The sequence below is a fragment of the Gouania willdenowi genome, chromosome 15, assembly GCF_900634775.1.
Source record: "Gouania willdenowi chromosome 15, fGouWil2.1, whole genome shotgun sequence".
Taxonomy (NCBI): Eukaryota; Metazoa; Chordata; class Actinopteri; order Blenniiformes; family Gobiesocidae; genus Gouania; species Gouania willdenowi.
In genome coordinates, this window is record NC_041058.1 from 34278420 (window position 1) to 34422598 (window position 144179).

The window sequence follows — 144179 nt, forward strand, 5'->3', positions numbered from 1 at the left end:
ATGCGTAGTAAAAGGTTGATAAATCCATTGAGTTGATAAACTGGAAAAAATAGTGATTGTGATTTGTTTGGCATTAAATTTAGAAATCCCTGAAATGTGTTTGTTAAATCCAGTGTTGAAAGTAATGAATTACAATATTCATGTTACTGTAATTGAGTTGCTTTTATGGGTACTTGTACTTTTTTGAGTATATTCCTAAATCACTCATTTTAATTTTACTTAAATACGTTTTAAAATAAATAAAGTAATTAATTAAATTTCTACACCCAACTGTTACCAAGTAAATTGTATTATTTTTGTTTTAAAATGATCAATGGATATCGTGAAACTACAAAAATGAAATGACCAGACAACAATCAAATGCAACACATCATAGTCGATCAATCAGATTAAACGTAATGCATCACATCATAGCCAACCATCCATCCATCCATCCATCTTCATACCCGCTTATTCCCGTTTAACAGGGTCGCGGGGGTCTGCCGGTGCCAATCTCCGGCTCTCATAGGGCGCTGGGCGGGGGTACACCCTGGACAGGGCGCCAGTCCATCACAGGGCAACAAAGACACAGACAACCATTCACTCCTATGGGCAATTTAGAGACTCCAATCAACCTTACTGTCATGTTTTTGGATTGTGGGAGGAAGCCGGAGTACCCGGAGGAAACCCACGCAGCACGGGGAGAACATGCAAACTCCACACAGAAAGGACCCAAGTTCACCCCAGGGCTTGAACCCAGGACCTTCTTGCTGTGAGGCGGACGCATAGCCAACCAATCAGATTAAATGTAATGCACCACATCATAGCCGAGCAGTGACGTGCCGTGACCACTAGGGCTGGGTAGGCACGTTGCAAACCGATACCACCAATGACAATTTCATATGTTTCTGCTGTCAAGTGTTAATTCAATTCAAATCAATTTTATTTGTATTAAGCAATTTCCAACAAAGTCATCTCAATACGCTTATCAAAATATAAAATCTATAATAAGAAAGAAAAAACCCAATAAGATCCACATGAACAAGTGTTTAGCCATCTAACAAAATCAACATCATAAACACCATTAAAGAAACATAAACAATTATTTAATATAGCCTCCATACTCTCCAACAACATATCTCTCATGACACGGCAGCACATCTGTTGTTTTTGTTGGAAACACAGAAACACAGAGAAAATGACAACAACAACAACTCAGAACAGCCTCAGTGAGGAGCATCCACAAAGTCAATCCTTCCTTTTGTTCCATTCACTGTAGAAAATACCAACAATGTTCTGACCTTTCCTTTGCTGAAGGTCTGGTAACTCAGGTGTTGGTCTCCATCTTTTAAAAGCTGTCGTATTTCCTCAAAAGAAGGTTTCTCTATTGTCTCTAGCACTGTCATCCTGACTGTAGTGTTATCCCGCCCACTAGCTAGAGAACGTATCAGCAGCGGTCACATGGGATCAATTCACTAATGCACTGTGAACTTACGTATAGCATTTAGCATAGCATGTTTACGTAAATGGTTTTCATCTTGGGGACCTGACTGCGCATGCACAAACACGTAAAACCATGCTATGGGAACAGAGGCAGAGCAGCAACGTGCCTTTGGGAGGGGGCGTGGCCTCCTCCTGCCTTACAGCAGAGTGAGACTGTGCAGCTGTTCCAGGAAATAGCACTGTTTAGTAATTTGGGCTATGAAACGCACAAAATGCTGACACTTTCAAACTTGTAGGTACTGTAGGCTATTGGAAATGGAAAAAAAAAAAAATTATAATTATATTATAATTAAAACAAATTATCAAAATATCAATTCACCCTTGGGTAGGCACTGCCTACCTTGCCTACCCTGACAGCACGTCACTGTAGCCGATCATTCAGATTCAATGTATCACATCATAGCCAACCAATCAGATTTAACGTAACGCACCACATCATAGACGACCAACCAGATTATACGTTATGCATCACATCATAGCTAACCAATCAGATTAAACGTAATGCATAGTATCATAGCCGACCAGTCAGATTAAATGTTATGCATCACCAGAGGCGTTGTAACAGGGTAGGCAACAGAGACAATTGCCTAGGGCCCCGAGCTGAAGGGGGCCCTGAGGGATGGCTGACAGTCAATTTCAATGACAAAACAATAAAACTGCTTTGAGACGCTGCAGTGACAGTGCATCAAAAATCCCCTGCACAGGGCCCTTACTGAGTAGTCACTGGCTAGTTGCTAGTAGGGGACCCCGACAGACGGCAGATATCAGTGACACAACTTGAAACCCCACGGACACATTACAGTGATATGTCAGGAACCTCCCTAATGGGGCCCCACTACTACCAGTCCCTGCATCAACATGCTGATGTTATCAAACACACACAGATCAAATGAAGCAGACATATCATCAGGGCTCATGAAAAGAAGAATAAAACAAGAAGAGGATGAAAATTAAAACATGATAGTGGTAAGTGAGAATGTGTAAGATATGTGTTACATTATAAAAAAGTTTGTCCCAGTTAGTCCCAGTCACAGTCATGAGAAATGGTTAGAAAATCCAATGTTTATGGTTAGTGTACTCTGACTTTCCACTTCAGTTCCTTGTTTTTTGTTATTTTTTTGCTGGGTTGCATTTTTATCATACTTAAAATTTTGCACGTCAGTTGTGTTTTTTTGGCATTTACTGTATATACAGGATTATGTGTAAAGTTTGCATTTAGTTTAGAAAGCTATGTTATTTATTTTATATGTGATTATTTAATAAAGTATTCTTTACTGATGCGTCATCCTGGACTTCATTCATCATTATTCTGGGGCCGGGAGGCCCCATAGTCCTTCTTGCCTAGGGACCCCAGGGGGTCTAGAAACGCCCCTGTGCATCACATCATAGCTGACCAATCAGATTAAACGTAATGCATCACATCATAGCTGACCAATCAGATTAAACGTAATGCATCACATCATAGCTGACCAATCAGATTAAACGTAATACATGACATCATAGCCAACCAATCAGAGTAAACGTAATGCATCACATTAGAGCCAACCAATCAGATTAAACGTAATGCATCACATCATAGCTGACTAATCAGATTAAACGTAATGCACTTTTTTAAAAAATTGAATTAATTGTTGTTATTTTATTTTAAAAATAATTGTACATTTTTACAAACCTTTTATTTTCTACAAATACCTTTGTGGAAAACAAATAAAAATGCACAAGATTCCTTTTTAAGTTTCTACATGAGATGTTTACTGTACGCAAGGGAACCGTGCCAAGATTTATTACCAACAATAAACGTGGAGGTGAAAGTAACTCGTAACTTTTATTTTAAGTATGATTTTCTTGTTACTTGTACTTGAGTATTTAATGTATGACTTACTTGTACTTGTATTTAAGTATAATTTAAATCAAGTAACAGCACTTCTACTTGAGTAGGATTTATCAGTAATTTTTATACCTCTGGTAAAATCTAGAATATAATGTTTTTTATTATGTGAACGCGCGCCGGTACGTGTGTCTGACGTCATCACGCTACGGGATCCCCGTGAGCCCTACTTCCGGGTTGCGTTGCGCCGTCAACATGGCGGACTGTACTTTCGTGTTTACCTCCTGCTGATAGCTGCACTATGGCTGCACCGGGCTGAGGATGAGGATGAGGATGATGCAGCTTCATCAGCTGCCAGAGGACGTCCTGTACCACATCACGGCTCTGTTAGACTGTCGGTCTCTGTGTCGACTCTCACTGGTTTGTAGGAGTTTGAGTCGCTTTGTGAGCAGAGACTCAGTGTGGAAGAAGGTCGCTGTACAGCTGCTGAACAGTGGAGTGGACGGAAGTGGGACTGACATGTAAGATACACACACACACACACGCACACACACACACACACACACACACACACACACACACACACACACACACACACACACACACACACACACACACACACACACACACACACAGGTGTAAAGAGTACTGATATATCTACTCAAGTACAAGTAAGTCGTACATAAAATACAGTTAAAATACAATTAAAAGTAGCTCAATTAAATAGTAATCAGAGTAAAAGTTACTAGTTATTTTCACCCCCATGTTTATTGTTGGTAATAAATCTTGGTACGGGTCCCTTACATCTAACTTAAAAAGCAAGGGAGGTGTGTGTGTGTGTGTGTGTGTGTGTGTGTGTGTGTGTGTGTGTGTGTGTGTGTGTGTGTGTGTGTGTGTGTGTGTGTGTGTGTGTGTGTGTGTGTGTGTGTGTGTGTGCGTGCGTGCGTGCGTGCGTGCGTGCGTGCGTGCGTGCGTGCGTGCGTGCGTGCGTGCGTGCGTGTGTGCAGCAATTATCTCCCCGACGCATTGCCAATCGGACCTGAAACTCGGTCCACGGGTTCCAAATACCTCGAGTGTGTGTATCTGTTATTTTGGAGTAATTTGGTCATTTCAAAAATGTTTATTTTAATTTTATTTCACTTCTGGACGGCCCCGAAATGAAACCTATTCAGCTTTTGACCTCAGGGTGTGAGGGGGCGCTAGCGCATCATATGTTGAGAGACGACTTCCGGTATCCTTTTTGAAGGCGAAACAGATGAACTGTGAATCAACTGCTATTCATCCACGTTCCAAATACCCCGAGTGTCTGCATCTGTTATTTTGGAGTAATTTGGTGACGCAAAACGGTCAAAACTTTAATTTTATAATGACGGCTCCCTCGGTAAGAGCGCGCCACTTCCGGTTCCGGGTTCATGACGTCACCGTGTCGCAGTTGTTTGGGTCGATATTAAAAAGGTTTTTGTACCGCTAAAAGTCATTTAAGTTAATATTTCAAAGTTACTTAATATTATTCCCGTGATTCCAAACTTACTTGAAATCTCGGGTCACAGACTTCACTTCCTCCTTCGTCTCCATGAGTGTGGGCGGTGCCTGTGCTGATGGTCATTACCTTATCGCAAACATTCTGCTTCTTCAGACAGAGGAATGTAACGTTTTTGTGAGCGGATGAGTCCACTATGATTATTGTTTGTTCTGCGCAATGGTGAGTGTTTCTTCTCACATTCTACTATGTGCTAAGAAAGATGCTAGCAGCTACGATGTAAACAAAAACACAAAGTTATTGCTATTCTTATAATTACCATCATATTCTTTTTCATTATTAATATATATTTTTTAATTATAGTTACTGGTGTTCTCATTGTAATGTTAGCATTGCTATATTATCATTATATTACCTTATTATTATTTAATATTGTTTAATATTAATATTCTTTTTAATACATGATTATTTTGTTATTGCAATTATTACCATTAATATCATTACAACATTACTTTTATTACTATTACTACTTTCACTATTAATATTATGTCCCTATCAACATATTTATTATTATCAGGGCTCTACACAAACTTATCCAGTGGTGGCACTGGTGTGACAAACTTTCTCTGTTTGTCGAGAGGTTGTACAGCATAGACATACATGATGATGAATAGTTGACTTAACTGGCTACCGTAGTTACCGTGTCTCTCTTAACAACCTGCGATGGTTTATGTGCAAGAAGCGCGCGTGTGTGTATGATAGATAACGCACGGAGGAGATGGCTAACACACACACACACACACACACACACACACACACACACACACACACACACACACACACACACACACACACACACACACACACACACCTTTTATAATAAAAATATACTAAATGAGTAAAATAAAACTAAAAACTAAAAACTAAACAATATTTATACAAAAAGTACACAAAATGACAACAGAAATGCATAAAAATATACAAAAAGGCTCCAAAAACACACAAAATTACTCCAAAATACATACATTACAGAAAAATACACCAAACAACAAACAACAAAAATGACTCAAAATACACAAAACTCAATATATATACAAAAATACACAAAATAACAACAGAAATGCACAAAACTACACTAAAAAAGATACAAAAATACACAAAAAGATTCCAGAATCACACTGCAATGGCAACAAAAAACTATAATTATACAAAAAATGCACAAAAGCACAACAGAAAGATACAAAAATACGCAATTATACCCCTTATGCTTCCACATGAATGCATACTTCTGACAGGCACTGTACTAGTACAGTAAACATCTCATGTAGAAACTTAAAAAAGAAGAGATGAAATCTACCACAATTGTATTTTAATTTTCCACAAAGTCATCTGTATAAAATAAGAGGTTTGTCAAAATATACAGTTCTTTTTTATAGAGACTTTTGCGTCCTTTTTGGTGCCGTGTATTACGTTTAATCTGATTGGTCGGCTATGATGTGATGCATTACGTTTAATCTGATTGGTCGACTATGATGTTATACATTTGATTTTTGTCTGGTCATTTAATTTTTTTTGTAGTTTCACAAAGTCTGTTGATTATTTTAAAACAAAAAAAAATGACTCAGTAATGGTTGGGTGTAGAAATGTAATGAATTACTTTACTTCTTTTAAAATGTAGTAAAGTAAAATCTATCCAGGGACAGCAGATGAAAACTAGCCTCTTTTCGCTAACTCTGGCTCATTTACAGCATGTCTGTTTATAAGCCTTTTCATAGTCTGGAACTGCGCATGCGCGATCTGGGGGTCGTAGGTCGAGAGCATAGACTGTACAAAGAATGGACTAGACAAGCTCCTCCAAAAGTGAAGCTTTTTCTTTAGCGCTCCCCCTGCTGATTGGCTGCAGTATAGGTCTTAAACCCCGCCTCCTCAATGATAACAGATGGGATGTGGGTCAAATTGTAAAGTTAAAATACTTGTCACAATTTTTTTCCAAACTTAAACTCTGCTGTGATCAATAGTTATGACCTTACATTGTGTTCATGTGCTCATTTTTCTGTGAAGTTTGTTCTAAATAAGTTATTTGAGGTTAAAAAACGGGATTTTACATCATGTATGACAATGATTGACAGCCGATGATTGGGTAGTACGCTAAATGGGCGGGGCGTGTTACCAGGGTTCCTCCCGCCGGACCCTAGTGCACAGACTCTGGCTCCTAATGACGTCAAATTTGCAAGATGGCTGCGCCGTAGTTTGGCTTCAAGAACGTTTAGTGGTAACTATGGAGGACAATCACGTCTATTCTTTTTGCAGTCTGTGGTCGAGACGGATGAAAACGTAAACAAGCTCGTTCTCTTTGTTGATATTTCTAAGCTAACAACGTTTGTAATGTTATTCCAGATATTTTTAGTGTTTATATTATTAATATTACACATATTCAGACTTGAGGAGATGTCCAAGTTTTTCTACTGATGACACTTTTCGCTGATCAAAGCACTTATGAAAACCGACGGAGCAGCCCAGCAGCAGTAAGGAAGCTAGGGCAGTTCTCTGGCTTCCACACAGGTGACTCTTGGTGAATGAAAACACAGACTACCTGGGTCTCCAGCGGATGGAATTTGGACTCTACCCTGGAATGATGCACGTATCCGAGCACCTTGTAAAACCAATGTTAGAAAAGGTATTAAAGTAACATGTATTTTCTGTATTTACCTTTAATGTTCTTCTTCTGGCTTGTGTAGTTGTTTTAACAACTCTCAAGTGTTTTTGAGTTTTTGAAAAGCGCTTCTAAATGAAAGGTTTTATTATAATTGATGATAAAGTGATATTTCCGAGTGTGAAAAGGACAGCATGAGTTCTTACTTTGAAAAGGTGAATTTAAGACGTCCACCATTCACTAACCAGGTCCATGATTATTTTATTATGTTTTATTTTAATTAAATTTGCACAAGTTGGACAGGCTGATAAGTGAAACAGTTTGAAAAGCAGTAAAAACCTGAATTTTCAGCTCGTGTGCGGCATTAGCTTTAGCAGCGAACTCGGTTTTTCTGCGTTAGAGACCGAAACCACATTTACACAAAAACTCTTTCAAAGAATCAACGCTCCAACGGGAACAATGATCTAAATCTCTGTCAGCCAAGGCGAGTTTATACCTCTCGACCTTTTGAACGCATGCGTGAGAACTGAATGAGAGTGAGATTTCTGAGAGTGTGAAAAAGCTATTGGTACGTTTACACCAAAAACGTTTTGGACGTCAAAATCGTGCCTCACGCACATAGTTGGACGCTTGTGCTCATTGAATACAGACGCTTGTCACCAGCGTCGAAGACGCTCGGGTCGAGGGGAGGGGCTTCTCTGTTGTCGGTGTTGTTCTTACAATGGATGATATTGTGGTGATCAGTTACTTTCATAATTCACTCAGTGACTGTGAAGTGGTGGAGAACATTATTGTGATGAGAAGGCTGTGTTTCAGGTCGGATGTGTTTTGGTGTGACTCAGCGTGTGCACTGTGATGTCAGAGGGTTATAGAGAAGTGTGGGTGACTGGAGAATAAAGTTTGGAGTTCTTTTCTGAACACGCCCCCTCTGACTCCCGTTCATCAGCTCTACATTATCCAGAGAGTGACTTGGCTTTATTTGCTCCTCAGCACCGTTTCTGGATTCACCGTAGCTGTGCTCGGACAACAGTTGTTATCAGCGCTACTTCTGTCTTTCCCGTGCCCAGTTTGACGACCTGCTGACCTACATCGGTGCTCGCATCTCCTACCAGGACCCCAACTACAGGCGCTCTATTCCAGCAGAAGAGCCTGTCCATCTCTGGTGGTGTTTTTTTTAAATATTAAAAGTTCAACAATCCCAACTCCAGCGTCGGCCGCGTTGGAGGCACCGGACGCACGTTAAAAGCACCCACTGCGCGGAAACCTTCAAAACGCGCCGTACAGGAGGCACAGGACGCACAGCGGTACCTCTGACGCTCTCGAGAAGCGTGCTTACCATGTGTTGTGAATATACACCTGACGCTTTTGGTGTGAACGTGACATTATACTGCAGCACATTTGTATAAGATTAAGGAACTATTTACAATTAAAAGCATGCATGAGGTCCTGTATGGAGGAAATATGACACAGTGACAGTTGAACCTGATCCATTTCTCACAGCAGCTGATGATTTATTAAAAGCAACTTTTTCCTTTATTCTGTGCTTTATATCCTGCCATCTTCTTTTTACTTCAGCTGCTGTTCTCCTAGTTTCCCCACAGCATTAACTCTATCACTCATTTCCTCCCATATCATGTTTCTCCTGGTAACACTGACATGTTTCAGCTGTAATTTAATCATGTTTATTTGCTTCTTCTACCAACGTCTCCATTTCTGCTGCATCAAATATAATGTTTCACTTTTGTGCACTCAGCTCTTCTTTACGCTCCACCTTCAAAACATACCTGTAAAGTTTTGGATTTAAAAATAAGGGAAATTTTCTGGCGCCCACTACAAGTCGTCCCACCCCCAACCAAGCTCCAGTATCCCTTATATTTTAATATAGATGTACAATAAATCTAAAATACCCACTTATCAACCACTTATTAAATACAATGATGTGATTATAATCTGCTACACAGGCTCATTTATTAACAAACAGCTGATCAATATGTGACACTTCTGTTTTTTTCTCCTGTACGGGACAGCATGTGTGAGTGATATGTAATATGGCTTGTTATGGGGAAGCTCTGAGTTAAGACTCTGTTCTGAGAAGTAAAAGCAGTGACTCTTAAAACTAGTATTTTGATACAAAATAAGCTATTATATAAAATAGAAAACTACATACATATTGAATCTCGATATATCGCCCAGGCCTAATTCCTAATTTATAAAACACCCTAAATAAAAACATAGATGGATATATTAAGCACATGTGTTTATTTAATATACTTACAGTTTATATACAAATCAACATGTTGCATATTTACTGTTTATTTCACGTTGCTTGTCTTTAAGTTAGACATTAACATTTTATTTTATTATATATTTTATTATAATTTCTCATTCTCTGATATTCACTAATGACTTATTAGACACATTTTTTACAGACTTTACATTATTTAACACTTTATAAACAGTGTATATTTGTGGAGCTTGTGATTGGATGATTTTTCATGGTGACTTACGTGTTTCTTCTGCTGTGGTAGACGTTAAAATATCAGTTATTAATCTAACAGAACGTGTAACTGTGTCACATCCTGATGGTCTTTATGATAATAAACTCTATGTTACATTTTATAATGTATTTACACCAGTTCTTTGTTTTTATCACCAGAACGTCTTCATTCATCATCTCTGTTCTGAGTTGTTTCTGGGTTTGTTGCTGCTGTCAGCACTAATTTCATGAGAACTGACACTCAGGTCATTTCAGGTGGAAGTTCTCACGAGGATAGTGACAGCGTTCAGTTTAGTAAGACATCTTTATTATTATTATTACATTAAAATACAGGATATTTACGAGAAAATACTAATATGGGAAGATGGTGGGAAAGAGGGGTAAAACAAAGGAATTTCCCGGTCAAAACAGGATACTTGACAGGTATGACTTCAAAATAAGATGCACTGACTATATGCTCCTTTAAATAGGGCTGTCTTAACTATGTCTGCACGTGCACAAAGTATTGCTGCAATCTGAGTGAAACCCTCGCAGCAGGTGAGGAACATGCATTATTTAAGATGTTAGTGAATCCACACCATTACGACAACATTATATTTAGGATGGGCTTCTCATGATCATTATCATTATCAATAAGCATTTGATCATTGACCTGCTCTGATGCCATCTGTTCATAAGCTGATGTTAAATAACTTTTCCTGCAGATATCCTCACATTCCTCTAAAGGACAGAGTGAGAATTGCTCTCAACTGGTACGGAGGCATCTGTAAAAAAACCATTGCTCTCAAATGGAAACTCAAGTAAGTAAACCAACGTACTGTGCAATTATCATTTCATATATTTCAAAACTAAACACAGATAGCTTTGGTGATAATGAGCTGTGAAAATATTGATCAAGATTTTTACCTTAATATATGAATTAGAAATGCACAGAAATGACAATTATTTGCTGAACACTGAAAAAAATGATTTTGCTTTTTATTAATACTCATAATTGTATATATAATATATGTTGTATTTCTAGCTCTGACTCTTTACTAGCCTCACTAAAATCAAGATATTGTATTGTATAAATTAATATTAATGCTTTCAAGAATAAATACATTCAAATTAAACAATGCACAATATAAAATAAAATACTACAATAAATCAAATGTTTAACTTGACCATTCACCATTTCACCATTGATCTCAACATTTAGAATAATGAATAATCTGAGCATTATTACAGGACAGAATAAAAGGTTTTTTTTACATTTTAAGTGTTTTTTTATGTGTTTTTGGAGTCATTTGTGTAATTTTGTGGTGTTATTTTGTGTAATTCTTACACACATAATGTATTTATGAGTTTGTTTTGTGTATTTGTGTTGCTGTTTTAGTGTGTTTGGTGTCATTTTGTGTAATTCTGTTGTACTGGTTTATTCATTTCATAATCATTCCCTCCTGAGATCAAGCAGCAGAAATGATTTGAATTTTGTAGAATTTTCTTGTAATGTTAGAAAACTATCCCATATTCCTGATTTGATTCTGATTATTAAAGTCTCGATTCAATTACAAACCATTTTTTCATTTATTAATAATAATCGATTAGATTCTTGATTATTGCTGATTATTGATCTTCCAGTGAGCTGCTGAATTGAATAACACCTTCAATGTTGTATAGTGTCAATAAAATATCCAAATCAGCAGGAATCATCAGCTTTTTATTATAATTTGAAAAATTTGATAATCAATTTCTGGAAATGTAAGAATCAATACATAATCGTATGATAATAAAATCATGATTATCGATTTTGTTTGTTTGTAATCCATTGATTAATAATAAACAGGTCAGTATTTCTCATCCCTGTTGTTGCTGATTATTCTCTATTTGACTAATGGATCAATAACGTATAATATAGAAATCTATAAATACTCCTAAATCTATTACAGGACCATAATAGACTTAGAAAAGGATAGAACATAAATGTGAATAGATTTAGAGTCATTTTAAAGATTTTTTTAAAAGAGCAGTCATGGCCAGACAGTTGCACCACATGATATTTGGACACTTTGAATAACAGAATAAACTACAGAAGTCATTTAGTAACATTGAAAATTAATGAAAAAATAAAATCTAAGTGAACAGGTTGTTGTTATTGTTCTCCCCTAAGGAAGAATGGCGCCCCCTACGTTCATTTTTCAGCAACGTAGGGATGATTTTCTGTAGTTGTTTCCTTTTTTAATCGGTACCGTCGTAATAATTGTTGCACACTTGGACATAGAAAAAACTTCCAGGCATTCATGGGTTGTTTAGACTCTCTTTTTAATCTGAAAAACCCAGAAACACATTCATTAGCTGCATCGTCTATTTAATACAGGCGATTTGTTCAGATGTTTCCGTCTTTACCTGAGGACCCGTGCAGTCACTTAGCTGCCCCCGATGCTGCCTGTGTGCATCCTCTGCCTGCTTACTGTGAAAATCACCATCTAATGTAAACAGTGTAGCTTCAACTGGATGTAGTGACACATGAAGCTGCTCATCATGTTTGTAACTCACAGTGTATCATTCTAGATGCGTGCGCATGGATGTGAACACGTCCGTTTGAAACGTGTTCAGGCTCAAAAAACTATCGGCTTCATTCTGGTCAAACGGGTTTAGGCTGTGTTCTGTCGGGCTAGTGTGTGTGTGTCTGTCTGTCTCTGTGTGTGTGTGTGTCCTCTGGTGTGTGTGTGTTCCAATATTACTGCAAGTCCCACATAATACCTCATATAAATTTGAAAAGCACATCTTGAAATCAGTCTTTTGATTCAAATGTTACTTGTTGTCTCTACAGTGCGTGAGTATTTATTAGTGGACGAACTATATACAGTATCTACACTACTAGTTTTAGAACACCACACTTTTCCAGTTTTTTTACTGAAAATGATTTAGTTTATTGTGTCATTGCACTTTGAAATGAAAGCATAGAACAAATAAGTAATTATTGTGTAAAAAGAAATGAGGGAATCCATGACCAATACTGTTCAGCTGGTGCTCATGAGGGTCTGGTACCTGTCTGTCTGTCTGTCTGTCTGTCTGTCTGTCTGTCTGTCTGTCTGTCTGTCTGTCTGTGTGTGTGTGTGTGTGTGTGTGTGTGTGTGTGTGTGTGTGTGTGTGTGTGTGTGTGTGTGTGTGTGTGTGTGTGTGTGTGTGTGTGTGTGTGTGTGTGTGTGTGTGTGTGTGTGTGTGTGTGTGTGTGTGTGTGTGTGTGTGTGTGTGTGTGTGTGTGTGTGTGTGTGTGTGTGTGTGCGTGCGTGCGTGCGTGCGTGCGTGCGTGCGTGCGCGCGCAACTCATGTTTGATATATATATATATATATATATATATATATATACCAACAGTAACTCTATAACTACATTCATCATCACCTCCACCCATTCATCAGATAACTTTTAGCTTTAAAGTAAGGCTGGAACAAAGACAAAAAAGCTTTATTTTTCACTAAATTTGGCCCTCAGAGAATTATACATTTCAAATTTTTCCACGCCAGTGGCGCTCGCTTGCGCGTCACGCAGTCATTCTATGCTGTGAAAAATTCCTACATACTAAATATTTAGTATATTTTTATGCATTTAAACTTTTTTTTTTTAACTTAAAGAAATGCAGTTGGACAGAATATTTAGGCGTTACGTGTCATTGACCCTGATATTATTTGATCAAATCTTTTTTAACATTCCACGTAACGAAATAAGTCATTTGAAGTGTGTTTGATTTGTGCTGATATTGTATCGGTTTTATATCAGTATTGGCCAGTACTCAAAGTGTCAATATCGGTATCGTATTGGAATTAAAAAAGTCTTATCAGGACACTGTAGCGCTGTTGTTGATCCTCTTCCTTTGCTTTGTGTTTATTGTTGAGGATTGTGGGTATTACGTTGGGCTGTGGGTGTCAGCCATTTCCACTGAATTCAAACCGTCTTCTTTTGTATAATCCAGACTGTTGCCATGGCTGCAGCTGGATGGAGATACCCTGTTTCTGTCTCAGGCCTCTGATATCAAAGCGTACCGCTTACACAAAGTGTCCAGGAGGCTACAGCCACGCCCGTTTGATGTCTACTCAGGCCAGCAGGGAGACGTGTGCTGCTTCACTCTCATGGACTCGCACTTGATCAGTGGAGGAAGGTAAAAAAAAATAGATTCGTACCATAGCATATAGTCAATTTAAATATGTAAATCCTTGTTTTAATCAGAAATAAAATAGGTTAAAAGTGACCAAAATGGAGTAAAAGGTGGTGAAATTGGATTTGATTTGAAAAACCACAGATATTGATTAAAAGTTGTAAATTGGAGTAGTTTAAACTGGCAAATAATGGTCATGACGAATGGTGAATGTGGTTAAATTGGCAAAAATAAGCATGAAATATGGTTAAAGGAGTTTAAAAGTGACTATAGACCCTTTGTTTGTAAACATTGTGACGTATTTTGTTGGGCGGGGCTTAGCCTGGAGGCAAAACCACAATTGTCTTTGTTTTTTCTGAGCACAAGTGTCGGCTGGAATCCTAAAAAACTTTAATTACGTCCACTAACGTTTATTCTGGCACCCAAACACACAACAAAGCTGGAACATTACTGGCCTCCACAGTCTTTTTCCTGATTTTGCCTTCAGCCACGTCACTGGTGACATGGGCCATTAAGGGGTCAATAATGGGTCAACATACAGTATGTGACATTAGGTGGAAAGGGTTTATAAGTGCTGAATATGTCCAGAAAGGGGGGAAAAATGGCAGGAATGTGGGTAATGTAGCAAACATGCATTAAAAGGAGCAACAATATGGCAAGAAAAATTGATGAAAAATTGACAATTTTGGTTCAATAAAATTTAACTCAAATTTAAAGGAAAAAATGTTATATTGTTGAAGGCATCTGGCAACTCCCCTCCCAGTGTGTCATGCCCCCAAAGGTTGAGAACCCCTGCAGTAGTGGACAGTAACAGTAAATGTTTTTTTATTTAAATACAAAAACACATTTGTTTTAGAAAGAAATATATATTAGTTAAATGTAAGTTTGTGTTTTGTGAACAATACAATTATAATATTCTTAAAACATATTACACATTATGTTAGCGCTCAGTGATGGAAATAACAAACACTATTTAATAGTTTAAACTCATTTATTGTTTTCATTGATTCAAAATCCACTTGAAATGGAAATGTTGCTTCTCTTGTCTAAATATTGTTAATATGAATTAATTACAAAGTCTCTCTAATTCATTCAATTGTTTTTTCCCCCCACCTCTAATATTAATATATTAATGTGTGTGTGTCATATGTTAAAGATCCCATTCTATAACATGAGTTGAACTTTTTTCAAGCTTGAATGTGTGTTTGTGTGTTTCAGTGATGGAAAGATCCTGGTCCACAGTAGGACCAGTGATGCTTCCATGGAGCTGTGTGGACACACCCAGGAGGTGAACTGTCTGGATTCTAAAGACCAACTCATCATCAGCGGATCCCGAGACCAGACAGTTGGGGTCAGTGAACCCGTCGTTTTTTGGAATCATTAATCATAGAGAACATGAGATCTTAACCCTCGGAGCATCTTTGTGACCAAAAGTGTTTTTATTTGTTTGCCGCTCAGTATTGTGGTCATTTTTAAGGCTTGTTGTACACAATTTTGTCATTATTGTTTTTTCATCTTTATTTGCTTAATTCCAAAGTCCTGTGTATAGAAAAGAAGATACTGTATATTATGTATCATATTAACACTTAGTAACATCATCATCAAATTCGCCCCATTGAGTCCCATTGTAAGGACATATTTTCCATACACTGTAATTATGATTATATTATATTATATTATAATGCTTTTTCAATGAATACCTAATAGTTCTAAGCCCATGCCTTTAAAATAAAGACCCCTACCAACCAGAACATTTTTGAGATGGACCGTTTGTGTACACAGGGTGTATAAGTGCTATTTTTTTCTTTAAAACTGTCCTTGTGCCAAAGATAATAATGCTTTAAAATCCAATCTGCTATTAATTATTGTCATGGTCAAGGCTGTAATATTCTCATAAAAAGTATTTCACTTGACATTGTATATTTGGAAATATTGCACATTTAGTGTTTTTGCAGTTTAAAAAATTCCATACAAACAAAAAAACAGTTTGAAAATAATAATACATTTTATATTTATGGATAGGTCTGAAGTAGGTAAAAAGATCTGATGCAGTGAAAGTAAAAAAATAATAATGATGTAGCACATTTTTATTGCAGATGGACTGTTTGTGTACACTACACGTGTATGTAATATTAAAGCAGTGCACAAGGGTTAAGATAATACCTGATCAGCCTTTGACTTGAATTCATGTACTGTTCATTCTTTGGGCATTTAAAACCAAAAATCAAAATAACAAATAAACGGTGTAGTTATTTGGTTTTCCTGACTTAAAACCAAAATTGAAATACAGAAAAAAAAAAAAAAAAAAAAAAACAGACAAGCAGTGTTTTTTGTTTTGAAATTAAATTTTCTGTTTGTGTGATATTTGGATATTTAAGGAAAACTAGAGTCAGAGCTTCATGTTTTATACTCACCACACAGAGGGGACACACAGGGGGGCAGACTTTTATTGCTTGACAAAAATAGGATCAATGCATAAGTCACATTACTGATGAACTGGTGAATAGAAATGTTATTAATACATAAATCTAAACAAAAAAAGGATGTTAACTAAAACATGCACGATGTGATTAATTAATTCACTGCCAGCCATTTTCAGAGCAGCCAACCCCATATTGCCAGGTGTTTTAAATGATTTTCACTGATCTTTCAAGACTTTTGTACAATGACAGTCTGAAATCAGATTCTAAAAGATTAGACTCTCTACTTTCACCAGAAAAAAAAAAAAGTTTCTAGCTTGTTTTGTTTTTCCGTAATCAGCAGCTGAATATAGATAAGTTTCACCCAAATCGCCAGTTTGTGATAAAAAGCTGAGAAAAACATCTTTTTCTGAAAAAATTTATTAGTGACTTTGAGGCATTTTTGCTTTAGTGACACCTCAACATTAGTTTCCTTCTATAAAACTACGAAAACAATACTGAGACCAGGCTTTTGATGGCACAATTATTATTATTTTACTGTCTAGGTCAGAGTTGAATGGATTTCTTACTGTATTTTGGAGTTCCTCCAAGTCTCTCTCCCCGTCATTCTCCACACAACTTCCTCGTTCTCCCGGGTGTCAGCGCTTGCCCCGTTTTTCTGATTGTTTTCTCAAACCATTGCGACACTCAATAGTCCAGTTTGGTTCCACACATGCTCTGGTCGAGGTGTGCGCCACTGTGAGCTTCAGCATAAACTCTCATAGCGCCATTTTCTGTCCTGTAAACTCCTTTCCTCTCCTCTGAGCTCTACCCATCATGGGTGATCTCTCATCCAAAGGTGCGCTGCTGCCACCTAAATGTCACCAGTTGGTCACTACATCATTGTACAAGCTGGATATTCACGGGAGAGCTTCGTCACACTGTTTCCTAGCAACCCCAGCTGAAAAACACAACTGACGTCTTTAGACGTCTTTGGCAGTCAATGTGTTAAAGGAACCAGAGGTAGTGTAATGAATCTACTGGTGCTCCTCGTTTCTTTTGATCAACTTCCGTGTGTGTTGACGGCTGCTGTTAATGTCTAGCGGTATTAAAACATGCAAAATGCAAATTTTTACTGCCCTCAGAAAAGCTGTAATTGTTTTTGCAAAAGTGTCAAATGGCAGAAGTTCTAACATCTATTGTTCCTCACAGTCCATAGTCAGTCACCAGATTATCTGGATACTATATGGACACTGTTTGGTTAAGTTGGCAGATATTCACAGATTCAGACCTTCAGCATCAATAACTCTTTAACAAAACGTCGACACATGAATTAACACCTCTTTACCATCGGTGTGAGTTGGACAACATGATACAAGATCATTTTATCAAACACAGCAGAGTAAAAGTCCGCCACCATCTGTGGATCCTTCTGTGTGGTGAGATTAAAACGTGAAGCTCTCGTAAATATCCAAATATCTCACAAACAGAACAAGATTTAGATGAACCATACCATTTATTGGTTTTTTTGATTTGGTTTTAAAACAAAATAACCAAAGTACGAGTACACAGATTGACTTATGAGTTCCATGCTTGGTTTTTAGTAGAGTTCACACTCCCTGAACCAGTCATTGCTCAAACAAAATGACTCAAACATATAGAATTACAGAAATATACACAAAAGGAAAACAGAAATACAAAAAAATGTACCAACAAAAAACAAGAAAAGCTGATGAATAAAAATTGACAAAATGACTCAAACATTATTACAAATTACAATGAAACACAAAACGACGACTTGACAAAAACTAATGTGGTGGTGTGCCTACGACTCGGATTTCAAAACAAGCAAAATTGACAGCAGATTAATAAACTGGAGTGATAAAGATTGACTACAAATTATTAATTTTGGAGACATTATTGATTTTGTCACATTGGAAAATACATTTCGATTGAAGAAATATGACTTTTACAGATACCTGCAAGTTAGACACTATTTCCATCAAAACCTGAAAAGTGCTTTCAAAGTATTTTTGTCATTATGTGAATCCACGACATCCATCCATCCATCTTCAAACCCGCTTATTCCCGTTCATCAGGGTCGCGGGGGTCTGCCGGTGCCAATCTCCGGCTCTCATAGGGCGCTGGGCGGGGGTACACCCTGGACAGGGCGCCAGTCCATCACAGGGCAACACAGACACAGACAACCATTCACTCACTCATTCACTCCTATGGGCAATTTAGAGACTCCAATCAACCTTAGTCATGTTTTTGGATGGTGGGAGGAAGCCGGAGTACCCGGAGGAAACCCACGCAGCACGGGGAGAACATGCAAACTCCACACAGAAAGGACCCAAGTGTCCACCCCAGGGCTTGAACCCAGGACCTTCTTGCTGTGAGGCGGACATGCTAACCACTAATCCACCGTGCGCCCAATCCACGACATGTAACAAAATAATCTCAAAACTCTACAAACATCTAAACACGAAGGTATAGAATACATGAAAATTAAGGAAATATTTTGATTTCAGTGGAGAGTTGGGAGGTTTTAAAAATTAAGAAAAACATATAGATCAGAATCGGAATATAAATTCCATTTTTTCTCTCAGTTTTCTGCAGTCAAGAAAAGTGGGAGGCCTGAAATGACTACAAAAACGCACCAAAGCTTTTGTTTTGACCTGTGTTAATGCTCTGTTTGGTCATTGTTCTAAATGCTGACGTGAATGATGATCATTTCAATAAATTACCCATGCACTTTGGTCTCAAAAAATCCTGAAATTTTGACCAATTGTTCCGTGATTATTCAATAGTTACACTGTAACTTTTTAGTTTGATCGGATAAATCCTAATTGAGATATAAACAATGTAGTGAGGGGGGTGTGTCCTTATTTTACTTCTATTTTCATCTTCCAACATATCAGGAACTCCATCACATAGAAAGGTAAATATGGTATAGTAATAAGCTCTATATTTATAAATTTATAGTATAAATGTTTCTCTTTCTTGGGATATAAAACAATTTTTATTTATGTGACTTCTTTTTTTTAACTTAATATTAATTTTAAACACATTTCTCATGTTCCACCTTTTTTATGTCACTAGTGAAAAACTAATACACAATAAAACATAAAAAATAAAATAACTATTGCATCAGAAAAATGTTTTTTTTGAAGACAGTATTAACTATGAACAAAGTTCCCATGTTCTACATTTTCTACAATTTATATTTTTTACGTTACTAGTGATAAATCTGTGCTAGGGTGACTTTGGTTGGTTCCTGCCCACTGGAGAGTAACTTGTGCTCAATGTGGAACATTTGTGTCTTTCTTCAGATTTGGACTTTGATGTCTATCTCCCGCAGAGATACTATTGCATTGTGTGACAGAGTGTGGTCTGTTGCCATCAGTCCCACTAAAAGGTAAGGACTTGGCTTTTAATCGCTCTACTCACATTGGTTATCACGATTAGCATAGTTTTCCACAATAATATCACAATATGCATTTAAATCTGAAAATAACAAAAAAATAAATTCTGTTAGTTGATTATTGCTTCTTAACAAGCCCTGATTTCATTAACACCAACAAACAAACGAATAATTAATGAAGTTGTTTGAGTCCGAGTGATTAAAAGGATGAAGTTGGTGTCGTTGTATCCACATGATTAACTGGTGGAGTTTAGGAGCTGAAGACGTTTCCTCAGCCGACTGATTCCTTTTAACTTTTCCCTGAGCAGCCGTCTGATGAATTAAAGCTCTTTGAAGAACACACACGTGAACTCATTTCTAATTTATTAGCCCTCCACACACAACTCCAGTGACTCATTTAAATGTAATTCAGCTATTACATGTTACACACACCTACTGTACCTGTTTTTGTGGGCGTATGATTGTTGTTTCATGTTTGTAGATTATTTATTGTTATTGTCATTTTTTTATCTTTTTCTGTCATTCTGTGTATTTTTGCTGTCATTTTGTACTTTTTTTAATTTAATTTTGTGTATTTTTCTCTCATTTTGTGTATTTTTCTTGTTGTTTCCTGGGTTTTTCTGCTGTCATTTTTTGTGTTTTTGTTGTATTTTTTACATATTCAAGGCAAAGTTTGTGCGTGCGTGCGTGCATGTGTGTGTAGCAAATTTCTCCCCGACACGGTGTCTGTTCGACCTGAACCTTAAGTGTGTGCTTCCGTTATTTTGGAGTAAATAGGTGCTGCAAAACGTTTAAGATTACGGCTCCCTCTTGGTATTCAGCGGGTCATGACGTTGTTTGGGTTTAAAAAAGGTCAATATTAAAAACGTTTTTGTACTGCTAAAAGTTATTTAGCTTAATATTTCATGGTTATTTAAAATTATTCCCGTGACCCCAAACTTCCTTTAAATCACGGGTCACTTCCTCCTCCTTCTCCATGAACTGTGGGCAGCAGCTGATCTCAGAGGAACGTAAGGTTTTTATGAGTGGATGGGTCCATAACACGGCTCCACTATGATTATTGTTTGTTCTGCGTGTTCTCAGTGTTTCTTCTTATATTATTCTATGTGTTAAATGCTAGCAGCTAGCAGTAACAGCTATAATGTAAACACCGGATGGAAGGTTAGACCGGAGAGGGGGAGGGGCGTCTGAGCAGCCGCACGCTCTCACTGATATACTAGCAAAGCTCTCAAGTTTCACGCATTGGAAGTGAGACACACGCATTTCAACCTGAGTGAGGAGTGGGTGCACGCTCACAGCTAATGTATGTGCGTGTGTGTGAAACTGGGCCCACAGACGGGTAGCGAGACACACACACACGATAATTACCCCTACACTAAGAAATGTTAAATAAATACTTTTATTTCTACAAATTTATGTCTTTCATTAGAGTCTACCTAAACCGCTGCATTGTGACAAACTTTATTTATTAATTTATCATGTTCATGTCTCAGAATTAAACCAAGTAAATCACACACACTAATTTACTCTTTACCCACAAATAAAGCCCTTTATAACAGATTACAGAGTATGGACACCTCTTTGTACATCAAACCTTCAAACATATTCTCATTTGGCCATAATTGACAACTCTACTTAAGCTCACATATGAATACATACTTCCGACGGATACTGTACTAGTGTTTTTAATACATGTCTATTTTTAAAAACATGTTTATTCATTTTGTTGCTGTTTTTTTTAATTGTGCTTTATTATTTTATTCTTTTAATGTGTATTTCTCGCTGCTAACCAAGTTGTTGTTTTAAAAAATGACAATAATAATATAATAATGATGATATTCTATTGTATAATACATAGATCTATGAGAGTTAGGAAAAAGTACAGTAGGAATGGGCGATATTATCAGCCCACCAATGTTATCGGCCGATATTTGCCATAAAATGTCAGTCAGGGTTCTCGCCAGCGCTGTTGAGCGTAGGAGGCCCTACTGTCTGATTTAGATTTCCTATGGTGTGATGTCGTAGGGGGCTTTTCTGTTGTTTTTTCTTTTTTTCATTGATACTGTTGTAATAATTGTTGCATCCTTGGACACAAAAAGGATTAATCTGAATAACCCAGAATTACATACATCAGCCGCATTTAATACAGGCGATCTACTCGGATACTCCTGTTTTTACCTGAGGACCCCTGCAGCCATTTAGCTGCCCCCGATGTTGCCTGTGCACATCCTCAGCTTTGTTACCGTAATCACCGTCCATTATATAATATAAACAGTGTAGCTTCAACCAGACGTAGTGTGTAGCAACACATGAAGCTACTCGTCAGGTTTCTAACTCAACGGATCATTCTACATGCACGCGCACGGATGTGAATACCGTCTGGCAGTAGCGGAACAAATCAGAGCCAGGCTGGGGGCGGGGCAAATGACCGGTCTCTTTAAACCAAAATAATAAAGCTCATGATAACATAATTTTACAACATACACATGACCACAACAGCGTGGCTTACAAGCTTCAACACCACAGAGAGCGACTGTGTCATTTTGAAGTCCATCAAACGACATGAAGTAAAACAAAACAATAGAACAACAAAAACATTAGGATGGTCACTAACACAACTTCAAAGCTTCTCAGCACCACGGATAGCGAGCGCTTTATTCTGACACCCACTTTAACCATTTCAGCTCAGAGCCTGTATCGGTAGATTTGATAAAGTTTAGTAAAACTGACACAGTGACCCACGTGTTCACTAACACTATTTAATATGAAGTACTATAGACCTACTCACCACTATATGAAGGACGTACGACAGCCTTGTGCTCCGTGAACTCAACCACGATGCTCTGTATGTCCATTTTATTTTGTTCTCTCATTCTCTATGAACAACATGGTAAGTCCACTCAGTCTCTCCTGTCCCACTGTGCTCCTCAACTGGTTTTTAATACGTTTGAACTTGGAGAATGAGCGGGTCAACCTATAGACACATTTCAATGTGAACAAACATGAGACACATGACTGACGTGTGTGTGTGAATAACCAACCAACAAACCATGTTGTTTACATATGTGATGCTTGAAAAATGTAAAAATGTTAATGAATGAACCGCTGTTAAGGCTCATAAATAGTTTGTAGAAAGTTTATCACCTGAGGACGCGGTCGCTTATTTAAGGAAACTCACTTTAAGTACAGGTGAACGATGTGGGACCCATGCAGCGTTCCTGAAAACGAGTGGTCATTAGATGTACGCTCCTGGCCCAATGTTTAATGGTCAGATATTTATACATATTTGATAGAAAAACCCAATGTATAAACAAAAGAAAACCTAAAAGCATTAAGTCTCTAGATGTTTATAACTGTTATGAACGGGCAGGTAGGCGGGCTACTGTACTCCTGTTAACAAAGTTTTCGTGTATTTCTGCGTATTCTGATTAGTTTCTGATATCGGTATTGACTAGACAATATCGATGTATTGTATCGTATGGGCAAGAAGCTCATATCAAACATCTCTACATTTTACACAGCCAAGGAAAACACACACACACGGACACACACATGGACACACACCTCATCCCACCTGTTTCCATTGCTTTGTTTCTGCTGGAACGTCTCAAGCTCTTTCAGGCTTATTTTGGCCGAGCCCAAATGTCAAGGCTACAGCGCCCACTTCTATTCCCACAGACTTCAAATTCACATTGATCCTATCTGTGGCTTTTTCCACACACATCACACTGTTACCAGTCTGTTGCCGGTGTCATACTGGAACTGAAGTAAATACACACCAGTATTAGGCAGCTGGAAAAAGGCTTAGAAAACTTTCCTGTTGTAGTAAGAGTTGTACCAGTCTCCACATTATTACACCTCTAATCCTTTTCTCAGTAAGTAAAAGTAGAAATATGAGGATCTGCTGTTGAACAAACTAAGTCTCACTGACATTCTGGATGTGAAGCGTTGGTTCAAAGATGGCTCATACCTTGTCCTTTCTTTGCCAACAGGAACTGTTTCCATTACCCTTGGATACGCACAAAATCTAAATAATTCAATGAAAAATGGTAATGGAAACACCTTGGGCCAAATTATGGCCAAAATGATAATCACGATTAATTTGATCAATATTGTAATCATGATTATAAATGCCCAATGAGAGCTAGAGATGGGCACCAGCAGAGCCACACGACCCTGAAAAAAGTGGGTCAGAAAATGGATGGATGGATGGAACCCAAGAATTTAAAATGTACCAAAGGCTAACTGAATAATTATAGCTTTATAGAGTGCAGAGTCCGTATTTTAAATGTAAATATTGTCGACAATTTGGTTAATATAATCGTAGCTATGATTAAAATTTGATAAAAAATAAAATAAAATAAAAAAAAAAAATTTGATAAATTGTACAGCCCTAGAAACACCTGAATTTAAAAAAATATATATCGGCAAAAGGTTTTTCCCTTTTCATGAGGAGGTTTTTCAGACTATTTCATCTTGAAATGTTTCACAAAAGAACAATGAAAACACTTTTTACACAATTAAACATCACAGGACGTGACGTACCTTGTCACATGACCACTTCTCTCTGAGAAAACATGGTGCGTATGTTTTTTTTTGGCTTCTTACGCGCGGTGGGCGTGTCAGGCGCGTAACTGCAGGCGCGCAAAAAAAAAAGCGCTTAAGTCCAGACGGGAGAATAGATCCTTAAATGAACTGATGTAATTTAGTATTTTGGCCAGAATTGTTCTAAACTTTTCATTTATATTTGAGATAACTACCTCATGTGGGGTTAAAACAACATGTTTGTAGATGCAGGAAGGAACCCCAGTAATACCTTGGGGGTGTTTTTGATAAGGAATTAACATTGTAACAAGGTTAAAAGATGAAAAGTTGATTTGCATGATATAGGACTTTTAACATCATCGGAAATACTTTTTTTTTCTTTGCGAAACAGCTTTTTTAAGAATTCAAATATTTGTGGTGGATTATTGATGCACATGTACTAAAGCACTGTGTCATTTCAAAAACCACAACCACTCTCATACATTAGCTATTGGCTAATTAAGACATTTAAGCTAATATTTTACTCAAATTGAAGTTGTTTTCTGAACAGATATGTAATCTATGTAGACATGTTTTAATAGATGAGAGAGTACCGCCCTAAAAGTCTCACATCCTGTGCAGTGTTTAAACATTAGCCCAGTCACAGCTCACAGCTCTATTAACCTGATGTGGAAAATCCACACACACCAAGTGGCAGTCCAATTAAAATATATATATATTTTTAATGCTACTATTATAATGGTTACATTTGTCAAATGAAAACAACAATTCAGAATAGATTAAAGTTTTTATACCTCACCCATTGATGGTTATGTGGTTGAAAAGTATTGATGTATTTTTCAAGATTAAAAGAACATTTTACACTTTATAAAATGTGAAAGTACTCAAAAACTCAGCTCGTTCATTCTTCTTTCTTTATTCAAAAACACAAAACAACGATAGTTCAGCTTCATTGCACTTGCTTTTAAGCATTTACTTCATTTGTTTCACTGTCAGGGTTGGGGTCAATTACATTTTTCAGTTGCAATTACCCATGTTCAATTACAATTCAGTTACAATTTTAGTGTATTTTTCCAATTACAACATAATTACAATTATTATTTTTCCCCAAAAGTCAATTATAATTAATTTCTCAATTACTAAAGTTAATTACAATTAATCACAATTAAATAACCTAATAAAAGTTAACCTTCCTCTTGTGTTAGCTTTCTGTTAGCATCTCTAATGCTAATGGGTCCTAAATCATCTGTAAAATACACTTAAATATCTATCATCTAATTTACTTTCTATCTATTGATTACCTTGTTAGGCTTCCTAATCAATAAAAAGTATTAATAATTATGATGTGGGCATCTGAGCTTCTTTTCTGTAAGTATACCCATAGATTTCTATTTAAAATGGTAAAATGTGGGAAAGCTTGATCTGAAACATATTTCATTAATTTTTATCTACATATGTGTAGAACTGTACAGAGAACTGTACCATGGTTCAACAGTTTAAATTATAATTTAAACTGTTCAATTTTATCAAGTTTTCATGGTAATTATCTAAACTCAATTACAATTTAATTATGATTGCGACAGCAATATACTTTTTAAATTACAATCATAAATATGCCATAATTGTAATGAATTATCAATTACACGAACAAAATTAGGGGGCCAAGCCCGCGTATGCTTACAGGCTTAGGGTTCCTAGGACCAGCGGTGCAGAATGAAAGTTTTTACAACGTCTTTTTCGGACGTCGTGTTTAGTGGGATAAAGTTTGTTTTTATATAAAAATGATAATAATACTAAATATTACCAGCAACTCACAAAACGACAACAAAATCACACAAAATAAGAGCAAAATATACTGAATAATAAAAAGAACAAACAACAAAACACAAAATGACACACACTACGAGAGAAAAATACCTATTACCAGCAACACACAAAATGACAACAAAGGCACACTAAATGAGAGAAACATACACAGTACTACAGCAAAATTCCCCAAAATAACAGAGAAACAGACAAAATGACATAAGAAACTACCAATATATATATGTGTATATATATATATATATATATAGTATGATATGTTCCTGCTGTTTTACATGTTTCAACCCTGGTTGTTTTTTTTCATGCTTCTCTTATATACACTTATTTATGTTGTATTTTCCCTGATGCTGCAGAACTAGTTCTCAGTGACCAACTTGGTTAAAAAAAAAACAAAAAACACTAAAATGTTAACCCACCATTTACAATCCCCCAAATAAATAATTTGGTGTACATCAGTGAGTCGCATTAAAGCATTTTCTGTGCAAAATCTCCTCACGTCCTCTTCAACTTTGGTGCAATACAGTAAATTTACAGCGATTTCTGCAAATGACACGCCTTGTTTTGTTTTTTCAAAAATGATTTGGAAGTACAGTTCTTATAACATTTTAAACAATGGGGAAAATATAGAGATAATTCATATACTGTATTTTGGTACCAGAAAAACAGCAGCATCCTCATATATGTGCTCTTATTTTGAAAAGAACATCTTCTGGTCTCATTATCATGAAAAACTGGCATTTTTTTTGTTTCTGTCCTCTGGTGTTTCTATTTTTTTGTTTTAAGAAACAAAAATTGAAAATCAATCCATTTTTGAATGTTTTGTTATCCCATCTTTACCCTGATAAGGAATTATGCCTTTATTTCAATTTTTGTTTTTCAATTTAAAAAGGAAAATCAAATAACCACTTGTTTTTTGTTTTTCGATTTCCTTTTCTGAACGGAAAGTTCAATGATCCAAACATACATTGACTGTTTTAGCACACTTCTGCTAACTCACATGTCAAATTGTGTGGACACATTGGACTCCATTGTTTTAGAATAATCCAAAAAATTGCTTATCAAAATTTATAGTGCGTCAGTTCGACTCAATCAAAGGTATTCCTCTCTTTCTGTCACTTTAATTCCTCGCTCTAATATCCTCTCAGACCAGATTGGCATCCGACATAAAGCAGGAGTGGGATGTGGCTGTGGTGTACGCTACACTGACCTCTTGGGTTGAAAGGGTGGACAGAAGCCAGTGAGTGTAGAGGGGGGTTTGGGGTGGTGGGGTACAATTGTTTTGTCTAGAATTCCTGAAGCACAACTACAAAGATGTTGCAGGGGCCAAAAGTGCCTTTGAAAGTTTCCAAAAAGAAGAAAATGATTGTTGGATAAACCATCCCCAATTCGCCACTTTCTCACCATCACCAGGGGAGGAAGACCTCTGACCTCCAGTAAGTACAGGGTGACGCCACAACAGCCACCCAGCCAGCCTGAGGCAGCCCTCTCAGACTGCACCCCCCACCACTACCGCCAACAGCCAGCCCTTACACACTGCAATTTCACCCCCACTGCTCTGCCTCACTCAACCGCAAGAAAAAGCCAGAAATTCATGTCTTTCCTTTGGTCTCCACCGGGCTGTCCCTGTGGCTTTGGAGTCAAGAATTCAATTAGTTAAAAAAAAAGAGAAGAAAAGAGCGAGGCTCCAACAATGCAGCGATAAGGGGCAGAATGTGTTTTCCCACACACTAAATACAGGGCGCTTTCTCTGGGGCCCACAGAGCCTGAGGACCCACACCACAGGAGGTGAGAATAATCACAGCTACCTCTGAACCCCCTCATTACACACACACACACATACACACACCTTACACTCCGCAGACACACAGATAGCTTCATGCACACATGCATTACGCATTGACATTCCCCTGAACAGACGCACTGTGCACAGACCTCACCCTGTGGCTACAAACCTGTCAATCCGGGCTGTGCTGTGCGTTAGCATGAACGTACGCTAGCTCCGCTCCAAAACCGCCGTTTTCACCCCGTCCTGAGTTTGATCGGCTCCAGAATCGCTTTGCTTGTTCGCAACGAAGAATTAAAGTGAAACAAATGAAAGATCCACCTGAACCTTAGAGCGTCTAGTAATGCTGTAGTACTCAAAGACAAAGGTCTTATTGAAGGTCTCAGACTGGCCATCAAGACCAGTGGAAATCAGCACTGATCTGCTACTTTTCATTTCATTAATGTGATCATAAGGAGAAGCACTTGGAACTGTTCCTGAGTGATTCATGTTGTAGTTTGACTTCAAACATTTATGGCGCCTTTCCATTGCAGTATTGGCTCTACACGGCTCCACGCTGCTCGCTTTCAGGACCCGATACTGTTTTTCTGGACCGTTTGCATTGAGCTCCAACCTGACTCTAAAATGCCAGACTCCATCCACTGATTGCACTTTTTTGCTGCCATCGTGAAAAATTAATGGTGGCCAAATGTTTCCACTCTGTGAGTTGATGAGTCCATGCTTTGATGATTCTCTCAACCAATCAGTGTCTGCTTTGAGCCTACGTCACATTTTTAGACCAGGGCTGCTCTTTTTGGAACCACGGAGGAGGTCCTTTTTTTCTTTTGAATTTTGAAATACTTTATTAATCCCTGAAGGGAAATTTGTGTTTTACACACTGTTATTTTAGGGACATGTTTCTCACACACACAGGCCTGTAATACACACATGCACAAACAGGACCTGTGGACAAGCGTTAATGGAGAGATGTCAGAGTGGGGCTGCTTTTACTATGAAGGGAACGCACCAGAGCAGTGTTGGGGTTTGGTGCCTTGTTCAAGGGCACCTCGGCAGTACTCGAGAAGTGCCCTGGCACCTCTCCAACTACCATAACAACTTGCGTTTTTTGGTCCGCACCGGGTCTTGAACCGGCAACCTTCCGGTTCCCAACCCCGACAGACTGAGCTTTTTCCCAGTGGAGTCACGCAAAAAGGAGAATATAGCCAAGCCGAGTAGAGCCGATACCACCAGTGGAAACACACTATTAGTGTTAGCGTTAGCTCACTGACTGGAAATCTTTGTCTTATGTTTCAGATACCTGGGACATCAGTCTCTGAACACTTACTTTAGGCCTCATTCACCTGACTAATAAACATCTGATTTTCACATATTTCAGATAATTCTGGACTTATCAGTGGCTTTTAAATACATACAATGATTTTTTTTAACAAAAATTTAGTTGAACAACCTTTTCAGTATTTGATATTTTTGGCATGTTGGACTTTGAAAGAGTTGCAGAGTGATATACTAGCAAAGCTCTCAAGTCGGAGTGGGTGCATGCGTGCGGCTGATGGTCGTGCGTGTGTGAGAGTGCTGGTGAGTTTACCTCAGCACTGAGATTCTCTTTTAATCTCAATATGTGACCACTACGTACTGAGATGTACCTGTGCTGGATTAGCCATTCACAGAGATTACTGTACTGATTTAAAAATGTTTAAAACATCACGTGAGTCGACCATCGATAAAAAAATCCACCAATGATAAAAAAAAATGATTGTCGATCAGATTTATATGAATACAACAGCTTATTATTGTAAAGTTACATTAGGTTAACTGTTGTTAATTGCAATGTATATTATAATCATGTTTTTTGGAAAATAAATTATTCCTACACGCACATATGTATTTTTGTTTGGTGTATTTTTCTGTAATGCATGTTTTTTGGAGTCGATATGTGTATTTTTTCAGTTGTTTTTTTGTATAATTATTGTTTTTTTTTTTTTTGCCATTGTAGTGTGATTCTGTTGTCATTTTGTGTATTTTTTCACCTCCATCTCCACCGTGGGTTATCTCTCACACACGTGTGCACGTGTGTCAGCCGCGTGCATCATGCACATAATCCGTCACAGGTTGTTGAGAGATAAAAAGAGACCCGGAAGTAGCACAAAAAATAAACGTTTTGTAACACCAAAGTCGCAACTCTCTCTCTAAACGGCTCTGTGTGCGTTCAGCATGTACATCCCGACACTCACACTGGGAGATATTCGCTCCACAAACACACACACATACACGCACACAGACCTTTGCTGCTTTATAGATAGATAGATAGATATGAAAAACAATCGATTTTGAACATTTATGGATCGTCACGTGTTGAATCGTGATTAATATAATAATCGATGTTTTGGCATAATTCTATTTTAGAAGACAACCTTCAATTTTGTAAATTAATTGTTTGTTTCCGTTAGTTCCCACGGACAGTTTACAACTTTGAAAATTCCCAGGATTTTACAACCGTTCGCACACGTTTCCTAAACCAGTGGTTCTCAAACCTTTTTGGCTCAAGTACCCCTTTCTCTTTTGAATCCAAGTACCCCCTTATGTCTGACTAACACATTTTGCTCAGAATTCTGTGAAAAAACAACTATAGAGCATAATGATGGAATGAATGAGTGATAACATATTTTTGGTTGTTGTCATTTTGTGTATTTTGTTGTTTTTTGTCTGTTTTTTATTATTCACTATATTTTTCTCCTATTTTGTGTGTTTTTGTTATTATTTAAATGACTCTTTCTCTGTGTGTGTGTGTTTTTGGTGTTGTATGGTTGTTTCTTATGTCCTTTTGCACATTTCTCTGTTACTTTTGTGTGTTACTGGTAATTTTTTGTATGATTATAATTTTTAACCAAAAATAAACATAAAAGCCCACATTTTTAATGCCTTCATATGTAATTTTCTACACTCTCTCTCCCTCTCTCAAGTACCCCCTGTAGTGCCGTTGCGTACCCCCATTTGAGAAACACTGTCCTAAACGGTGACCCCACCCCGCCCCCGTGACATAACAGACAAACATAAACCTAAAGGGCTCCAGGGGGTGGGAAAGGGTAACACAGTCAAATCAAAGTGTCGGTGTGTGTGTGCGCGTTTACCGGCTCTGTTTGTGTGGCCATGCATATCAGTCTAAATTTGTCAGAGAAAGTCTGTGTTTGTCTGCATATGAATGCTTGCTCATGCATGTCGCTGTGCAAAGGGCCAAAAGGAGTAGAAGACAAGAGCTAGACAAGAGCAGCTCACACTGAAAGAGAGACTGGGTGTGTGGGGTTGGGGGTCAGCACTTGTGCCCCCAGCTATTGTCTCCTCCCTCACCAATATAAAAGCATCATAACCCTTTGAGCCCAGACATATTTAGAAACAAGATAAAAGCACTTTTTACAAACTAGATACACGTTGAGAACAAGGACCGGGGTCAAGCGCAACAAATTAACAAGCCTCTTTCTGATGGGAGGTAAGAGTCGGGGTGAGGGTGATGGGTCAAATCCAAACCACCCCTGGAGTCCGAGCCAAATGCTTCTGCATTCCTCTGGTTGGCGACCTGAGCCTGTGTTATTGCTCTTAGTGTTAAAAAATATACGCTCTCATTGTTTTCTAAGGAAAGCACTGACAATAGTTAATAATGCATGATTTCTTTTCTGATCTGAGGGTCACATGATCAACATCCATGTCAGCATTTAGACACATTTTTGTTTTTTCTCTCCTTTTCGTTTGTTTTTGGAGTTCATTTTGTGTGTTTTTTGGTTTGTGTATTTTTTGTTTATTTTATTTAGGTTTTTATTACAGTTTGATGTGGTTTTGCAGTCATTTTGTGTGACTTTGGAGATATTTTGTGTATTACTTTATTTTTCTCTCATTTTATGTTTTTGTGTGAATTGTTTTTGTATTTTTGTTATTTTGTCTATTTTATTTGGGTTTTTGTTTATTTTTCTCTCATTTTGTGTGTTTTCAGAGTTATTTTGTGTATTTATTTATGTTTTTCTGTCCGTTTTTATTTGTTGCATTAGTTTAGGGGGCTGCACAAAATTAGACTGATGCGGCCCCCTTACCAACAGTTGCCCATCTTCTTCATCTTCTTGTTTGAAGTGAACAGCCTTTTTTTTTCTCTTCAAAACGCGTTTCCATATAAGCATCGCACAATTTATCAAGCCTTATTAAACGTTTAACTGTGCTATCCTGATGTGAGTCATTTTAATAATTATTTGGAGCTTTTCCAGATCTCATTTATCCTTAGTTACCTCAAAACAATGCGGTGTCACAGTATTACATTTAAAGCCTTAAATTGTTTTGTGGTATTCCAATTTCCATTTCATTTCATTCAAAAAATTACAAAGATAATTAAAAAAGAAAGAATAATATTGACAACTTTGCTTCAGTAAGTGAATTCTGTTTTTTCCCTGTTCGTTTTTGCATCATCACGGAAAATCAGAGCTCCATAAGAGACTGTGATTGGATTAATATTGCGTGGGTATTATTTCTATGATGTGCTGATATCAATTGTTACTACACTCTAAAAAAAAATACAAAGGCTCCACTTAATTAAATTAAGGTAACAATTTGCATCAATCTTTTTAATAAATTTCAACTAAAATTTTTCAGTAAATCCAACAAGACTTTTAATGTTAGAAACTCAGTTAATTAAGCTGAACCAACTTAATTTTAATAAAATGGTTCATGTTAAATTAAGGTATCATTTTACTTAATTTAAGCTATTCCAGCTCATTTGTTTTGCATTTCTCATCACAAATATCATTTCAAATTGTTTCCTCAATTTCTTATCAATAACATTCATTTTATTAACATTAATACAGTTCAGTCAGTTTAATGGTCAAACGGGTTTATTGTATATAAATGCCAACCATCAAATAAACATGGAGGAGCTCCAAATGAAGACACAAAGGTCAAATATTTGCAGGAGTTTGCTGTTAAACACACACACACAAAAAAAAACTTAAATTCAAATTAATATTTGAATTTTGGAAGACTGATCCCCTAAACTAAATTCAATGTGTCACTCTCTGCATGTTAAATAACAAAAATAAGGAAACACAACACTTGTCATGATAAAAGGAATGCATAAAACAATGTTGCTGGTGTTTGGAAAAAAAATACATCAATTGGCTATACTGGGTGTATCTAATCAATAACCAACTGGGAACAATAGAGGTGCTGTATGTTGCACCAAAAACCAACACAAATATAACAGTGCAACATTTGTGAAATTAGAACGCAGCTTACATTTTAGAACAACAGTTTACTTTTTAAAGACATTACCTTGGGACTAGCTCGCAGAGCATCCAGCTCAACGAAGATCTTTTGAAATGCCTCAAAAGTGCTCTTTAGTTCTTTTGGGTTGCTCAGGTTGAATGCATATATTAGTCCCATGAGCAAGGCACATGCTCTCGGGACAGTCAGGCCATCCAGGACTTCTGCTCCCTCAATCACCACCCTTGCGTTGGCTGGTTCAGATGCCCTAACCCTAACCCTAACCCAATATTCATCACTTCATCACCATCCTGGTATAAGTAGGTCAGAATCAATGTCAGTGTTTTTTGTCATATATAAAAACGACAAAAATGCAGCGTATCTGAACTTAAGGGATAACTTCAGGATTAAACCTGGGTTTAGGGAATGCCATTTAGTAGCAAAACAAACAATATTAATGGCATACTTTAAACACAAACACTGCCCACAAAGCCCAGTTCAAACTTACTTTTGCTTTCAGACAAAAACAAAACTTACTGAATATATCACAAATTGTCCTGATTCTAGTTATTATTCAGTTGCACTGTCTACCATCCCTAAACACAGCCCAGGTTAAATCCTGAAGTTATCAGTAGAACTGTTGGATTTACCTACCAACTGTTCTTTGAAGAGATCCTCCTCCTGTTCTCTCAGGTACACCATTACGCTACGGATTGCAGCTTCTCTCCTCCTTTCTACAGACTGTTCCTGTAAATAATACAAGAAAATGGAATTTAAAAAACAAATCTTTAAAAAGAAATGTGCAAATCAAAAAATATAACTTTTATTCATTATTGTATATTCTTTCGTTTTGGAAGTGTTGAATAATGACAATTTTAAATACAAATCTATTATGTATTTTTTTCTGATTTATTTAACTAACTTTTTTGTATTTTAAATGAACTGTTACATGTATTTATACCTCCAGCAGCATGTTCTTTATGTGCTGAATGTTCCTTTTTGCAGCACCTCCTCTTGAGGACACCAAGGCCATTATTTTTGGGGTATACTGGTCCAGTTTTGCCATAAATGTTGTCTCAAGACCAACAGTGGTGATCCTTCTGAATTCTTCATTTATCTGTATAAAACACAAAAACAAATAAAAGGGCGCGATTTGTTAATGTAGAAAATTGACTGACATTGCACATACCGCAAACAATTTTCTGAAACAATATTAACCTGCGTTGTATCGAAAAGAGCAGGCCATCGGTCTGTTAAGTCACTGATTGGTGGTGCTTCATTGGCAACTTCCTGCCTGCGAATGGAGAATGTCTTTGCCATTTTCTCACTGATGACCAGGCTGTTGTTCCTCTTCTTTACTTCATCAAGGAGTTCTAATCTTACATGTTCCAAAGTTCCTTCCGTTTCTCCTTGTGGGTGAGGAGGTAAATAGTTCACCTCTGCTCTTTTTGGCTTTTTGATATTCTTTGCAGGTGCTTTCTCATGTGCTTGCTTCTTTTTAAGAGAGTTCACATCAAGCTCAGGGCATCCAAGCCCTCTCAATTTAGATCTATAGCCAGCCATTTTATATTTCAATCTTTGCTGCCATCCATAGCATCCGTTATATGAACCTGGTTCTTTAAGGCAAGGATGCTTCTGAATCAGTGCCTCAGCAACATCGTTCAACTGCACACTTGTGGGGTAGGCAACATACAGAAAGATGCTTTCAGCCAGCTTCTCAAGGATGTCTGAAAGGATTGTGGCAAAGCTGAGCTGAATTCCATCCTTTTTGAAAGCTTCATTTCCTGAGGCCAGCACATGCTCTGTGTTATAGGCAAAAGTAGGTACTGGAAATTTAGTGGGCCAACGCTGTGTACGCTGAGTAACACGTTCAGGTGATGAAAGAATCAGTGTGTCTTGCGATCCAGAAGAGCAGCTGCTGCTAGCAGGATGGACAGAGTTTTCTGAATTAGGGAGCGAGGTTACTAATACACTTTCAAAAGAACTGTCCACATCAGTAAAGGTCAGAGTAACTGCAGGAGGTTCAACAATGTGAACTACCTTAATGGTGTCTTTGTCTTTGATGTCACTTGTTGATGTAAGAGAAAAATATTCCTCTCCAAAGTCAGCATCCTTATAATGCAAGGTAAACTTTCCATCAAGCCCAAATTTCTCTCTCACAATAGACTCAAGTTCATCCACAGTATCAGGGATTCCATGAGGTAAATCCAGTTTGCGAATTTTGTGGTCCTGAAGAATGATCTGAAGTTTGACTTGAGAAGACATCAGGGTATCTATAAGAGAAAACATTACATCAGTTTGGGTTATAGAATGCGTGCAGACACATCACATAAACATTCAGTCTGGGAGAAAAATATGACCACTAAAAAGTCCTCTAGATAAATACAAGCTTTGGACTTAGACTTTTCATCACATTTATCATAAAAACTAGTATGCTGAGAGGTTTTTACATTACACTGTGACATTTCCTCATCATCAAACTTTGCAGCAAGTGTTATGTTTGTGTCCATAAGAATACTTCTACAGACTCTACTGCAAAAGATCCTATATGTCTGCTTATACTAATGACTACATGTTGAATATATTTATGTCTATGTCTAAATGACAAGAATAGGAAGAAAGCTTTGTTCACATTAACATTTACCTCTGAAGAATAATGTAATAAAAATAAAGCTACAAAGTTTACCATCTTGATGTAAATATGAGATCCATAATACTGAGATCGACAACTACAACTCAGATTACGTTTTTACATCTCCATATTAGTAGAGTCATGAAGAGCCAAACATCCTCTCCTCCTCAGCGAGAATCAATGTGGTCTGGGTTTAAAAGTCATACCATGCTTCTGGCAAATCGAGACACTGGTATTGCCCCATGTTTGATGGTATGCTTCAAAGCGCATAGTCCACAAAGACACAAGTGGACCAAAAGCCTTTATCAGGTGTGGGTAGTGTTCGAGAAAATGATGCTTCGGAATAAGTCTTTCCTGAGGGAAAACTTCCAGGAATCTGTGCCGATGCTCAGAAATCTTGCTGTCAAGGAAACAAATAGTGAGGTCTGTATGAACAGGAGAAAGGACAAGCTCAACTATGTCCTTAAGGTTCAGAAGGATCAGCCATGCTGGTTCATTCTCCGGGATTCTTTCTCCAACTATCAAAGGAAGGAGGCGAAGCAAAGCCCAGTTTTCATGGGCATTCCCACCAACAGTTTTCCTTGCAGCAAAAGTCAGTGGAACTGGTTGTGGTGCATCCGTTCTATCTGCCCATCTGTATGGGAACTCTTTGATTAAGTTATTTAATTCATCGAGTGTGAAATATTTCTCTTTGATTAAGGCATTTAGGCATAGTGCTAACTCTAAAGGCACAATATCTTCAAATAGATCATGTAGCAAATCAGGTGGGTAGCCAGATAAAACATTGAAGTATTTTAGTTTGTCAGTCAGTGGGCACTGTCTCTTTACTCCATAACAATGAGATGCACTTGTATCTCTCTGCGCTGTCTGAACATGCACCTTGTGCTCTTGTGTTGTCCGAGGACAAAATGCTCCTGTTTTAACTTCACTCACCTGGAATTGGGATCTTTCACCAAGACAGAACCTGCAGACGTGTGTACTTGAGAAGCTCTCCACAAACCCTCCGATAGAGTGGGCACCTAGGTTATCTGCAACGACACAATACACAGTACCTTTGACTCGAAGACCTAGTAAAGGAATGTAAAGCCCATCTTCTTCTAGGCTGGCAAGGTCTTTTAGCAGTGGTTCTAACACAGCACTATAGCCAAATTTTTTAACATCAGCCTTGCAGAGAATGGCAAGGTAGATTGATGTCAGCGAGGATCTGAGCAATGGTGGCACATTAGCTAAAACCCAATACACAGCAGTAATTCTGTGTTTTTTTCTTGATGTGCCAAGTGGATTACACACTTCAAAATCATCCACATACAGAATGAGAGAAATGGATGGAATGTTTTCTGATAACAATGTATTGTTTTTAAAATGTATGCCATCATGAAATTATTTGTAGAAGTGAGTATCAGACCTGCTGTCTGCTTCAGAGCTATGTCTGAGCAAATCCTGGATCTCTTTCTTCTTCAAAACCTCATGTAAGGACTTTAAAATAGGTACATATTGGAAACTTCTTTTCTCCCTAGCAGTGAGAATGTACTCTATAGGTTCCACCATGGAAAAATGCTCCTTGAAATACTCTCTTCTTTTGTAGGAGGTGGACAGAGGAGCATTATGTCCTAGAGCTAATGTAATTGGGTTAGATTTACATAGGTCTGTCGCCATCTCTGAGATGATAAAATCATCAACCTCACAATTATGCTTCTTTAAGCATGACCGTAAAATATCTTTTAAAAGAGGACCTGAAGCTGATGAAGAAATAAAGTGAAGTTCTTCCACTAACTCATCAATACACCTTTGTGGTACATTGAATAAGCTCTCCATTTTCAGCAGCAGGTGGGCAACATTTTTTTCAATTAAGTATGGCAGTTCTCTCATTTCTTCATCTTCAGGATCTTCACTCACTGTACCCTCCATATCCTCCTCAATAGGATCGTCTCCTGTATTTGAAGGATTAACAAACCTCTGCAAGAGCTCAGGCCTGAAGTCATCCAGGGAATGAGGAGTGTGTTTCCGGCTCCTATGAGAGGCAAATGTTCCATAAATGTTTGTTTTCAAAGAGCAATTTTCAAAAACACAAGACACGGTATCCTGCTTTTTTAAATGATGGCCAATGTGTTCAAAGTATTCTCTTTCTGTGGAGATTGTGTTTAAAGAACAACATGAACATTTAAAGGACAGAACTTCTGTGCGTGTCCCTGTCTCATGTGTTGAATGGCTTCTTGACAGATGGGTTCTCAGGCTGCCCCATGTTTTAAACGAGCAATAACACTCCCAATAGAGGCAAGGGAGAAATTCTCCACCATGACCATGTCTAAGTCTATAATGCTTTAAAAGATCAGTTCTTCTTGACACTTCAAATTTGCAAATTTTACAGGTCCAATTGTTTAGTATTTCAAAGCTATAGTGCTTTAAACCTGTGCAATATCGCATTTAGAAAAACTTGTAGCCTATGATGTGTTTCTAAATTGAATTTGGAAAAACTAAAAATTTGCTAGAAACCAACTGCAAGTGAATTTAACAAGAAAAAAATAATGAAAATGAAACAACAGAAGTTGTGTTGACTACACACACATTTCAATCATTCCTAACTTCAGAAAATGCTACGTGTTTCAAGAGCAAAACAGAAAAATACCCAGGCCTCCTGCAGCCTTACCAAAAGGAAACCTTTTCTATGACGTCTCTACAAGTAATGTCGGTGTTTTAACGCATTGCACATAAACACAGACCAACACGTATAAACTTAAAACTTAAATTTATCTCATAAAATAATTTGTTACAGGTTTAGTTGAGACCGTCAAGTGATTAGCTATCACCATGCAGAGTGGAGCTAACCTGTAGGTTAGCTTCTTCAATGTAGTGCAAACTTTAAATTTGGACCAAACAAAACACCAATCCCTCGTACCTTTGCAGCGACACAATTAACCTTTAATTAATTAAAATAATTCGGCTGCCTGCCACAGTAAACAAAAACACGAACCATGCAGCAGAAGACGTCTGTGTTTGGCGGTCACCTCGGCAGGAATAAACGGTTGGGGGGCGGTTGTGTCGCGGAGGGAAGTCACTGCTGAAGCAGCCAAGGGTCTACCATTTACAATCACGAAATTAGCTTCATATCAATTTTGTCTGTGTTAAAAAAAACAAATTCTTGTACCATTTGCTGATACAGTTAGTAGCGGTTATGAACAAAATAAATCAAAACAGGTATTTACCTTGTGATAATCCATAGGAACTCTTGTTTTCTTCTGATTTTTTAAATTTTCCAACAGGTGTTAACGGTCGCAGCCTCGCGCCTCTCTTCTTCTTCTTCTGTGGTTTATTGGCGGGTGGTGCTCATCAGAGAAATGTGCATTTTCCGCCACCTACTGTATCGGAGTATGAACCAGAGTTTTGTCCTTTTCTCTAAGTCATAATAATTTTAACTTCATTCAAAACATTACCCACATTAATCTCCATCCCCTGACGGTGTAAATCCTGAAGCATTGGCTCCTCTATGTATGTGATTGCACGATAAAAATCAGCTCAAGCTGCCACTAGGAAAGAACATCCTGTTTTTTTTCCTACAAAATAAAAGCTCATATTACTATGCACATGACCTGTGCTTTTGTTTTGAAATAAAGGATGTTTAATGTGGTCGGTCGTGATTTGAAAGTCTTACATAAATTCAGCCCTTAGACATTTACAAAAACATTTTGTCTTACTTATTTTACGTTTATTTATTTAAATTTATATTTTTCAGTTATTTATCATCTGCCAGTTGCCGGTTGTGATTCAGCTCAGACAATGAAGAAGGTGGAACTGATTTTGGGTTTGCCCTTTGGTCATGCAAACATTTTGTTGAAAATGTATACATATTTAAGTTGACAGTTTTTCTATATTTTCAGCTGGACCAACTTATTAAAATAAGTCATCAACTTGTTATAATAAGTCCATGTGACACATTTATGTTGAAAAAACTCCTGATTTTAAGCTCAACTAACTAACCCCATATTTTCAGCTGGACAAACTTATTAAAATAAGTTATCAACTTGTTATAATAAGTCCATGTAACAAATGTATTCTTTTATGTTGAAAAATCTCTTGATTTTAAGCTCAACTAACTAACCCCATGAATCATTTCTTAGAGTGTATGTTAAAAGTCATTTTGTGCATTTTTGTTATTCTGTGAATAATTTTCTGTTGTTTTTTTGTGTTTTGTGAGTTATTTTGCGTGTTTTTGTTCTTTATCCATCTATTTTGTATTTTTGGAGTCATTCAATTCAATATACAATATATATCAGTATAGCGCAATTTACAACAAAGTCATCTCAATGAGCTTATCAAAATATAAAATTTCATAAGAAAGAAAAAACCCAACAAGATCCACATGAACAAGTGTTTAGTGACAGTGGGAAGAAACAACTCCCTTTTAACAGGAAGAAATCTCCATTAGAACCAGATTCAGAGGTGGCAGCCATCTGCGTGGACTGGTTGTGGTTAGTGGACAGAAGGACCAACAGAACAGGATAGAGAGATAGAACATCAGAGTGTCTCAGACTAGTTGAGCTGTGAACCACAGATCAGGAAGTGACATCATCAGCTTCACGACACCTGAAACAGAGCAGAGAGAGAAGGATGAGGAGAAGACACTGACTGCAGAAAAACATGATACATTATTATCAAGTCAGCCTGTCTTGGCCTCGGACCTCACTCCCAGTGCCTAGTCAGCACTTATTATAAAGGTGATGAATCTCTTCCTGTTTATTGATAAGCTAACAGTGACTCTAAGGTCTGTAAATGTGAACGTTCACAGACGAACCCATGTTTGCTCTAGTGATTATGTTATGGTTTGACTGTAAATCATAACCAGCTACATCAGAATCATTGTCATCGGATGTGTTAGATTTGTGTTTACTTATGAATTGTTGTCATTATTTTGTGTATTTATTTTGTTGTTTTATGGGGTTTTGAAATTATTTTGTGTATCTTATTTTTCCTTTTGCTTATTTTTGTTATGTTTTATGCATTTTCACAATCATTTTATTTTTGTAGCCCATGGGCCTCCAGTTGCTTGTGTCTGGCATAGATCCTTTTTTTGTTGTCATTTAGCATATTTTTTTTGTCCTGTTGTTTTCCAATTATTTTTGACATTTTGTGTTTATGAGTTGTCGTTATTTTGTGTATTTTTTTGGTTATTTTTGTTACATTTTATGTATTTTTAGAATCATTTAGTTTTTAGTTGCTCATGTCCGGCATAGACATAGTTGTTGTGTAGTAATGTGAACTGTCGTGGCGGCTGATGATTGTGAGTTTGTGTTGTTTGTGTGGCTAGATTCCATTTGTGGACTTTGTTGATGTGACCTGCCAGAGCAGTCCTAAGATATGAGTGTAAGGTTACACAAATGGCAGCGGGAGCTCAGTGTGTTGCTAATGATGCGCTGGGGGAGGGTCTTTTGGGGGGTGGGTTGGCGATGGTGTTGGGTGGACGAAGGAGGGATGTCTCTGCTTATAATAAAAATGGTTGAGGTATAAACAGTTTATTCAGAGATATGAGTTTATGAAGCACACACGTGTATTTGTGTGTATATCTTCCGGGGGGCGGGGGGTATACACCTGTTCCATGAGTGAGAGCCTCTGACCTTAGCAACGTAGCAGCTAATGATATCAGATGATATGGGATGATGTGTTGGGCGAGGCCACGTTGATGTCCCAGCAGTACCAGCCCACTGAGGTGTGAGTAATGTGAGTAATGGAGAGTAATAGGGTCTAGTCAGCGAGTGTGACCGAAGCCCTATTGTATCCTGTGTCAGCGGGGTCAGAGGTCATGCACCGTGCATACTGGTCGCAGCCTTGCCTGACCCACTTGGACCATAAACGAGTTTAGCCAACACTAATTACTCTGGGATGGCTCTGTCTAACGGGCCTGACAGATGCTTCTATACCTCACTTATCTATCCAAGCACCTCTGTGACCCACACTACTCACTACACATTACTAACACACTGCCACTGTCAACTTCTATCTGTTCTTTTTACCTTCTCTGCTCCATCAAAGCTTGGAGAGGCTTTAAATGTTTCCCACGGAAGGAATTGTCGGCTTAAAACATGCAAATGAGTTATTTCAATAAATGGTCCATGCACTTTGGTCTAAAAAATTCTGTAATTTTTACCACTTGTTCCGTGAATATTCAATAGGCACACTGTAATTCCTTTTTGAGATATGGACAATTGGACAATTTAGTGAGGGGAGGGTATGTGTCCTTTTTTATCTTCTATGTTCATCTTCCAATATGTCTGTAACTCCATCACATAGAAAGGTAAATATGGTATAGTAATAAGCTCCACCCACTCTCTCAGAATATAGAAATAGATCTGCTATACATCCTATCTGGTGGACATGTCAGCTCCTCTAAATAGTCACAGTCAGTGTGTGTTTGGGTCTGGAACATGTTTGGGTCTTCAGTAAACTACTTAGCATATGTCTCAGCTCCCTGTAATGTGATCAGCTTAGAGCTATGAACATAGACTGTTCACATCACTACTGATTAGGGATGTAACGATTAATTGTAAGGCAATTAAAAATCGATTCATAGGTATCACGGTTGATATCAATTTTCTGACAATTGAATCGCAGTACTTTTTTTAACCAGCAGAGGGCGCTATCCGGAAGTGTTGGCGGCGGGCGGAGTCTGCTAATACTTTCTTTCTGGCCACCTTCTACTCTTAAACATGTTCATAAATGATTCCTTACCCCTTTAGCACCGAAAGAATATCTGTAATATTACTTGAATATCTGTAAAAGTCACGTTTTTCTATTAGCTCTGTCTGCTAGCATAGCTTCTCTTCTTCACTGCAAGATATCTGCATGCCAACCGACCACTGTGTTACCAACGCCCTCTGCTGGTCCAAACAAATACGACGTAAATCAGTGCAATGACGGGTTTTTTTTTTTTTTTTTAAAGTCCAATTGTTAAGGCACAAAATACATTTTCAGTTGCACTTTTAAAAGAAAAAGAACTATTATGCCGTTTTGCATTGTTTATTATAGAGCCAGAATTTAAATTAATAGGCTTCATTTTCAGTTGTATTATTCCTTTATTTATTTAATTCAAGATTTATTTTTAGTTAAATTGCATTGTTTTGAATAGTTTATCAAGGAATTCTTTTGACAATGAAAAATAAAAGGAAAATAATACAGTATTTTCTTGTTTTTTTCCCAAAAAAAAATTTGTCTACAGTGTCATTTTGTAAATGAAAAAAATCGTGAGAGAATCGTATCGTGAACCCAGTATCGTGAATCGAATCGTATCGGGAGTTGAGTGAATCGTTACATCCCTACTACTGATTAGTCACAGATATGTGTTGGTTCTAGGGTAAAATATCACTCTCTCTTGGGATATAAAACATTTTTTTTTTATGCGACTTTTTCATTTTTCATTTGGACTCCTACTTTGGATTCTTTCATTAAGTCAGTAAAACAAAATAATCACAGTTTGTTATTTTGATTTGGTTTTAAAACAGAATAACCAAAGAATGAAGGGTACATGGATTGAATTTCATTATAAATGAGATAAATTAATTGCATACAACAACATTAATAAAGTGACCCACATGCACAAATATACAGTATAAAATATCAGCTATTGTTGCCTTTTTTAATGTGTAAATCAGGGATGGGCATCTCTATGACAACGGGGGCCACAAAAATGTGATTGTATCTGATCCGAGGGCCACGTTATCAACATTTACTGTATGTCAGGCTCAGTATTTAGAATAAGGACCAATCTGAGCATTAATTAATACAGGGGTGGGGTTTGTTTTTTTGCCTTTGTGGTTTTGTTGTTTTGTCAGTTTGTGTGTGTTTTGAGTCTTTATGTGCATGTGTATTTGTTATTTTTTGTGTTCTTGGTGTAATTGTGTGTATTTTTCTGTCATTTTCTGCATTTATGTTGTCGTTTTGTGCGTTTTAGGGGTCACTTTCTGTATTTTTGTGGTTGCGTTTTTGTGTAATTTTGTTGTTGGTTTGTGTCTTCGGTTCTATTCTGTAATTTTTTGTATTTTTTGTGTTTTCATAGTCATTTTGTTTGTTTAAGTGGTTGTTGTGTCTGTCTTTCTGTCATTTTGTGTTTTATGAGACATTTTGTGTATTTTCGTGTACTTTATGCGTTTTGCTATTGCTTGGTCTTTATATTCTTTCCAACTTCTTGAAATTTTTTGGGTCCGCACAAAATTAGACCAAGGGGCCCATGTCTGGTGTAAATACTATTACTGAAGCAGATTCTAGTGGTGATGTATTCAATTTAATGTGTTTGTAAGGAACCTGTTTACACTTGTTTTTTTTTATTGATGGTAATTTTTATTGAATTTTTTTTGTTACCATGAAAAATACGATTTCTTATTGTCCATCGAATGGTCAGGTTTTTTTTTTTTCTCTCTCTCTCTCTCTCTCTCTCTCTCTCTCTCTCTCTCTCTCTCTCTCTCTCTCTCTCTCTCTCTCTCTCATATATTCTGTTATACGTCCCACACACTAGTAAAGTCATGCATCTGTTAATACACCTAGGGTTAATAGTTGGTCCTCCCTCCTGTCCGTCATCCCTGTAGGAGGGCAGTAAGCCTCCATCCTAGCAGAGCCCCCTGCTACCAGGACCCCTAGTCACTAACCCACCCTTTCCATAGAGGCCCAGACAATACCCACACACCCAGTAACACCCAGTAACCCTCTCCCACACAACACTTCTTTTCCTCCCTCCTCCTCATCTTAGCATGCACGCTATTTCCTGCAAACTCATCTGGTTCATGGTCCTGGAGGGGGTCTACTGGGGTCTATGTCCAGGTCTTCACACACAGTTCTTGGGACTACTGCTTTAGGGATGATTGTGGTCGTCTACAGCAGTGGTTCTCAAGCTTTTTGGGGTCAAGTCCCCCTTTGTCCAACTGCAACTTTTAGCTTAGAAAATTATTTAAAAACATCTATAGATCATGGAATGAATGAGTGATAACTCATTTTAAAGAATCTCATGTTGTAATTAAGTGGAAATAAACAGTATTTAGTGCAGTGGTTCCCAACCTTTTTTGGATCGTGACCCTATTTTGATATCAAGAATTTCTGGTGACCATCTTTTTTCCCCTAGAATTCATTTTTTATCATGTTTGAGCTCAGAAATGTATTTATTTATTTTCTATTGCATTTTAATTGCCCGAGATTTCTATTTCACAAAGTCAAAGTATAGAAATTCAGTTGTTTTGATTTAAAAAACAAAGAATAATTATATTTCAAAAATCTATTTTAATTTTTTAGAAATTTCTGGCAACCCCATTGAAACTCCAGACAACCCCACATAGGGTCCGGACCCCAAGGTTGAGAAACACTGTTTTAGTGGCTCCTGAATAGATTTATTTCTATAGTTTTTATCATTTCTGGTCATGTCACACCTGGGGTGAGACCAACACTGACAATTTACTGTATTTGTTATTGTTTTCCTCTTTCTTAAGTAGCCTACCCCCTGTAGTGCCATTGCGTACCCCTAGGGGTACACGTACCACATTTGAGAAATACTGGTCAACACAACAGTGCCTGAACGGTTATTACTAGTGGTGGGACTTTAAAATAATCTAATTAATTATAGATTGTGATCCTAATTTATCTCCTAACAATATTTGACACGAGAAGCAACAATTTCCAATTGAAATGGATTTTGCTATTTGACTGAATGAATGAGCTGAAACCACTATATCTTCCTCCTGTGAGAACCCACCCATGTGTACCGTATATTTAACATTTTCCTCTTTCTGTGCTGTGTGCAGGTCCTTTGTTACAGGCACCGCCTGCTGTCAGAACTACTCTCCTCTGCGTCTGTGGGATGTTGAGCGGTGAGTAAACTGCTTAAATTCACTTCAAGACCTGAACCTAATGTGATATAAAGATATGTAACGTAGTGTGATATAAAAACATCTACCTTATGATAAACCATCTATGATTTATATCTCTAATTTAATGTGCGTGGTCTTATTCTCACTCTTTAGCTAAAATATGATGACGCTAATCTCCTTAAAGCTACGCTAATACTTTGCAGTAGCACGTTTACTTCACCCAGAGATGTTAGTTTACACCAGAGGTTCTCAACCTGTTCAGCCTGTGACCCTCAAAATAAAGGTTCCAGAGAGCGGGGACCCCCACTGTAGCTGAAGGTGGTTGAACACAGACGTGAACATTGAAGAACAGTCATGTGGAGACAGGACCATCTATAAGGGGGAATAAAGGGGAGAGATTTTTGGGGTCCATCCATAAAGTCAGTAAAATGATGGTCTATTGTTCTATGAATCTGTGATAACCACATTTATTTATTCATCTGAATAATATCCACTGTTATCCAGGAACGTTTATTATTATTATAGTCATCTTAAAGATGGAAATCATGGTTTTAATCACTAATAAAATGGTTCAAAGTGACCAAAAATAGTCATAAAGGTCATGAAATGGAATGAAAATGTAGGAAAAACTAGTTTAAAATGGAAAACATAGAGCATTACAAATGGTGAATGTGGTTCAAATGGCAAAAATAAACATAAAATGTGATGAAAAGAGGACCAACAATAATTGGTCAACGTATGCAACAAAATAGAAAAACAGGATGCAAGAAACATGTCCCCCTTCACTAAAATGTTCATATCTCAAAAAGTATTGATCTGACTATTGAATTATCACTGAACAATTGGTAAAAAAAATGTTTAGACGAGTGGTGAAATGACATGAAATGATCCTTTGTCTTTTTCTGTACAAAAGTGATCATTGGCAGATTTGTAGCGACTATAATTTTGTGCGTGGAGATTTGACTTTTCTTATAAACGCAATAATGGACAAAGAAGTTCTCTGATAGTGTTGACTGGTACCATCCAAGGTGCTTTGTTACTTTGCACATTAATTAAACACAGAAATTGGTGAAAATAAACAATAAATGTGGTGAAAAGAAGTTAAAAGTGACAATAATTGGTCAACATATGCAAAATTAGGATGGGCAAGTAGTGGAAAGGGTTTATAAGTGCTGAAAATGTCTTAAGAGGTATTCCATTTTGATGAAGTGTCAGAAATGGGAGTAAGTACTAAAAATGCATTAAAAGGAACAAAAATACGGCAAGAAAAAGTGATGAAAATAGGTTAAAAATGTCAAGTTTGGTGTAATTGCAGAAAACAGGTAAAAATAAGCAAAAATGGACTCAAATTGTTCAAAAAGTATTCTTAGTTTCTTAGAGGCATCTGCGACCCCCTCCCAGTGTCGGGTGACTCCAAGGTTGAGAACCCCTCAGTGTTATATTTGGGTTACTTTCTTTAAAAGTCCTTGTGGAGCAGGAAAAACAGGCTGCTGAAGATCACGTTTATTCGTGGTCTTCAGCCACTGAAGCCACCATTTTAGCGATTTGTTTTTTTCTCCTCCCTTTAACTAATTCAGTGCCAATGACATAATATTATGTCAATTACATTTTTTCACAGAGATTACTAAAATACACCCTGGCAGAGGTCCCTCATCAATATCTAAGTTTAGTGTGATGTAGTGACCAACTGGTGCCCTGAAGATGTCAGCAGCACACCTTTCGATGTGAGATTTGCCACTGATGCTAGCATTAGCTAAAGAGGAAGAAATAGGGACAAGAGAGATTATGGCGCTACAGAGTGATATTGTGACGTACTAACACAGAACATGTGTGGACCTGAGTGGATTATTGATAATGTTTTGATCAAGAGATAAAACCATCAACTAACCAGGCCAAACGGGTCATCGCTGGGTGTCGGGAGGAAGAGGAAGTTACGTCTGTGTGATTGACGGGGGGAGGAGATACAAAATAAAGTAAGCAAAACATTCAAATGTGAGTCAGATAGTAAAATAATAATATTTTGCCATCAAAAGCCTCGTCTCCGTGTTGTTTTTGTTTTTTTTATTAGAAGGAAACCAATGTTCAGATGTTATAGTTTTCAATAAAGCAAAAAAACTGCTGTCTGTTTTCTCAGCTTTTTGCTCTGAAACTGGTGATTTGTGTAAAACTTGCTCTATTCAACTTCTGATTACAGAAGAACTAAACAGGCTACAAACAAATGTTTTTTCTGATGAAAGTAGAGACTTTAATCTTTCAGAATCTGGTGTCAGATTTCAGATTGTCATATTAGAAAATATTCTGTGGGTCTTTAAGAATCAGTCAAAATGCTCTAAAACGGCTGGTACTGAATGAGTTAACAAAGACTTGTGACAAACATTACCTGACTGAAGTGCTCGTATTATGTATGAGTGTTTTATAGAGCTTGCAATAAAGTTCACCCTAGTGTGTTTCTTTAATTTGATTTCAGTGTTTTTATCATTAGTAAGAAGTTTGTCATCTTGTTTGAACCAATAGATTGAGGCTGTACTCACACTGGCAACCAGGGCCGTTCCTAACCAGCTCTGTACATGTGTGAAACCATGGGGGGCCATTGTCTGGCCTGCGTCGGTGTGAACTGCACCACAGGGGGGGTTAACGGACCGATGGTCCTGCTAGAAGAGGTGGTCCAAACAGTGTGCCAGACTGGCACGGTTGGCCGCGCATGCACACGCACAACTCGACTCGACCCGCGCGCAAAATGTGATGACGTTGGTACCGCGCGACGCTTTACGGCACATAAACATCCGCAATCCGCAATGATAGCGGTGTCAGAAGTGCTCGTTAGCTGATGAAAAGTTCAGAGTTGGCGTTTCCTGATATATATGAACAACACCACAGAGAACTCATGGAGGAAGAGGACACCATGACCGTCAGGACTTCTCTTTGTTCAGATTAAACATTGGAAGTACAAGGATGGGAATATTATGACAGCAGAACCTGGAACAAGACTGCAAATTGTTGCAACTATTTATTTATTTTTAATCTTATTTTATTTCTCTTCTTAGGTCGTGTCGTGTTAGTGCACATGTGGCAATACCAATTATCAGTATGTGGAGTTCCTGTTAGTCCTGCACAACTATAATGAATTGCTCAGAAATCTACATGTGTCCTGTTCTCAAAATACCAGTAATATGTTACACATTTCAGCCGTAAAATGTCCCATTTCTATATTTTTTGGTTTATATGGGTTAATATACCAGTAATGTGTTTATATGTATGTTTATACCCTCAAAATTACCATGGAATTATGGGTTTTACTCGGACCCCTCATCATCACGTCTCTGCAGAAGAAGACCCTCCGCTGCACCTCAGTACTTTAACAACTCACTAATTTCATAATTTAAATAAACTATTTCTACCTTTGTTTTTCTGTTTGCATGTCGTTTGCTTTGTATTTAATAAAATAGTTTCTCCAACAGTTAAATCTACACATTTATACTGTATATAATAGACATACAGGATGATGTGTAACAATAATCAGTAAAATTAGCTGTAAACACATTTTGTAGAACTAAATATAAGGTTATGCTGTGAACAGAAAGAAAGGAAGACGAGCCAGATAATTATAAACTTTAGAATATAATACAATCATAACTTTTAATCATAAATATGACTCTTCTCAAAACAACAAACTTTGATATCTTTGTCACACAATATCTAAGCTTCCAGTGAATAATTTACAAAAAAAAAAAAAAAAGTTCACTGATTACATTGAGATCTCAATGTAATCATCAGTGAACTTTTTTTTATTTGTAAATTATTCACTGGAAGCTTCTCTGGTGGTGTGTGCAGTGGTTATTATTATTATTATTATTATTGTATGAAGCCAACATTACTGCAGCTCTGCACATCATTGTTGTCCTGTTAAAGTATTTTTAAGACTTAAAAACAATCTGAAATTAGTGATGACTCAAGTAAATCACCTTTATTATGCATTATAACAATCTGTTCCTTAAGTCTCTAAATTATTGAAACAATTAAAAACAAAAATAAAATTACAGAAAATTAAATAATCATTTAATATACATTTCAATAAATAAGTGCATCCCATTCTGTCTGTTGTCTGTAGAAGTGATGGGTCTAGACCTGATGATGGAAACTAGGATCAGCTCATGGTTTTAATGTCCAGGGAGGGGCGTGGCCACTCTGCATGGACTTAAAGAAGAAGAAATAAAAGAAGAGTTACATAATGTCATGTTCATCAAAAGGAAAACTGAAAGTGATGGAGATAAATATGATCAGATGGACACAGACACACAAAGTTTAAACAAACACACAAATACTCTGTCCTAAACTGTCTCACACATTAAAAGCATCTATTTACACTTATATTAATGTACACAAAGGCTAGCTCCACAAAATCAGAACGACATTTATTGATCCAGAAATTAAACTGATCTTACCTTTATAGGCTCAGTTTCCTCCTTTGTTTTCAAATCCATTTGAACCTCCATTCATGGTGGTTTTTATCGTCAGAGAGTCTTTCATTTTTAATAAATCCACCGTTATTTGGTCTGTTTTTTTCTTTCTTTCTCACTCACTTGGTTCTTTCTGTTCCTTGTGTCGATTTCGTCAAAACAAAGCAGCATCTTTAATGTTTCCGTTACGTGTGAGTAAAATTACCGCAATGTACCGACACTGGCTGTAAAGAGCAACTTCTTATCTTTCATAAACTGGTGGAATTTCTCCGATAGAGCAAATATGAGCAGAGTTACGGTCATTTAAATTAACGTGATGCGTTCAGGGGCCCTGGGAAACCCAGTCCGTGAAAAGAGCACGTGTCTGGGTAAATCTTGGTTTATAGTTACCCTACGCAACAGAAAATATGAAAATAACAGAATGTACTGTCAACAACAAACCCAGAGTCGCTTAATGATGACGTAACGCCATACGTGTGTCATAAATTAACGTGATGATGTGTTTCTCTGTGGGAGAATCCCCCCCTCCCTGTCCAGAAAAAGGACAGGGAGGGGGGGATTCCTGCTGTGAGCTTGGAACGGCCCCAGTTGCCAGTGTGAGTACACCCTGATTTGGATAGATTGGAAGTCCAAGCTGCATCCTTTATTTTGGATTGGGTTGTCACATTTTGGCCTCACTCACTCTTTTTGACTTTGTGGGTGTGAGAAATCGTATAGCTAGTACCTACAACAGGTCAATGGAATCGGGGAAAAACGGTGTTCCTTTAAACCAACGTTGGGTCAGAGCTGCAACACATGACAAAAGACCTCTTTGAAGTCAATCACCAAAGAAGTTGTATTGTATTTTTTGTAAAATGACAATAACGCACCTTATCTTTGGGTCATTTTGTATCATTTCAACAAATTATCAGGACATCTCACGCACTTCAAAATTTGTTACCAACTGTTCCATTGGGCTATGTGTTGATTTTCATGTCTCCTTATTTTTCTTCATTTATTATTTATGAACAATAAATGATTATCAGACACAAAGCCAAGTTACAATAGCCTCATGTAAAGGATTTTCAATAATTGCAAGTGGTAAAATAACCCAAAGTTTGGGTCCAAAATAAAAATGAAGAAGTTGCATTAAGAAAAATTATTTTATATCACAAGTAAGAGAAACATTTATACTATAAAATAAAACAGATCAGATTTTTTTTCTTACATTCACACGTGCAGTGATGTGCCAATGAAAATAGTTAATAAAAGTATATGTTCATATTTCCAGAGCATACGAGCCAAGAACCAATGCATGTATGTGACTAATCATTAGTGATGTGAACACTCTATGTTCATAGCCCTAAGCTGATCACATTACAGGGAGCTGAGACATATGCTAAGTAGTTTACTGAACATGTTCCAGACCCAAACACACACAGACTTTGTGACTATTTAGAGGAGCTGACATGTCCACCAGATAGGATGTATAGCAGATCTATTTCTATATTCTGAGAGAGTGGGTGGAGCTTATTACTATACCATATTTACCTCTCTATGTGATGGAGTTACAGACATATTGGAAGATGAACATAGAAGAACAATAAGGCCACACACTCCCCCTCACTAAATTGTCTATATTTCAAAAAGTGTTCATCAGATCAAACTAAAAAGTTACAGTGTAACTATTGAATAATCATGGAACAATTGCTAAAAAAAAATCGGAATTTTTTAGACCAAAGTGTGTGGGCCATTTGTTGGAATGACAGAAAAAGACAGTGGTCATTCTATAATCTGTGTACCTTTCGTTATTTGTTTAATTTATTTTAAAACAAATTCATATTATTATTAATTATAATAAAACATAAGTCTTGTATAGCACTTACCAACTAACTCAAAGACGCTTTACAAATTGAAATAGAAACAAAGATGGGAGTACTATTGTAGGCCAGCTGAAACAGGTGAGGTTTGAGCAGTAGGTGGTCAGTAGAGCTGTAGTCAACCAAGGAAATGGTTGGTCGACAAAGACTATGGCACACGTAGCGATGAGTCGACAAAGGAATAAAAAACGTAGAAAAAATGATCAGGTGCAGAGGAGGACAAGGAGGAAGGAAAAAAAAGACAAATAATTTGTTTTGGCTTTTTGTGGTGCAGATTTGCTTTCAAACACAGACCATTTATGATATGAACCTTATGACAGACATTATGTATTTATATCAGAGCCTGACCTGAAACCCACAATTAAAACCTATTTTTTCTTCATACAAATGACATATTTACGTTAGTTTTAGTGGTAAGCCTGCTTTTATTAATAAACTGTTGATGTCAACATCAGATCAGTGTATGGGGAAACATAGCACGTCAAACACAGGTGTGCAGTGTGCCCCTCTGTACCAGAGACAGTAGATCTATTTACATAATCCATGTATCAAATATAAGGATAATCCATGTTCATGTGCAGAAAAAGGACTGATTCAATAGTGGACGTTTGTTTCAAGTGTTAATTTGTTTTCTCTGCTCTGAGGACAACACACTACACAGTGTCAGCAGCACTCACTCATAGCTGTTGCTGGACATAGAATCATGTTTAGGCATTAAATACATTATATTGATATTTAATCCTTATCACCTATATCAGTACATTGTATTGTTTTAAAAAATTTTTACGGTATTGAAACTGATACAGTTGCTGGTCGACCAAAGAAAATCTTGGTTGACCACAACGGCATCGACCAATTAGTCGACTAAACGACCAAAGTGGGCTGCCCTAGTGGTCAGTGAGTCCGAGTTTCTGATGTGGATGGGGAATGAGTTCCTGAGGGTTGTGGCAGCATTGGTGAAGGCCTGGTCCCCCAAGGTTCTTCCGTGTCTGTTGATGGCTGCTGTTAGTGGCTAGTGGTATAACGTGCAAAAATATAATTTTACTGACTTTAATAATCTGTGTAATTGTTTTTGTAAAAGTGTCAAATGGTAGAAGTTCTAACATCTGTTGTTCTTCACACCAGCCTCACAGTTGAGAGTCAGTCACCAGCTTATTTGGAAACTATTTGGACTGTAACACACTTTGCTCTGACAAAATGTGACGTGCTAAGGCTCCCTCTAATTTTCCCGTAACTATCCAAATATCTCACAAACAGAGCAAGATTTCACAATTAATATTTAAATTTAAAGAAGTTCTGTGATCACGTGGACTGGTACCATCCAAGGTGCTTTGTTACTTCTCACTTTGGTTAAACACAGAGAGCACAAGCATCAAAGAGAAAAGACATCACCACCTCCGTTGCATCAGAAAGGGGGACAACTCTCTTTTTTTTTATTTTTTTACAATCAAATGGCCAAGCTAGGATTCCACACATTCCTGCCTCTTAAAGGCTGAGGGTAAATGTCTGCTCTGGGTGGATGCTCGCTAATACAAATTGCAGCCGTATTGTTTTTGCCGTGCACATGTGAATGTGGCAATCAAAGGGAGGTCATTATTGTGGAGTGCTATCAAAAGCCAGTGCATCCCCCCACCCCACACACAACCCCCCACCACCATCCACCCCTCAGGAGAGCAGGGAAAATTACATGGAATACAAATACATTGTGCGGCTCCTCTCTGTTTGTTTTACTAAGTAAATGTCTCAGCGGGGCGCCGTCCTTTTCTCTTCTTGTCTGCTAGCCTGACAAGATAGCTTGTTTCTGAGGACATCCCAAGCTCAGATTTACCTTCCATAGAACCTCCAGTAAATTGTGTTTCCCTCACACACACACACACACACACACACACACACACACACACACACACACACAGACACAGACACAGACACAGACACAGACACAGACACACGCACACACGCACACACAGACACCTACGCACACACAGACACCTACACACACAGACACCTACACACACAGACACCTACACACACACACCTACACACACACACCTACACACACACACACACACACACACACACACACACACACACACACACACACACACACACACACACACACACACACACACACACACACCTACACACAGACACCTACACACACACACGCACACACACACACACAGACACACACACACACAGACACAGGGGTTTTCTAAAGCTGTCGCTGCATTAAAGGATAATGCCTGAGCTTTTCCTACTTTTCTTTCAACCTTGTGGTTTCATTAATGATTCTTTTCACAAATAGTGTGTTTGTGTGTGGCCCCTAAAGGGAACCTTCTTCCTGCAGTGAGGCAGACAGGCTTATGTCAGGACCTGCACCCTATGTGTCACACGGCCAGCAGCCCTTTCACAACAATCACTAAGTCTGTACCCCCTGAGGGCACTAATACACCCACAAGTCCAAAAGTAACTTCCAAGACGCGCCACTCACAACACCAGGAACAATCTCACCAGAGCTTAAGGAATTCTTTCAATATTTGTCCTGTAAAGCGTGTAACGTCTGTTTTCTTAGAAAGTCAAATCTTATTTGTTAGAACTGTTTTTATTTCACCTCATATTTATTTATTTTATCCTTTGCCGTGTCTTTGACAAGTTGATCCTGGAACAGGATCTAAAACTGTCCAGCTTGATCTTGCATGAAAAGGAATTTTCTTTTGACTTGTAATGGTTTTTGTTACTTGTTTATAATCAATGTTAAGTGTAACATTTCATTTAAATTATAGAAAAAAAGAGATTGGTCCCTAGAATTTTACAATATGATCGATAGTATGTTCTTAAAATGTTTTGGCCAAAAATATTTGGCTCTAAAAAAATTCTGAAATTTGTATCACTTGTTCCGTAATTATTCAATAGACACACTGTACATTTTGAATTTAATTGGATGAATCCTTTTTGAGATATAGACAGTTTTAGTTCTTCTATGTTCATCTTTCAATATCTCAGAACTCCATCACATAGAAAGGTAAATATGGTACAGTAATAAGCTCCACCCACTCTCTCAGAATATAGAAATAGATCTGCTATACATCCTATCTGGTGGACATGTCAGCTCCTCTAAATAGTCACAGTCAGTGTGTGTTTGGGTCTGGAACATGTTTGGGTCTTCAGTAAACTACTTAGCATATGTCTCAGCTCCCTGTAATGTGATCAGCTTAGAGCTATGAACATAGACTGTTCACATCACTAATGATTAGTCACAGATATGTGTTGGTTCTAGGCTCACACACTCTGGAAATCTTAAAAAATACATCTGTGACAGATTTTCATTGGCCAATAACTGCATGTGGGAATGCAAGAACTAAATCTGATCTGTTTTATTTTTAGTCTAAAAGTTAGTCTTACTTGGGATGTGAAACTATTTTTCTTTATGCAACTTTTTCATTTTTATTTTGGACCCCAACTTTGTGTTATTTCATCACTCGTAAATATTTAAAATTACATGAGGCCATTGTAGCTGGGCTATGTGTCTCATAATCATTTATTGTTTATGAGTTTTTTAGTAGTAACATAAAACATATGAAAACCATTGCATTAGAAGAACTTTTTTCTATGAAAACTTATTTGTTATGAACAAATTTCTCATGTTCTACATTTTCTCGGAACAATTGTTAAAAATTTCCAAATTTTTTGAGACCTAAAAGTGTGGGATATTTGTTGGAATGACATGGAATGACCCCCCAATGCTGAGGAGAGGGTCAACTTTAATCATTCCACTGAAGTTTAACCACTTTTGGAGGTTTTTGTAGACTGTGATGTAGTTTGTAACGTTAAACAGAACTAACATTTAAAGTAATAGAACATAAACCTGAGATGCCATCATGGATTCTGCATCAAAGTACCACACTGATGAGTGACGCGTTAATTGTGTGGCAGTAGCACCATACGAACCATAGTCGAACCATACGAGCGTCAACCGAAATGTTTTTCTATTAGAACTAAAGAAATGGTGGAACATAAACGCGACCTGATGTCAGAGTAAAAGTACAGACTAACCACGAGCGCATCCATAGAAATATAGAAAAATAAAAAGGACAATATTTGTCTTTCAAATTAATATTCATCTGAAGTACAGATACTCAAAAATTGTTTGTAAGGGATCCTCTACTATTTTTACTTATTAGTAGATCTATGTCTGACAAAACACATTATTTTGCACCATATTCGTTTTATTAACTTATTAACTTAAATGATTAAAATAGGACTACTTAAATGTTTTAGAGCCTGTGTTCCTCCATCTTGAAATCACGTGATTAATGATGTCACATGGCCCCAATGCCTGTAAACATCCCATTGTTTTCTATTGGAGTGAAACAGTCAACCTGATTTTTAGATCATTTAGTAGCTTTTTCAGTCAAAATAACAACTTGTGCTGCTTTTGGTTGATCTAAATAATCAGGAAATGATCTAAAAACCTGCTAAATGATCAAAAAAGCTCAATGCTGAATGTTTCACTCCAATAGAAAAGAATGTCATATTTACAGGCATTGGGGCCGTGTGACATCATCAATCACATGATTTCAAGATGGAGGAACACAGGCTCTAAAACTGTAAAGTAGTCCTATTTTTAAAAGGTAATTCAATTAATATGGTGCAAAATAATGTGTTTTGTTAGACATGCTGTAAATCTACTGATAAGTACATTTCAAAGATTTTAGGCCACATTTGTAAAAACAGTGGTCGAAGCTCCTTAACTACATTTATTTAATTAGTGATTGAGTCTTTATTCAATTCAATTGAACTTTATTTGTATAGCGTGATTTACAACAAAGCCATCTCAATGAGCTTATCAAAATATAAAATTCATAATAAGAAAGTTTAGCGACAGTGAGAAGAAACAACCCCCTTTTAACAGGAAGAAATCTCTGTTAGAACCAGGTTCAGAGGTGGCAGCCATCTGCGTGGACTGGTTGTGGTTAGTGGACAGAAGGACCAACAGAACAGGATAGAGAGATAGAACATCAGAGTGTTTCAGACTAGTTGAGACGTGAACCACAGATCAGGAAGTGACATCATCAGCTTCACGACACCTGAAACAGAGCAGAGAGAGAAGGACGAGGAGAAGACACTGACTGCAGAAAAACATGATACATTATTATCAGGTCAGCCTGTCTTGGCCAGCTACATCAGAGTTTTAATCTCTTCCTGTTTATTGAACCAGTAAATGCCACCATTTATGGACGAGCCCATGTCTGCTCTAGCTGTTAAGTTAATGCTATTATACGGTATACGCTTCAGCATATAAGAAGGTTTTGAGTTTAGCCTTAAAGGTGGAGAGAATAGCAGCCTCCCATACTAAGACTGGGAGCTGGTTCCAAAGGAGAGGAACCTGGTAGCTGAATGTTCTGCTTCTAGACACGTTAGGAACTTCCAGAAGACCAGCAGACTGAGAGTGGAGTGATCTACCTGGACGATAGGGCACTAACAGTCCTCTAAGATACACAGGAGCTTGATCATGTAGAGCTTTGTATGTTAACAGGAGGATTTTAAACTCTATTCTAGATTTTACAGGAAGCCAATGAAGAGAAGCCAATACTGTAGAAATATGTTCTCTCCTGTTAGTAACTGTTAGTATTCTAGCTGCAGCATTCTGAATTAACTGGAGACTTTTTAGTGAGTTACTAGGACATCCTGACAGTAGAGAGTTACAATAATCTAATCTAGATGTAACACATGCATGGATTCATTTTTCAGCATCACTCTGGGTCAAGATATTCCTGATTTTATAGATATTACGGAGGTGGAAGAAAGCTGTCCTTGTGATTTGTTTAATATGAGAGTTAAAGGATAAGTCAGACATTTTTTACTGTGGTGCTGGGTGACAGAGTAATGTCATCTAGAGACACTTTTTGCTCTGATAATTTATCTTTAAGGTGTTTTGGACCAAATAAAATCACTTCTGTTTCATCTGATTTCATTGAGAGATAAAGCTGTGTATCATCTCCATAGCAATGGAAATTTATATCATGTTTTCTGATAATGTTACGTAGTGGAAGCATATATAATGTAAAGAGTATTGGTCCCAAAACTGAACCTTGTGGAACTCCATGATTAACTCTGGCGTGCGCTGAGGAGAGATTATTAACATGAACAAAGTGGGTTCTGTCTGATAGGTAGGATTTAAACCAACCCAGCGCTGTTTCTTTAATCCCAAAAACACTTTCCAGTCTCTGCAGCAGTAGATGATGATCCACTGTATCGAAGGCTGCACTGAGATCTAAGAGAACCAGAACTGAGACCAACCCTCTGTCTGAGGCTAAGAGGAGATCATTGGTTACTTTAACTAAGACAGTCTCTGTGCTGTGATTGGCTCTAAAGCCAGACTGAAAGCTCTGTATAAATTGTTCGTAATTGTTATCAATTACAATACTTTGCATTTAATATATAGTCGTGAGAAAGTTTTATAAAAAACATCTGAATTTGTTTCAAACCTCTGTAGACTGGTTTAACCCAGATCCATTCATTGGGACAGATGATGATAGACCTGTAAATACTGAGAGTCCTTGTTGTTTTACACAGAGCTCCAGCTCTTATTGACTCTTTACATCTTTACACAGGTGTCCGCTCAACTTTACGATCTCAAGCTATTATTGACTTTTTCCTTTGCCGACTTGTGTCTGTGAGTTTTCACAGATTGTAATCACCTGTTGTTGTTTTTTTAAAGGGATGAGCTGTCTTTAAGTGCTTGTGCTGTGATAGAGAAGTCATTATTTAGATATAATTAAGTAGACCTTCGGTGACTTTTCCTTTTGTACTGCATGTGCAAAGCTCTCTTTGGTTTGGTCATAAAAATTAGGTGCTACAAGCCCACCACCCACACAGACAAACTGAGTCTTATCCCAGACACCCCATTGGTCCCAGCTTAGCAATGGAAAGACTGTGCTCCAATACGACTCCCTGTGGTGAAGGTCCTGGCCCAATAAGAAAGCCCCCAGGATAAGGCTTGGGATTACCAGCGCTTGGGTTAGAGAGGGGGCGGGGGCACGAGTTAAAGCCAAGAGATGCGTGGTCACCAAGGTCAATGGTGGGCTCCTCTAAATGGTTGCTATGAGGCCGGTATCAAACATGCACAGTCACAGTCATGGAGGGTATTACATGGCAACAAAGCAACAGTTATTGTGATGTGAGAGAGAGAGAGAGAGAGAGAGAGAGAGAGAGAGAGAGAGAGAGAGAGAGAGAGAGAGAGAGAGAGAGAGAGAGAGAGAGAGAGAGAGAGAGAGAGAGAGAGAGAGAGAGAGAGAGAGAGAGAGAGAGAGAGAGAGAGAGAGAGAGAGAGAGAGAGAGAGAGAGAGAGAGGACTTTCTTTTCTTCATTTTTGGCACATTTGGCCAAAATAAAGGTCCCAGAGAGTCATGAGTCATGAATAAAGGGGAGAGATATTTGGGGTCCATCCATAAAGTCAGTAAAATGATGGTTTATTGTTCTATGAATCTGTGATAACCACATTTATTCATTCATCTGAATAATATCCACTGTTATCCAGGAACGTTTATTATTATTATAGTCATCTTAAAGATGGAAATCATGGTTTTAATCAGAAATAATAGGGGTTCAAAGCACAAAAGTCTGGCTGCAGACCTGCATTGTCATGACAGACCTGCACTGAGATGTCCCCTCCACTGTCGTGACCCGTTCTTCTGTGAGGAACAGAAGGGTAGGCAGTATGCACCTAGCTGTTTGCAACCCACCATAAAACAAAAGAAAAAGAAGAAGTAGATAAACAAGAAGAGAGGAAGTCTTTTTTTTGCATCAATTAATAAATAGAATTATGGCAAAGTGTAAGTAAAACAGTTGCAAACACACATACAAGGTAAGCTTACATAAAAGTAAATCATTATGTAAATGAATCAAATGATATGTTAATGAAGAAAAGCACAGTCAGCAATAGGTTAGAGTGTAGAAGCATTACACTGTCACATATTAAGTTAATTTTATTTATAGAGTGCTTTTCACAAAGGTCAAAAAATACTTTTTGACCTTTTTTGACCGTAACATGTACGTCTGCCAACATTAAAAGTCGAGCATGTTGCACTGCATTGTATTGTACTAGATAACGTAGCCTTTTGAACACGTGCTTTTTGTGTGTTTTAATATTGTAACAGGTTTTTTGTGTGTTTTAATATTGTAACTGGTACTGTCATTGTTGTTATTGACTTGTACATGTATTGTCATGCTTGTATTTTATTGCCTTTTTACATCCTGGCCAGGGGACACAGATGAAAAATAGCCTCCTGGCTAATTCTGGCTTTTTTTAACCATGTTTGTTCATAGGTTATATGAAATTGTACTGTCCCCTTTCAAATAAAGCAATACAATACTTTTACAACAAAAGAGGTGAAAAGCAATGACCAGAGACAATTTCTATAATTATCCATAAGCCTGTCTGAACATGTTTTAACAGGTTTTTTTCAGGTGTTTTTATAACAAGATTTGTAGAGCAAACCAATTAGCTGTCCATTTTGCTAATTCAATTAGAAGAATTACATTTTTAAAGGAAATTATTAAAGAAATTAAAAATAGCCATTAATAGAATAGCCTTAAGTGTTAATCTCGTGTTGTTGTTTGTCCGCTCGCTTTTATTTTGAAAGGCTTCCGGCCATCGCAGTGCAGACACAGAAATCATAGTAACATTATACACATTAAACAAATTCCCAAGAAATAAAGTGTACCCTGTGACCCTGAAAAACAGGAACAATTGGGTCTGAAAATGGATGGATGGATGCACTAGTGTCACGGTCTGAGTTTACCACCGTACTGAGATTAGAACCCTAACCCTAACATAATCCAATAAACAAAACACGTGTCCATTCACTTTGAAAACAAAAACAAACAAAAATGATTTTTTTTTTTTTTTTTTTTTGCAAAAAAATCATGTTTCGTTAGTGCACATGTGCGTACATGCGCATATACAGTACAATCTCAGTACGATGTGAACTCATTGCATGACACCGGCCCGGGGGCGTGGCAAATGACCGGGCCCTTTAAACCCAAATAATAAAGCTCATGATAACATCATTTTACATAATATACGTCTGCAAAAGTGGGGCTTACAAGCTTTGTCATTTTGAAGTCCATCAAACGACATGAAGTAAAACAAAACAATAGAACAACAAAAACATTAGGATGGTCACTAACACAACTTCAAAGCTTCTCAGCACCACGGATAGCGAGCGCTTTATTCTGACACCCACTTTAACCATTTCAGCTCAGAGCCTGTATCGGTAGATTTGATAAAGTTTAGTAAAACTGACACAGTGACCCACGTGTTCACTAACACTATTTAATATGAAGTACTATAGACCTACTCACCACTATATGAAGGACGTACGACAGCCTTGTGCTCCGTGAACTCAACCACGATGCTCTGTATGTCCATTTTATTTTGTTCTCTCATTCTCTATGAACAACATGGTAAGTCCACTCAGTCTCTCCTGTCCCACTGTGCTCCTCAACTGGTTTTTAATACGTTTGAACTTGGAGAATGAGCGGGTCAACCTATAGACACATTTCAATGTGAACAAACATGAGACACATGACTGACGTGTGTGTGAATAACCAACCAACAAACCATGTTGTTTACATATGTGATGCTTGAAAAATGTAAAAATGTTAATGAATGAACCGCTGTTAAGGCTCATAAATAGTTTGTAGAAAGTTTATCACCTGAGGACGCGGTCGCTTATTTAAGGAAACTCACTTAGAGAATGCACACAGTAGAGATTTAATTGACACAAAACAAAACAAATTGAGCCTGAAACAGAACACGGCCTGAACTTGTTCGACCTGAATGAATCCAGTGTCCCTTTAAGCCTGAACCTGTTTCAACCAGACGGTATTCACATCTGTGTGCGCACATCTAGAATGATCCATTGAGTTATAAACCTGACGAGTAGCTTCATGTGCCACTACACGCTACGTCTGGTTGAAGCTACACTGTTTATATTAGACGTGATTATGGTTACAAAGCTGAGGATGCACACAGGCAACATCGGGGGCAGCTAAATGGCTGCAGGGGTCCTCGGGGTCTTCAGGTGAAGACGGGAGCATCCGAGCAAATCGCCTGTATTAAATAGACGGTGTGGCTTTGTTTCTGGTTTATTCAGATTAATAAGAGACTTTAAACAACACGGGCATGCCTGGAAGTCCAAGTGTGCAACAATTATTGCGATAATACCGATTTAAAGAAAAAAACAACAGAAAGCCCCCAACGCTGTGTTTCAACCAGTGACATCACAGCGTAGGCAATAAAAATCACACCATAGGGGCTTCTACGCTCAACAGTTCAGGTGAGAACCCTGATATTTCTGTACGTTTGCGATCCTTCTGAAGTCAGCTGACCTGTTGCACTTCAGACTTGGTCTGAAGTTTCTTTGGAGGAGAAAACAGCAAATCAATGCTCAACGGAGCTCATTCCTGTGATGTTTTGAAGACATTTTAAAAACAATGATAAGCTGGAAGTCGTGCACAGACACAGAATAAAACATCTCGTTTACCTTCAAAATAAAATACTGTGTTCAAGAAGAATTGTATTTCCATCTCTTTTACAACCGTTTCTCATGATCAGGGTAAATCAGAAGCCCTACAAAAACACTTGTAAACCCCTGTTTTTAGATCAGACTCAAACTAATGTATCATAGGGGCTTAATGTTTGTTTTTGGGGTTTTTTCAGTTTAATTGGATTTGTTACAAATAGGTCTGATTATTGCCAGACCTTTACTCTGCAGACTGACGCAGTGAAATAGGATGAATAATTTAAGACAGTTTAAGTTAAGGAACAGTAAAATGTTTCTTAAATGTCACAGGGCTGAAACAACCGTGTTATCCAATGACTCAACACTAATGAAAGAGTACATTTATGATCTGTTCTGAACATTTAGATTTATTTATTTTTATTTTTTTTGTATCTTTATAATTGTTTGCAACACATCAGGAAATAATTAGTCCAACATAACTGAGGCTATAAATCCGGTGTAGAAAACATGGTGAACATCGAGTCAAAGCGTGACATGACACACCACGTGTCAGCTTTAATCCCAGCAGCTACACAGCAGCTCTGGGTTTATTTAGGCTTTTTACTCACTCAATAAAACATTATATACATCCTAGTACCAAACAAAAATCAATTAAACTGAGTTTTTACTGCTTAGCAGAATAACTTTAACTTACAGAGACAACACTGACATCTGGTGTCATAACAGAATCAAAGCAAGTGTTTGTGGATGCTTCTGGAAAGATGGAGCTCAGTAAATTTATCTAATCAATCAGCTGATTGGTTACAGTGACACACAGGACCACCCCTGACAAAATTGGGGCCCCCAGCGTACCCCATCCCTAATGTATCATTGGTGCAAAAATGATCGTAAAACAACATGCATTTAACATGACAAACCTTATTAGTATTAAATAACATACTGTCTGTAAATATAGATATAGAAATATGGCTCTATGAAAAAAATTAATATATTTATAATAGAAATAACAAAAATAAATATGAGTCCCTGAGTTTTCATTGTTTGTCATATTTCATTTTGGACTGAGCGCAGCCAATAGGAAGCCTCGGTCAGTGACACTTTTACCAACCTTTGATTTTCATCACGACGGTACTTGGTTCGTGTTGTAAAGATGATTATTTGGATAGGATTAAAGCAATGTGCACAAGTAATGATGCACGCTGCAATCATAACACACAGAGCGTGTGTACTCTGTGTGCGTCTTCAATAACATAGTTGAATAATAACTTATATGTACTGTACAAAAATTTAATTGAACATGTTTTAGAGTATTTATATGTGAATGAAAAGGGTCCTGTGTGAAAATAAGCTCCTTGTTAAGTAAAGTTTTGCAATAAAAAACAATTATTCATGCTGCATCAGGGCCCTACCCCCACCCCTTTAAAACAGTACAAATGGTACGACCTGGAGATAGACAGCAGCAGGAAACCATGTCTTTCTTCAAGAAAGGAAAAACAGGTAAAAACATAAAGAAATAAAGGAGAGGGAGAGAAGGTGAAATGAGGGAAAGCAACTTTATACTCAATTCTTCAGAGGTGAGTTTTAAAACACACATCTTTTTTAGGCAATATATTATTATGTTTGAAATAAACTACATGCACTCTCATGCATGAACATTCCTTTTGCACGTCAAATCTTTAATGGAAAAAAAAAATTTAAAACTAAATTTTGCTGCCACCAAGTCTTAAGTAGGTGTCCAGATTGTCCCCATGATTCTAATCATTCTATATTTACCTTTTATTAACCAGATAAAAAGATTTTTAGCACAAGTCACAAATACAATTATCAATAAACTGCTAAAATATAGTAAGAAATGGATATGGATTCATTAGGTTATTGTGAAGAAAAAATAAAACTTACATAATAATGTAAGAATACTAGTATACCGTAATTTCCAGACTTTAAGCCACTACTTTTTTCTTTTTAACCCTGCAGCTTAAACAATGACGCGGCTAAATTGTGGATTTTTCCTGGTTTTATGAGCTTCATGGCGCCACAAAAATGAGCTCCATCACATTATACCAGGTGGAACAATAAAATTGTTACCATTAAATCGTTCTTGCTCGCACTGAATCATTCTGATCACTCATTTTGTCATGATGTACACTGCCTCACCATAGCAACGACGCGGAGAAATGTTGTCAGAGAGAGAAAGAGCTCCCACTGCCGCAGCAGCAACAGTGTGGATGCAGTAAAAATCAGCCAGTTTGTAATAGAAGAATAAACAGCATAAAGTTGTTAAATCACCACGTTAGGTTTGTTCAGGATTGATCAGTGCTCTGGACTCTGAGGCTGATGGAGACGCTTCCATAAGGAGGACGTACAGACTTATCCAGGCTGTTCTGATCTCTGAAAAAAAAACTATTAGTGGGTGAACAGCCTGATAGTTCAGGGTAAAGGCAGACATACACTGTGCGATTTTTGGCCCATTTTGACCCGATTTTCGACTCATGCAACTATTTTGTGCGATCGTGCAAGTCTCTGCTAGATCATGTGCCGTGCATCGTGTAGTATACATGGGGTCAGGAGAAGCGATTAACACCTCACGACCAGCTCCCGATCAGCAATCGTAGGTTGTAAGGATTTTAAACATGTTTGAAATCCAGTCGCTCCTCGTGAGCTCCTCGTAGGGTATCTCACAGTTGAAGCAGTGCCACAGACCAGCTTAACATAAACGCTCACACTGTGCATGCGCGAACACCATAGGACCGCTGTAAAAGTGACGGACTGTATTGCCCACGTCTGTCCAGTTCCTGGTCCATCACGTCGCCATCTTTTCTTTTTTAAAGCTCTTTTTGCTGAGATTTGCGAGTGTCTCTCCACTTCTGGGTTTTTCTTCTACGTCTGTTTTAATGGCGAGTTCTTCTTCTTCTAATTTGTACACTGAAAAAAATTTAACATTGGCTTAACCTACAATTTGTATAGTAATCATTGGCATGAAATTACCGCAACTACTTGCCATGTAGCAAGACACACAGCTTGTGAACTTTAGTGCTCATTTTCTTGTCATCCAGTCCCATAAGAACCTTCTGAACAAACTCAAATGTACGTCCACACGACTTTGGGTACTGCATGTTGAGGGCATAAATGAGCCCAAACAGCATGACAAATCCGTCGACCACCAAATGCAGATCAGCCATAACCTCTTCGCCTTCCAGAATGATTTTCACATCTGTGGGCGTTAGGATGACTGCCATGGTCTCTACTTCCACATTCGAATCTTGCAGGTCCTGCAAAACAGCAAATTAACACAAAATATAACTCACAATTGATACAATGATTTTATGGTCAATCATGAACTGCATCCAAAAGAATTTTAGAACACACTGCTCTTTTTTATGCGACTTAGAGACTATGGATGAGTGACCTTCAACACCTGTGAGGGCACCAACCAGAGGGCACCAACCGCTTTAAATACTGTGCGTATCTGCTTCGATCAGTTCTGTTTTATTTAACTTACAGAAATATTACAAGTGCATAGGGTAATTAATCGTATCATTTGAGTTTTCAGAACATTTCAGTCATTTATACAGTACTTTTCATCTTCTTTAGGGTACTTTGAACCTTTAAAACAGCAACATTAGATTAACAACAGCCTTTCATGTTTTTTTAATAAAGTTTAATTTGAGTTTAAGAAAAAAATCCATTGTTTTTTATGCACAACGCTGGGAGGAGCACACATTGTTACATTCTTGATTCAGTTTTGTTAGAGCCTTGCAGGGGAGAAGTCTAAACTCCATAATATGAACATAACCGGAACACAGCAAAACTGTTTTATTGAAAAAGAAAAAAAGTCCACACAATCTGTGATTTGCATCATGATAAAAACAGCTTTTTGTGTTTTCAAGTAAAGATAAGTTTATGCATCATATTTTGTGAATTTATGCTCAACTTTTAGAAAGTTGCGTATGAATTTTTATTTCACATGTACGTCTTTGACAGCCATTTTACCCCATAGTATCCATTCAAATTTCTATTGTGCATCCCTCATTTTAAAGTATCCATTTATCCCCAATGTGCTTTACACTTGAGAAAGAATGCTAGATTTTTTTTAGTAAAAAAAAATTAGAAGTCAATGCCAAGAGTAATTTAATTAAAATTGTATGATGTTTTTTTCAATCTATTCTGAAGAAATTTTTGGAGCCTTAAGTTTATGATTTTCAAACACTACCTAACGTTTAATTACGGCTACAGAAAAGTTCAAGAACAAACTGCCAATTGATGTGGAGCTTTCGATGTTAAACAAAGACAAGTTTTATTTACATTGTTTAGCCTGTTATACCTGATGTTCTTTGATGATTGCATCCACAGTGTCTCCCAGGAAAACCATCAGTAACTTCAGAAGACACTGCCTTCGTGTAGATGCGTTCAGTGAACCGTTTGATGAAGCCTGTGAAAAAAATAAAACTATGACTACTGAAATGTTTACGTTATGGTCTAAATAGTTGCTCATTTTTTACTACTTTAATTTAAGTTATGCCTCTTTGATATTGAAAAAGATTGTGTTCATGTGACACAACATTCTAATCAGCCAATAGTTTAAACCAATGACTATAAAAAATAGTTTGACAATATATCAGATCCGGCTGCTGCAGCAGGTGCCATTTGAGCGCCGTCTGTTGGGCACAGCATAAGAGATAACCCTGCCCATTTCCATGTAGGCAAACGGCAAAATTTCCGACTTTGAAAAATTAATTTCTCAGCCTTATAAGGATTCTATGTACTCGTTTTGGGTTAATAGCATACATTTTCATGTGCTGTAATGGGTGTAGTACATTGTTTCATTGATTATCCGTTTCAATAGATGTTTTTGAAAAAATACTGTTACGACAATGAACCATGTGGCAGCAGGAGTAAGGGAAAATGAGGGCTTCGGTGGCAACATCGAAACCAATGAAACCATGTCGTCCATCTTCTTTTTTTTTTTACAGGCCTTGGTTTAAACCTGAGGTGGAAGGCAGGTAAGAATTCTATTGTGGCAACTTTGGTAACCATCAAAATGCAGATTTATTTTTCATGTGGCCCATCCACATGAAACAAAAACTGTCAGAAAGTTCAAAGTCTTCTCTGTCAGCACATATAAGCTTAGATCTATATAAGCTTAGATCCAATCAGCGTTTCATAAAGCAAGTTAATTTCAATTAATTAAAAAAAAACTTGTGAGCACGCTTCTTTACTCTGGTTACCTCATCATGATCATGTAGAATCCCTGCAGCATTGTCTCCAATAGCTCCTCCTTTTCTCCTTACAACTTCCATGAGTTTGGCAGCGTGTTTATCCAACTGTGCAGCAAATGTAGTCTCCAATGGACGTGTAGTGATCCTTAAAAACTCTGCACGGATCTAAAAAACACAAAAATCAAAGCTTAAAAACACCAAGACAGATTACTTTTGATTTGTATGTTACAGGCAATGTAGATGTACTTTGCAAGCATCGTTTACTTTGTAATGGGCTTCACACACGGGGAGCGACAAACGTCAGCGTCAGGCGAAACTTGTTGCCACCCAGGTGAAACCGAACACGGGATGCTAGAAATCACCACGCGGTTTTTGCCTTATCGCGCAAGTTCAATAGAAAATGATGGAGGAGCGACGTCGAGCCCATAATACATAGTCTAAGATTGACAACATACCTCCTCTTGTTGAAAAAGTGCTGGCCACCTTTCCCTGATTTCTTTTGTGCTTGGCTCACTGTTGACAATTTCTTGCCTGTGGTACCCAAAGGTTCCTGCCATCTTCATTTTAATCTGTTGTCTGTTGTGCCGCTTTTTCATTTCCTCCAAAATGGAAAGACGCTCTAGTTCAATGCTTTCAGGAGTCTCGCCAGTTGGCAATGATGGAAAATGGTTTACTTCTGCTCTCCTGGGCTTTTTAATGTTTTTAGATGGGTGGTCTTGAGACATTGAGGCCTTAGAATTCAGAGTGTTCACACTGACTTCGGGAGATGATCCATGTGCCTTGAGAGCTGACCTATAGTTGGCCATTTTAACCTTGAACCTTTGTTTCCACCCAAAGAGTTCATCAGAAGACCCAGCTTGTTTGAGACATGAGTGCTTGAATATCAGAGCCCTGGCCACATCCACAAAGTCTGAATCCTCAGGATAAGCTTTGAATTTGTAGATTTCATCTGCAAGGATTTCCAGGATGTTTGAGAGCATTTTAGTGCTACGTGTCAGTGTAGATTGGCTCTTTACATACTCTGCATTCCCCTTAAGGAGCTGCATTTCTATGTCATAGGAGAAGCGAGGGATGCAGAAAAATTTGGGCCACTGTTGTGTTCTTAATTGTGATGGAGAGTGGTTAAGGATTATTGTATCGTCAGAATTACAAGAACCTGAGAAGGACTCCTCACTTTCTGAACGTGGTGAGAATAGGGCCACAGATGTACTAGCCGATGGTGAAACAGGAACATCCACTGGATATAACACAACTGTAGAGTCTGGATCAAGCTCAATGACTTTTAGCACTGTAAGGTCTGTAATAACATCAGTAGATGTCACATTAACAAATGTGTTTCCAAAGTCCACGTCTTTGTACTGCAGCCGGATGTAGTCCCCAACTTGACACATATTTTTCACAACTTGAACAAGTTCTTCAACACTCTCAGGAACGCCATTGTCAAGTGTAACCCTCATGCTGTCTTCTTCGCTTAAGATGACAAGCAGTCGAACTGGTGCTGAGTGCGCCATGTTTTCTGTGGGGGGGAAAAAATCATTAGGGCTCTGTATAATAAAAACATAAACATGTCTTGTTATATAAACAATTCACCTTAAACATGCACATATCTTTTCAGAGTTATCATTCTCTTTCCCAGAACAAAGTACTCCTGCAGTGGATATGGATCAGAGAGTTCATCAACTTCCAGCAGCATTACTTGCTTTGTGGGACAGTTTGATAGTTCATATGAGCAGTAGTGTTCGTGGTACCATGCAGCCAGCTTGTGAACAATGAAAAATAGCTTGTTCTCAACAATGATCATTTCAATGATCACAGTAAACTCTGGCATTCCGGCAAGGGATCCATATGCTAGGATCATCCCATTTCTGTTGTTCACTCCATTGAATGATGCATTTTTGGTGACACAAACAGAATCCATGTCAGGGTATTTCTTCTTTATAGCAGCAGCAATTTCCTCTCGTATGATACAAACAGAAAAGTTGGACACATCAGACACTTGAAGGTTTTGCTTTGGAATGTTGCACACATGGAGATGATAGGCCATAAGAAACTGGTGTCTTTGCGCCAAAGACAATAGTATATTTTTAAAGCAGCTAGTATGTTGGACCACTCGCTTGAAGAAACTGTGCTTCGCTTCAAAGCGCATGGTCCAAAGCGCAACAAGGGGGCCATACTCACGGATCAAAGCCGGGTAGTGCTCAATGTAGTGATGTTTAGGGAGCAAATGAGAGTCTGGAAACGCGTCTTTGAATTTTGTTCTATGTTCAGATATCTTGAAAGACAAATATCCAAGGGATTGGTCAGTTTGCACAGGAGAGGCAAGAAGTTCAACAATGTCCTTCAAGTCACAAATAAGTTGCCATGATAGTTCATGAGGTGGCACGGTATGACCTATTAAGAGTGGGAGAAATCTTAGCAACGCCCAGTTCTCATGAGCGTTGCCGCCAATCGTTTTTCTGGTTGCATAAGTTTGTGGTACAGGATGCGGTCGGTTTTTTTTATCAGTTAGTTTATAAGGAAAGTCAACAATTGCCTTGTTCAAAAATGCCAATGAGAACTACTTTTTATCAATGAGCACATTCAAAGTCAGAGCTATTTCAACAGGGACAATGCCCTCAAACAAATCATGTACAATGTCAGGTGGAAAACATTTTGTAACATTGAAAGATGAAAGCTTTTCAGATAGTACACACTTCCTCTTAACACCAAAACAGGTTATGGAATTGTCCTCAAGGATTTTTAAGTGTGTTTTGTGATCAGTTTCAGATCTTAAAACGAAGCCTCCACTTGCCACGTCTTTTGTTTGAAAATCTTGTCTTTCACCAGTGCAGAAACAACATGCATATCTGCCAGAAAAGTTTTCAACAAATCCACCTATGCTGTGTGCACCGAGATTGTCAGCTACAACACAAAACAGTGTACCTTTTAGTGTTTTCCCCAACTTCTGCAAAAAAACCCCAGAGTTCTCTAAAATGAGAAAATCATTAATTAGGGGCTCTAATACCTTTGCATAACCATAAGCCTTAACATCATTGCTATTGATTAAGGCTGCTAACTGGATGGAGGACAGTGCAGAGTGGTAAGCAGTAGGCAAGTTTCCCAAAATCCAATACAATGCGCAAACTTTATGCTTTTTGCGTGACGTTCCAAGAGGATTACAGACCTCAAATTCGTCTATGTATAGAATCAATGAAATTGCACAATCCTCTGAGAGAATCTTGTTTTGTTGAGACAAAAGTCCATCCCAAACTGACTTGTAAACCTTATCACTCTCTGTCCCCTTATATCTTTCCTTCAAATGTGTAGTCTCTTGTAATACAGCATCAAAATCTAACAAATTTTGCAGAGATTGCAACACAGGCACATACTGAAAAGACTTCCTGTTTTTCTGATCTAAAACATATTCTATTGGTTCAACAACACAAAACTTTTTTGTATAGTAAGCTTTTTGTTTGAAGCTAGTTGATAGAGGTCCATTTTCCCTATGGCAGCTTGAACTGGATTGGAGGTGCAAAGGAGAGCAGCCAAATCATTTACAACAGATTCATCAATTTGGCAATTATTCTCATGTAAAAAACTCAGAATTGAAGTCTGTGTTACAGGCACCAATGCACTTCCTAAGAGATATTGTAGATCTTCAAGCAACAGCTGGTACCAGAAAAACATTTTCCAGCTTGAGTAAAATTGAGGCTAATTTCAGTTCAACTGTTTTTGACAAATCTTTCACATCCACAGGTTCCTCATCTACATTCTCCTCAGTAAACTCCTCTCTGTTGTCGTTTTTTGATAATTTAGCAGGAGATGGAATGTCTAAAGGACATACAATTCCAGGTTTGAAATCATCGAGCGTGTGCGGTGTATGTTGCCTTGACTTGTGCACATGAAAAGCTCCATACTTTACAGTTTTATATTTGCAACTGGAGAACATGCAAATGATCTCTTCATGTTGTTTTAAATGTCTTCCAATGTGCTGAAAATAGTCAAACTTGGTGGGAAGATGGTTGAGGCAAACAGTGCATCTAAATGAAAACCTGCGGCTTGAAGATTTTTGTTGCTGAGAATGGTGTCTGCTCAGGTGGACGAGTAGAGCTTTAAAAGTCTTGGATGTCCATGGACAATTTAGATGAATACAGGAATAACCACGGCCCCGGATGGATTGATGGTCCAATTTGTAATGCTTCAAAACTTGAGATCGTCCAGAATAGGTGTTGCCACAGTGCTTACATTTCCACATCAGATGACAACTGGGTAAAAAGGATGAATGAGAATCAGATTTCTAGGCTATCATTCATTTCCATTGGATACAAAAATGAGTGGACAAATTAACAGATTCAATCAACCAATTTTTATAGAGCAAATTGAGTTACTTAAAATATTTGAGTGCTGTATGTCAAGATGATAACCAATTAGGGATCGACCGATATGGATTTTTTCAGGCCGATGCAGTTTTTTTTTCTCCTCGGGCTGAGCTGATGGCCGATATGGGCAACCGATTTTCTTGAGCCGATACTGGTTTTGCACCCCCAATTTACATAATAAAAATGACAATGATAAACAACTTTATTTTTTTATCTACATTATTCAACAAACATTACAAGCAATTAATCATATTTTCATATTAAAAGAATAGAGTGTGCTTGTGACGTATCAACTTTTGACAAACCATATATCTCTGAAGTAATTATAGACAAGTTCAAATTTAACTTCAATGGGTGCATAAACTTCCTGTTCACAGATGAACCAAATTATAACAAAAATCTTTGTTCTGTGTTTTATTATGATCGTAATCATGATCAATAATTAAAGGCAAAATCATTAAATGATTGTGAAATTTTGAGCAAAAAGTATCAGTGTCAGTATCAGCGATACTTGCCCTAGATTTACTTGTTATTGGGTTGATACCCAAATTTGCAGTATCACCAGCCCTACCACCACCGATGAGTGAACAGCCACTGTTCTCTCATGGCCACAGCAGGGATGTTAGGACCAGATGCGACACAAAACACATTTTTGAAGTACCGTAACTTTTTGACCGTTTATGCTTTAACAATGTGATTCCAATGGATTCCAAAGTGCAGATTTGCGCTGATATATGTTCAGGTGTGTTTGCGGGCACTGCTGCCTTTATCGTAATGTCCTGTATCAGTGCAAAGCTGCGCTTCTCATCTTTCAGAATCCATTGGAATTACATCCATTCCATAAACGGCCAAAAAGTTATGGTATTTTCAAAAAAATGTGTCGCCACTAGTGTCCGGTTTTAAAAGGATTAAAGATGCTTTGAAAGTTTAAAACTTGCTGTTGTTTTGAGGTTCATGCAGCAGCACTCTGCTGGTAGGGGAGGGGCAATGCGTGGTCTGCACATGCACTGCAGCTTCTCCAACAATACAGAGCTGCCCGTGGATAGCCTACCTGTCTGTAAATCATGCCGGAAAAACCATGCACCGGAGTATCGGCCAATGCAGTAGAAAGCGCAGATATCGGCCAGCTGATGTATCGGTCAATCCGTATAACCAATTCTAGCTGCTTTCAAACTCTTACATAACTATGTGATAAGCTGAAAAAAATTCTCCATGCTTAAAGGGAAAGTTTTTGCAACATGCAGCGTGAAATACGTTCATGTATTCACTTAGACAATTTAGATCCATTCGTGATCAACGTATATCAATATAACGGGTGCGTTAGGGACAGCTTTAGTGCAGCCTCTAAAGGAAACATCTGCCACAAAACTCCTTTTTTTAACCAGTGAATTGCTAGTACGATTCCCCTGAGAGTTCAAACCGAATTGTAGCTGCTGTGGGGGGGTATAGCCCCTATGGTCACTAAATCAACATTTTGTGTACTTTGTGTCACCTCATTTTAATTTGTTTATTGTAAGGTGTTAAGCAACACATTGTCACTTTAAAATTAGGTCCTTTATAAATCTTACGTTTCAAATTGAATAAACTTAAACACTCACAAATCTTTTGATACAGACTTATAGATTAGGTGTACTTACCCAGAAGGAGTTTACCAGCCAGTAGCAGCACAACAGGGAGTTGGCCTTTGAGTCACCACCCTATTGCTGTGGTGTGGGATACTCCCTGTGCAGACAGAAAAGGAAAAATATTAACTATTGTTGAATAAGTCACAGTTAAGGGCAATAAAGTGACTGGAAATCCAGAGCAAATGTTATGTAGTTTAACATATTGAAGATTTAATCGTTTTTAAAGCTGGGCTTACCCTGAGCAAATTCTGGGGTGATTTTGAACGTGCCAAATTATCAACTCACTTTGGGATTGAATCCCATACAAAGAGTGGGGGCCAGGGAGCCCCAGGCCACCCCGACACGGCCGAGCAACCCCCCAGATGCCCCAAGATCCCAGGCTGAGAGGCAGCCACCGCCCCCCACAGACACATCCGAGGAAGCCCCAAGCAGCCGAGCACCCAGCGTATCCCGCCACCGACCCCAACCCCAAGGCCCCGCGCCAGCATCCCGCCCGCCCGCCCACCCACCCACACCCAAGCACCCAACCCCCGAGGGGAGGGCCCAGAGAGCCCCCCGCCCGAGACCCCAGCAGCGGAGCCAAGGCCCACGCCCAGCTGACGGCCAGAGCCGCTCCGAACGGGCAGCCAGCGGGCACTCGCCGGTGGGCCTAGAGCCAGCAGGGACCAGACCCCAGGCCAGAACGGAAGCAGCACCAAGAGCAGCGCCCCCAGGGACAGCGACCACGCGGTTAATTCTAAGACCTCAGTTAAGCCGTGCAAATGCGCCACATAAAACACAGACGTCGGGGGTTTATTATTATAGGTATAACACATTGGTCAAACTACTCGCATGATAATGGAGCTTTACTTACCTTTTACCGCTGGGGTGGCACAGTCCAGAGTCACTGTCTCGGTCAGTTGGTTGCGGTTGCAATGCAAGAAACTTCCAGAGCACATGTCGTGATATTTCTGCTGCTTTAATTGAGCAGAGTCAAGTGCGGTTGTTTTCAGTGCTGCCCCCTATTGGAGGTTCTAACATGACACGACGCATGCGCAAGGAGCCCTCAATAAACAAATGTTCATTAGGTCAATTTAACTATTGTAAATAACTGTTGATTTATATTACACAATTACACCAATCAAATTTTTTTTAATTATCTCACATGACTCTATCTGTATTGTTTAAATTGTAAAGGACAATTTAATTTATTTACTGAAGCCAATTGCAAAAAACATTTTGAATGAACAACAGCAATGTTTCTCTTTTTTCAGTGTACGTTGCATTTCCGGAAACAAGACCCCGACGTGTCATGTATGAACGTACAGTGTGAGCAGTCAGATTGTGTCAGAGTGTTGGTCTGTAAAAAAACATAACAGACAGTAGGAGCCCAACAAGATGGTTTGTACCCAGGGCCAAAAATATGGTGCTAAGCCCTGGTCAGTGTTAAATAAATATTTTTACATTTTTAATTGATTTATTCTTTGAAGCATTAATAATAATTGGCACATTTGCTGTACAATGTTTCAATTTTAGTGAGGTTAGTACACATTCAGAGCCAGAAAAGCAATAATTTGTTGTCTCTGACGCTCACCTGGATTCTGTCCATGTAACTACATATAATGGGTATGACAATGAAATGAAAGGGAATACTTCTGTGTGAATGTTTTCCCACTGATTTTCTATTGTCCCCCCCAGGCTGGCGTGTGTGTGTTCTCTGGGTTCAGAGTTCCGTCGTGGTGCTGGAGTTCTGGACATTGTGTTTGAGTCGCCGTTCCAGCTCCTCACCTGTGGCTATGACACCTTTATTCGACTGTGGGATCTACGCCTCTGCCCACGGTAACTCACATCTGAGTAATAACATGACACATTATTATTATTATGGCCCCAACTCATTTTAATCTGCTTTGTGCTCCATAAACACAGAAAAACTGCAACACATTTAATATCAAAGATAAGATCAAAAAGCATTTATTCATCTAAAACACGTGTCAAACTCAAAGCCCGGCGGCCAAATTTGGCCCTTGAGAGCATCCGGTTTGTCCCGCAGGAGAAAATAAAAATGACAGAGAAAACTATTATTATAATCCCAGATGTACATTAGATGTACAGAGGCTCTCCTTCTCTGCCTTCCCAGGAAACCCCCGCTCTCATCTCCACCGGTGCGTCGAAGGGCTTTCCCTTAGGGTGCTCCCCAGGGTCCGTGGCTTAAAGCAGCGAGACCTTCCGTTCTCCGGCTGGCTCCATCACAGCCTTATTGAGGTCCGCCTACTTGGTCCGGGAACCCTGTGACTTTGACGGCTGCTGATGCACCGGTGCAACCTGCTCAGCGCACGCAGTCGAGGAGGAAGAAAAAGACTGTTTGACCACTCTCTTCTCCTCTAATGACGAAGCCAATGTTCCCTCGTTTTCTAGCTTTGTTTGATTTGCTTTCTCCAGTGCGCTTTCGGGCTGTTCTCGCCCCGTCCTCCCCTCTGCCAAGGCTCGGCCCTCTGCTGTTCGGGAGAGACAGACCGCAGGACGTTCGGCTGTTCCCCCCCCTGCATGCCCACAAGCACGCACCCACACACACGTTCAAAACAGAGTGATGTGTTCATCGCTCACGCCCCTAGGCCGAAGGCCAGGGGCAGATCATGTCAAAGCAATGTCTGCTGTGCAGGAGGCTTCTCTGTTGTTGTTGGGCGGCCTCAGAGAGAGGGTGTATGGCTCCTTTCTCACTGGGTACACCTGAACACTTGACATCTCTCTCCCTGAGGATAGAAAGATTGAGAGCGCACACGGCTCTGCCTTGGGTGTTTTGGACGATATTGAGGGGTTACAGGCTGCAGTTTGCATCTGTCCCTCCTCGTTTCGCCGGCGTGATTGACTCTCGGCCCGTGTGTTACAAGAGATCACCTCCCTGCTGCGTAGGGGAGCAATCGCAGATCGACCTACCTTTGTTGACATTGAAAAGCTGTGAACATTCCTACGTTATAATACAACCTAAATGAAAACAAGAGTATATAAAACAGATTTTGTTATTTAACATACAAGTCAACACATTGCGTATTAACAGTTAATTTCACTTTGCTTGTCTTTAAACTAGATATTTACATTTTATTTACATTACATATTTTTGTTATACTTTGTCATGCTTACTCATGTAGTTCTCTGTCAATCACTAATAATGTGTTATACCGATTTGTTGCTGACTTTGTATCTTTCAACACTTTTTTGGAAGGAGTGTATTTGTGGGCTGAATTTATTATTGGTTTATTTTACATGACAGTAAAGCACAAACAGTGCTGTTGTCCAATGACATCCTATTCTCAGTAACAACCTTCCTGACCATACTAAACACCCTTTCACTACTGGCATTGCTGTGGGGAATGCATAGTAAAGCCTTCATTAGTCTTGGCAGCTCACTGAACCTCACATCCTTCCCTACCAGTCCCCAGAATTTGTCAATTTGGTTTTCTTGGGGGAGCAGCTTGCCATCTGTCACCTGGTAGTCAATGAGTTCCTCTCTCAGCCTATCTTCACTCAAACTCAACTGAGGAAACAAGGCACCTAGCCTTTCCACTGGAAAAAAAACAAGTGTTTGACTGAATATGGCAGATCTAAACTATACATTATAATATTTAATTCTATCAATGGGGAAGTGACTAACATCTACCTGTCCCTGGAGTAATGTTGAGGCGAGCAGCAGGGTCCAGCACTTTCATGTCCCTCAGGAGTGGGTGGTCAAGGGGAAAGGAGGAGAACATCTTCTGAAGCACTGCTTCATAGAATCTTCTCACAGATCTACAACAGCATAACAGTAAAACATGCATTAATGGCAACATTTAGGCACACTACAGCCTAAACTCTCATACTGTCAAAAGATCATATAATTACTGTATATAACTGCTGGGTAATATACTCACTGAAAATGTTTCTTCTTGGCTGACACAGGGAGCTCTATGCTTCTCATGTAAGCCTTTGTGTCTGCTCCAATAAAGAGCTTTTCATCAGCAAACTATTGTCCTTCTCCATACTCCACCTCCCTGAGAGGTACACTCACAATGGTCCTGGCTGGTATGAGGTAGCCCAGGAACTTCCTGATCAGCCTGCACGTCTCATCTTCAAGTCTGTGAATTTGTACTCCCTCTGACTGCAGACAACAAAAATAAGTGATTTTTCATTTCTATTATTCACTCGTTCATTCAATGTTATTGATGCCCACCTGGAAGGCAATATTAAATTCAGATAGAGGCTTTAGAGCAGCACTCAGAAAAAGGAAGTAGGTCTTCACGATTGGATCACACAGATGTCTTGCCAGATCATGCACTTTGGCACTCCTCTCCACCTCCTCATGACTGTTAAAGTAGGCCTATATTACATCGGGACACAGAGTGCAATTCATGGTTCAATTGGAAACGTAGCATAGTAAGCTGTGTATACATCTGCTGGAGTTACCATCCTTACCTGTAGTGCATCCCACTGGTTCAACACTCTCTGAAGGCAGGTTATCAGACTCAGCCATCTCGTGCTGCAGTACCTGAGGAGCTTCAGGTGGTCTGAATCAGTGAAATCTACAAAGTCTTTGTATATTTCACAGCGTTTTGCACTGAAAGATAGAAAACAATTTTTTTGGAGGTTGGAAATGTATTTGTGTTTATAAGAATATCAACTGCATGCCTATTTCATTTATATGCATTTACCTTTCATCAAAGTGGGTGTATATCTCCACTAGGATGCCTTCGACTGGTACCTGGGCTGCTGTGATGCCACAGCCAGTGGCCAGCTGTACGAGGTGACAAATGCAGCCAAGGTCCTGGACGTGGGGCTGGCTTATCTTCAGTCTGCCTTTCATGACACTCGCATTATCAGAGTTAAAGGCTATCAGGTTCTCCCATGGGATGCCTCTTTTTCTATTGCAAGCAGGAAAAACATTCAGACAAAATATAATCATTCATACTTACTGTAATTTGACTCAATTTACCTTTGATGACTTGCGTAGTTTTGGTTTTTCCAGCAGAGTATTTTTGTGCTGTAGCAGAATCTGGGAACATCTGAGCTACACACTTGTTGAAGTCGTCACAGAAGGTGAAAGCAACGTTGTTTTTAGCACACAGCATTGCCATTTTCACCTCCGCATTATTGACCTCATCTTCCTCTTTGGGATTTCTTGTCACAAATGCTGACATCCCCTGAGCATGTTTCTTTGCCTCCAGCCGGCGCTTGTGCTTAGTGGATTTTTCGTGTTGATTTACGTCACTCTTTCCTCCGTGGGTGATGCTAAAATCACAGTTGCAATCCATACAGAACGCGTAATTGGACCCCATCCTGCTCTTCTTTATAAAAGCAAAGTCACTGTCCCATCTCTCAAGGTATTTACATGACTTTTTAGTTTTTTCTGCCAGAGCGCCTTCTTCACATCCATCCATCTCTCCTGATGTTTTCCGGGTTTGTTCCCGCTGTCGGAAGTTGCATCTACTATCGCGAGAAGTGGTCTGCAACCTAGATCACGTGAGGCGGCAGTTCTCACGAGGTTAGTGATAGTGTCCAGTTTGGAGAGGCGGAGGAATGTTTTTATCTATCTTTTATGATGATTACATTAAAATACGGGATTTTTCCCGGGAAAATAATAATACGGGAAGGTGGCGGGAAAGGGGTATAAAATACGGGAGTTTCCCGGCCAAAACGGAATACTTGACAGGTATGTGTATATCTTTGTTGTCCATTTATTTTGTTGTTATTGTATATTTTTCTCTCATTTTGTGCAATTTCTTTTCTCATTTTGTGTGTTTATGTTGCCATTTTGTCCAATTTTGTTATCATTTTGTGTATTTTTCTCTCATATTTTCTCTTTGTAGTCATTTTGTTTTTTCTAGTATTTTTTGTTGTAATTTTGTGTATTTCTATGTTTTTCTTGTTTTGTATATTTGAATCTCATTTAATGTATTTGTGTTGTCCCTTTGTGTATTTGTCATTTTATGCATTTATGTCATTTTGTAATATTGTATATTTTCTCCCATTTTGTGTCTTTGTGGTATTTTGGTGTTATTATTTTTTGCATCATATTTCTTTTTTTGTTGTGTATGTTCTTGTTTTTCTCATTTTGTGTGTTTTTGGAGTCAATATTTGCATATCTTTTCTATTCATTCACAGGAGAATTTATTCTAAGATCATTGTTACAATATGATAATCTTTCCAACATGTTGTTCTGAGTAGAAAACACGCTAAATATCAGTGAAGAAAGATAGATGTGATGTGAGAGGCTGATTCCTCCTGGGACAGAAGAGGGGAAATGTTAGTGTTAGCGTAGGGGGTTCCTCTTTAGTTATCAATATTTTAGAGCTTCATAGCTAACCAGCTAACCAGTTAACATGCTAATCAGCTAACCTGCTAACCAGCTAACTAGCGAACCTGTTAACCAGCTAAACTACTAACCAGCTAACTAGCTAACCTGTTAACCAGCTAACCTGTTAACCAGCTAAACTACTAACCAGCTAACTAGCTAACCAGTTAACATGCTAATCAGCTAACCTGCTAACCAGATAACAGCTAACCTGCTAATCAGCTAACTAGCTAACCAGCGCAGTAGGTAAGGAAGCACAATTGGCAGCATATGGTCAAGGGTTCGAATCCAAGCTCAATCATCTTTTTTACAACTCTGGCGACTACATTACATTAAAATTAATATAAATGATGCAACGTTAAGCGGCCGTCACTGTCTTTATAGCTGCTGTAGCATGACGGCTGTACACTTTCCCTACTTACTGAGGCCTCCCAAATGTGACTGTGAAGTATTTCCTTTAATATGACATACTGTATTAACACATGGATATAAAACCACTATAAAAACTAAAATTTGAGTGGGAAAAAGTTAGATTTTTTTACTATAAAAGTCACACATTTTTAACAAATCGTTTTTATTGCTTGTATAGCAAATCTAAACTATATATTTTAAAAACTTTTATACAGATGAATAAAAAAAAAGCTATTTACAGTGAAATGGAAGCAATGTCTCAGGTGATTTTGTACAACTATTTACAAAAAAAGTATGAATCACAAATACTTGGAAAGACAAATTATTTGTGCCTCATTGTGTTGATATAAAACAATAAACAAATATATTAGACACTACACTACACTACACGACACTACACACTAACTAAACAGTCAAATCACAGTAATAATCACTATTATTTCAAATCTCACCCTCTCTTTCTCCGTCTCTGTTTACCTGTCGCTTGAAAACAAAATTCCCGCTGTATGTGGACATTATGATTGGACAATGGCATTCTTCTTCTCAACCAATAGGAAACAGCTATAATGAGACGTTTCTTGTGGTTCTTTCTTTCGCTTTTGTTTTAGACGTGCTGTGCAGCGTCTCCCTGCACGTTTCCCTCATAACTCCACTTTTATTTGGCCTATCAACATGATTTAAAGACTGGTTTGTAGTTTGACATCCACACTTTCTACACTGGTTTGAAACGGAGATCCAAGGATGCTGCGCTTTGTTGCTATTTACTAAAAACAAACAAAACACAGAAAAATATGTAAAATGGGCCATTAAAATGCACAAAATGACTCCACGGATATACAAAAACACACAAAACTACATTACAAGCATTCAAAATTATATGCACAAAACACCTCCAAAACACATACAAAATGACTCTATTAACACACAAATCTACGGTACAATTTAAACAGAGAAATTTACATAGAAATCCACCAAGTTACTTCAATAACACACAAAATGACCCCATTTTGTTTTACTGTTGTTTTCTATGTTTTTGGAGTCCTTTTGTGCATTTTCATTATCATTTTATGTATTTTTCTGTTATTTTGGATTTTGTGAATTTTTATGTAGATATGTCTATATGTATTGTGGGTCTGTGTGTTATTGGAGTAATTTTGTGTATTTTTGTTGCCATTTTGTTTGTAATCTGAGTCATTTTGTGTGTTTTTAAAGTTGTTTTGTTCATTTCTGGGGTAATTTTGTGTGTTTGCAATGTAGTTTTGTGTGTAATTTGAGTTGTTTTGTATTATGTAATTTTTGTTACTGTTCTCCATCTTTTTGGAGTCATTTTTTGCATTTCTTAACATTAACGGGGAAAGAACAGTGTTTGTGTGTGTTTTTCCTTTCACTTTATTTGTTTTTTATTTTTCTGTGTTATATTTTCTGACTATTACTATTACTATTACTAATCTATAGTAAAGTCATGATAACACGCTTACTGTCTGACAGGAAATGTGTGATGGAGTGGGAGGAGCCTCATGACAGCACCCTGTACTGCATTCAGACCGACAGGAATCACATGATCGCCAGTGGCTCCTCCCACTATGGCGTGCTGCGTCTGTGGGACAAACGTCAGACCTCGTGCCTTCAGGTGAACCACTTTCCTTCAGGGTTGGGCTCAATTACATCTTCAATTATCCATGTTCAATTACAACTCAATTATGATTACAGTGAACAGCATTTTTTCCAATTGCAATTATAATTACAATTATTATTTTTCTCCCTAAAGTCAATTACGTTCTCAATTACAATTAATCACAGTTATTGAGCCTTTAATAGATAAGCCTTATTAAACTTGTGTTAGCTTTCTGTTAGCATCTCTAATGCTAACGGGTCAGTTTGACCATATTGACAAAAATATTTATCATCTAATTAGTTTCTCATTTAGAAATTATTAACTACGTATGTGTACGACATGGAATTATAATAATTTTAATAGAATTTACATGCCAATTACAATTACAAAGTCAATTTTCTGAACTAAATTACAATTCAATTATGATTACAACAGCAACCGTTATTTTTCAATTACAATTCTAATTACAATTGTAATTATCACTTATGCAATTACAATTATAATTGACCCCAACCCTGGTCTACTGTATCACAAACAACGATTGGGGTCAATTACATTTTTCAATTACAATTACATCTTCAATTATCAATGTTCAGTTTCAACTCAGTTACGATTACGATGACCGACATTTTTTCCAATTACATTTTCCCTGAAAGTCAATTACAATTACATTCTCAATTACTAAAGTTCAATTACAATTAATCACAACCGTAACATGGTTCACCAGGTTTAATTACATTCTAATGAACAGTTTCAATAGAATTTTCGTGCCAATTACAGTTACAAAATGAATTATCTGAAATCAATTACAATTCATTCTGATTGGCTGCTGTGTTTCCTCTGCTTTGTTCTGATTGGCTGCTGTGTTTCCTCTGCTTTGTTCTGATTGGCTGCTGTGTTTCCTCTGCTTTGTTCTGATTGGCTGCTGTGTTTCCTCTGCTTTGTTCTGATTGGCTGCTGTGTTTCCTCTGCTTTGTCCTGATTGGCTGCTGTGTTTCCTCCTCAGTCCTTCCAGCTGAGCTCAGATCACGTGAGCAGTCCCGTTTACAGCCTGCGGTTGGACAGCTCTCACCTGTACGCTGCCCTCGCCTCCTCTCTACACTCACTGGACTTTAAAACCTGTTCACAAAATAATCTACTGCAAATGTATCAATTAAACATGTTATAATACCATGGGAAACAACGTTATTCATCTGTGACTTACACACAAATGACACCAGCTTTTCATACATCAGACATGGCAACTTTTATCTGACCTGAGGGTCACATGATCAACAATCAATCAATCAATCAATCTTTATTTGTATAGCGCCAAATCATAACCAATGGTATCTCAAGACACTTTACAGTAGAGCAGTCTTAAGGACGGACTCTTCATTTTATGGATACACACATATGCATATATACGTATATACACATACATATGTATCCCACACCCAACATGAATTCATCATGGCGGCAAGGAAAACCTTCTGTTAAGCAGCAGGAACCTTGTGTGGATCCCATTCCTATGATGAACAGCCATCCACGTTATGCTGTGTTGGGTGTGTGCAGAGGAAAGGGTGGAGACAGAGTTGTTGAGTCTCTGTAACTCCACACTGAGGATCCCACGGACCTGCAAGACAAAAGCCAGAAGGAGTACAGGAGCAAACACACAAGGGAAGAAGCAGACATAGAGGGAGTGTTAGAGAGATAAATGGGACCCTCTCTAACCTAAATGACCTCTCTCTTAACGCCCTCTCCAACCTCTCTCCAACCGAGCATGCCAGACCCCCCCACCGGCAGTCTATGCCTATTGCATCTTAATTATGAGCTGGTTCCTAACTAAAAGCTTTACCAAAGAGGATAGACTGGTGCCTGTCCATTAAGGCTTTATAAGTGAGAAGAAGAATCTTGAATTCTATTCTATATTTTATGGGAAGCCAATGCAGAGAGGCTAATACAGGAGTAATGTGATCTCTTCTCCTAGTTTTAGTCAGTACACGGGCTGCAACATTTTGAACCAGCTGAAGTGTCTTAAGCGACTTGCTCGGGCAGCCTGCTAAAAGAGAATTACAATAATCCAGTCTAGAGGTAACAAAAGCATGGACTAGTTTTTCGGCGTCGCCCTGAGACAGGATAGATCTGATTTTAGCAATGTTACGGAGATGAAAGAAGGCAGTTCTTGAAGTTTGTTTTATGTGAGAGTTGAAGGATAAATCCTGATCAAATAGAACCCCAAGGTTTCTAACAGTTGTGCTTCGTGCCAGAGTAATGCCATCTAGGGCAGTTAGGCTAGCATAGGTTTCTCTAAGGTGTCATGGGCCCAGTACAATGACCTCAGTCTTGTCTGAGTTAAGAAGAAGAAAATTTTGGTCCATCCAGGCCCTAATGTCCTTTAGACAGGCCTCAAGTTTAGATAGCTGATTTTTCTCACCTGGCTTCATTGATACATACAGTTGGGTATCATCAGCATAGCAGTGAAAGTTAACAGAGTATTTTCTCATAACATTACCAAGGGGGATCATATAGATACAGAAGAGGATTGGACCTAGCACAGAGCCCTGAGGAACCCCGTAGCTTACTTTAGTGTACACAGAAGACTTATTATTCACGTGTACAAACTGGTACCTATCAGATAGGTAGGACTTAAACCAGTTTAGGGCAGTTCCTGTGATTCCAAGTAATTCCTCTAATCTCTCTAGTAGAATATAGTGATCTATAGTGTCAAAAGCTGCACTAAGATCTAATAAAACCAGCACTGAGAGTCGTCCTTCATCTGAAGCCCAGAGTAGATCATTAGTTACTTTAACTAAAGCAGTCTCTGTGCTGTGTTGAGCTCTAAAACCTGACTGGAAGTCCTCAAACAGGCTGTTGTTTTGAAGGAAGTCACAGAGCTGAGCCGCCACAACTTTCTCAAGAATCTTTGAAATAAAAGGAAGATTAGATATAGGCCTGTAGTTTGCTAAAGTGCTGGAATCAAGAGTAGGTTTTTTGAGAAGGGGTTTGATTACAGCTACTTTAAAGGACTGTGGCACGTAGCCTATTGATAGGGATATATTTATTGTCTCCAACAAAGATGGGCAGACCAGGGGAACAACTTCTTTAAACAGCTTAGTTGGGATCGGATCTGAAAGGCAGGTCGATGGTTTGGAGGATGAAATAATAGAGTTAAGTTCCTGAAGTCCTATATGTGTGAAACAGTTTAGGTTAGGCCTATTTACATTTAATGGTACAGCAGGCCCAGGTGAAGGCAGGGAGTGGCTAATTTTATCTCTAATCTTGTGAATTTTATGGTTAAAAAATGTCATAAAGTCCTCACAGCTGAGGGCTAGAGGAATCATGGGCTCAATAGAGCTCTGACTTTGTGTTAGCCTGGCTACAGTGCTGAAAAGGTACCTCGGATTATTTTTATTTTCTTCAATTAGTGAGGAGTAGTATGTAGATCGACTATGTCGTAAGGCTGTCATGTATTTACTATGGCTTTCTTGCCAGAGTATTTATGACTCCTCTGTTTTATTGGAGCGCCACATTCTGTCTAATTTACGGGTTGTTTGTTTGAGTGTGTGAGTTTCAGAGCTAAACCACGGAGCTTTCCTCTGACGTTTAATAGTTTTTTCCCTCAATGGGGCAATTGAGTCCAAGGTGGATTTTAGTAGACTAGCAGAGCTATCGACAAGCAGATCCAGTTGAGAGGGGTTATAATTAATATCATAGTTATTTATTGGATGGTGCACTGAGTTGAAGGCAGCAGGAATGGCCTCTTTAAATTTAGCCACAGCACTATTGGACAGATTTCTACTCGTAACTATTTTATTGCACAGTGCGAGATCCTCTAGGATAATGTTAAAAGATATTAAAAAGTGATCTGATAGCAGAGGATTTTCAGGGTAGACTTTTAGTTCATTAATATCAAGGCCATATGTTAGAACAAGATCAAGAGTATGATTTAAACGATGAGTAGCTTCATTAATAGTTTGAAAAAAGCCAACTGAGTCTATTAGGGACATAAAGGCTGAGCTCAGGCTATCACTATCTTTGTCCACATGGATATTAAAATCTCCTACTATCAGTATTTTATCAGAACTGAGGACTAAGTTTGATATAAACTCATAGAATTCTGATAGAAATTTAGAATAAGGGCCTGGAGGACGGTAAATTATCACAAATAAGACTGGCTGGCAGGTTTTTGATTTGGTATGAGATAAATTTAGAACCAGGCTTTCAAAGGAAGTGTAACTGGCCTTTGGTTTAGGATAGATTAGGAGAGAGGAATGATAAATAGCTGCTACACCACCTCCACGGCCTATGTCTCGTGGCATATGAGTATTTAAATGACTGGGAGGAGTGGCTTCATTTAAACTAACATATTCATCTTGATACAGCCATGTTTCAGTTAAACAGAATAAATCAAAGTTAGTAGAGATTTGGATCTCAGTGATCTAATATTTAATAGAGCACATCTAATGGTTTTATGTTTTGGTGTTTCTAGATTTGAGATTTTAATTTTTTTCAGATTTTTATAATTGATAGCTCTTTTATTTGATTTTATGTTAAAATCATTGTGAAATATGGGTCGGGGGACAGACACCGTCTCCATAAAATAATATTCATCACCATCACAACAGTTGTCATGGCGATGAACACAGCTATCATAATAGCAATGGGAGGGAAACTGTCCTAAGGCAAGCGCAGAGGGGCGTGTCAGTATTAGAATAATAATGACCAATCGGAGCATTAACACAGGATTTTTATGTATGTACTTGTCTGTGAAGAGTTTAACTAAAAGAAAAAAAAAAAAGAAAAATGACAGATTTAAACAAAATTTACAAGAAATATCATAAATGTGATGAACAAGTTATTATATTTTGGTGATGATCCATATGATCAGTATTCTGGATCAGTTTGAAACCTTCATAAATCACCTGTTGGAACTGGTTCTGCAGCAGCTCCTGCTGGTCACTTTGTGCATTACATGATGTAGTCACAAGTTTCATTTTAAACAGCAGCACAAACACGTTCCAATCCTTTAAAACAGGGGTTCTCAACCTTGGAGTCATGACCCCATTTGGGGACGCAAGAAACTAAGAATATTTTTCAAACAATTTCAGCCAATTTTTTTCTTTTTTTCCCCCATTTTTTGCCAATTTAACCACATTCACCTTTTGTCATGCCCATTATTTACCAGTTTAAACTAACTGTTCCATTATTGACACTTTGGACACTTTTTTATCACATTTTCTGTCTGTTTTTATCCACTCTAATTTGCAACTTTTAACCAATTTCTGTGGTTTTTTAAATCCCATTTCACCAACTTTTCCACCAATTTTGGTCACTTTGAACCATTTTATTAGTGATTAAAACCATGATTTCCATCTTTAAGATGACTATAATAATATTAAACGTTCCTGGATAACAGTGGATATTATTCAGATGAATAAATAAATGTGGTTATCACAGATTCATAGAACAATGGACCATCATTTTGTTGACTACAGTGGGGGTCCCCGGTCCCTGGAACCTTTAGTTTGGGGGTAGCTGGCTAAACAGGTTGAGAACCACTGTTTTAAAGTGTGAATGATCAGGATCACTGACAACATCTGGAAAAGAGCAGATCTAACACTTCAGAATCCAGCTCTCTGAGTGATCTTGTTTGTAATTTGGAAAAACTAATAATGAAAGTGTATTCATGCATATAAAAAAGCATTTCTCAGTGTTAATTTCCATCCATTATTTCTCTTTAAATAACTTTAAAGAACTTCATATGGATCTCCTGCCATGATTGATTGGGAACCCAAATGTCCAGTAATCGTCTCAGCCTGTCAGTCACTCTCTGCTCTGCTCGTCACTAAAACATTGGCCAACTTTACCTTCAAATCCCTCTGAGGAGCAGCAAAGCAACATAAAGTGAGACAAAGGAGTGAGTAGCAGCTCCCCTGCTCAGTGTAAACCTTTAATGCCTTTGTTGCTCTGACAGGATTAGCCTCTAGGGTCTCTGCCTCACTGTGGATGCATGCGGGAGAAAGGCCAGATTAAGGGGATTAGCATGTATCCTCCCCACTTCTCAAACTATCATGGAAAGAACCGCTAACATTCTTGTGGAACGTTGAATGGAGGTTTGTCTAAATGAGAAATTCTGAAAGGCAGCGAGCATGCCAACATTCCTGGAAGGACAAAGCTTTTGTTCCCTGACCTGGACCAGAGCGCTTCAAAGGAACGGCTGGAGAAAAAAGAAAAGAAAAGGTCAAAGAGTGGGAAACAACTCATCATCACAGACAAAGAGTTGGTTTGTATTCTTTAAAGTGTGAAGACAAAGCAGTTGGCTTGAATTCATTGACTGTACGTCAGCCATTGGTCCTTCAGTCCTCCACTGAACCAGTGGTTCTCAACCTGTTCAGCCCACAACCCCCAAATATATCCACTGTTATCCAGGAAGTTATTACATATTATTATGTTTTGGGCCATGGTATATAGTCATCTTAAAGATGGAAATCCTTGTTTTAATCAGAAATAAAATGGTATAAAGTGACCAAAAGTGGTGGAAAAGGATGTGAAATGGGATTTTAAAAACCACAGAAATTGGTTAAAAGTTCCAAATTAAAGTGGGAAAATGGACAGAAAAAGTGTGTGAAAAAGGGTTAAAAGTGTCAATATTGGAACAAATAGTTGAACTGGCAGATTATGGGCATGACAGATGGTGAATGTGGTTAAAATGGCAAAATATGCATGAAATATGGTTAAAAAGAGGTTAGAGTGACAATAATGGGTAGGGATGTAACGATTAATCGTAAGGCAGTTAAAAATCGATTCATAGGTATCACGGTTGATATTGAATTTCTGAAAATTGAATCGCAATACTTTTTTTAAACAGCATTATTATCCTTCTCTTGTTCAAATGCTGAGGCGGCGGGCGGAATCTGCTACTACTTTCTTTCTGGTCGCCTTCTACTTTTAAACATGTTCATAAATGATTCATTACCTCATTAGCACCGAAAGAATATCTCTAATATTACGTGAATATCTGTAAAAGTCACGTTTTTCTATTAACTCAGTCTGCTAGCATAGCATCTCTTCTTAACTGCACAGAATATCTGCATGCCAACCAACCACTGGGTCACCAGCGCCCTCTGCTGGTCCAAATAAATATCTGACCTAAATACAGGGCAAACACTGTTTTTTTTTTTTTTTTTTTAAGTCCAATTGTTAAAGCACAAAATACATTTTCAGTTGCACTTTTAGAAAGAAAAAGAACTATTATGCAGTTTTGCATTGTTTACTATAGAACCAGAATTTAAATTAATAGGCATCTTCTTCATTTGTATTATTCCTTTATTTATTTAGTTATATTGCATTGTTTTGAATAGTTTATCAAGGGATTATTTTGACAATGAAAAATAAAAGGAAAATAGTACAGGAATATTTTACAATCATCATTTGTCTACATTCCCATTTTGTAAAATAAATTGTGAGAGAATCGTATCGTGAACCCAGTATCGTGAATCAAATTGTATCGGGAGTTGAATGAATCGATACATCCCTAATAATGGGTCAATATTCCTGAAAGCAAAAGAGGAAAATGAAATTATCAACAGTAAAAAAGTGTAAAAATAAAACATCTACAGACTGCAATGGCATTGATTTATTATGAATTAAACAGGTCATCGAGGGGGTATCAAAGCCATTTGCAAACATCTGCAATTTATCTTTTCAAACTGGTACTTTTCCAAAACAGATGAAAATTGTTAAGGTTATTCCTCTATACAAAACTGGGAGCAAGCACAACTTTACAAACTACACACCTGCGACAATTCTCCAAAATATTGGAAACGCTTTTCAACAATAGAATTGATGCATTTTTGGAAAAACTAACTATTTTCAGAGTTTAGGGTTAACAGATAAACATCACACTGCTCTGGATATTTGGATATTGCTTGCGGGGTCCCCCAGGGGTCAGTATTGGGCCCCAAATTGTTTATCTTGTATATCAAGGATGTGTAAAGTATTTAGGTGGTTAAGATTAGTCAGTTTTGCCGATAATATAAATATATTTGGTTCAGGAGAAAACATTAAACAAGTGTAAACAGTTAATAAACGAGGAAATGAAAAAAACTAAAGATATGGTTTGACCAGAATAAATTATCATTAAATGTAAGTAAGACTAAGTGTCATGTTGTTTGGCAAAAGCACAGAGAACACAAGGTGTGATTAGAATTAGATGGGGTTGAATTTAAAAGAGTGAATGAAAATACATTTCTTGGGGTTACAGTAGATGAGTTGGAAACCACACATCAAACATGTACAGTTTCAAGAAGCATTGCAGTCATATACAAAGCAAAATAATTATTGGATCATAATTCTCTTTGCACACTCTACTGTTCACTTGGTCTTATTTACATTACTGTGCTGAGATTTGGGAAATTACAAAACTTCATTACAGTCACATACTATTCTGCAGAAAAGAGCAATAAGGACTATTCACAAAGTTAAAAAAAAAAAAAACCTGTCCGCTGATACCAGGGGTGGAAAGTAACGAATTACATTTACTCTCGTTACTGTAATTGAGTAGCTTTTTTGTGTACTTCTACTTTTTTGAGTACTTTCTAAAATCTGTAATTTTACTTTTACTTACATTTGGTTTCAAGTAACAGTTCTTTGCTACATTTGAAATAGTTTCTGTTGCAGAATAAAATAAATCCGGCACGCTAACATAAATTACAATATTTATTTTCAAGTAAAACCATATTTTTCATCAGTCCCTTGGTGGTGAGTGCAGGCCGGGGCTCCGCAGCACCTTGTTTTCCACTGCACCTCACCCTCATGGGGTGGTCCTGGTCCTGCCTATAGATTTCTCTGGTCTATGTAGATCCTCTCCCTCCAGAGTTTCCCGTGCACCTCGTAAATCAGTGCCTGATAAGCCACTGTCCGTCTTTACGCATTGTGTGCACATTCCTTTTTATAACAGCTGCAGGTGTTGCAGCCAATTGTTCAACAGTTTTGCACAATGATCATGTGATTATAATTACAATAATAATAATAATAATGATCATTATCATTATTATTATTAATATAATCCTTATTTTTTGTCAAATATATTAAATTCTTCTTTATTTGTATAGTGCAATTTACAACAAAGTCATCTCAATGCGCTTATCAAAATATAAAATTCATAACAAGAAGTTCTGTCTCCGTGTTTTGTCATCTGCCCCTAAGCTCTTACCCGCCCCGTAACAGAACAAGCATTTAGCGACAGTGGGCAGCCATCTGCGTGGACTGGTTGTGGTTAGTGGACAGAAGGACCAACAGAACAGGATAGAGAGATAGAACATCAGAGTGTTCCAGACTAGTTGAGCTGTGAACCACAGATCAGGAAGTGACATCATCAGCTTCACCTGAAACAGAGCAGAGAGAGAAGGACGAGGAGAAGACACTGACTGCAGAAAAACATGATACATTATTATCAAGTCAGCCTGTCTTGGCCTTGGACCTCACTCCCAGTGCCTAGTCAGCACTTATTATAAAGGTGATGAATCTCTTCCTGTTTATTGATAAGCTAACAGTGACTCTAAGGTCTGTAAATGTGAACGTTCACAGACGAACCCATGTTCGCTCTAGTGATTATGTTATGATCCTTCATATGATATGTGTTGTGAAATGTGCAATGTTCGATTATTTCACACAACTATATTACTTTCACAGAGTTGTCTTTAATTTCATCCTTCTCCTGTTGGGGGCGGAGTTTCTCATGATTTTGTGCGTACGGCAGGGTCAGAGCTGCAGTGGAGGTGGAAACATTTTTTTTTTTCATGAGTCCCAAACATTGTTTATAAATGAGGCCCCTGAAGAACGGTTCTGTTAGTTGTAAATGTCTGCACTGACCAGTGTTTGGAATAACGGTGTTAGGTAACAGATTTTTGTTTTTTCTTCTTCCAGTAACGGGGTAATCTAATTACTTTTTATGCCGTTACAACGCTGTTATCGTTACTGAACGTTAAATGTGGTGCTTTACATGCACTGGTTGAATAAACTGTTATCTGAAAACACCCCTGGCTTCATACACAGCTGTAGTGAGGAGGTGGGTTAAAAACAAGGTGAGAGATTATGATTGGCTAAGGCGGCGTCATGTTTCATGGGAGCCAATCAGAGCCAGTGTTTTTACACTGTGCGACACACGCACACACACACTACAGATTTGATGAATCAGCAGAGATGGTGAGCGTGGAACAATCTGATGAAAAGTTGTCATTTTTAAGGTGACAATACAAACACTACTTTATATTAATTATGGTCAAAGACAAGAACGTACATGTGAAGTGTTCATTATATCCAGGAGAGAAGACTTTGTCCACATCTGTTGTAAACAACTCTAATTTAATGAAGCACCTCACGCATCTAAAAAATTACTTATCTGACATATAGCAACTTTTTATTTATTTATTTATTTTTTACAGTAACACAAATAGTTACTTTTATTGGTAATGAGTTACTTTTATTATAGAGTAATTAAATTACTAACTCAGTTACTTTTTGGATCAAGTAGTGAGTAGCTATAACTACTTTTTTAAAGTAATGTTCCCAACACTGGCTCTGACACAAGCACCTCTCATAATCCCATTTAGCATTTTTTGAATGTTTTTTTTGATGTTTATAAACAGTTTATGCATAATCAATGTAATCTGTTCATTACAGTTTGTTTTAAATGCATATTTCAGAGATTTCTGAAGATGGGATTTATTCTCTTACTGGAAAATGTTTTATTGGATGCTCTGACACATTGGATGTATTGACACAAACACCTACCTCATCAAATTGACATTTATTTTATTTTATTTATCCAGGTTAGCCACACCATGTCTTGTTCTCATGCACGTTATTTTGAAAAGGTGTTTTTTTTTAATAAGTTTTCTTAACTTTATACACATCTTTGTACTTTTTTATTGCATGGGAGAGATGCCCCCCCCCCCCCAAAACAAAAAACAAAAAACAAAAACAAAAACAACAAATAAAACAAAGTAACTTTTACTCTGAGTACATTTTTCTGTACTCAAAAAAGGTGCCTACAAAAAATTAACTAAAACATTAAAACTACTACTGCCACTGATACATTCACAATTATTCTACATATTTGAAAACAAGATTTTTATGTCAGCTGAATGTACAGCAAGTGTTTAAAAGCATTTCTGCCAATAAATAACATGTCTGGTCACCTACACACCACAGAGTTGTGCTTTTACAAATGTATTTTTTGTGATTCGTGAAACCAAATTTCACAACCAACAAGTTAGCGGACATGGTTAGCTCCGCCTCTCTCTCCTGCTTGTGTCACACACATGTCACTCAGTCGCATTAAGGAAGGTTGTGGTCATTATACAGGGTGGATTAAAGAATAAAAAAGATTATTTTTCCCCGTTCTTCTCTGTGTTATTATCACATTATAAAAAAGTTTAAAAATAGCAGGAATTAGTGCTGGTCTCCAACGGTTTTGAGGGAAAATCCCGAGTCCGAGACGAGACCGAGTCAAAATGCTTCCGAGTCCGAGACGAGACTGAGAAAGTGCTCGCATCCGGCCAAGCGTGGTATCAACGGAAAGGTCTGGTCTTCTTGACTTCAAATATGTGAAGTGGGCCCCCTGGAGGTCCCGGAAGGTCAGTGTTTTCCTCTGACAGGGGTAACCTCCGTCAATGGATGGAATTACTGCCTTGAACACAGAGTATTTTATTTTGAAAATAATCCCCCCTTTTCACTTGTGATTTCACATTAACAACCGCAACACATTTACAAATGACCGCAACAAAATAACAAATTACTGCAACAAATTAACTACTGCAACAATTTTGCAAAAGGTCAAAACTAATAAACCAATAATGGAAACAATTTTAAAATTACAACGTGCCTTTGTAAATCTTTCTCAGCATTTGTTAAACATGTGTATTTTTTATAGATTTTTATTTATATTTGTTTTCAAAATTGTAAATTTGTTGTGGCATTTATAAAAGTGTTGCGGTCATTTGTTAAAGAGTTGTGATATTTGTAAATGTGTTTTGGACTTCTCAGCCACTGCAGTATCTTACCAAACAGCAATCATCATGTATTAGGCAAAAAAAACAGACAATTACCAGAAAACATAAAAAAGTATTTAGGAATCAGGAAGGAGGTTATCAATGAAGAGGGGAACATAACTTCAAAAGCTATATATATATATATATTGTTATGGTTTGGTGTTGGTGAGGACCCAAATGCAGAGAGAGAAGGAGGCAGGATCACTGCATAGCGTTCTTGGAACAAGTCCATGTTTTATTCTCAAATCACAAAACAAAAATTTTAATCCAAAGGGGAGCAGGAACAGTAGGGAGACAACCTGACAACAACACACACCTTAACATTGACAATGATCCCACAGTCATACTGTGTCCAAACACTCAGCTAAATAGTGGAGGAGGCCTGATTGGGAATGGGCCACACCTGGGTGAAAACACGAGGGAGCTAATCAATCACCAACCAAGCACACAGACATCACTGAGGGGTGGAGCCACAAACAGGAATCCCTGAAACACAGACGAGAGTTAACACAAACCAAATAAACAAAGACAGAAAAAAAGAGGACCCAAGGGTTAAAATAAACAGAACCTGACATATATATATATATATAGCGAGACATCGACTCACTGATCCATACCACCCGGATATACAGTACAGACATTGGGATGTCATTCGGACTAGAGAAGTGTGGTCGGATGGTGACTAAGAGAGGGAAGGTCGTCCACACAGAAGGGGTCTCACTCCTAGAAGGAACAATAGCAGACATTGAGAACAGTTACAAGTACCTCGGAATCCCACAAGCAAATGGCAACCTCGAAGAGGTGACAAGGAAAGCGGCTACGGCCAAATACCTCCAAGGAGTACGGCAGGTCCTAAGAAGCCAGCTCAATGGCAAGAACAAGTCCCGGGCAATAAACAGCTACGCCCTGCCAGTAATCAGATACCCTGCAGGAATAATAAGCTGGCCAAAGGATGAGATACAGACCACAGATGTTAAGACACGAAAGCTCCTAACCATGCACGGAGGGTTCCACCCCAAATCCAGCACTCTGAGACTGTACGCTAGCCGGAAGGAAGGAGGACGAGGACTAGTGAGTGTGAGAGCCACTATCCAGGATGAAACATCCAAGATCTATAAGTACATCAAGGACAAGGCTCCAACAGATGACGTGCTCAGTGAATGTCTCAGACAATGGGGAACAGAAGATGAGGTGCTGGAGGTTCCATCATGGGAGGACAAGCCCCTACACGGGATGTACCACCGAAACATAACTGAAGTGGCGGATATCAAGAAATCCTACCAATGGCTAGACAGAGCCGGACTAAAGGACAGCACAGAGACACTCATCATGGCTGCACAGGAGCAGACCTTGAGCACCAGAGCAATAGAGGCCCAGATCTATCACACCAGACAAGACCCCAGGTGTAGACTGTGCAAAGAGGCCAATGAGACAATCCAGCACATAACTGCAGGGTGTAAGATGCTGGCAGGGAAACCTTACATGGAGCGCCATAACCAAGTGGCTGGTATAGTGTACAGGAACATCTGTGCAGAGTATGGGCTGGAAACCCCAAGGTCAAAGTGGGAAACACCTCCAAAGGTGGTAGAGAATGACCGAGCTAAGATCCTGTGGGACTTCCAGATCCAGACGGACAGAATGGTAATGGAGAACCAACCAGACATTGTGGTGGTGGACAAAGAGCAGAGGAAAGCCGTTGTGGTCGACATAGCAATACCAAGCGACTTCAACATCAGGAAAAAGGAACACGAGAAACTAGAGAAATACCAGGGGCTCAGAGAAGAGTTGGAGAAAACCTGGAGGGTGAAGTGGTTGCCCGTGGTCATTGGGGCACTCGAGGCAGTGACCCCCAAACTGGAGGAGTGGCTCCAGCAGATCTCAGGAAATACATCAGACATCTCGGTCCAGAAAAGTGCAGTTCTAGGAACAGCAAGATACTGCGCAGAAGCCTCAAGCTCCCCAGGCCTCTGGTAGAGGACCCGAGCTTGGAGGAAAAAAGAGACCCGCCCGCGGAGGGTGAGGGAAGAGATTTTTTATATAAAGCCTTGCTTCTTCTCACTCCATTTTGAATGTCATTATTTTTTTTTCTATTCTTCATTATTATTTTGCTTCCGCAAAATCTTCAATTCTATATTGTATTCAATATTGTGCAATTAATTTGTTAGACAGCATCAGCCTTGTACTATTTGCATATTTGGAATTAAAGCAGAGCTAAGTAACTTGCGCTTAGAGACTGGTACCGTGTCGGAGGCAGGGAAAGTTGCAAGCGTGGTTTTTCTGGCCAGAGACAACAGGGGGAGATAAAGACCCTCCAATCACCCCATAAACACGTGTAGTACCCTCAGAGGGACTACGAGAAGGATTTATTAAGGTAAAAAATTTACTCAGTTCTGCTTAAAAAAAAAACAACAAAAAACATATGTGACATTAGGTGGAAAAGTAGTGTAAAGGGTTTATAAGTGCTGAACATGTCTAGAAAGTGGTAATAAATGTGCAGAAAAGACATTACATTTTGATGGAGAAGTGTCAGAAATGGGTGTAATGTAGCAAAAAAACATTTCAAAGAGTAAAATATTGCAAGAAAAAGTGATGAAAATAGGTTAAAAGTTAAAACTTTGGTGTTGTTACAGAAAAAAGGTGAAAATAAGACCCTAAATGGGGTCCTGACCCAAGGTTGAGAACCTCTAAAAAATAAAATTTTCTTCCCAATTCTCTGCATTTTCCACATAAATGATTTAAAATACAGCTTTTTTTAAAAAAAATATTTTATCTTTTTTTTTTTTTTAACTGTGGAAACGAAATGAATAATAATAATAAAAAAGAAACACATTGTTTAACAAAAATGTATGTCAAAATAAAAGTGTAATTACCCTAATTTAAATTATCCTGATGACGTCATTGCAGTAATGATTACATGAAAAAGTAAAAAATGAACACAAAAATGCATCAGTTATTTCACCACTAATGAATCAGAAACAAATGGGTTCAAAGTGACCAAAAATGGTTGAAAAGGTGGTCAAATGGGATTTTAAAACCACAGAAAATGGTTAAAATTTGCAAATTAGAGTGGATAAAAACAGACAGAACTAGTGGTAAAAAACAAAGGGGTCAAAGTGTTAATTTTGGAACAATTAGTTTAAACTGGCAAATAATGAACATGACAAAAGTTGAGTGTGTGTGTGTGTGTGTGTGTGTGTGTGTGTGTGTGTGTGTGGTGTGTGTGTGTGTGTGTGTGTGTGTGTGTGTGTGTGTGTATGAGGTTACTCAGCAGCATTACAGACCAATTGGGTTAAGGAACCAATTTTGATGATCGCGTAAACATAAAACGTTATAATTATTGAATATTATTTGTAAAAGTGTGATTACTTAGTTTCTAGTGTTATCAGTTACAGTTTTTTTTCTGTCGCTAACAAGCGTTTGTCCAACCAGCTGTCACATTTTCAAAACTCTAAACTCAATTACTACAGTGAGAGGTGCAGTGAGAGGTGCAGTGAGAGGTGCAGTGAGAGGTGCAGTGAGAGGTGCAGTGAGGTCCATCCAAAACATATCGACATTGTATCGTATCGTGATGAATCTGGTGATTTACACCCCTAGTGTGGACCGGCAATGCATTTAGCAAGTAAGCTAATTCTGTCATCACAGGCTCCTGATTTTAGCACTTCAGCTAGAAGGTAAGCTTATGCCCAAGCCTATTCATGACTGCCTTGAAACATTTCCCATCATGCCTTGCGTTTTCGACTGACTCCATTTACGGTCATGTTCACTGATAGCAACTATAATAATATAGATAATAGAAAAATACATTAATACAACATGTACTAGTGCAGATATAAGCAACTGGCTACTTGGGGGCCAAATGCGGCCCTTGGTCAAATGTTATGCAGCCCCTAAAGTAAATGTACAAAATGACAGAAAAATACACAAAACAAGAGCAAGATAACACAAACAATTACAACATTGCAGGAAAATACAGTAAAAGATAAAAACAGAAAATACTCCAAAAACACTCAAAACTACTACAAAAATGAGCAAAAAGCAACAGTAATACACACAATTACTCAGAAAAATATGCAACATTACGGTAAAAACTCTTTGTTCTTTCCTGTATTAATGCAAAGATCGCTCATTATTCTAATGATGACATGAATGTTGATCATGTGACCCTCTGATCAAAACAAACACATTTTTGTGGCCCCACTATGATAGAAGTTGCCAATAATGTGTACACATTATAAATACTTATTCATTACTTATAGTGTTGTTTGGTACATGATAAGAGTACATGTACAAAAGCATATAAGCAATAAAAAATAAATAAAAGTTAGAATTTATATGGTTGAAATGAAATAATCATTCAGTTTCCTTTGCACATTTAACTATACTAGTACAGTGCCCGTCGGAAGTATGTATTCATATTGTGGGAACTTAAGTAGAGTTGTCAATTATGGCCAAATTAGTATGTGTTTGAAGGTTTGGATGTACAAAGAGGTGTACATACTCTGTAGTGTTATAAAGGGGTTTATTTGTGGGTGCAAAGTAAAATAGCGTGTGATTTCCCTGGTTTAATTGCATGTGACATACACATGATATATAGATAAAGGTGCACCAATGTTTGCTGGACTTAGGTAAATGGATAATAAATGCACCAGATCATCCCTTGTCTTTAGACCCTACCTGGGCAAAGAAAAACACAAAATTCATTACATGTAAACATGTCATGTACGTCCAACATACGACCATAGAGAAGAGACACAGAAAAGTGGTGGGTTTTACACTAAAGATGCCCCTCTCCATTTATCCAGGGTTGGGACTGGCACACAGGAACACACTGAGTGAGTCCTTTAGCAGCTGGATTCCCACCCCACACCATGTTAGAGGTTAGTTTGTTAGTGGGTTAGTTTTTAGTCGTAAAAGTATGTAGTATCAGTGGGCGTGCTGCTCAGATGCTCCTCCCTCTCATGTCTCGTTTGGTCTAATTTGTGTTGATTTCAAAATCAAAACGTAATTACTAAAGAAATTTAAAAATCAGAATCTAGTAATTATAATATGATAAAAAAAACTATATTACTAATAAACAATATTAAATAGTGATAAAGTAATATAATGATAATATAGCAATACTAACAATACAATGAAAATACCATTAATTGTTGTATAAAATAATAAAAAAGAATATGAGAATATAATGGTTGTAAGTGTCGTTGAAATTACTTTGCACTTAAAGACATTATTAATTTTTGTTTCAAAGGCTAAATATTTTTTGTTGAAAATTATTATAATTTATACTGTAACAATATGTTGTATTTTCTAATAAGATATATTTATTTAGCTATGAAGTAAAATTTTATTTATTTTGTGATACACCCTTTATTATCGCGAGGTTTTAGTTTAGTATAAGAGGCTGAGACCTGCATTCACCCGGAAATGCAAGAGACTTTGATTGAGCAACCTGCAGCAGCGAGGACAGCTGCACATGGTATTTTGAGACTATTGTTTTGAATTTTTCTGTAAATGTGTAAGCTACTGTTCTAATTATTGTATGTCAATTTAGAATGCACAAGACTGTTAAGACTATCTGCCCAAGAACCTTCGGAGTGACAGGCGGCCACGAGGTAGTTTATTTTATTTTATTTTATTTAGTACATGTGTTACCCGTGACCAAGTTATGTGTCTAAAGTTTGTATGTACTTCATGTCCTGTAGTTTTCACGGCGTTCATTCACCCAAGTAAAGCGCCCGTCTTTGAGAAGCCGTGCCTGTGTCGTCATTTCGGAGCCACAGTGAAAACTCTCCAGCCCAGCGCCGGTGAGAAGCTTGTAAAGACGACAGCAGATGCCGTGGGCGAAGGTACCGTGGTGCAACAGTAGAGGGCGCCATTACCAAAGCTCATGTCACACAAGCAACCAAGCAAGCCATCAGTGAAGTTATTAAGAATGAGTGAAGTGGAAATGAAGAAAGGACAGTGCTAAAGCAAAATAAGAGTGGTTTAAGTCAAGTTTAAAAGACCACTATAAGTTCCTATAGCTTATTTGTCAAAAGTTAATTTATTTCTACTGTACCTCAAAGTGATGCATCATTGAATTATGAAGAGTTTGTGCATTTTGTTTAGGGTCAAAACTGCATCTTAAGTTTTAAAAAAAAAAAAAAAAAAAAAAAGGAAAAAGGTTCATAAATTACAAATATGCTAATTTGAAGAAGTAATTTAAAATTCAAGAACAGTGTGTTGATTTACATTTAACCAACTTTAAAAATGAGTGACAAAGATAAAGAAGAGGCCTATACTGTACCACTTACTGAAGTTGTAGAACATGACGATGAGCAAACTGCATAACAACAAACTGTTCGTAAAGGTGAAAGAGTAAGAACACTAACTGAAAAGGGTAAAGCCCTTCAAGCGGATAAGCTTAAAAGCCTTCAACACAAGTATGCAGTTGTTTTTGAAAAATGGAGATATGAAGCAAGATTGAGCAAAGTGATGCTTAGAAAGGAAGCCTCTGAAAGTGAGCTTAAAGATTTGATTAACAATGTAATCGGCACTTGCAAAGATGTGCAAATCGTTTATGACCAGATTCGTCAAATACAGTCTCCTGAAGCAGACATAAGGCGTAAAGTCGATGCATGCACGTCACTTTCCGCATTTATAGTTAAAAAAGCTGAGAAATGGTTAGAAGGAAACATTGAGGACGATGAAGAGCCGTGGCCAGATGTTGGGTCATGCTTAGGATCTGAAAGTTCTAAATCTAGGTCAAAATCACAAAGATCCAAAGGTAGTTCAGGACAATCACACTCTCCAACAATCAAAAGAATGGAAGCAGAAGCTGAAGCAGCTGCATCTAAAGAAATATTAGCAATAATGGAAGAGCAAGAAAATCAAACGGCTGAGCTACAGAAACTGGAACGTGAAAATTTGGAAAGGCAGCAAGCAATGGAAGAACAGCGTAGAAAGATCGCACGCTTGGAAGAAGTAAAAAAATTGAACGCTGCCAAAGCTCGCGTAAAGGTCTATGATGAAGCTGAAAGTACTGCTGAAAGTCAAAGTCTGTTACACAGTATTAAAGCAGTGAGTGAAACTCAAGCAACGCGCATCATACAAGCAAAGGCCACAAGTCAACCACTCAAAGCATCAACTCCACCATTCATCCCTCAAACCACACAAGTCCAAGCAGTCGTAACCCAACCACAGCCAAATTCTGATCTAGTTGGCATACTAGCAGAAGCAATAAGTGCAAATCGTCTTCCAACTCCAGAACCTGCATTGTTCACAGGAGACCCACTAAAGTTCAAAGACTGGCAGTTGTCATTTGAAACCTTGATTGAAAGAAAGAACATTCCCAAGAATGAGAGACTTTACTATCTCAGGAAATATCTCGGTGGACCTGCAAAAAGATCAGTTGAAGGATTTCTCCTAGTAGGTACAGATGAAGCGTACGATTCAGCTTGGAAATTGCTAGAAAAGCGTTTTGGAGATCTATTTATTATAGGAAAATGTTTCAGAGACAGGCTTCACGGTTGGCCTAAAATAAGTTACAAAGAGGGCAGCGAGTTGAGGGAATTTGCTGACTTTCTTGTAAGCTGCGAAGCTGCAATGCCACACATTAAAACATTAGAAGTTCTAAATGATTGTATGGAAATTCAGAGACTCTTGTTGAAACTTCCAGATTGGTTGACCACAAGGTGGAACCGCACCGCCATGAAAATAAGACAAACAAATAATGGCGAGTATCCATCCTTCCATGTGTTTGTGGAGTTTGTGTCCATGGAAGCTGACTTAGCGTGCGATCCCATAGCCTCAATGCAAGCACTTAAATGTTTGGACACGAATTAACCCAGACATTCACGCAGTCAAGTCATTCACGCAAAAACGCTAACAACAAGCTCAGGTCACACAAATACAATAATTTGTCTCTTCTGCAAAAGGAATGGTCATACACTTGATAAATGTTTCAAGTTCACAGAAAAACCAGTTCAAGATCGTGTCAAATTTGTACAGACAGAAAGGCTGTGTTTTGGATGTTTAAAGACTGGACATCATTCAAAGAAGTGCAATAAAAGGAGCACATGTGATAAATGTCAAAGAAAGCATCCTACATGTCTGCATGACGACAAGTTCATGGAACATAAAAGGACAGCACCTGCAAAGAGTGAGCATAACTCTCAAGACAAAGACACAAAGGAAGAAGATAAATTGTCAACTGCAATCTCTAACAGGGTAACTCAACAAATCTCAAGCACGTTAACATCCTCTATACTACCTGTCTGGGTCTCATCCACAAACTACCCAGATAAAGAAGTTTTAGTGTATGCGCTCCTTGACTCACAGAGCGATACATCCTTCATTTTGGATGAAGTAGCCCAAGATCTCAACACGGATAAAAGTAAAGCCAGTCTGCGGCTATCAACTATGTCCACCAAGTCAACAGTCATACCATGTGAGAAGCTGGTAAACCTTCAAGTCAGAGGATATAAGTGTGGAAAGAAGATCATATTACCGCCAGTTTTTACAAGAGAGTTTATCCCAGTCAATAGGTCACATATCCCGACGTTTGAAACCGCTTTAAAGTGGCCCTATCTAGAAAGGCTAGCAGATAAGTTACCACCAATGCTCGAATGTGAAGTTGGTTTGCTTATCGGCTATAACTGTCAACAAGCCCTTCTACCAAGAGAAGTTCTCGCAGGCAAAGAAAACCAACCCTATGCACAGCTAACTGATCTTGGCTGGAGCATAGTCGGTTGCTCATCTCAAGTCCAAAATCACAATGATGTCATCGGCACAAGTCACAGAATCATTGTGTGTGAAGTAACTCCTGTGTCACCGCCAGCAATTGAACTCAAGCAAGAAGTGCACTTTGTATGCAGAACTCAAGTAAAGGAAGTCAGTCCGATTGATGTGATAAAGGCTCTGGAATCTGATTTCTCTGAACACGCTACAGACGACAATCCAATCTCTCAGGAAGACATTTTGTTCATGTCAAAGGTGACTAAAGGCATTAGACAAAAGGAAAACGGTCACTACGAACTCCCACTACCATTCAAAACAGACAATCCGAATCTCCCAAACAATAAAAAATACGCTGAACACAGATTGTCTTCATTGAAACGTAGACTCACAAAGGATGAGAAATATTACAAGGATTATGCCAAATTCATGGATGACATCATAACCCGCGGAGATGCAGAAAAGGCTCCGGTACAAGAGCTGGACAACAAGACGGCTTGGTACATCCCTCACCATGGGGTTTACCACCCCCATAAGCCAGAAAGGATTCGTGTGGTTTTTGACTGTTCTGCCCGCTTCCACGAAACATCTCTCAACGATCACCTTCTGACTGGACCAGACCTCACCAATGCACTGGTCGGAGTGTTATGCCGATTCAGAATGGGTCCCATCGCCTTCATGTGTGACGTGGAGAGAATGTTCCACCAATTCCATGTTGTCAAGGAACATCAGGACTACCTGAGATTTCTCTGGTGGGACAAAGGCGATTTGAACTCCGATCCTTCAGTTTACAGGATGAAAGTACACCTTTTCGGGGCAGCTTCCTCTCCCGGATGTTGTAACTTCGGACTCAAACATCTCGCATCTCAAGGCAAAGACAAGTTCAGCAAGGAGACTGTCAAGTTCATCCAAAGAGGCTTTTACGTTGACGATGGACTTGCTAGCGTAACGTCAACAGCCGAAGCCATAAAGTTGGTCAAAGAGTCAAGAGAACTTTGCAAAACAGGTCAACTCCATTTGCATAAGTTTGTGTCAAACAATAAAGAAGTGCTCGAGGCAATTCCCCAAGAAGAACAAGTTCAAACCAGAGACCACGACATGGCTCTTGGAGAACCCCACATTGAACGTGCACTCGGGGTACAATGGTGTATCGAGGCAGATGAATTCCAATTCAGAGTCCAAGTCAAAGACAACCCGTTGACAAGGAGAGGGGTGCTCTCGACAGTTGCATCAGTCTATGACCCCCTTGGGTTCGTCGCCCCGTTCATATTGATTGGAAAGCAAATACTCCAGACGTTGTGCAAAGACAAAGTCAGTTGGGACGACAATCTCCCGGACCACATCTTACCACGGTGGGAAGCATGGTTGAGAGACCTGCCTCAACTGGCAGCTCTGAAGATTCCACGAAGCTACTCACAAGACTTCAATGTTGCACAGTATGAATTACATAACTTCTCAGATGCAAGCCTCGAAGGTTATGGTGCATGTTCATACCTCAGAACAATAGGTAAAGAAGGACATATCAGTTGTACACTCGTCATGGGTAAAGCGAGAGTTACACCCACTAAACAAACAACCATTCCAAGACTCGAACTGTCATCGGCCGTGACGTCTGTCCGCAACGCAGATGTGATCAAACGAGAACTGGAAATCAAAAATCTCAAAGAATATTATTGGTCTGATTCACAAGTTGTATTGGCATACATATGCAACGATGCCAAAAGATTCCACACATTCGTCGCTAATCGAATCCAACGAATAAGACAAAGCACAAGTCCTGAAAAATGGCAGCACGTCAGCTCAGAAAAAAACCCGGCTGATCATGCCTCAAGAGGTCTAAGCGCAATTCAGCTGAAAGAATCAAACTGGTTAAAGGGCCCTGATTTCCTTTGGAAACGAGATCTTCCAGTTAAAGAGGAAATGGTGGGAGAGATCGAAGAAATGGATCCTGAACTCCGTAAATGTCACACCCACACTATGCAGTCAAAGGAAGCAAACCCAGTGCTAGAGCGTTTAAAGAAGTTTTCCAATTGGTCAAGAGCAGTAAAGGCCATCGCTAGACTCAAAGGGTTCATCAAAGAATATAAAGGTATCCAACAAAGAACAAAGTCACAGATCTTGAAAAGAGAAAGAATGCAGAAATGTTTATTATCAAGCTAGTGCAAAGAGAAGCCTTCCCTGAGGAAATACAGAAAATCAGATCTCAAAAGGAAAATTCTCTACATAAGCACAACAGACTAAAACGACTGAACGTTTTTCTGGACAAGTCAGATGTTCTCAGGGTGGGAGGAAGATTATCCCAATCAGCCTTACACTATGACGTAAAACATCCCGCAATTCTTCCCAAAGAATCTCACGTGTCAGCCCTACTCGTTAAACACTACCATGAGCGTGTGCATCACCAAGGAAGAGGGATGACTACGAATGAATTGCGTGCAAATGGGATATGGATCTTAGGATGTGGAAATGTTGTTTCTTCGCACATCTACCACTGTGTTAAGTGTAGAAAATACAGAAAGGCTACAAATGTCCAACAGATGGCTGATTTGCCAGAAGTAAGTACAGAAACAGCTCCTCCTTTTACCTACTGTGGTGTCGACTGCTTCGGCCCTTTCATAGTAAAGGAAGGAAGAAAAGAAGTTAAAAGATATGGATTGTTGTTCACATGTCTATGTTTGCGAGCTGTGCATATTGAAACACTCGATGACTTATCAACAGATGCCTTTATGAATGCCCTTCGAACTCTGATCGCCATAAGAGGTCCTGTCCGACAGTTGAGGTGCGACCAAGGGACAAACTTCGTGGGTGCTAAAAGAGAATTAGCAGAGTTAATGAAAGAGATGGATCAAGAACCACAAAGAGCCATGGGTTGCGAATTTGTGATGAACGTGCCAGCAGCAAGCCACATGGGAGGCATCTGGGAACGCCAAATTCGAACAGTACGGAGCATACTAACAGCAATGCTTGACAAGTCCTCAAACAGACTCGACACAACTAGTCTAAGAACACTTTTTTATGAGACAATGGCAATTATCAATAGCAGACCATTAAGTGTTGAGTATCTTAATGATCCCATGGGTCCAGAACCACTAACTCCCAGTCACATATTGACGATGAAATCTTCCGTTATTCTTCCCCCTCCAGGACAGTTTTGCAACGAAGACTTGTACTTGCGCAAAAGATGGAGAAAAGTACAGTTTCTAGCAAATGAATTTTGGAAAAGATGGAGGCGAGAATATCTGTTGAATCTCCAACAGCGACAGAAATGGCAAAAAGTTTCAAGAAACCTTCAAGTAAATGATATTGTTATACTACAGGATGACAACGCTCCAAGATGTAAATGGAAACTAGCTCGAGTGATAGAAACTTTGGAAAGCACGGACGGCAAAGTTTGAAAAGTTAAACTGAAGACCAGTGAGACCACCTTTGACAATAGGAAACCAATAACGAGACTAATATACCTTGAAAGACCTATTCACAAAGTCGTGACTCTACTTGAGGCTGACACACAGGAAAATAGATTTAGACTCTAACCAGGACACTTCTTAGAAAATCACACTGAAAGGAAATGAGTGATTTTAGTGGGAGTGTAAGTGTCGTTGAAATTACTTTGCACTTAAAGACATTATTAATTCTTGTTTCAAAGGCTAAATATTTTTTTGTTGAAAATTATTATAATTTATACTGTAACAATATGTTGTATTTTCTAATAAGATATATTTATTTAGCTATGAAGTAAAATTTTATTTATTTTGTGATACACCCTTTATTATCGCGAGGTTTTAGTTTAGTATAAGAGGCTGAGACCTGCATTCACCCGGAAATGCAAGAGACTTTGATTGAGCAACCTGCAGCAGCGAGGACAGCTGCACATGGTATTTTGAGACTATTGTTTTGAATTTTTCTGTAAATGTGTAAGCTACTGTTCTAATTATTGTATGTCAATTTAGAATGCACAAGACTGTTAAGACTATCTGCCCAAGAACCTTCGGAGTGACAGGCGGCCACGAGGTAGTTTATTTTATTTTATTTTATTTAATACATGTGTTACCCGTGACCAAGTTATGTGTCTAAAGTTTGTATGTACTTCATGTCCTGTAGTTTTCACGGCGTTCATTCACCCAAGTAAAGCGCCCGTCTTTGAGAAGCCGTGCCTGTGTCGTCATTTCGGAGCCACAATGGTAATTAGTAGTACAATTAAACAATAATAATAATAATAATAATATTAGCAATGACAAAACATAATGACAATCCAGTAACTAGAATACAATAATAAACAACATTGCATTTTTTGCATTTTTGTATAATTATAATTTTTTGTTGCCATTGTAGTGTGATTCTGGAGTCATTTTGTTTATTTTTGTGTTATTTTTAGTGTAATTTTGTGCATTTCTGTTGTCATTTTAGTGTATTTTTTTGTATAAATATTGAGTTATCAGCTCAGAAGAGAACCAACAAACATAGTAAAACATTTCATTCATCTAATTGAAAACAATGGTGTAATGAAAAAACAAGTGTCTTTAATTTATCACAAAATGTTGATGGATGTATCTGATAATACACAACATATAAAACAATGGAAATGGAGCTGAATATGATATTTGATGATGATACTTGGGGAAATGTTTGCTCTGGTTGTCATAAGGGGGTGGGGAGTCAAATGTGGAAGGAGTTTGACTGGAAAACTAAATCGAATTTTTCAGGACTCCACTGGAGTCTTTGCGTTGTGGGAGCTGAGGTAATGGTATGTGCTGGAGAAATTGTGGACTTGTGGGTGATCAAAACACACATATTTTGGGACTGCCCCATTTTGCATCACTTTTGGACTGAAGTTAAAGGACTAATAGATTAGCTTCTTAAAGCAAACCTTTCCTGAGACCCTTTGATGTTTTTACTGGACATATTCCCTGATGATCTGTCCCAGGCCTACAGGTTTTTGCTGCATCTCCTGCTAATGACAGCAAGAAAAATGATAACAATCTGCTGGTTGAAACATGACCCACCTACAGTCTCACAATGGATACTAAAAATCCCCTGAATTACTGTGGACTGGAAAATTCAATGAATTTGCTGTATATTTCAATGAAAAAATACAATCAATAAGGTCAAACATCAGAACAAACAGCAAAATAACAAATAGCTTGAACAGCTTCAACCACTGAGGGAGGAGTCAACTACAATGTTAGAGTTTATTACAGTGAACCCAAAAACAATAGAGGAAACTGTTCAGCAGCTGAATTCATCAACGTGTTGCTTTGACACAATACCCTCAAACTTCTTTAAAACTGTTGTAAAGTCAATTGTCACTGATTAGTGTCAGATAATTAACTGCTCATTCCAATCAGGCACCGTACCAAAATCCCTGAAAGTAGCTGCTGTGAAACCTCTGTTAAAAAGAGAACACTGGATGCCTATATACTGGCTAACTATAGACCAATCAGAACCTTCCATTCATGGCCAAGATCACTGAGAAGGTGGTCTTCAACCAAGTGATGACATAAGGTTGAACACTGATTCAGGAAAAGTATCTGTTCTCATTCTGTTGGATCAAACTGCTGCATTTGACACTGTAGATCATACAATTTTGTTGCACAGATTACAAACATTGGTTTGGACTAAATGGAAAAGTAATGCAATGGTTTAAGTTCTACTTGGAGGAGCAAAGTTATTTTGTAAGCATTGTAAACTTTGAATCTGACAGATTACCAATGTCCTGTGGGGTTCCTCAGGGCTCTGTTCTTGGACCTCTTCTGTTTAGCCTTTATATGCTTCCTTTAGGACACATTTTACACAACTGTAAGGTTGATTATCAGAGCTACGCAGATGACACACAACTATATCTATCACTGAACCCAGATGACTATGGTCCCATTGAGGTGTTGTGTGACTGTTTAGAAAAAATAAACTGCTGGATGAGTGAAAACTTCCTTCAACTAAACCATGACAAGATGGAGGTGATTGTCTTTGGTAACAAGGAAAAGAGGACTGCTGTCAGCAAGTATCTGAGTCTGGATCTTTAAAAGCTAAAGACCAAGTCAAAAACCTTGGTGTTCTGATTGACTCAGATCTGACATTCAGCATCAGATCAAATCTATCACAAAAACATCTTCTACCACCTAAAGAACATCTCCAGAGTGAAAGGTTTAATGACTCAGAAAGATCAGGAGAAACTGGTCCATGCTTTTATCTCCAGCAGACTGGACTATTGTAATGGTCTTCATCAAACATCTACAGCTGGTTCAGAATGCTGCAGCTCAGGTCTGAACCAGAACAAAGAGATTAGAACACATTAGTCCAGTTTTAAAGTCTTTACACTGGCTCCCAGTCAGCCTCAGAGGAGACTGTAAAGTTCTGCTGCTGGTTATAAATGTGTGAATGGGTTTGGTCCAGAATACATCAGTGAGATGTTAGTCAGGTATGAACCCAGCAGGTCTCTCAGATCTATGGACACAGGTCAGATAGTGGAGCCCAGAGCTCACAGTAACCATGGTGATGCTGCTTTTAGTTGTTATGCTGCAAAGAAGTGGAACAAACTGCAGCAGAGCTGAAGTCAGCATCACATGTGAACATTTTTAAATCAAAGTTAAAGGAACTTTTTTTCTCTACTGCATATGATTGAGAGAGAGATTTTTGGTCCTGTTGTTGATGTAATAAGTTTGTTGATGATTTGAAATGATTTTATACATTTATACGGTGTACGCTTTAGTAAATAAGTAACTGTGCAGCCGTACCAGGAAATAGCAATATTTAGTCATTTTGTCTATGAAACGCACAAAATGTGGACACTTTCAAACTTATAGGTACTGTAGGCTATTGGAAATTGAAAAATAAATCATTTATAATTTAAAAAAATTATCAAAATATCAATTCACCCTTGGGTAGACTGCTGTTTTGGTGCTGCTTGCCTCCCCTGGACTCTCTTATCGAAGGTTTGCAAGCCCAATGGCCACTTGCTTGGAGCGGCTATGCTAGTGGTGGTAGCCAATGTCACTGTCATTAACCGCTACATGCCTGGATCTCTGCTAGCAGTTAACACACCACGCATCATGTTGTGATCGGACACCTCGACACAGCATCACCAGGCTCTCAAATACAACCACCGGGCCTCCATGCAGAAACTGGATCTTTCGTGGTGCCCTCGTTACATCCATAGGGGATCAGGGCGCCGGTATTTTGTGTCCCAATGCGGCGACCACAGCTCCATCACATCCCTCTGGTCGGCATCACGTCCCGTCGCGCAACAGACGCGTCACCGTCTGCGGCCGGCCCACCTTGATACCAATACCTCAATAAGGCTCGTACAACTGGTCGGGGTGGGGGCCTTGCTGTTTTACATCGCAGCAGCATTGATATATTCCCCGTGCCTGAGCCCAGTAAGGGCTCCTTTGAAAGTCTGGTTTTTAGCTGCAAAAAACCTTTTTTAGCAATAATAGTCCTCATCTATCGCCCTCCCAAAAGACAACAAACTTTCATCTCTGACCCTCACGATTTCCTTTACTCACTCTGCACAGCACACTCAAATATTCTGGTTATTGGTGATTTCAACATACATTCCAAAAAACTGTTTTCCACAATTAATCACATTCTCAAACCACAGATCTCCTCATTCTACACCCACACAGACACAAATTGCAACCGGTTTCTTAATAACTTCACATCAAAAATTGATAATATCCGCTCCTCATTCCCATGTCTTAATAGCACATCACTTGATCTGCCCACAACACCCATCGCACAAAACCTACCTCAATTCTCCCTCACAACGCAGCAGGAGGTCGAGAACATCATCAGTAAATCTAGCCCATCCACTTGCCACCTCGATCCCCTCCCATCTCCTCTGCTTAAAACTCACAACAAATCCATCAGTCCCCTCATAACCAAAATAATAAACCTGTACTTAGAAACTGGCCATGTTCCAACCTCCCTCAAAACTGCTCTCATTAAACCCCACCTCACAAAACCCACCTTGGACCCTAAACCATTGTCAAATTACAGACCAATCTCAAATCTCCCATTCATTTCCAAGTTCTCTTTATTTTCTGGACACACCATTCCCCTCTCTCCCTCTGTCACAAACCTGGGGGTTAAATCTGACCCGCACCTCTCCTTTGACAATCATGTCACCTCCATTTGCAAAACTTCATTTTTTCACCGCCGTAATATTTCCAAACTGCGCCCCTCCCTCTCCCTTCCTGCTGCAGAGAAGCTGGTCCACGCCTTTGTCTCCTCCAGGCTGGACTACTGTAACACACTCCTCATCGGGATCCCTGGCAGGAGCCTGCAAAAGCTCCAGTATGTGCAGAACAGTGCTGCCAGGGTCCTGATGAGGGTGCGGAAACATGAGCACATCACCCCCATCCTCCGTACACTGCACTGGCTCCCCATTCAGTCCCGCATAGAATATAAGATCCTGCTGCAAACCCATCACTGTCTGCACCCCCACTTACCTCACTGAACTGCTCACACCACACACCTCAACCAGGACCCGGTCAGGCCAACAGCACCGTCTGATCACGCCCAGGACACGGCTCAAAACAATGGGCGAGAGGGCCTTTGAAGCCGCTGCCCCCCGCATGTGGAACGCCCTCCCTGACCACCTCAGGGCCCCACAAACGGTGGACATTTTTAGGAAAAAACTTAAATATCACCTTTTTACAGAAACTTATTTTAACAGTTATTGTCTCTTTTGGTCCTGTCTTTTAATATATGTTGTGTTGTATTTATTCTTTTTAATCCTGTAGCACTTTGAGATTTGGAATAAAATGTAAAGTGCATTACAAAAAATGTATTATTATTATTATTGTTATTTATATTATTATTATTATTATTATTATTATTATTATTATTATTATTATAATTACCTGAGATCAGTGATATGCCGTGAGCACTAGGTTTGGGGAGGCATGGCGTTCCAAATCGAGACCACCAATGTCAACACCAATGAAAATTTCATATGTTTCTGCTGGCAAGTGTTAATTCAACTTTATTTGTATAGCAAAATTTACAACAAAGTCATCTCATTTATAAAACTAATAATAAAAAAGAAAAAACCCAATTAAAAACACCATTAAAGAAAAGTAAACAATTATTTAATATAGCCTCTGTTACGCTCCGAGTGCTCAAAGGGCACCCGGACAACAACAGACGGTCAAATACAACAAAGACGGTTCAGTTTTTAACAATTTATTCGTCTTAACACAAGGACAAACTCTTCCCGGTTGGGGAAGGTGAGGGCTGGGAGGTTTGTGCCAAATAAATGAAACAAACAAAACAAACCAGGCCCTATCAAACTCTACTAATGCAATATGAAAAGGAACAAACAAAAATCCTGACTAACTAACTAAAGAAGATGCCAAAACGTACATGGGGTGGCACCAACCACTTACCAGTGTTTCTAGACATAAAAATTCCTAGGTGTGTAAAATGTAAGAGGTACCTCGTCTTACCTAACCCTACACCTTACCACCACACCGAGAACAAAACAAAAGTGAAGGCCACCACGTAGCACAGCTCTCTCCAGAGCATTAGAGGTTGATGCCATTGAGCCCTTATATACTCTGCAGGGCTGCTAACGAGGCCAGGTGAGCACAGCTGATTAGCCTGCTAAAACAAAAGAGGAGGATTACAACAGTGCAAAGTTTACATGCACGTAACACCTCCATGTTCTCCCAACAAGATATATCTCATGATACGGCAGCGCATCCGTTGTTTGTGTTGGAGACACAGAAACAGGGAGAAAATGCCAACAACTCAGCACAGCCTCAGTGAGGAGCATCCACAAAGTCAATCCTTCCTTTTGTACTATTCACTGTATAAAATACAAACAATGTTCTGACCTTACCTTTGCTGAAGGTCTGGTTGCTCAGGTGTTGGTCTGCCGTCTTTTAAAAGCTGTTGTTTTTTCTCAAAAGAAAGTTTCTTTTTTGTCTCTAGCGCTGTCATCCTGCCTGTAGTGTTATCCAGCCCACTAGCTAGAGAACGTAGCAGCAGCAGCCTTATGATATCAATTCACTAACGCACTGTGAACTTACATATAGCATTTAACATAGCACGTTTACGTCCAAAGGCCGCGTAGAGAGCTGCCTTTTTACGTAAATGGTTTTCATCTTGGAGAACTGACTGTGCATGCGCAAACACATAAAAACACACTACGGGGCCAGAGGCAGAGCAGCAACGTGCTTTTGTGAGGGGTTGTGGCTCCTCCTCCTGCCTTACAGCGGAGTGAGACTGTGCAGCATCTCTGCCATAACAGGAAATAGCGATGTTTAGTCATTTGGGCTGTGAAAAGCACAAAATGCTGACACTTTCAAACCTACTGGTACTGTAGGCTATCGGAAATTGAAAAATAAATCATTTATAATTAAATTATAATTAAAACAAATAATCAAAATATCAATTCATCTTTGGGTAGGCACTGCCTACCTTGCCTACCCTGACTGCACGTCACTGCCTGAGACGTCCTGTCAGTGCGCTGCCGCGCAACAAGAAGAAAAGGAGACCTGGAAAAGGATACTGCATGAAAACCAAAATTATCGACCCTGTGAATGCCCAATAAGTCCCACAATTCCCCTTGATTATCGGCAGTTATCAACAGTTCATGAGTTCGCCTCTGCCAATAATTGTTCGAAACGTACTAGCGGGGTCGTGCACCCCCCACTGCAAATGGCTCTAATTGATTAGCATTTCAATGTCTGGCCTCCCCGACTGAAACTAACAACCGCATTGGATGAAACCACAGACAGTTCTGAAGTAAAATCACCTGTGATTAGACAGAAAATCCTTCACTCATTGGTTACCATTGGGACATATGGTCATTTGCCCCTCCCATTTTAATAATAATAATAATAATAATAACAAATATGAATGATAATATTAATGATACTATTAATATAATACTAATTATTATTATTTATATTATTATTTAGTGAGAACTACACATCACAATATCAGTTAATTGAGAATAAGAAACACAGGAGGAACATATTGAAAGAAGAGCTTTATTTAAAAGAATTAAAACAAACTTTACACGGTCACACTACGGTTCTATTGGACAAACTACTTTTAATCCACTAACTCCCATCATAAAGGGTGTGCTTAACTGATCAAAAGTGTGTCACTCAAGCTCAGACAAACAGTTTTATTTCCATGCAACGCTAACTATTACTAGCACAGTAATCGTGTCGTTTGCCAGCCAGGTAATCAACTGAAACGACATAAAACAAACACACCCACAACATTAACAACACGGACATAATATCGACTATATAAACTGCACACATGAACATTTAAGTAGTTAACACAGGTTTAACATCTACACATTTTCTCACCAGCTCAGCTCCACCAGTCAAAACAGCGACATTTGTACAAATGAAATCTGGCAGGTAAACACATACGCGGGTAACACACATCACGCCCTATATTTTTATAGATTAAGCCGCCCCAAATAAAATACAGAAAAATGCAATAAGGGTGAGCTGTGGGGCCTCGCCCGTACTGGGGCCTCCCCTGGGTTGTGCTGGGTGGGTGTGTGTGGGGGCGCGGCCTAGGCTCCAGTACTGGCGGATCCGCACCAGGGGTGGTTAGTCTGTGGCTGGGGGCGCCGGGCCCCATGGGTGTCGTGTCGGGGTGGGGGTGTCCCGGGGGTGGGTCTTTGGGGTTGGCGTCTCGGGGCGCGCTCCCCCGCCATCTGCCCGGGGACTGGCCACGATTCAGTGTGGCACCGCGCTGCCTCGGGCGGGGTGGGGCTGGTGGCTTGGGGCCCGCTGTCCTGGCTGTGCTGGTGTCGGGGGGTGTCTTGTGTCGGCGCGTGGGTGATTGGGGGTGGCTTCCGCAACAACACCCACTTTTTGCACCACAATCACATACCGTACCCTTGGGGGGGCTGGATGGTGGGGCTTGGGGTGGAGGGGGCCGCCACCTGTGCTACTAAGTAGTGGCTAATAAAGTTAGCAAAGCAGTTTATATTATCAGTTAAAAATTTTGTAAGTGCAGTATCTATAAACAGCCAGGAAGTGGTGGTAGAGCTACAGTATAGAAGTGCTTGTTACAGAGGTTGGACCATTTCAATAGATTATAAACTTAAACTTTCTATGTGACCAGCAGTGATTAGAACTCAGTGAAGGAGAACAAGCAGCACAACAAGGATGCTTTAAAGCCACAGAGGCAGTTAAATTCAGGCCCAGAGTAGCTAATCTGGAGGAATGGTCTGATGTCACCTGGTAAGTGATGGAGGATGTGAGGGATATTATATGCAATGCAGAATTTCTTGTCTTTTAATTCTCCTTTTGCCAAATCTCACAGTACTTTAAATTATTTTTAATGCATTTGCTGATAAAAAAAAATCCTTTTTTTTTTTTTTTTTTTCAAAAATAAAAATGTTTTAGGAAATTCATTTAAACTATATATTTTAAATAAAGTAATCCATACTTTACTCAGTGATTGTATTCATGGTCTTCTTCAGAAAGCCATCAACGCCCACTTATCTCAAACATTCAGAGCAGGATTACTATTGCAGCAACACATCATCAGTAGGGTAAAACTAACCTGTTTCTTGACAGGCTTCACTTTAAGCCTATTGTTGCATGACACGTCACAACATACTGTTTATGAGAAATGTAGGATTAGTACAACCAGCAGTGTTGTCAGATATACATTCTGTTTTGAAATCTAAACACACAAAAACTCTCAAATTTATTGACAGAAAAACAGCCCAATCTGGCAACAATGACTTGTCACATCGTTTCTTGCCGATTCAAATAAACGCAGTGGTATGTGTTGTTCCTTACTAATGATATAGCATTAATAATAACAGCAATGACAATATATTTTGAATTTGGAATACTTTATTAATCTCTGAAGGGAAAATACAAAATGAATAATAATAAAATGAGAATACCAGTATCTAAAATATAAGATAATGAGATAATATGAGAATATGATTATAAAATATCAATAACTTCATTTGTGTAAGCACATCATTCCTCTATAGATGTACTCTACTGTACACTCTAGGTTAATGCTAGGATAATGCTAATGCTAATAAAAATGCTAATGCTTCACCGTCCAACCGGCAACCGCCCTAGAGCCCCTCTCATGATTTCCGCAGAAATCGTCTAGTATTAATCATATAAACACTATTAAAACACTAACGATATCTAGAACAACATTACAAACGCAGAAATATAAACAGTGAAAAAGCTTGTTTACGTTTATATCCCTCTGACCTATGACCCCCCCAGGTCACGCATTCGCAGTTCCAGAGTGTGAAAAGAGAACACATTCCAAACTAGTTATGACATCATCAAACTAGTTATGACATCATCAAACTAGTTATGACATCAGACTTAGAGAAACTCAAAGGGCTGTGATCTAAAACTCAAGTTAAGTCTCCAGACTTCAAACACTCAATAACAATGCCTCGTCAATTGTTTGCTTTCGGCCGTAAAATTATACAGAAGATGAAGACGAAGAAGAAGGAGCAGGTGAGTTCAGCTCTAATTTAAATTCAAGACATTTTTCTTCATCAAGTTTGAGAATTAAGTGATAAACAAAACTTTAAATACTGGTTGATTTTTCCCAAATACCTGTTCTCAGTATAACCACTCACTACTTCCCTCTGTTCATGGCCACCACCATTATACTTAAGCTGGGTGCTGTGTCACCTGCTTCAATTTCTCCACACTTGTCACCAGACTCGCTGAACTGATTACACAACACAATATGTACAACTATCACATCTCACTCTCACCCAAAAACAGTCGACTCTTCCCCACCCCTTTTATTTCCTACCCCGACTCCCTCTTCCCTGTTCCCTCCACCCTCACCTAGGTGTAACACTGCCCTCCCTTTTTATATTCTCACTTTAGTAAAGGGTTTCGTACCCGGAGGGCTGGTGATGGTCACAATTATGCATTAGAATAAATGTATTTATTTAATTGCAATACTAAAATAGCATTACTGTCACAAAAAGATTACAATACATACAGTGTTGACCTTTGACAGCATGTGCAGACAAATGTGCAGAAAAAAAAGATAAATTCTCTTGTTAATGTGCTGCTTGTCTCTGTCCCTCAGTGTGTCGACATGTCTGCTGCCATCAGTCAGATACCTGGACTTCACTTCCTGTGCTCCATCTGTCTGAAGGTGCTCACTGATCCAGTCTCCACACCATGTGGACACAACTTCTGCAAATTATGCATCAGCCCACGCTGGGACACCAGTGTCAGCTACTCGTGTCCCATGTGTCAGCAGGTGTTCACAACAAGACCTGAATTAGCCTTCAACAGTGCAGTTTCTGAGCTGGTTTCTCAGTTCAGACGTGGATTAGCAGCACCAGGAGAAGATCCCTGTGACGTCTCCACTGGAACCGAAGTGAAGGCCTTGAAGCCCTGCCTGGACTGTGGGATCTCCTACTGTGAGATTCATCTGGAGCCTCACCTGACAGCATCAGGCCTGACAAGACATCAGCTGGTGGAGCCTGTGGAGAACCTGGAAACCTGGATGTGTCCAAAGCACAGCAAACGTCTGGAGATGTTCTGTAAGAACGATCAGACATGTGTCTGCTTGAAGTGTTGTGTGGCAGAGCACAACAGTCACCAGTTTGGCTCTCTGAAAGAAGAGTCTGAAGAAAGGAAGGTGGAGCTTCAGCAGACGATCCAGAACAGACGAGATAAGCTGGAGGAGATCAGAGAGTTAGCAAGGATTAGTAAGATTACTTTAGACAGAGAGGAAGCTGAAGGTGTGAAGCTGTTCACTGCTCTGAAGGAGCTTTTTCAGAGAGACCTGAAGGAGATGATGGAGATGATAGAGGAGCAACAGGAATCTAAACGGAGAGAGGCTGAAGGTTTGATCAAAGACCTGGAGGAGGAAATCTCTGAGTTGACGCAGAGAAGATCTGAGAGGGCGCAGCATCCTGGAGACAACCTCCACGTCCTGCAGGACTTTGACTCTTTTCTTCCAGCCACCAAGGACTGGACAGACGTCATTGTCCGTCTATCATCATATGAGGCCATTGTGCTGAGAGTTGGGGCTCAGCTGATAGACACAGTCAGTGACAAGATGGAGGAGATGAAGATGAAGAGGATGAAGGAGAAGGAGGAGCTGAAGATGATGAAGCAGTTTGCAGTAGATGTGACTCTTGATCCTCTTACAGCTCATAATAACCTCAACATATCTGATGATGGAAAACAAGTTGACGTCAGTGATGTGAGGAAGAAAGTTCCAGACAACAAAGAGAGATTTGATCCTCGTGTCTATGTTTTAGGAAAACAGAGTTTCAGTTCAGGCAAATTTTACTTTGAGGTTCAGGTTAAAGGAAAAACTGACTGGACTTTAGGAGTGGTTAAAAAATCCATCAAAAGGAAAGGACACTTCACTCTGCGTGCTAAGAATGGTTCCTGGGTTGTGATACTCAGAGATGGAAATAAGTATGAAGCAAGTGAATGGCCGCCAGTTATTCTTGATCTGAATTGTGTTCCTGAGAAGGTGGGTGTGTTTGTGGACTATGAGGGGGGTGTGATCTCCTTTTATGATGTAGATGCTGCAGCTCTGATCCACTCCTTCACTAACTGCAGATTCACTGGCAAACTTTGCCCACTCTTTGGTCCCTGTTCAAAAAAAGGTGGTAAAAAGGCAGCACCACTGATCATCTGTCCTGTCAATCAAAGTGAATGATCAGTGTCATGATGAAGTCTCATCAACAATGGATTCAATGGTTCTCTATGAGTTCTCCCACTTTTGGGCTCCAGGATCCTTTTCAGGGAGAACATTTACTGAGGACTTCCTCGTGATCTTCACACTGATTCTGATATGACATTACATAATCTCTCCTGGTCAGTTCTGGTCAAACTGCCCTAAGCAGGCTGATACTATCGTACTGATAACACCAAGGCCTTTTCCTCAGAGGCTCCGTCATTGTTTTGGCTAGTGCTATCAGCAGCTATGAAACCCTGAGAGCACAGAACAGCTACAGATTCATGGGACGCTCACACTGAAACCTCTGAATCCCAGACCGATCTGCCTCAAAACCCTTTGACCAAATTAACCCTGTGTCCACATTTGACCAGCAACCCTTCAACTTGACATTGTCTCATTTAATTCAAAACCACCACAACAGTTGGGGGCTCGTCCGGAATCTAAATACATCAGATAATGAGGGAAGTGCAGAAGTTTCCTTCTCAACATTTCAGATGGAAATCTGTGCCCTACCTGTTAAATGACTAGATAAAGAACTCATTAAAATCTGAATTTGTGGTGGGAAATTAGTGGGAAAATTTATATCCTTTTTCACCCAAAAACCAAAGAGATGAAGGATCTAAATTTCTTATATGATTTGTCTTGTTGCTGGAACACAGTCTGTATTTTTTTTTACTGTAAATTTAAAGAGTAATTTGGGATTTTTCCTTAAAATCCACACAAAATGAGTGATTCCAACATTGGGCAGTGATTACAGCAGGGAGAGGAGCCTGTGTGGTACAGGTAGAAGATGGGTGCAATGGCGTGCCTGCCAGGACAAGATAACTGTAGCGGGAGTATGCTCTAGTGGGATAGGGTCTCGGTAGGAGCCATTTGAACTGAGTTGGGAGTTAAATATCTGTGACAGAAGTAGCCCCAATGTGGTATTGGGTCTCAGAGGAGTCTGAGGTACTGTTACAGGGTGTTTCTCCAGCTGGGTTAGTGTGTGAGTCTAAGGTACTGAGTGAGATGTCCAGTTTTTGGTAAGGGTTTCCACTACCTACCACCTTTGGTTCATATATAACACGCAAAGGTTGTGTTTACCATTGTGGGAGCTGAAGAACTATTACATGAAGAGTTATTGTGATGACCATAGCACCGGCATGATGACCGCTTGCTGTGTAACAACTGGGAAACAGAAGCATTCTCAGTGTGTTACTGAGTTTCAGTTAAACTCAGCTACTGTTTTTCAGGGTGTTTTCATTGCTGTATTGGGGTGTAGCAGGTCGCTCAGTAGCTCTGCTCTGGGGACTTGTAGGAACCGGTTCTGAACCGTGTAAAGGCAGCCTTCATACACAAAATATTTTCTCCCATATTACATGAATCGCACTGAATTCTGGTCAATGATGCTAAACTAATAAGGATAAATCCATAAATGATAAAAGGAAAGGGTTTATTGGTCACAGTGGTGTATGTGTTTCTGTTCTTAGTGAGGATGCCAGGATAAATTAAGCATCCTCACTATTGTAATTGTTGTACTTTATTAGTCTTCTTCTTCTTCTCCCGCATTTTGTAACCGATTCCAAGTTTGGTATCAAACTATTTTCTGGTACTCTGCTATGTATTAGCTTTGTTTTTAATTTGACACTTTTTAAACTATTTACCTTTTTAACTTTTCATTTTACCATCCACATTGTAGAATTCTACACGACCGTATTTTACCATGACTACCTGTCAACATTGAGCTGTTCTGCAAAGCTCCCGGTGGAAAATTTTATGTAATAATTTATGAACGTATCATTGCAGTCCAAACAAATCCGACATTGCCAAGGCTAATGCTAACACTAGGTTAATGCTAATGCTAGGTTAATCCTAATGCTAAGCTAATGCTAACGTTAGGCTAATGGTAATGTTAAACTAATACTGACACTAGGCTAATGCTAATATTAATGCTATTGCTAACATTAGGGTAATGCTAATGCTAACCTAATGCAGCAGTCAGCACCTGCATCCTGACTTGCATTATCTTCAGGGAATGTGTTCTAGTTAATCTTGTGATGGCAAATGTCTGTTTATTTGTTTGTTTGTTAGTTTTTTGTCATGTTAAGAGAAAATAAGGAAATTAACTGAAAAATGACAATATCAATATAAAATATATTATTAATTAGGAAAAGATGGAAAAAGACCTTGTTAACAGTGAAAATAGTGTTTACTCTGGAAAATAAATCTTATAGCTAATGTGGAGAAGCTATCATTAGGATGAATATTTAACATAAAGATAAAAATGAAGAAAATAATCGAGGTATACAATACTATAAATGCAAAAAGACAACATAGAGGAGCATGGAGGCATAGTGGTTAGCACGTCTGCCTCACAGTAAGGACACATGGATTCAGGCCTTCGGGTGGAAATTCCAGTCCTTTCTGTGTGGAGTTTGCATGTTCTCTCTGTACTTGTGTGGGTTTTCTCCGGGTACTTCGGCTTCCTCCCACAATCCAAAAACATGACTCACAGGTTGATTGGAGTCTCAAAATTGTTCGAAGTGAAAACAATAATGATTTGAACCAAGGTAGGACAAGATGGCACTGCTGTGTTTGGTGCACCGTCCTGGTCTGCTAAACTTTCTGCTGGTTTGTATGTTTATCTAGGCTGTCATGCACGATGTGTCATCTGTGCTTGTGTACGATCGCCTGACGCTCGTGGAAATTTGTGACACTGTGAACAACTTGCCTGGGTGTGCTGAATATGGGCAATCGAATACACCGCCACCATTCCTAGCCTCTGTACCTGCATACCTGAGATCAGTGACGTGCCGTGAGCACTAGGTTTGGATAGGCAGGGCATTCCAAATTGAGACCACCAATAACAATTACATATGATTCTGCTGGCAAGTGTTAATTCAATTCAACTTTATTTGTATAGCAAAATTTACAACACACAATTATTTAATATAGCCTCTGTAGGAGGTCATGTCTATGACAGATACCACGGCACGCTTGTTGACCACTTTGGTCAGAAACAGTTTCCTCCTTTTTCCCTTTCAAACAGAGACAAAGAGCTGAGTACAGGAATTGTGTGTTCTTACCCCACTCATCCTTGAAGCACATGACAGAATCCTTTCCTTTGTGTTCTATTGTTCTCCAAATATTAACAATGAAACATCCTAAAAGCGGACAGAAATTCCTGATGAAAGTTTTAAAAGTATTTTTCTACACTGTCAATAACTGTTTTATTAACAGGAAGTCAAGGAGAACCTTAGAATAAGATCATATAATTGTTTTTACAGTTAAAGTATCCCTAAAGAATCTCTCATTAACTTTACCTAAAGTAGATCATGTTTGGTGCCAGAATAACCGGGAAAATATCTGCTTTCGTCTCGTTTTGGAAGTTATAATCTAACTGGTTTCTGAGTTATATTCATATTTCTTGTCCCAAAATGTTTCACATTCATTCATCTCTTATCACACACACAGGATAGCCACAACCCACAAAACATCCAAAGCAATCTAATTGGCTCCCGAAAACACGTCGACCAATGGAATCGCTTAGACCGCGATAAAACCGAAGCGCAAAATTCAAATCATTGGATTTTGGTGCTGGCCGCTAAGCAGTGGCGTGCCGTGCATTTCACACCTAGGCCTTCAGTGATGACCTACACTGAATGTATCCACCTCTTAATACCATCATTATGACGTCATGTCTCTCTAAACCATACATTTATACAGAAACAAACATAGTCGAGTACAACTACTTTATTTCTGGAGCATTTAAAATCAATACATCCGTATTAACAATTAAGAGTAGTAAAGTAAAAGTTACATGATCGCTTGGATACTGTCACAACTTAAAAATAAAAGGCAATTAGTCTACAAAAGTCCACTAAACACCACATTGTCGAACCCGTAAAACAGTTTCATTCATTCATTTCCGACAGTGGTGAAATGGTGTAGCCTACTCCATATTGATATAGATTAAAGCGAAACAATTCATCCCTTCACTGAAGTCACAGGTACCGGCACATTATGGGCTCTGTCTTGACAATAAAGCGCAGGCTGCGCCCGGCGCGGCACGGTGCAGACCGCTCCGCCAGACCGTCAAGACAGGGCTTACAAAATAAAATCAAAAAAATATAAAAAAAAAAAGAAGAAATAAAAGCTTTGTACTCACCAAAACGACTATCCCCGCTTATTTGAACACAAAATCCATCCTCCTTTCTTTCCTCAAGAAGACTTCAATTACTATTGTACAGTTTATCTGTCCGTCTCAGTTCCACCAATAAGTCCTTTGCTATCGACATGGAGGCTAGTGCTGAAAGCAGATGTAATGTTTTCAATAAAACATCTGAAAAGATTCTCCGTTGGCAAACTCCGCCATTTAATGAGAACAACAGGTATCAGTGATACAGTCTTCTTCTCCAACCCCTACTCCTGTATACCTATGCACTATAACTGTAGACACCAGTAGAACTCAGGTCACGGCTGACACCTAGTGGATGGGAGAGTTAATGGCTCCTATCACCACAGCCGAGTCTCTCTGAACCTGTGAGCCAGGGATACCGCTCGTAGCTGCTGCTTTGAAAGTGGCGCACAAACCCTTTTCCTGGCTGGGACAGGTTAGCTAGCGCGGGGGTTGGACGACCTAACGGGACACCAGCTTCCATTTGGTTAACGTCACTCTACTTTGCATAGCGCTGCCTCTCACTAGTGCGTATCCAATCAGAGGACATGAACGTCAGAACGTGTCACGTTCAACGTGAGACCTGCTAGCTGGCCCCGATGTCGCCAACTCGAAATCTGATTGGTTATCACAATCTGTCTGTTTCAATTCATTTAAGTGTACAGGCGCCCCCACTGTTAATTCTGAAGGCCTCGGGAAGATTTCGTGCCTGGCAACACGTGACAGCTCAAATATGATTGGATGAAAGCTATAAGATAAATATACAATCCTGGAAGCAGCGCAACCAAGAGGAAGACTATGAAATGAAGAGAAAAGACTATGAAGAATAATTTAATACATATTTATGAAAAAAATATATTAAAATGAAATTTATTTTCTAATTATGTTTAGGCCAGCAGAGAAGGCCTTGCTGGCCCTGACAGCCCACCACTGCCACTAAGATGCCCACTGCAGTGTTATGTACGTCTTCTTTAATCTTTTATTTTTGTTTGTAACAAAGTGTTTTCTTTCATTAGACCTTTTAAACAAGCTTGAGCGTCCCAGAGATAAAACCTCCTGTTCCAACTGAAGATACTGAACACTGAACCAAGAACCTAGCCTGAAGAAGCTGAACCAACACAAGAACCAAGCCTGAAGGAGCTGAACACTGAACCACAAGAACAAAGCCTGCATACGCTGAACAAAGGCAAGACAGGCCTAACACAGGTCAGAACCAGTGGAAACCTGCTGACTGAACGAGCTGTGAAACCCGCTGAACAAGGAACAGAACCGACCAGCCTAACACAGGCCAGAACCAGGTCCAGGAAAGGACACACTCCAGTGGTCCAGAGCCACGCTTTGCTGCTTCAGACTCCTCTCACCAGTCCACTCTGCCACAAGAGAAGGACCACCGACCACGGACCCATCAGAACTGAGGTACTCTGGATCTCAAATTCTAATCGGGCCTAAAATAATTGCAGCCACATAATTCTATACTGATCTTATCATAGCTCTCACACACACACACACACACACACACACACACACACACACACACACACACGCACACAGAAATCATGCTACTTTTCTTTCATTCCTTCTTTCTTTCTCTACTAAGCTTATAACTTTAAAGTGTAAATACATTTATCCTTAGTTTAGGGAGCGTAGCGCTCTTTTAGCTTCATTGTGTTAATAGGTTTTAACTTGTTTTGATTAATAAATGTTTATACTGTGAGAAGTTGTCTGTGGTTTATGAAAATATTACAATCATAAGGTTTGTTAAATGGAGAGTAAACAATCTTGACAAGAGTTCACAACCCTGGATGACAAGGTATTAATAACTAATTAAGTGATCTGAAACACAAAACCAATCCGATCATTCACTGTGAAAAATACAAACAATGTTCTGACCTTACCTTTGCTGAAGTTCTGGTAGCTCTGGTGTCGGTCTGCTCACTTTTAAAAGCTGTTGTTTTTTCCTCAAAATAAAGTTTATCGTCTCTAGCTCTGTCATCCTGCCTGTAGTGTTGTCCTGCTTCTAGCTAAAGAACGTGATATCAATATACTAATGCACTGTGAACTTACGTATAGCATTTAGCATAGCACTGTTACGTCCAAAGGCAGCGCAGAGAACTGCCTTTTTACGTAAATGGTTTTCATCTTGGAGAACTGACTGCGCATGCGCAAACACATAAAAACAAGCTATGGGAACAGAGGCAGAGCAGCAACATGCTTTTCACAATTTTGGGTTTTGACTTCAAATTGAGCGTATTGAACTAGAACACATTTAAACACTATTCACTTCTATGAACAAATCTAGAAAGAGACCAATAGGTTGTTATTCACAGTTGGACCAATGAGTGAGGTGTTATTCAACTATCACAGCAACGGGCTACATAGCCAGGGGTGGAAAGTTACAAATTACATTTACTCTCGTTACTGTAATTGAGTAGCTTTTTTGTGTACTTCTACTTTTTTGAGTACTTTCTAAAATCTGTAATTTTTCTTTTACTTAAGTACATTTTGTTTCAAGTAACAGCACTTTGTTACATTAGAACTAGATTCCGTTACAGGGTAAAATAAACCCCACACACGGACGGGAGTCTGCTCCATTTGTGCTATTAAACGTACCCTAGAGCTGTTGTTTGGATCAGTGTGTATATGTCTATGGCCTGCTCTGTTGATTCACATGACGTCACTCACATTGCTGCATCACGACAAAGCGAGAGCTCTAAATTGTGGGGGTTGTGTGCATCTCAGAGCGGAGCGTTTTTGTGTCCCCCAAAGTTTTCTTAATGCCCCCCCATTTAATACTGCCTGGCGCTGACTATGGTCTCCCGTGCACCTCGTCCTCCAGCAGTGCCTGATAAGCCGCTGTCTTTACGCATTGTGTGCACATTTCTTTTTATAACAGCTACAACAGGTGTTGTAGCTAATTGATCAGCAGTTTTGTGCAATGATCATGTGATTTTAAATGCAATTTTTATTATTAATATAAAACTGTATTTGTAGGCGTGTGCACGTCACCCTGAGGCATCAGTATCATTTTTTCCTCCTTCGGCTCATTCCACCTAGAATGTTTTATAGACTTTATATAACATACTGTACACATTTCTTGCTCTCAGAGGTGATTTATTGGATGCTCTGACACATTGGATTATTGACACAAACACTGACCTCATCCAATTCACATCCTTGACATTTATTTTATTTTATCTATCCAGGTTAGCCACACCATGTCTTGTTCTCATGCACGTTATTTTGAAATGGTGTTCTCTAATAAATTCTAATAATAAAAAAAGAACTTAGTTTGATCTGTATACACGTCTTTTTATTTTTTTCTTGCATGGGAGAGATGCACATGTGAATGGTAAAATGACTCAATGGGGGCTAATACTATACTTTCACGTACTGCTACGAAATTCTGTAAAATTCCGACATCATCATTGTAGAGATAGGACTGATGACATCATCACTGTAGAGCAGTGATGATGTCATCAGTCCTACCTCCGCAGTGATGATGTCATCCCTATCTTCCAATGTTTTAATCCAATCACTGGAGAGCCCACTTCCACGCCCCATTCCAAAATGCATGTGGTTGCGAGGGCCCGTTCATTGCTGCCTGCAGCTTTAATTTTAATTAGGGGGCCAAGCCCGTGGGGCCTGAGGACCTGGGGCTTACATACGCGGTTCCCAGGACCAGCGGTGCTAGGAAACCTATTGTATTCCATAGGATTATTATTATTATAGAAACATTTTATTTTTCTCTCGGTAAAAGTGGTGCTGCAGAATAAACTGTGCAAGGGAGGGCGATGCCCTTTGGAGGGTGGGTCCAGGACCCCCAAGGGACCTTGGACGCAAAAACTCATTAATATCCGTCCAGCAGGTGGCGCTATTACAACGGTCAACGCGTTTTGGATTATAACTCCCACACCGTATTCCTTGAACAGCACTGAAAAGCCTGGGCTAGGCCACGCCCATTTCTGCCTAATTTTTTTGGAGCAAAATTGCAAAAACTGTAAAACCTACTTTTTCAAACTACTCCTTGGGATTTTGTCCAATCAACGTGAAACTTGACACATAGAGTCTTCAGTTGGACCTGATCTAAAGTTCGGCAAGCAAAATTTGCGCAAATGATTAAAGAGTAAAGTTTTCAAGCGAGCTATAGAACGCCAACTGGTGCATATCTCGGTCAAAATAAATGCCAACACACTTTTATCCAATTTTTGCCCACTTTCATCCAAATAAGCTTGATTTTGCACAATGAATACCATTTTGCCTCTTTTTGTTCCACATGTTGGCCCTTTTTCACTATTGTTTGCCACATTTTGCCCATTAAAGCTACATACCGCCTGGTTCCTCTTTATTTGCCCTTTTTTTGGCCACTATTGATGGTTTTTGGACCTTTTTAGTCATTTTACACACTTTTCTTGTCAGTTTTTGGCACTTTTGGACCCTTTTTGGCCACTTGTTACCATGTCTGCCTCCACTCGCTCGTCAAAAAACTAAATGGTCCATGGAGCGGCGTTGTGCCAATCTTTGAGCAACTTTACTTTTTCCTTCTTTAACTTACAGGAGGTGTTGGACATTTCAAGCTGCATTTTGGATTTTCTTTGGCAGGTTCAGCACTCGCCGTAACTTAAAGGGTACCTGTAATGTAACCAAAAAAAATATATACAGTGTAAATTTGTCTTCAATCTTGATCACCATTCAATCAATCTAACTGGACCAATTTGTTTTTGTACAATGAATCCCTCTATAAAGGAGTGTGAGGCGCTCCTGAAATCAGGTGAATATTAAAGGTGTTTTTCCACATCCAGGAGCAGTTCCTCACTGATCTTTAGAAGTCTTTATCCCAGCCTGACTGCTCCTCAGGAGGCTCCACTGGGTCTGGAGGGAATACGTCAAAGTGGCTCACATCCATTGGTCCCTTCAGCTGTTCACACACAGAGAATCATTATCATCATCATCATCATCATCATCATCATCATCATCATCATCATCATCATCATCATCATCATCATCATCATCAAAGCATTTGGTCTTTCTTACATTACTGTGGCTGCCAATGGTACAAAAGCTCAGTGGTTACCAACCTTGGGGTCGCCAGATGCCTTCTTGAAACTAAGAATATTTTTTGAACAATTTACCATTTTTTTGCAACTACACCAAACTTGCCATATTTTTTTCTGCTTTTAATGCATTTTTGCTACATTACTCCCATTTCTGATACTTATCCATTAAATTTCAATGTCTTTTCTACACTTTTTTTCCACTTTCAAGACATGTTAAGCATTTATAAACCCTTTCCACCACTTTTACACCTAATGTCACATATGTTGACCCATTATTACCACTTTTAACCTCTTTTCACCATATTTCATGCTTATTTTGCCAATTTAGCCACGTTCACAATTTGTCATGCCCATAATTTGCTGGTTTAAACTAATTGTTCCTACTTTTTTCGACTACTTTTAAGCCATAGTGACACTTTGAATCCTTTTTACCACTAGTTCCGTCTGTTTTTGTCCACTCTAATTTGCAACCTTTAACCAATTTCTGTGGTTTTCAAAATCCCATTTTACCCTTTTCCACCCTTTTTCCACCCATTTTATTAGTGATTAAAACCAGTATTTCCATCTTTAAGATGACTATAATAATAATAGTAAACGTTCCTGGATAACAGTGGATATTATTCAGATGAATAAATAAATGTGGTTATCACACATTCATAGAATAATAGACCATCATTTTACTGACTTTATGGATGGACCCCAAAACTCTCTCCTTTATTCCCCCTTATAGATGGTCCTGTCTCCACATGACTGTTCTTCAATGTTCATGTCTGTGTTCAACCACCTTCAGCTATAGTGGGGGTCCCCGCTCTCTGGGACCTTTATTTTGGGAGTCACGGGCTGAGCAGGTTGAGAACCACTGACATAAAGCATCGTCTCTTGGGTCAGAAATTGTGAGTTCATGCCTCGTCTGCTTTAAAATTCACATTTGAATGACACATTTTTTTCACGGGCTGGAAAGTACGGAAGCTTATTGCATTCACAGAAAAAAAAAGTTTGTTTTTCTGAGTTGATGAGATAAAAATAAGTAAATAAAAACAATTGGCCCTGTTTTTCTGTTTTCATAGGAAATATTTTTTCTGAACTGATGAGATAAGTTTGCAAGGGGAAAAACGACCCTGCGTCCTTAACTGCAAGTGTCCGAACTGAGAATCTGTCATGTTTGCTGTCTGCAGTCTTCCGTTGGACACGGTCTGCACTTAGGAATTCAACTTAAAGAGGCAGAAGTACACAGGTGCAGTAAGTTGTTTAAAGTTTAATCTTTACTGCTTTACTGCATGTACCGATGAAAGCAGGCTGGACACTGAACTGCAACAAGCCATAGGGATGTCAGCTAACTGTTAGCCTATGACCATCTTATGTCCACGTTTGGTTAGTGTGAGCAAACTGATCTTATTGTAAAGTAGTCATACCTGTCAGGTACTGTTATTAAACATTTGCATTGAACTGTGGCCATATTTAGACAGCAGGGTTACACCAATGAGCTCAGCTAGCTTCCCTGGTTAGCCCTGGTGGGACTCGAACTCACGACCTTTGAATTACTTAGAAACACTACCTAGAAGTCCAATGCACTATCCATTAGTGACGTGCCGTCAGGGTAGGCAAGGTAGGCAGTGCCTACCCAAGGGTGAATTGATATTTTGATTATTTGTTTTAATTATAATACAATTATAAATTATTTATTTGTCCATTAGCAATAGCCTACAGTACCTACAAGTTTCAAAGTGTCTGCATTATGTGCGTTTCATAGCCTAAATTACTAAACATCGCTATTTCCTGGAACAGCTGCACAGTCTCACTCTGCTGTAAGGCAGAAGGAGGCCACGCCCCCTCCCAAAGGCACGTTGCTCTTCTGCCTCTGTTCCCATAGCGTGGTTTTACGTGTTTGCGCATGCGCAGTCAGTTCCCCAAGATGAAAACCATTTACGTCCAAAGGCAGCGTAGAGAGCTGCCTTTTCTCTGTGTTTTTCTTTGTGTTTCCAACACAAACAACAGATGTGTTGCCGTGTCATGAGTCATATCTTGTTGGGAGAGTATGGAGGCTATATTACTCTATAATAAAAGTAACTCATTACCAAGGAAAGTAACTATTGAGCGACTGTTAAAAAATAAATAAAAAGTTTCTATATGTCAAAGAATTCAGATTTTTTAGATGCATGTGTCATTGTGAGGTGCTTCATTAAATTTGAGTTTCTTACAACAAATGTGGACAAAGTCTTCATTCCTGGATATAATGAACACTTCACATGTACGTTCTTGTCTTTGACCACAATTAATATAAAGTAGTGTTTGTATCGTCACCTTAAAAATGACAACTTTTCATCAGATTGTTCCACGCTCACCATCTCTGCTAATTCATCAAATCTGTAGTGTGTGTGTGTGCGTGGCACGCAGTGTTGTGCTAGTTACTGAAAAAAGTAACTAGTTACTGTTACTAGTTACTTCATTCACAAAGTAACTCAGTTACTATTTTGATTACTTACACCAAAAAGTAATGCATCACTGGAACAAGTAACTTTTGAGTTACTTAGAATTAAAGAATTGTATAATTTTTTTGGTCATTAGTGTCTGTACAGCTTCATATCAGTGCTGTATCAGAAAATAATCTCTGTTGATCAACTGTGTGGTGGAGGAACAGTGGTTAAGGAAGCTGTCTTGTAATCAGAGGGTCAGTGGTTTGAATCCCTCCTACCACTACTGCTCCTGTATTAACATTGTTTTGGATAAAAGCCTCTGATAAATGAAATGTTATTGTATCCAACCCTACAGTTTATAATCATTTACATTAACAGAACTAAACTCTGCTCGGTATTAATTTTTACAAACACCAATCTGACTCAAACACAGTATTCTTTCAATACCAGTTTATTTACTGAGACCAGCAGAAACTGACAATGAAGGAATTGTGAAATAAATAAAACACAAAACAACCTGAATATTATTCAGAATCAAAGATTAAAGTGGCTTCAGCATCATAAAAAGGTTGTGTTTAGCCTTAGAATATTCCCTTACAGCTTTAGTACAAAAACTAGCAACAATGTTCAACATAAACACAAAAAAACCTTCTAAAATAAATAAATGAAAACAATCTGAATAACATTTGGAATGAATTTTGACCAACTCTGCTTTACAAAACCTGCTATAAAACAACCATAAATGATGTGCATATAAAGCACAAAACTGCTGCTCAAAATATAAAACTGTAATTTTTCAGCCGTAGCACAATAATGTAAAGTAAGCTGTGTGTATTCCAGGTGCACATTCTGCTGTTGAAAATGCTTGTAAAAATAAATAAATAAAAATAAAAAATACTGCGTTAGAGTACTAGTTACTGTGAAATGTAACGTTGTTACGGTAATGCATTAGAACACTGGTGGCACGTGTGCTGGCACATGTGTAAAAACACTGGCTCTGATTGGCTACCATGAAACATGACGCCGCCTTAGCCAATCATAATCACTCCCCTTGTTTTTAACCCACCTCCTCACTACAGCTGTGTATGAAGCCAGGGGTGTTTTCAGATAAAAGTTTATTCAACCAATGCATGTAACGCACCACATTTAACGTTCAGTAACGTTAACAGCCTTGTAACAGCGTAAAAAGTATTATTACCCAACGTCGTTATTCCAAACACTGTGTATAACACGAGCACTAAAGACAACAAGGAACATTGAAATAGGCTGGTTACACGACAAAAACCAAGTGAGAAAAGGCAGTGGAGGAGGAAGTATTAAACATTTCTAAAACTGCCATTAAAACAGAGATCATGTCTCATGCAAAGAAGCTATTTTTTCCTTATGAGAAGTCCAGAAAAGAGAAGTGGGAAGAATTCTCTCATGAAATTGTTGACTTTCAGGAAGCATACTTTTAAGGAAGGCTGTGCTATAGGACAACTGTACGAGACATATGGGTGTGTTAATGTTTTTCTTGACTAGTGCAGTGCCCGTAGGAAGTGCAGTATGTGTTGCTATAGAAACTTGGGAGGTTACGTAGCTTTTTCATGGATGGTTTAAATGGGAGCTTTAATTCCTCTTTAATTCAGAATAAAAGTTAAATCCTCTTTAAACTCACCTTGTAAACACTTAATTCCGAACTCAAATTTCATTCTGCATTACACATACACACATTTTTTATATTGTTATTATGACTTTATGTTACTTTCACATGCTTGGAAGAGCTGGGACGGCGGCCCATTGCACACACATGCAGCTCAACGCATCCACTTCCAACAGCAGAGCTTAGAGCTGAGATGGAGGCTGGAATATATAGTAATTGCTATATTATGGATATTAGATATTGCTTAGAGTCACTCATTCGCTACTTGAAAAGTCATGTTGTTTACAGATGGAACATGTTTGCAGTCATTGTTTAAAGTTTTATTGTTTAAAATATGTTTAAGGTCGATGTTTCGCATGTTGAACAATATCTCAAGTAATTGTTTATACGAAAGGGTAGTTGTATAAAAAGATTAAAGACATAATATTTCTTATTCCTTTGCTGTATACCGTAGACATACCCTATATTTCTGACAGAAGTTTGTAGATTAATAATGGTTGTTATATTTTAGTACATAAAACTGGCCTTTTACCATTGTGTTTTCAAGGCATCAAATTAGGATTCCTTGAAAAGAACAAAACTAAATTCCTTTTTTATGACATTGTGCAAAGAAAGTTTTATTATTAATGTGCTTTTGATTATTTTGATGATTAAAGACTTTTTTCATAGATTTTTTACTTTTATTTTAAATTCAATGATTCAGGGCTTCAATTTCCAAAAGTATGTCACGTTACAGTTTGTATAATGACAGGTTTCTAACCTGTTTGTTCATAACAGTTATTAATGGCAGTATGGCACCCCTTTGTTGTACTGTATATAATAAAAGTTGAATCACTTTTAAATAATTGTTGAAATTGTTTTCATTTACAGGACCTGCACTCAAAAGTGGTTCTAAAGTTATGAATAATAAAATAAAAATGGTCTCACACAATGAAAGACTAAACATTTTATTTATTGTAGTGTAAATGAACCTCTTGTTTACCACAATTTATTTATTTATTTTTGCTCTTCTTCTCTTCTTTATGCGGTCTACTACGAAAATAGCAGCACAGGCTCTCAAACGGTAAACTAGTCCCATTTTTAAAAGTTAATAAAACAAATATGATGCAAAATAATGTGTTTTGTTAGGCAAGACATTTTAAACGTTTTACGCCACATTTGTATAACAGTGGAGGATCCTTTAATGTACTCAGTATCGTACATTTCTTAGTGTTAGTCCTATGAAGGCATTTTTCTGTCTCAGTATTGCAACTAAACATCCCTGAATTATTAGGACATTTTTCCTAAAAGTCAAACTGTCACCAGATGTAGCTTTACTTGTTTACAAGGCACCACAGTGGTGCATTGGGTATTACTTTAGCCTCAGAGTTCATAGAGTCAAGACACCCTGGGAGGCAGTGCACCATCAACCATTCTGTGTGGAGTTTTATAAGAATCTTAATGAAACTCTTTCGTAATACATGATATTTCAAGATATGATGTCGAAAAGATCATTTGAAAATGCTGAACTCATTATTATGATTTATGTATAAATCTAGGAATCATCCCTCCTGTTTGTCTTTGTCTCACATATAGACACACCCCAGACACACCCAAGGGCAGCCAGCTGAGATGCTGACAACTTTCAACCAATCAACGAAGCTTCCCTTTTGGGAGGCGAGTCTCAAAGATATTCTTTTAAAAGGAAGAAAACCGCCCAAAATTTCAGTTTTGGGACGCTGGCGTTTCATACTCAACGCGTTTCCCTTTCCCATCTTTTCATTTATTTCATTTTATTTTTAGTTGAAACAGTTAGATTTTGGAACCACCAGCTGCCTGGTTCGGATGAATCCAGCATCTAGTGACGTGCGAACAGCTGAAAACAACCCCAGCCCGCGACCCATTGGGGTAAGCCACGAGCCATTCTCTAACTCAGCTGTGAAGGCCAGAACCGCTTGGATCGGCTGAAGGGGCTATACTCTGTTGAAACACAACAGAACTCAACGGTGGCACGTCCTGCTTGCATTCTTCAAACAGCACCTCCAGGTCCAACCCTGACATCATCTGTAAGGTACCTGAATGAACTTTCATCAGCAAACTTCATCCACAATAGATCACATACATACTTCCATAACTACACTCTTACACACACTCACAACATGTTCCCACACACGTTCATCTCATTCATGTCTGTACGTCTCCCCTGTCTGTCTTCCCCTCTTTGTTTTATGAGCTCTCTTTATGATTTTATTCTTTGATTTTATCATCTTATTATTCGAATATGTATCCTGCATTTTCATTCAATATTTAGTAGACTAGCATTCTCCTAGATTAGTGATTTCACTTTATTACATATAATCCTCACTTTTATTAGCCTAGAAATGCATTTTATCATGATTTAATTATTCCATTTCAATTGATGTTTTGACTGTGTTAATTGTTGAATTTTGAATAAAAGTTTAAACGTAATCTTTGATTTCTCTGATTCATTAAAGCTGTGATTATGGTGTAGATGTTGCTGTTAGAATTCACTTTTCCCTGGTTTCACATTGATGAGTTTAGTCTAAAAACTTAGACATCATTCTGCTGTTAAAAGGAGGATTTGAAGTAATATTAATAATCATAATTAATATTCTTATTTATATAACCCATTAATAATAACTCATCCTGTTACGTATGGAATATTGGTCGTATCTCTCGAAACATTGCACCTGTTCCACATAACGGTTCTCTGTCCCTCGGTCAGATCCTATACGAGTAGCAGTGCCATCTCTTGTGAAAACATCCTCCATAAAGTATCCTGGGATGACCTTGAGATCACTACTAGTAGAGTAAGCATGCAGCCACATCACCATTCTTGAAAATCCATCAATCACACCATTAATGCAGATCCCAAATGGTTTTAACTTGTCATATGAGTCTATGTGCCATAAAAAGTTTGGACCTGCATTTCTGTGCCTTCTTCGGTGGAGGTGATTCCGACGCCTTAGCTCTACTCCGTGGGGATCAAGTATTTTCCTTAAATGCCTGATTGTCTCTTGAGTAACCACAAAGCCAGCCTGAATGCATTTCAGATGCATCATTCTATATCCATGAAGCAGGTCAAACAGTGCAATGTCCAGCAAATCAAATGGTTCCTTTCTTCTGAATAACTGCATAGCTTTGAGGTGCCTACACAGTCGATAAACTAATAACAATTCCATCTAAATTACTTCGACAAACAACAATTTCCCAAAGTCTTAATCCCAACTGAAAATAAAAGCGGATACAACTAAGATGATGGGACATTATATAAAATAAATAAAATGAAACTTATCTCATCAATTTAGAAAAAATGAAAAACATTTCCTATAAAAACAGAAAAACAGGGCGATTTTTTTATTTACTTATTTTTATCTAATCAACTTTTGAATCAACCTTTTTTTTCTTCTATGAATGCAATAAGCTTCCTTGGAAAGGTTGAGAACCACTGCATTAGTTTACCTTACAACTCTTTTACTTTACAGCTATGCAAATGCTAATGTCTTTACAAGCAGTAATAGTAGATTTAATCTTCTGTATTTTCTTGTCCTTTTATTATCCTTATGTGTATTTTTGGTACATTGTATGTTTTTGGGTTATTTTGTTTATTTTTCTTGTCATTTTATGTTCTTTGGAGTCATTTTTTGTTAGGTTCTGTTTATTTTAACCCTTGGGTCCTCTTTTTGTTATTCTGTCTTTGTTTATTTGGTTTGTGTTAACTCTCGTCTGTGTTTCAGGGATTCCTGTTTGTGGCTCCACCCCTCAGTGATGTCTGTGTGCTTGGTTGGTGATTGATTAGCTGCATCGTGTATTCACCCAGGTGTGGCCCATTCCCAATCAGGCCTCCTCCACTATTTAGCTGAGTGTTTGGACACAGTATGACTGTGGGATCATTGTGTGTGTGATGTCAGGTTCGTTGGCTCCTTCCTTGTGTCTGGTCTTGCTCCCTGTTCCTACTCCCCTGTTTTGGATTTAAATTTTGATGTTGGATTTTGGAATAAAAACATGGAGTGGTTCCAGGAACGATATGCTAGGATCCTTTTTTTAATTGTCTGGTTATGGAAGATTCCATTATGTTTTGGAGGGGCTGTGGATCAATATACTGATTCTGGAAATTTTTCAAATTCAAATATCAGTTCCTAACTGACAGATCGTTATGAAATTTGACTCAGTTATGTTAGGTTAGTTTCATCCAAATCAGATGTAGATTGCGAATTTCATTGCAATTTGTCTAAAATATGTGCGTTTTAATACATTTTGACTCACTGTTTGGTTATTAATTGAATATAAATAATGCTCCAAGCCTTTAAAACCTCTTTTACCTCAAGCATCTTTTCTCCGAAAATCACATATCCATAAGAAATAGTGTTTTTCAAAGCTTCAACATGGCCTACATACTGTAGCTAATTTTTGTCCAGGACCCTTCGTGGTTAATTTTTTAAATATATGATACTGAGTGACAATAAATTGTTTTAAATACAGAAATCTGTAGTCCTCCCAAACAAGAAATTTACATCAAATATAAAGCCAATTCTAAGTGGGGAAGGCTACAATGTGTGGACATCGACTGCAGCTAGTTTGGTGATAATAATAAACATTAGGCCAAAGATACACGTTTTTGTACAAAAAAGTTCAGGCTGAAGCTCACTTTGCCACAACTGTGCCAAAGTTTTCCACAAGCTTAGAAACAAGTGTGTAACTGTAATATGTCAGACAAATCTATTCCAATCATTGTTAGTGTCAGGTTTGACCACTAGGTGTTGCAATTTGGCTTGAAATAAATGTGCTCATTGGACAAATTTGTCAACTCAGAAGTGCTCAGATGTGTGTAATGGTGGTGTCTGTCTGACTACACAATTAGGATTTATCAAAATACAGAGTTTTATGCACATTGGAGGAACTTTTGATCAGAAACAACAAAGGTAAGACACCATTTGTCATCATTACTGACTTTTTCCACTGTGTAATTTCTGATTTTGTGGCGTTGTTTTGGTACGTAACATACTGGACCTGTATAACAGTGGATTCTGCTAGGCCTGTAGTTTCACATAGGCTCTTATTATAGAGCTCTGTGTTTATTTTGTGAAACAGAGGACTGAAAAAGGCTGAATTGTTGACTTTTCCCTCTGTGAACATAATGGCCTGGTGTGTGTGCTGTGAATGTGGGTTGGCTACAGTTTTAGCTTCTATAGTTTCTTAGGATTACAGAGAGGTATAAAATGTGTGATTTCATTCATTATTTACAACATTTTGACCCGTGACAGTCACGAAAGCTGGAGCTGCCCCCGCAGGTGGGTCCATTGTGGCTGACGAGGTTGCGTTTCGATCGTTAATTTATTATAATGTGACATTAACTAATCCATTGTTAAGATTAAGGAGACACCTGTTGAGAATGTTACCAGTTCACATACCTTGGCCATGTCATATCAAATGTGGAAGGTTGTTCTGCATTTGCTGTCCAGCAAATTGCTTCAGCTCATAAGAAATGGAATGAGATAAAAACCGTGCTCACGGATCGTCGGATAAAGCTGTCCATCTGGGTAAAGTTTCCAACGGCGTGTGTGTGCAACCGTCTTACGTACAGTACTCAAGCCTGTCATCTTAACGCCTCACAGCTGGTGAAATTAAATTCCTCATGAATTAATTTTCTTAGAAAACTTGTCTGAAATGGGTTCGAACGTGTCAATGCACCACCAAGACAAAGAGATAAAACGCCATCGTTAGAAGAAGACAATGTAGACTGGCGTTTCAAATATACCAATCTCGACATACTCCGCCTCTCCCACTCTACACCGATCCGTAACTTCTGTCTTGTTGAACACCTTAAGTACATTGCTCATATATCTAGACTTCCTAACTCAGCTCTGCAAAAACAAATTCTGTTCTGCTCTAATAATAAACCGTAAACCCGTGACATATGGAAAACTACGGTAAACTTACGGGCCTTTTACCTATTCAACTCCAACGGGAAATGCAAGATAAGTCAAAGTTCCTGCCAATGGTGGCACCCAACCCGCTGAAGCAGTGGAAGGGGAAAATTGATTTGTGTATATTTTTGCATAATGTGTTTTTTTGAGTAATTTTCTCCATCTTCTTTGTCCTTTGTGCGTTTGTAGTAATTTTCCAGTGTTTTTGGAATAATTGTCTCATGTATTTTCTGTCGTTTTTGTAGATTAACTTTGGGGGCCACCAGTAGTGCATGTGTGATTTATCTGTAATTATAGTGTGTAATATTAAAGTGGTTGTTCTGTTATCTGGCAGGATAAAAGCATCTTCATCAGGTCACCATGTCCATTAAATGTCTTTGAGTTGTAGACTCTTCAATTCTATGCAGATGTATTTGAATCAGGAAAATGTATATAAAAGAAGGCAGCCATTTAATGGTTGTGCATGTGATACTCCAATTCAGTAGTTTCTAATCACTGTGTGATGTCATAGAGGTCAATGATCATCAGATGTGCCATGTCTATCCATTCTGCTACGTTTCTGTTCTTCTGTTGTGATTACCAGGCTTTGTTAGAAGGAGGAGTGTTGGTGGACTTGACCATGTGTGTTTATTCATTTAATTGTAAGATGTGAAATGTTGTGTGATGCATTACACTCACCTCTCTCCTCAGTGGAGACAGCAGCCTTTGAAACATCAAACCTTCCCAGTTAAAGCCCTGAAACCACCTGAAAAGCAAGCAGGCGAAACAAAACTGTGGCCCCCAAAATAAACACACCAATCGACAGAAAAATACACAAAACAAGAAAACAGCCAAAATACATCCTATCTGGTCGACATGCCAGCTCTTGGGAGGGGGTCACAAGATGCCTTCATGAAACTAACAATATTTGTTGAACAATGTTTTACCTTTTTTCTGCAACAACACCAAACTTAACATATTTTAACCTATTTTCATCACTTCTTCTTGCCATATTTTTGCTCCTTTTTGCTACATTACTTTCATTTCTGACACTTCTACATCACATTTCAATGCATTTTCTGCACATTTTTCACATGTTTACCCATTATTGTCACTTTTCACCATATTTCATGCTCATTTTGCCAATTTTACCGCCTTCACCATTTATCATGCCCATTATTTGCCAATTTAAAGTAATTGTTCCAATATTGACATTTTGAATACTGTTTACCACTACTTCTCTCTGTTTTTGTCCACTCTAATTTGCAACTTTTAACCAATTTCTGTGGTTTTTAAAATCCCATTTCACCATTTTTGGTAACTTTGAACCCATTTTATTTCTGATTAAATCAAGGATTTCCATCTTTATGATGACTATAATAATAGTAAACTTTCTGGATAACAGTGGATATTATTCAGGTGAATTATTATTTCTCAAAATAGTCAAAAAGTCAGCGTGTGTTTGGGTCTGGAACATGTTTGGACCTTCAGTAAACAACTTAGCATATGTCTCAGCTCCCTGTAATGTGATCAGCATAGAGCTATGAACATAGACTATTTAGTTTAGTTTAGTTTACTATACTTGAGCAATTCACATTCTTAATTTTTACAAAACACAAGGTAGATCATTAGACGGTAATAAAAGGAGTAAGCTGAAGCATGGAAGCTTTTAGACTGTTCACATCACTAATGATTAGTCACATATATGGGGTAGAGCAGTGGTTTTAAACGTGAGGGTGTTCTAAGGGTGGGGCAACCATTCACTCAGAGTTTAGTTTATTAAATGAATTTACTAAAACCATGATAAAGCTGTTATTAAGTAAGTGATTCTCAACATGTGGCTCTTTATGTCTTCATTTTAATTATTATTCCCCCAGAAAACATTACAAGGGGGAAACTTTTTAACCCCTTTTTACCTTTTTCTTTGGCCATTTCGCAAATAATTTTGCCCTGTTTTTGCCCCTTCTCCAATTAAATTAACACTTTTTTTAGTTTTTTTCGGATTTTATCTTATTTTTACCAATACATTTCCTAATGTTTGTCCTTTTTTTGCAAGTTGTTTTTGTTAATTTTTTTTTACCTTTTTTTTTGCCACTTTCATCCAAATAAGCTACCTTTGCCCAATAAATAGCACTTGTTTCCTTTTTCCCTATATTTTACTTTTTGTTCCACGTTTGCTTTTTTCACTACCGTTTGCCACATTTTGCTCATTTAAGCAACCTTTGGCCATTACATACCATATGTTTCCTCTTTTTTGATATTTTTTTTGCAACTCTTGACTGTTTTTGTAACTTTTCTTACACTTTACTCATCACTGTTAACTCTTTGTTTACCTTCATCAAATGGTTGGCTGTGATTGGCTGATCACCATTCAATCAATCTAACTGGATCAATAATAATTTTCAGCAATGAATTCCTCTGTGAAAAGTGAGGGAGATGATTTTTTTTGCTTTCATGAAAGTACGGGTCACATGCATTTGAGTGATACTCTCTGGAAATCTGAAAAAATATTATTTTTTTACTATTTTCATTGGCCCATAAGATCAGAGGGGTGTTCCATAAAGTAGGTTATGTTCAAACTCTGAGTATGTTCAGGCTGAAACGTGAGGTATGTTCTTCTCTGAGTATGTTACCATGGCAACATTGTCCGTGAACTAAACCTGGTCACTGGCAGGTTTTATCAAAGAAACCCTGGGTTTCTACCTGGCTCCGCCCACCTGAACACCGATTCTGAACACTTTGATGAACCTTAACACTTTTCTCTGAAATTAGTAAAATCACACGCCACAGACGTGTTCACATCATTAATAATGTTGTGTTACTTTATGTTTTTTTATTTTTTTTTTATCAAATGGTAGTTTTTCTTTCAAACATTGTAGATGTAGATCATTAAGTGAAACACACTGAGAGGTTGATCTACATTAAAACATCTACTGACGTCTGTAGTAAAGTTCACTGAATACAAACCTGTAGATAATATAAAGGATGGGATGATAATTTAAATAAATCCACTTTTAAGGCTCGATTGTTGTTTTATATTATTATACAGTTAAATCTGTACATCACGGCTCTATGAAGATATGATGGTGTAGTGAATTGTGATGCTGCTCTTGGAAGTGAAGGGTCGCGGGTTCGCGTCCCGCTTCAGTGTTTTTTATGACATTTTTTAGGACGTGTAGATGACTCTGGTGACAATATTACATTAAAAATCAATATAAATGATGTGATATCAAGCAGCATTTACTGTCTTTATATCCAGTGTAACAGGAGGACTCTCTATGCAGACATCCTATGCTGCTGACACGTCTCCTCAGACACATTTTATTCATATTATTCACCGCTCGTCACGTCACTGATGAGATAAAGTAATGAAGTGACTAAAAAGTGTGACTAATTATGGGTGATTTAAGCCACTATAGTCACTGAAGACTGAACACACCTTTAGAACAGGATCATATTCATCAACCACCGGCTTATTTCACCCATTACGGTGAATAAATCACTATTTTCCGGGTGGTTGCCATGGCAGCTCGACTCATCTTCGATCCATTGATGACGGCTTTTCATACTCAGGGTTGATTAACCCACTTCATACCAGCTGTAATGGAATCAGATACACAGAGTTTCTCATCGCAGGGTATGTTGACCCAGAGTTTATGGATAGACTCAGAGTTTGTTAACCTTCCTTTATGGAATACCCCTCAGGTCTGATTTAATTTTTAGTATAAAGAGAAATATTTCTTGGGACATAAAACACCCTTAACTTTGGGTTATTTTACCACTTGCAAATTTTGAAAATCCTTTACATGAAGTCATTGTAGCTTGGCTTTGTCTTATAATCATTTATTGTTTATTAGTTTTATTATTAGGGTCCGATGTCCCAGAATGGGACAGAGGAACCTATTGTTTTCGCTTTTATTTATTATTATTATGTACCTCCCCACTTTGAACGCTAATTTGACCCCCTAAAAACGCCCGAAAACTCACCGAAAATTGCACGCACCTCGCGCCTGGCGAAAAATTCGATAATTTGGTGGCGTGAAAAAAAACGGATGGAACCGCACGACCGCCAGGTTTGACCGATATGTACGAAAATCGCCACATGTAGTCTTCGGCCTAGAGTGAACAAAAAGTTACATTGTGACCCCGCCCAAAACCAAACAGGAAGTCAGCCATCTTGGGTCAATGGTCAAAAATGGCGTTTCGCCCTCGAAACGCATCTGCGCGAACTAGTCTGAGGGGATTCATCCGATTCGCTTAAAACTTGGCAACACCACATAGGACCCATTGAAGATAAAAAGTTATCGAAAGAATTTGCGTATCTGTCACGGTTTGGTTGTGGCGCCGCCACAAAAATGCAATGCTAATTTTTGTTAGCACGCAGAAATGTCCAAATCTCCATAACTCTGGCACACAAACTACGATCAGCTTCAAATTTCACACAAAGGACATGTGCCCAAGCTTGGTCATGATTGCTTTGAAACATTTCCCATCATGCCTTGTGTTTTCGACCGGTGTCATTTAAGGTCATGTACACGGTTAGCATCAACAGGACGCCGTTCTAGGAAAAAGCTTATAACTCTAGAATGCAAAGTTCAAACTGCTTCATATTTGATACACATGACGACTGTCCAGCTCTAAACAAAACACGATAACCAATTTACCCACAATGCTTTGCGTTCTCAGAGGGCGCCGCTTCTGTGGTCGTCCTACACGAGCAGCTGTAGCGGACAGACGATATGTCGTGTTGACTTCAAAACACTGTAGGATGAACCTACACAGAGGGGAGCACATTCCTATTGAAGAAACAACAGACTGTGGTCAGTGGGAGGGGCCTACAATGTCACTGGAAAATCCTTCGCCATCAGCACGCCGTAATAGGAAAATGCTTATACCGCTCCAATGCAAAGTTCAAACTGCTTCATATTTGATACACACGATGATTGTCCATCCATAAACAACGCTCGATGACCAAATTACCCATCATGGCCAGTGGGAGGGGCCTATAATCGCACAGGAAAATCCTTCGCCATAACTACGCCGTTATACGAAAACGCTTGCAACTCCAGAATTCAAAGTTCAAAGTGCTTCATATTGGATACACATGATGACCGTACAGCCCCAAACAACAAACGATAACCAAAAACACCCACAATGCCTTGCGCTCTCAGAGGGCGCCGCTTCTTGGGCCGTCCTACGCCAGCAGCTCTCGCGGCAAGACGACATGTCGTGTTGACTTCAAAACACTGTAGGATGAATCTTATTAGATGGAAGCACATTGCAATGGAAAATAGAGCAGGCTGTGAAAAGTGGGAGGGGCCTATCATGACAGGAAAATCCTTCGCCATAACTACGCCAGCAGCTCTAGTTGATAGACGATATGTTGTGTTGACTTCAAAATAGTGTTGGATTAACCTACACGGAGAGGAGCAAATTGCTATTGTAGAAAAAACAGACTGTGGTCAGTGGGAGGAGCCTAGAGAGAAAGCCTGTGATTACAAAAGGAGGTTTCGTTTTTTTTAATTTTCTTTTTAACAATCAAATTTTTTGTTTCATTGATACATTAGAATTTCAGAGCAGAGCTGAAGTCAACATCCAATGTAAACATTTTAAAGCCACGTTAAAGGCTCTTTTTCTCTACTGTAATGACAGCGGTACATTACTCTCAAACAATTACGGTGCCAATGGAGGCACGTGCACGCTCCCTGTGTGAGCGGCGGGCACATACGTGACTCAATCATTAGCTTAGCATAACTAGCTGAGGCCTGCTCACATGTTCACAGCCTAGTGAGAAGGCACGCACACGCACACACCGCATGCACGCACATGCACACACCGCATGCACGCACACGCGCCATGCGTCCGCGCCACAATCATTAGCTTAGCATAACTGGCTGAGGCCTGCACACATGTTCACGGCCTAGTGAGAAGGCACGCACACGCACACACCGCATGCACGCACATGCACACACCGCATGCACGCACACGCGCCATGAGTCCGCGCCACAATCATTAGCTTAGCATAACTGGCTGAGGCCTTCACACATGTTCAAGGCCTAGTGAGAAGGCACGCACACATGAGAGGCCCAGTCAGAGTTTACTTACCGTTTTGAAAGTCCGAGGTTTCTGGCAATGCAAGGGTGGAAAAGGTAGTCCAAAGTTGTTGGTGATCAATATCCAGTGACAAGTCCTTATAAGAGATGTGTAGCCAGATATTGGTCGAGTCCTCGAGATGAACTTCACTATGGAAATCAATCTGAAGACAACGTGTGACTGACGTCAGGGGCCATTTATAGATTTGACCTGAACCTGACCAACCAATCACAGTGCAGCACAGTGCAGTGTGCGTAAAAAACGCTCCAATCACGGATCAGAATTTTACAACAAATGTGTTTACTATTTAAATGCAATTAAAATGTCTTCAAATCTTTTT

General features: G+C 38.6%; 3 protein-coding genes and 4 long non-coding RNA genes across 15 annotated transcripts; 3 read left to right on the forward strand and 4 right to left on the reverse strand.

Moving 5' to 3' along the window:
- Positions 1–3556: 3556 nt before the first annotated feature.
- fbxw4 (F-box and WD repeat domain containing 4) lies at positions 3557–83311 on the forward strand. 4 transcript variants are annotated; one of them, XM_028468144.1, is made up of 10 exons: positions 3557–3831; positions 10645–10740; positions 13897–14082; positions 15298–15430; positions 19811–19896; positions 45695–45760; positions 67576–67605; positions 75482–75622; positions 82005–82146; positions 83138–83311. In XM_028468144.1, the coding sequence occupies exons 1-10, from the start codon at positions 3632–3634 to the stop codon at positions 83297–83299; spliced, it is 1242 nt and encodes a 413-aa protein (XP_028323945.1). In that variant the 5' UTR covers positions 3557–3631; the 3' UTR covers positions 83300–83311. The 4 variants fall into 4 exon arrangements, with proteins under 4 accessions (XP_028323945.1, XP_028323947.1, XP_028323946.1 ...); XM_028468146.1 differs by lacking the exon at positions 83138–83311 and adding an exon at positions 79168–79295 and having other exon boundaries at positions 82005–82140; XM_028468145.1 differs by lacking the exon at positions 67576–67605.
- Positions 34315–37966, reverse strand: LOC114476549 (uncharacterized). 2 transcript variants are annotated; one of them, XR_003675609.1, is made up of 4 exons: positions 37876–37966; positions 36855–36949; positions 35330–35562; positions 34315–34406 (listed from the first exon to the last, which is right to left on the reverse strand). It is a non-coding gene; the product is annotated as an uncharacterized LOC114476549 (long non-coding RNA). The 2 variants fall into 2 exon arrangements; XR_003675608.1 differs by lacking the exon at positions 34315–34406 and having other exon boundaries at positions 35241–35562.
- On the reverse strand, positions 66961–68310 carry LOC114476553 (uncharacterized). Its single transcript, XR_003675613.1, has 3 exons — positions 68277–68310; positions 67831–67986; positions 66961–67034 (listed from the first exon to the last, which is right to left on the reverse strand). It is a non-coding gene; the product is annotated as an uncharacterized LOC114476553 (long non-coding RNA).
- Positions 71754–74691, reverse strand: LOC114476551 (uncharacterized). The gene is made up of 3 exons (XR_003675611.1): positions 74658–74691; positions 73817–73901; positions 71754–72065 (listed from the first exon to the last, which is right to left on the reverse strand). It is a non-coding gene; the product is annotated as an uncharacterized LOC114476551 (long non-coding RNA).
- LOC114476552 (uncharacterized) lies at positions 78048–78579 on the reverse strand. Its single transcript, XR_003675612.1, has 3 exons — positions 78516–78579; positions 78230–78371; positions 78048–78134 (listed from the first exon to the last, which is right to left on the reverse strand). It is a non-coding gene; the product is annotated as an uncharacterized LOC114476552 (long non-coding RNA).
- A 16051-nt stretch (positions 83312–99362) lies between the features above and the next one.
- On the forward strand, positions 99363–107059 carry LOC114476536 (uncharacterized). 5 transcript variants are annotated; one of them, XR_003675605.1, is made up of 5 exons: positions 99363–99642; positions 99718–99778; positions 99869–100012; positions 106832–106892; positions 106983–107059. XR_003675605.1 is itself a non-coding variant. In XM_028468138.1 (3 exons), the coding sequence occupies exon 1, from the start codon at positions 102276–102278 to the stop codon at positions 105039–105041; it is 2766 nt and encodes a 921-aa protein (XP_028323939.1). In that variant the 5' UTR covers positions 100085–102275; the 3' UTR covers positions 105042–106756; positions 106832–106892; positions 106983–107059. The 5 variants fall into 5 exon arrangements, 2 of the variants coding, with proteins under 2 accessions (XP_028323939.1, XP_028323938.1); XR_003675603.1 differs by having other exon boundaries at positions 99363–99778; XR_003675604.1 differs by having other exon boundaries at positions 99363–99778; positions 99869–99970.
- A 9212-nt stretch (positions 107060–116271) lies between these two features.
- LOC114476538 (E3 ubiquitin-protein ligase TRIM21-like) lies at positions 116272–119401 on the forward strand. Its single transcript, XM_028468141.1, has 2 exons — positions 116272–116362; positions 116955–119401. The coding sequence occupies exons 1-2, from the start codon at positions 116294–116296 to the stop codon at positions 118551–118553; spliced, it is 1668 nt and encodes a 555-aa protein (XP_028323942.1). The 5' UTR covers positions 116272–116293; the 3' UTR covers positions 118554–119401.
- The last annotated feature ends 24778 nt before the right edge of the window (positions 119402–144179 follow it).

Bases quoted from the DNA above. Each gene is read 5' to 3' on its own strand.
- fbxw4 (XM_028468144.1), top strand. From the start codon at position 3,632: ATGAGGATGAGGATGATGCAGCTTCATCAGCTGCCAGAGGACGTCCTG. The intron at 3,832-10,644 runs GTAAGATACACA...CTTTTCCTGCAG, and splicing joins GACGGAAGTGGGACTGACAT to ATATCCTCACATTCCTCTAA. The intron at 45,761-67,575 runs GTGAGTAAACTG...TTTTTTTTACAG, and splicing joins CGTCTGTGGGATGTTGAGCG to GCCTTGGTTTAAACCTGAGG.
- LOC114476536 (XM_028468137.1), top strand. From the start codon at position 102,276: ATGGAACATAAAAGGACAGCACCTGCAAAGAGTGAGCATAACTCTCAA.
- LOC114476538 (XM_028468141.1), top strand. From the start codon at position 116,294: ATGCCTCGTCAATTGTTTGCTTTCGGCCGTAAAATTATACAGAAGATG. The intron at 116,363-116,954 runs GTGAGTTCAGCT...TCTGTCCCTCAG, and splicing joins AGACGAAGAAGAAGGAGCAG to TGTGTCGACATGTCTGCTGC.